Source organism: Gavia stellata, chromosome 3 (genome assembly GCF_030936135.1).
Source record: "Gavia stellata isolate bGavSte3 chromosome 3, bGavSte3.hap2, whole genome shotgun sequence".
In the NCBI taxonomy this organism is placed as follows: domain Eukaryota; kingdom Metazoa; phylum Chordata; class Aves; order Gaviiformes; family Gaviidae; genus Gavia; species Gavia stellata.
In genome coordinates, this window is record NC_082596.1 from 86,662,379 (window position 1) to 86,806,557 (window position 144,179).

General features: G+C 36.3%; 1 protein-coding gene and 1 pseudogene across 1 annotated transcript; one reads left to right on the forward strand and one right to left on the reverse strand.

Annotated features, from left to right (window-relative positions):
- The first annotated feature begins 14,546 nt into the window (after nucleotides 1–14,546).
- Nucleotides 14,547–14,665, forward strand: LOC132316818 (5S ribosomal RNA; annotated as a pseudogene).
- A 34,745-nt stretch (nucleotides 14,666–49,410) lies between these two features.
- LOC104259843 (cadherin-10) lies at nucleotides 49,411–114,223 on the reverse strand. The gene is made up of 11 exons (XM_059815675.1): nucleotides 113,993–114,223; nucleotides 89,628–89,922; nucleotides 80,320–80,439; nucleotides 79,514–79,681; nucleotides 74,298–74,485; nucleotides 71,162–71,415; nucleotides 67,770–67,906; nucleotides 65,334–65,455; nucleotides 53,011–53,119; nucleotides 50,782–51,033; nucleotides 49,411–49,904 (listed from the first exon to the last, which is right to left on the reverse strand). Exons 1-11 carry the CDS (start codon nucleotides 114,221–114,223, stop codon nucleotides 49,411–49,413), a joined length of 2,370 nt encoding a protein of 789 aa, XP_059671658.1.
- Nucleotides 114,224–144,179: the final 29,956 nt, after the last annotated feature.

Sequence of the window (144,179 nt, forward strand, 5' to 3'; positions counted from 1 at the left end):
AAAAATCCCTCTCTAGATTTTATATTGACATCGGTATAGTGGATTTTATTTCATGAATTTTTTCATATCATTGTAGGTTTATTAACTCTTAGAATTTGAAAGATGTGCACCGTTGATGCAAATGTCTCTGGACCATATTTTTCTAGATTTCCACATCCTGTCATACTGGTTTTCAACAGCTTGCTTTGGCCTACTGCTTGTGCACACCCTTGTTCCTTTTGAGAGTTCAGCCATTTCAACTACATTTTGAAGCTGGTTGATCATGGAATATAATTCCACATTCACTCAGGCTTTTATAGATATGTGTATTTAAGCCAGCTGTATAGCAATAAGCCATTGGCTCAAATCACTAGAGTTAGTCATCTAAAACAAGCTTTAACAATAGCACTGTTGCACAACTACCTAAATCCATAAATTTCTGTTCTTGGTCACTTTGAGAACTCTACATCTCATATTGTACAAACATTTCATTCTTCTTTCATACAACATTGTTACTCTGCCCAACTGTTCATTGTTTGTCAGAAATTCTTACTGAGCAACACTGAAGAAAAATTACTTAATTGTTATGGCCCCGATTACAGTATTCTAGCCTCTGTTCTGCTTTAATTGTTTTTTGTGCTCTCAGAGTTCTGGATGAAGCCTACTCCACCTGAGGGGAGATAGTAGATCCTTTCTTTAACAGGGAAAGAATTCTGAGTAATGTTAATCATCTTCTCTTAGTTTGGATTACTCTTAGGAGGTGCTAAAATATACCATATAACATAAAGACAGCATGTAATCAACATCATAGATTTTTCTATACAATACATCACAGAAGAACACTTCAGGCTAAAACCTAGTTTTAAATGATTCTGCATTTACAACTGAACTTGCATGTGATAAAACACTGTGTTGCTAGCTGCTGGGGCTACATCAGCTAAATTTTCTACTGATAACAATATGTTGCTAAAACTTAAGTTTAGCAAGTACTGTTGAAATGAGAGTAACTGACGTGAACATGTTAAGATCTCATAGGGAATCTAGGTTTTAACTTTACAGTGGTACAGTAGGAAATAGAGCTAGTCAGCTCTATCTTATTTAGTCAGACATGTTTTATTTGAGTTGTACATTATTGAAAGCAGAACCAAGACCAGCTCGCCCAATGATATGGCAATCTATGCAAGCAATTAAGCAAAATGACCAGCGAGCATAAGTTAAAAGTATTGTTCAGCATGACTGTAAATGAACAGTTGTTGCCTCACTGTTTTCTAGCATTTGGGGTGGGTTTTTTCTGCTTGTTAATAAGAACAACCAACAGATTTAAAAGGGAGCTTTAAGAACAGATATGCAGAGGAAGATTTATTTGGCTTTGCCATGTTATTTAGAGCACATGTTTTACAAGCTATGAAGAAAAAGAACAGGAAGAGTACAACAGTGATTTTTTATGTTATCTCTAGGTGAAAACAATTGCTATTAATTGCTGAAATTCAATGTGGAAATCTCAACTCTGACATCAGAAAAAAATTGCAGGGTTAGTTGAACAACCCTGCAACAGGAATATGAATAATTTGCAATCTTTGTCAGGAATAAAGGGAGTTATAGGAGAATATAATGGAATAGCAAAACTCTAAAAGCAATGAATTAGGAAAATTAAATTCACACAGCAGAATTGTATTCTACTCATATCACTTCAAAATAACAGTAAAGCTAAAAAAGAGAATATTTCAGTGTTTGAACTTGAAATGTGATAAACAATGTAGGAAGAAAAGTTGTGGAGACATGGACTGATGGCCGAAGCCTTTTCCTAGGGCATTATACATAAAGATTGTAGCGCATGGGTTCAGTGTTTGATCTGATAAAACTGGAAGCTTCTAAAGTCTTGAGGAACAACACTGATTAATACTCTTTTTTACAGCTAAATAATAGTAACTTTAAGTACTTTTCAGCATGTAGTCTGAACACTGCCTTTGTCTGTTCCCATCTTAAGTGCTTAATACAAACTGATTTAAAAAGTCAAGAGTGTATCTCAGAGATTATTTTGCAAATTAAAATAAAGAAATCCTAAATTGTTTTGAGATAGTATGTAGCTGGAATTTTCAGAAAAATCTTTGTTGTGGGTTGACCCTGGCTGGACACCAGGTGCCCACCAAAGCCACTCTATCACTCCCCTCCTCAGCTGGACAGGAGAGAAAAAAAATAATGAAAATCTCATGGGTACAGATAAAGACAGGAAGATCACCCAGCAATTACCACCACAGGCAAAACAGACTCGACTTGGGGAAATAAATTTAATTTATTACCAATCAAATCACAGTAGGATAAAGAGAAATAAAACCAGATCTTAAAAGCACCTTCCCCCCACCCCTCCCTTCTTCCCGGGCTTAACTTTGCTCCCTCTTTTCTCTAGCTCCTCGCCCTTCAGCAGCGCAGGGGGACTGGGAATGAGGGTTGCACCCAGTTCATCACATGTTGTCTCTGCCACCCCTTCCTCCTCAGGGGGAGGACTCCTCGCATTCTTCCCCTGCTCCAGCATGGGGTCCCTCCCACAGGAGACAGTTCTCCACAAACTTCTCCAAAATGAGTCCTTCCCACAGGCTGCAATTCTTCATGAACTGCTCCAGCATGGGGCTTTTCCACAGGGTGCAGTCCTTCAGAAACAGACTGCTCCAGCATGAGTGTGTCCCCCTCCCCGCCCCCGAAGGTCACAAGTCCTCCCAGCATACCTGCTCCAGTGTGGGCTCCTCCTTCCATGGGTCCACAGGTCCTGCCAGGATCCTGCTCCAGCGTGGAATCCCCACAGGGTCACAGCCTCCTTTGGGTGCACCCACCTGCTCCAGCGTGGGGTCCTCCATGGGCTGCAGGGAGACAGTCTGCCTCACCAGAGGCCGTATGTCTTCACCACGGGCTGCAGGGAAATCTCTGCTCTGTGCCTGGAGCACCTCCTCCCCCTCCTTCTTCACCGACCTTGGTGTCTGCAGGGCTGTTTCTCCCACGTATTCTCACCCCTCTCTCTGGCTGCTGTTGCGCAGCAGTTTTTTCCCCTTCTTAAGCATGTTATCCCAGAGGCGCTACCACCACTGCTGATAGGCTCGGCCTTGGCCAGCGACAGGTCCATCTTGGAGCCTGTTGACAGTGGCTCTATCAGTCATGGGGGAAGCTTCTGGCATCTTCTCACAGAAGCCATCCCTGTAGCCTCCCTGCTACCAAAACCTTGCCATGTAAAGGCAATACAATCTTTAACATTATAAACTCATTATCTACTTCAAGATAGTAATAGATAAACATTCTGGTGTTAAAAAAAAAAGTTTATCTATCACTATCTTGAAGTAGATCTTGTTGACCCTTCTACCAAATCCCACCATAAATGTGTTCATGGAGTTAGCCATATTCTGCACATCTTTTTTTTAAATCTGTCTGCCATGTTTATCTAATTTCTATGCACTGTCACTATTAATGTTATCTTTTCTGAAAAGTGATTTACTTCCGCCACCCTACCCCTGCTTTGGACTGAAATGTAAATGAACCATGTACTTGTCTTTAGTTTCAAGTTCACCAGTCAAACTTGAGATAGACTGAGTTTAAATAAAAGTAAATAAATCTTCTTGCATTGTTTAATGTAGCGATCAAAAGACTTATAATGATATATATATAGATGTAGATGTGGAGCTTGCCATGCCCATCTCAGTCATATAATTCTTTGGTCTATTGGATAGGTCACTGGTAATTAAGTCATGACAGATTTTAAAACGTCATATAAAATGAAATCTAGGAAATTTGCTTTTTGACCTAATAATGTTACATGGTAGTCTGTCATTTTAAATATTTTTGTTGTTAGCAAATGGAGGTAAGTGAGCAATTTAACAAGACATTAAAATATTTTGTGCATTATGGTTTACTTCATCTGTAAATTGAAATGTCAGAAGTGTTCTATTTTAGCTCTTATTTAAAAAACTGAAAATCAACAATATATTTTTTGAGAGAGGAAAGGCTATCAGGATGCAATGAAATGCCTGTTTAAGCTATCTCAGCAGTTTCATAGATTCAGCAGATCTTTACAGTCTTCTATGTCTTTCCTGCTGTATTTTGTATCTTTATTGATATCAGTTGAATATATTTTGAAAATCTGCAGAATTGTGTTTATGAAGTCTGATTAAGATTATTAATGTTTTGTATGGATCTGTACCAGGTTTGTATTTGCAGTTTTTACATGGAGCCTTTAGCTTCTTTGCTTCTTTTTTCAGCCCAGTCTTCAGAAGCAGCTCAGAAAGGCGATAGTTCAGAACTAGCAGCAGAGGGCTGTTTCTTTAAGGGCTCCATTGCTAACCTGTAATTTTTCTAAGCAACAAGCTGACTCCATTTAAGGAAAAACTAGTTTGTCAAAGGGTGACTGCTGACAAATTGATTAGTTCCAGTAACAATTCAAATCTGGTTTCCCATCAAGCAGAGCAAGAGGAAAGGCTAAAAGGAATGGGTATGGAGCTGTTTGATTCTCAGTTGTGTTCAGTAGGTAAGGCTGAGAAAGACCGTCTGCATCCAGAACCAGAGATGGGGAAGGGATCCCTAGAACAATCACAACACCAGTGCATACACTGTTGAGCGTGAGGGCCTTTGCCATCAGACAAAAGAGAATAAACATGTTTCATTCCTTACTAGCAACCCATCAAATGGCTGCTGTGAGATAATTCTATTTATCCTATTAATCTTATACCTTTATTCATTAGGATTCCAGGTAATACTAGGTGGATGTTTGGTTTGGATGAGTGACAGTCTGGTTTAGGCTGTCTTAGGCTCCTGCTTTCTTTGTTTTAATTCTTCTAGATAACTTCCCTCCCTCCCCCCGCCCCCATTTCCTTTTCCATCTTCTTTCACTGTCAGTTCTCCTCCTTATCTATCTTCTCATTAGACTTCCTGTTAGTCTAGGATTTGTAGACCAATATGCACCAAACATGTCATCAACTGAGTGAGTGCAACAGTCATCTCCATCCTGGAATAATATTCTGACAGATCATAAACAGTGGTATAGCCAGAAAAAGTGTAATTTACATCGATTTGTCATACAGTGAGTAGTCAAATTAAGTACATAATAAGTGAGCAAGAGATATTTTAGCAGGAAATGCAGCTGACAGGAGGAGGTGAAATTATCTTCAGAAGGGAGTGACAATCTATTACCCACTTATCTCCATTTTTCCGTCATCTGCAACTGTAGGATCCAATTTATAGCTGAGGTTACTGCTTGACATCCCAGTTTTACTATAAAAATAAGTGACTCCCATTTATTTTACGTGCCAGATTTGATCAATATTGAATGCAAATGTTTTGTGGACCCTTGGAAATGTGAAACATACACAACTTTTTCTATGCTGTTACACAAGGCCTTTTTTTCATTTTAGTGCCTAGATGTATCTTATTGCTTTTATGTACATTAATTGTTTAATTAATTGTTTAATTTAGTTTAAAGAGTCATTTCTTATAGTCTCAGGGATAAATTGTTAGATATAATAAAAATAGACACTTGCCATTTATGGTGGTAGATTTAATAGACAAACCCCACAAACTTTGCAGTTGAAGATACAGTAAATAAAAATACAGAGGACTAGAAATTTTAGTACTAATTTTTCCTTATTTTAATCTGAGTTTGTAGTGGTTTTACCCTGGCCAGTGGCCAAACACTCACCTTGCGCCTTGCTCACTCCCCTTTCTCATGGGATGGGGACAAAACCAAAGGAAGGTGACGGGACTTTTGGATTGAGATCATGACAGTTTACTAAAGAAAGTAGAAGCTGTGTTTGCAAGCAAAGCAAAATAAGGAATTTAATCACTACTTCCCATCAGCAGGCAGCCATACAGTCACTTCCTGGGAAGCAGGACCTCAGCACCTGTAAATGTTGCTTGGGAAAATAGCATAACTATGAATGGCCTTCCTACTCCCCCTTTCCCTGAGCTTTTGCTGCTGAGCACAATGTCATATGGTTTGGAACATCCCTTTGGCCCGTTTGGGTCAGCTGTCCTGGCTGTGTCCCCTCCCAACCTCTTCTGCCCCAGTCTGCTTGCTGGGGGGGGGAAGTGGGAAGACAGAAAGCCTTGATGCTGTGCAAGCACCGTTGAGCCAAAACACTGGTGTGTTATCAACGCTGTTTTAGCCACAAATGCAAAGCACAGCACCATATGGGCTGCTATGATGAAACTTAACGCCATCCTAACCAGACCCAGTACAGAGTAGCTTGTGTTGCTGAAACTTCTGATGGCCAAATGCTGTACCTATATACTTATACTGAAGTCAGTGTTCAGGAAGACAGAAACAGGAAGACTGTGTTAAAAGACAGTGGGGAAAACTGCAAATTGTTTACTCCTTCCAAATAAACTATTCATTAATTTTATGCAAATTTGTCTTGAATGTATTAATCATACCTTGCTGTGTGTTTTGCAATGCAGGATTAGATTTGTAAATAATAGTATAATTTACTACATACCTTTATATTGCATTTTCCAATGTACATTATCTTCTTGTTTGACCTTGCTAGGCACATTATTATTTGCCAACCAGCTAACATACAAATTACTCAGGAACTCTTCCTTATTCTGAGATTAAAGCATCTGTCTTATGTTCTTGGTTTCCAATCATTATGTATTACTTGTTCTCTAATTCTAATGTGTGAGAAGCAACATTTTTACTTTTAGTAACTTCTAGTAGTTAGCTACTACTGTATGAGGGAAAGCAAAAAGAGTAACCCCTTAATAAACTGACAGCTCTATTTTGCATTAACATTCCCTCATCTGAAACTGTGTCTCTTTTACAAACACCTTCTAAAAGTAGTCTAGTAGCCATCAGTATTATTTCACAGAGATGTTTCCTTTACTTCTCTGTTGTCTTCATAAATTTGTGAGTGCAAAATTTTTTCTGTAAGGTAAATTAAAATAAAGTTCTGAATATTGCTGTCATGTTCTGTAGAAGCAGGGGGGTTCTTAAATTTGTACTTCCTCTGTGAATAACAAAATCATAGTAAGAAAACAAAATTTCCATGAAGCAGGATGGCATATTACAGAGATATTTGCTAATTTTAGCATCTTCTGTAGAATCTTTGAATGATCTTACTTAATATAAATTCTGTTTTTTTAGTTAGAGACAATTAGCCATAACTAGCTTTTGGGATGCCTATTCATTTTTTTCATCTTTTACTTCCATTAAAGGTCCTCCCACTGAAAATATTTAGTTTTTGCACTACAGTATCTTTCAATAACATACTAGTCTCCCTCCTTCCTCTTTATGTTTAACAATTTACCAGCACTTTATGGACAGGGCTTCATAAACTGTTTATAACCGGAACTGATTGGGTAGGAACAGATAGCTGGTGATGGGAGTTTTCAGTATTACCTCTGTTGCCAAAGAAAACATATAATCTAACTAGTTCCATAATTATCTTCAGATAATATTTTCATAAATGCTTAATTTCAGATGCTTCTTTATTGAATACTATATTATTTTTATGACATGACAGTTTGTTATATACATAAAAAATAACTGACTATATATCAGAGAGCTATATATCTGTTACATGGCACTATGCAATATTAATCAACTCAGAGAAACTTTAAGCAATAATTAGGACTGCAATAAAGACATAATAGCTCATATTGCAAAAAGATGGTGATGGCTGATGGTTTTTTCACGATCACATATTTTTCATCATTCTCTCTATGACTGCCAAGTAAGAGCTATGATAACCATACAGTTTTTGTGAACTGGTTTCTTTTTCTTTCTGTGTATATGTGCATACATATATGTGCATATGCATATATATGTGCATGTATATGTGTATATATGCATGTATATGTGTATATATATACACACATACATATTTATAAGTAAATACATATATAGAAAAAACACAGGGAGATTTTGAATTTTTTTCATCAATAGTTATATATTAAGATTATAAAGAACAGTTAATTTTGGGAAAAGCATAAAGTTGTTCTTCTGAAGAGAGGAAAATGGACTACCATGAAAATTATTTTTTCTTTTTTTTTTTTTTTTTTAAGGTATTTTAGAGTTAGAGAGTTGTAAGGAAAACTAATTAGCTACTTACTATGTATTTATTAGTTTAAGGCAGGATTTGGTTAAAAGGTCAAAAGCACATTTACATTTGAAAATATGGTTTAGACCTGTGAAAGTACCGTAATCACTACTGACCACTTTGGTTCAATCATCTTTGGATACTCTTCTACAGTTTTCTGTAGTAGTAGAACATCACTCATTAATAAACCAGCAAGTAATTGTATGTTGGTTATGTTATACTTTGGGAGAGATTTTGTGTTATAGGAAGAAGGATCAAAGTTGAAAAATCAGAGCAGGATGATCTCTTGTAGCCATTGAAACCTACTGTTTCACAGGGGATGTATATTCAGATTGGGCAGATGGGAACATTTTTAGTAACATCTGTTGTCCATCATTCTTCTGCACAGCAACCCAGATGCTGTTGACAACTTGTATGTAAATCATGCTGACAATTAGTTCAATGTCTTTCCTGTCGTGATTGAGGTTGCTCTGGTCATACCATCTACCAGATAGAGAAGATACTGTGGTTCTGCAAGAATGGCTCCAACTGTTTTGTGGGCCAATGAACAATGGTAGTCATTAAACCAGTGAAAAAGTTTCACTACCTAGAATATCTCTATCTTACAGAAGGAATTATTACCTCTTTCCCTGATTTTGTGTGAAAATGAACATCAGGTACTAAATGTTATGCAGACTAGAAAAACGCTAAATTCCTTTCTATGATTGTTTTTGGCCTTTTTCTTTATTTTTTTTAGTGATATTGGCAGATATTTTTCTGACCTTGTGTTCTAAACTGCTTTCTTCTCAAGAATGTGACATACAAAGGGGAAATTATACATGTATTATTGTATAAATGCCAAGCTTTTTAGTTTGTAAATGCAGCTATAACATCCTTACATTAATAGGAAGTTGATTTATAGCCCATATCAGGCTTGGATCTACATCTTCCAGATTTTGTACCCTAAATTAATCAAAAAGGTTTTGATACTGTGTTAAGGGGCGGGGGGGAAGGAATGTCTAATGCTTCTTTAATTCATAAGATTCTCCAAACAATGAACTAAAACGCTGGACTTTAATAGATTAATATAGAACTGTTATACACTGTTTAAAAGTTTCCTCTGTTGTGAAGTAAAAATATATTTGTGTAGAATGGTATCCTACTTAAAAGCACTGGAACAGTACAGATATATTATGAGGTGGGTAATGCATAGTTCTTATGTGGCAATTAAGAAAGTCTTGCAGCTTAGTTATGATTGGTTTTAGTATACCAGACATTAACGGCCTGGTGGTGGGAGTCCGATGGTCAGACATTAATGAATACAAATTTCATAGGATGCTTGAAAGAATCAGAGAAAGACATTATATAATGATCTATGAATGCTTCCTGAAAAGTACTGAATATACTCCTAAATTTATGTGACGCTTAATCTATAAATATTCTGAATAACTTGCAAGAACATGTAGAATTAGAATACCAGAAAACATTATATAAATGCAGACAACCCACTCTCTGTACATTGGTAATGTATCTAATAATCTGAGTTCTTCTGTTCATGTGAATGAACATTTGTTGACATTCTGTGACGCTACCTAGGTGAGTGCAATGAATGAAATCTAGTATTTATAATTCAGTTCAATTTATGTAAATTAGACTATACTTCGTCTAATGTAAAATTACAATGGTTCCTACTTAATGATATAAACAATTAAAAAAACCCATTTTTTTATATCATTCAGAATGAAAGATATTCAGAGGGCCAGAAAAAATGATAACATAGTCCTTAAAACTTCATCCCAACATCTTTACAGCATACCCATGTATTGGACTATAATAAGTTTCAGAAATATGCCATGTGCTTATTTACAAATTTCATTTACCTTTGTTAACATTTTAAAAAAAGTTAAAAATTGACTGGTTTTAGTCCAAAACTGGTTGACTGTTTTTAGCTTTATCTTCCCATATTTTTTTCTATTACTGAAAATACATTTATTACGATCAACATCAGCTGTTCTATTTCTAAATAAATTTTAATCTGTTATTAATTCATTTTAACAAGAAAGGTAGAAAATAATGATAGAATACTTATTCTGAAGTGCTACTATATCATTGCTTTCTACTGTGATTATAATAGATTTAAAATATCACTAGTTATTTATTTTACAAATCATCAATCAATAATCCAGATTCCAACTAGCAAGCAAGTTAGAGGTGAAAAATCAAACACTTCATACTTTGTGACAGGATTTTTCATAAATGTGTCCTTTTAATAGAATATTTCACCACCTTGAATTATAATATCTATGTGTAACAAGATACAGAACATGAATATCTCTTGAGATGGAAGATTAATGCAGCGTTATGGTTCTACATCTGACAGATCTCTGGTATACGCATTATCAGGAAACAGGTATGAGGTCTGTATTCTGTTCACTTTTCTGAAATGAAGAAACCATGACTTCCAATGCTTCCAGCTGCAATCAGACATAACATTTAAATTATAACATTTAAATTGCAATGCTCATAATAATCATAATATTTAAATTGCAGAGAAGATTGAAAAAAACCTGCATGGAGCAGTGAACCCATGGACTTATGGTTCATTAGAGCTATGTAAATCATATGATGTATTTTGTTTCTGTTAAATGGTGCAGAATCCCATGCAATAAAAACATTACTCCATTGAAGAAGGTAGAAAGTGGGGTAAGCATATAAGAATTCAGGCATTTTCACGCTTTTGTAAACTAACGTCCAGTAATATACCTAAAATCTAGTATGTTAGCTATGTCTGGGAAGAGAAAAGGAAAAAAAAAAAAAACCAAAAAAAAAGTGTTTATTGGTGTGTGCTTCTATTTCATGAAAAGGGACTCTGAAAGATTTCCTGATTAGCTCCTTTAATTTTTTTTTTTTCTGTTCCAAAAAATCTAGTTAGGTCATTTTGTTTGTCCATTGCCACTAATCTGACTTCTTCAAATGACAGTGCTAAAGTATTTTTACAGTCCTTATAAGAAGCAAACAAGTAACCTACATGTCGAAAATTTTTCAGCTGTTGTGGGTTCTGTCACTTGTATTTGGATGCATGTGAATATGTTGAAAGAGTAAAGCATGAAACAAAGAGCTCTATCAAGACAAGAGTGTGTCTTTCACTTCTGTATTCTGGTGAATGGGTGTCCACTCAATGCTATCTACTGTGTAGCCAACAGCTATAGACCCAGTTGTAAATGTGGACTAAGTAAAATATTGTGATAGTTATTTACCCTCAAGATTTTGTTAACATTTTAATATAAAATGTTACTGTTCTTAGCCTCTTTTTGTATCATTCATTTAATCACACAAATTTATGTATGTAATAATGTCAAAAACAAGGGTTTGATAGTGAATAATGCACATCAGCGATTATGGATTTTTTAGACAATAGGCTATTTTTAAAATATATATTAGATATATTCTTTCTCTCTGTGGTGCTACCTAAGATATAATTATGGATATTGGGTGTTCTGCATTTCCCTTATTTCAATGTATTTCTTTTCTGTTATTTGAAATTTATCTCCAGTTTCCCAGGTTTACAATGCCAGGTGAAGTATCAGTGCTAGTATTTTATATCAAGTTGCTGCTGTTTATACTATATTGATTGAGTATGAATTTCTCCATTTTTTAAGAACAAACAATCATCCCACACAAAATTAAGACAGTTCAAGAAAATCTTACCTTATGCTAATTTCAGTTGTGTGAAATACTGAATTTAAATGGCTACATTAGTAATGCAAATATTTTACGCTACTCTTAACAGAACATTCTGGCACATTAAATTCAGGTCAAAGTCACTTTATTTTGTCAGATGCAGTATGTAACTTAAAATTTGCCCAGCTTTTTAACACATTCACATGCACTTATCCTCATATTACTGCTCTTTCCTTCAACATTTCTGTCATATACATGCAGGTAAACACCTACAATATAACTTGCATGCTTGTTCATACTCCTTTTTAATCAGTCATCTGTAAGGGAAGACTGGTGATCAAAATCTTCAGAGGACAAGCTCTCAAAGAGGAACTCAGTATCAATTAAAAATTGAGATTTTTCAGTTTCCTCTCTGGTTCAGTATGTTGATATGAACTTCCTGTAGAAGTTTGTCCTTTTTGTTGGAAATATCTGAAATAAATCTGGGTCTGTCATTTTAAGGCATCCAGCTCCTTGGTATCCACACAGAAGATTGGTAGTGCATATCATTTTTATTTGAGAATTCTTGGATAAAATGCATAAAAACACTGGGATCAGGGAATAAAATCTAGATCTTTCCCTCAAGGCAAGAATCTTCAGCAGTGAAGATTCTAAACTAAAATTCTTTTTTTCAAACCACATAAATTTTACTTTTCTATCTGCACTATGATCAAGTTTCACCGCGTAGGGAGGAGAAGAGATCTCATCCCTGACTGTTCCAAAACCCAGTCAAGTCTGGTCTTATGTCCTAGACAAGCATTGCAATCACAAAAAGGTTGTCTATTCCTCCTCCTCACTTTTAGAAGCTGATGTGATGTTCCAGGTCCCATGTGAATACAAGAATTACTTGTGAAAGCCTGACTTAGGTTTCCTTTCAAGCTTATCTGTTTGCTTGAGAGTCCTCATAGGCAACAGTGTGCCACAGTACAATGTACCTTAAAGAGCACAAAAGCTTTTATACAGCCAATGGGGAATGGTAAACATACTCCAGTTAGACACTGAATCACTCCTTAGAGACATATGTTGACTCCCATTGCCTATACAGGGAACTAGAGGCTCCTGGTTTAACATAGCTGAACAACGATGATGAAGGCATGTGTGAAGCCTATAGTTTAAGTGCCACAATGCCTAGGTTAGACAGCTCAATAGATCTCTTGAGATGGCTAATTTGCAGATAGCAATATGGCCCATTATTCTGAAGTGAGTTTTCCATTCTGCCTTTAAGAAGTATTTTTTCATACTTCTGCATTTATGAAAGCTTTATTTTTAAATATATTTTGAGAAAATTCACTCAGTGTTGAGTACTTGCTATAGCTCTAATATATATTATTACTATTTCTTTATAACAAGGAAGGGAATTGAATTAAATCTCTGCTTTAAGCTCAAAAATCAACTAAATTTTGTCTTGGAGGTTTCAAATTATGTATTTCAACAATTCTATCTAAATGTTGTCCAGTTCTATGGTAATATCTGTGCTCCTGTAAATACCCAGCTTGGGATGCACTTGTGGAGCAGGTCAGTCCTCAGTCTGTTTCCAAAACAAACATATGGATCCGAAAAGGGACTAATACAAAGCATGAAGCTTAATCTGCATGCCTTCCTAGACCTTTTAATTTACTGCCATATTGAAAGTAATTTTGTTTTAGAAACTGAAAGAAGGAAACTTAAAAATATTTCTTTTATTTTCTTGGAAAGCAATGAGATATATTAGGGACATTCCTCCAGATTTCACATACAGGTCCTTCTGAAATAGACTTTAATTATTCATGTAGACCATATAAGGACCATTATCATACTGATAAATAGAATGAACATACCTTATTTTCACGCATAATCTGTCTAACAGTCCTTTTCAAATAACCTACAGTATGAGAAAGCCCTCACAAAAGTTGGAGCAGATTAGGGCAATTGACATCAGGCATTTTGTTGGTAGAAAGCTGCTTTGAAAGGTTACAGGCTGAAGGCTATTAATGTAGAAAGAACTATACAGTAAACCTATTTTCTTATCATTGTACCTATGTGACCTGTTTCCTTGTTTTACTCACAGGGTACATTTGTTGAAAATATGGCACTTTCATTCTTGCCTTCTTGTCTTGCCTTATATCCAGTGTTTTCTTCCCACATTTTGGGCAAATTATAGACATGCAATGAGAACTTTCATTTTCTTCACCTCCACAGGTAGTGTGGTTGAATTGAGGAAACTTATCAGAACTACTAAGGCTGATATGAACGAGAACGTCAGCAAGCTTCTATAAATATGAAATTAATGTTAGGACTTTACTGTCACAGAACAGTTCCAAATAATTATTTCCAGAAAAGTTCATTTTATGACTGTTCTACTTTATCAGAACAGTCTGACAGAATGAAATTCAGAGATCTTTGCTTATTTTAGCTGTGCGATGAGTTTTGCTTTACAGCGACAGCATTATGACTTAGTAGAAACAGTCTGCATTTGAATAAAATAATGCTTTATTGTCTTATAAAAATATGAACTCTCACCTTTGTTGATATTTTACCACTATAAACCAATATATTTTAAATTCTGAGGTAATTTTTTGGAGTCCATATGTTAGAAATAAAGCATTAGTGATCTAGATTAGAGCTTACATTTTGGCCCTGCAAAAATACATACTGTTAATAAGACATATTAAAAATAATAATAAAAAATTTTGGTTCCATGGAGGTATTTGTGTGTAAATGCTTGTAAGTTAAGGATAAGAATCTAAGTTGGTTTTGTTCTGATATTCCATTTCTCAAACATGTTTGCTAATTTTCATTACTTTTTTATCACATACATTATACGGCCATACGACCCTGAGAATGCCCAATCTCATCTGATCTCAGAAGCTAAGCAGGGTTGGGCCAAGTTAGTACTTGGATGGGAGATCACTTGGGAATACTGGGTGCTGTAGGCTTTTGCCACTCACTAGAAGAAGGACACAGAGTTGCTGGTGTGTGTCCAGAGAAGGGCAATGAAGCTGGTGAGGGGTCTGGAGCACAAGTCTTATGAGGAGCGGCTGAGGGAACTGGGGTAATTCAGCCTGGAGAAGAGGAGGCTGAGGGGAGACCTCATCGCTCTCTACAATTACCTGAAAGGGAGTTGAGATGAGGTGGGTGTTGGTCTCTTCTCCCAAGTGACAAGTGATAGGACAAGAGGAAATGGCCTCAAGTTGTGCCAGGGGAGGTTTAGACTGGATATTAGGAAAAAATTCTTTACTGAGAGAGTGGTGAAGCATTGGAACAGGCTGCCCAGAGAGGTGGTGGAGTCACTATCACTGGAGATGTTCAAGGAATGTGTGGACGAGGCATTGTGGTACCTGGTTTAGTGGGCATGGTGGTGTTGTGTTGATGGTTGGACTTGATGATCTTACAGGTCTTTTCCAACCTTAATGATTCTGTGATTCTGTGATTCTCTTGTCTTTCTTTACCTAAATGCTAGTCAAAATAACAGAGAGTACAAATCCATAATTTCCCACAGCCATGCAAAAGTGATAGTAACATAAAGTCTGAAATGCAGATATGTCTGCATTAACCTAAATCTGAAACATGTATAGTGAGGTTAAAACTGATTTTGTAGTCACCTCTCTGCAATACAGATCATTCAGGCTTAATTATTCACTGCTTTATTCAAGGTAACCAAACAATATTTTGACTAAATAGGTGCTTACATTTGATATAATTCATTTATTGTCTCAGCCACTTCATGTTACTTGTTGTTCAACAGCAAAAGCTGTGCAGTCAGCTTTTTAGTTAACATATACAATTGTTTAACATTTGGATATTGAAAATTTGTTTAAAAAGTTTAGAATTTATCGAAAAGTTTTCAAAAAGGGTAATTGCATAATTTAATTAATCATTTAATCTAGTAGCCACTATGCAGCCTTCATAGTAGCCAGTGGAGCATCTAATTTCTTTCACCTAAGTAAGAGCTTGCTTCCATCTGTTGTGTATAGAAATCATAGGTTCCTAAAGCAGATATTTAACTTAGTCTGAATATATTCCCAAGTGTCCAAGAAATGCCTGAGAGGAAGTAAGGAGTTGATTTTAGTTATTCTACTTCAAATAAAGAATATATTAGTAAGAAAAAAATTCATTGAATGTGCTGCTAACTGATGAAAACAGTTTAACAATTTTTAACAGGTATACCTTTCCCTCTCTCTCTCTCTCTCTCTCTCTGTGTCTGTCACAGGCGAAGCAGACTCGACTTGAGGAAATTAGTCTAATTTTTTACCAATCAGAATCAGAGCAGGATAATGAGAAATAAAAGCAAATCTTAAAAATACCTTCCCCCCACCCCTCCATTCTTCCAGGGCTCAGCTTTACTCCCGAATTCTCTGCCTCCTCCCCTGCGTGGCACAGGGGGACGGGGAATGGGGGCTGCGGTCAGTTCATCACACATTGTTTTTGCCACTCCTTCCTCCTCACATTCTTCCCTGCTCCAGCGAGGGGTCCCTCCCACAGGAGACAGTCCTCCACAAACTTCTCCAATGTGGGTCCTTCCCATGGGCTGCAGTTCTTCACGATCTGCTTCAGCGTGCGTTCTTTCCACAGGGTGCAGTCCTTCAGGAACAAACTGCTCCAGCATGGTCCCCCATGGGGTCACAAGTCCCACCAGCAAACCTACTCCAGCATGGGCTTCTCTCCACGGCTCCACAGGTCCTGCTAGGATCCTGCACCAGCGCGAGCTTCCCACAGGGTCACAGTCTCCTTTGGGAACATCCACCTGCTCTGGCATGGGGTCCTCCCCAGGCTGCAGGTGGATAACTACTCCACCATGGACCTCCATGGGCTGCATGGGGACAGCCTGCCTCACCATGGTCTTCACCAGGGGCTGCAGGGGAACCTCTGCTCTGTGCCTGGAGCACCTCCTGCCCCTCCTTCTTCACTGACCTTGGTGTCTGCAGGGCTGTTTCTCTCACATATTCTCACCCCTCTCTCTGGCTGCTGTTGCGCAGCAGTTTTTTCCCCTTCTTAAGCATGTTATCCCAGAGGCGCTACCACCACTGCTGATAGGCTCAGCCTTGGCCAGCGACGGGTCCATCTTGGAGCCGGTTGACAGTGGCTCTATCAGTCATGGGGGAAGCTTCTGGCATCTTCTTTTAGCCCCCCACCCCCCCACCCCCCCGAACCTTGCCACACAAACCCAATACAATGATATTTTTTAAGAGTAACAACTATGCTTTCCTAAGTAAAATATGACAAGAAAGTTACCTTTGTCAAGAGAGTTGTTAACTTTGTGGCTTAGTTGGTGAGAAGGTTCACCCAATTTTCATGACCCTTCATAATAGGAATTCATTTCCTAATAGCTCTCCTAAGAGAGCAACAGGAAAAATCCCAAGTTTCTGGAGAACTTTGACAGTGTTCTTCGTACTCCAGTCCAGTGTATCTAGCAATAAGATTCACAGAACTTAATCAGTCCCTGTATTTCCATCCATTTTGACTTTTGTATCTCACCTTCAGAGCTGCTCTTGGAAAAACAGGAGTTTTAATTGTAGCAATGTCTGCATGACATTTCCAAGTTTCCCAACAGGAACAGTTGTGACAAACAGATTGGGGCTCATTTGGAGCATCCTTTTTTTCAAACTTTTCAGAGGAAGACTTCTAAACACCTCTGACCAAATAGAAATAGGAAGACAGCAGTCATGTACCAGTACCTACTAAACCCTGAAATAGACTTAAGTCTCTAAAATAACATTATTTTTCTTTCCATGTATATATCCATAGCAGAAAAAGAAGTAACTTTTGTGAATGTGGTTATTATTGTTATCAATACCAATATATAACCTCAATTTTGTGTTTTATAACCCTTTTGCCTCAAAACTAGCTCTATACCAGATATGACCTACAGTTGGCTAAAAATATCCCTGTTCCCCCAAAACTCTTCTAAATTTTCTGGGAAGAGAACAAGTGATGGAAATCCTACTGTTGTTCACCCAGTTATGACAAATGTCTGGCTACTTGTAATGATTTCCCAAATGCTTTTATTTCCTTTACAGGGACAATAAACCAAACTGAAATAAAGATTTTGGCATTCATATCTAGGGACAAATGCATTATTGAGATTAAAAACAGTATTACTGAAAAATATATTTGTATAAATTGTTTCAAATAATGAGCACCATTACAGAGAAACAGAGAACAATTTAATGTCACAGAAGAAATATGAAGTAATCTGAATGTAATGGAGCTGGACTAAAGTGGAAAACAGATAGAGACCCATCATATTCAAGTCCAAGCATAAATGCTTTGCAGAATAAGAAGCACTCGGTGTTCCAATTTAGCTGCAAGGCTAATTATTTAAATACTAAATGGTATTATAGTAATTATATTTTAAAATGTAAAGGATGATAGAGAAAAAGTAAATAAAATGAAGTAACATACCAAAATCAAGTCTGGAATACACTCTAAAGCTTTAGTGTAGAATGGCTGTGAAATATAAATTTAAAAAAGAAATGTAACCATATTTCATCAGTCTTCCAGAAGTACATATTGTTTCCTATGGTATTTTTCCTTTACAGCCTAGTTTTACTGTGCCAGACATAGGTTCAACTAACTAAAGGGCATGCACAGATTATAGTGAGAGCTATAAAGAGAAGGGGCAAAAGAAATAAGAATGAAAAAAGCAAGCAATGTTTTACACTCCTACAAAGATCCTTGACAGAGGCTACATTGAAGAAATGAATTATGAACGTGACAAACTAATATCAGTACCCTCAAAGTACACCAAATTACCACTTGAGATTATAAAATTACCCTGACTTCTCTATGAATGATATTTAAAATAATTTTTAAAAGAAAATTTTAAGAATTTAGTGAAGGCCCATGAGCCTAAAAGCTCAAAAATAAGTGAAAAGTCTCTCCATAAAAATAAGCAGTCTGTTAAAACAACTAATTCATTTTGCACAAAAAAATTTTACTTTCAAAAGAAGGATGAGCGAACTGTTAGTTGTTCCTTGTCTGTATCATTCTATCTATCCTTCACTCTCTAAATCTGAACATAGTGTTTACATCTATGGAATAGTGCTATTCTATAGCTATAGTATTGCTAACCAATTATTTCCTTCGAGTAGAGGATTTATTCTGAAATATGTATGACAAATAATGCTGTGCTTAAAATACCTATTGAGCAGAAAGAGGCAATCTCATTCTTACCTGAACTGTATAGATACAAATTATTGTTGGTGAAGACATTTGTTTTAATTTCTTTCATATTTAGAGAAGCTTTATTTGCAAAAACAAGTTGGGTTAGGACCCAGAATGTGGTCTCAATCTTCCTAAAACAATTAGAGAAATCTCTCTTCTGAGTACATCTCAGGATTACAATAATTTTCATTCAAAGTCTGCATTTTTTCAGGAAGGCTTCTGCTTGACAAAGTTGCAAGTCTGTAATGCACCATATTTATGTTAGAAGAGCTCACTCTTATTCAATACTATTCTGATACTAGTTGTCCAAATTTAACAAATTAGATTTCTACAAATGATAAATGTGTAATCTCAATTTCTGCCTTTTTTAAAGCCATCTGGGAGATACTATTAAAATCTCACAAAGACCTGTCTTTGTAAGATCAATTAAAGATATAATATTAGCAAAATTATCCTTTTAGTTCTCTCCTGTTGTTTGTTCTTAAAAAATTTCATCCATATATTTCCATTTTGCATCATAATATTTTGTAAAAGTTCTGTTAACTCCGAATTTAAAAACAGATCTTAACTCATAACTAACAAATTCAACAGAAACTTCTCTTTCAGGTTTCAGGATATCAAAATACATCTTAAATGTGTAATTATATTCAGCGATTTCAAGGCTTTAATATTTGATTAACACAACATCAAGACACAAAAATATTTTGCTATTTCAAATATAGTTCATATTAGAAAATAGAATATTGCATAATCTAATCATATAATGATAGTCTTATTCTTATGTGTGCATATTGGCACAGTCTAATTAATGCTTCATTGTAATTTTTAAGGCCAAGTCCCCAAAAAACCTTACAATTGAAGTTTATGGCTATTTTTATTTTAATACCTAACAATGGTTCACAATTCTATAATCAGAATTTTAGATATCAGGCAAAAGGAAACTTTAATGTCAATACGATTCTTAACAAAATTGGGTTTTTGGAACTAGGGTGAAACTGTAAATTTCTACTTAAAGAGGTGACTAAAGGAGTTCCGAGCTCAGTAACATATAACTGAGTTTTTACACTATGTCCAAGAAGTCGAATATCAACATACTGCTTACTAGTTGCCATTTGTCTCTTAGGAGAGCTATTAGGAAATGAATTCCTATTATGAAGGGTCATGAAAATTGGGTGAACCTTCTCACCAACTAAGCCACAAAGTTAACAACTCTCTTGACAAAGGTAACTTTCTTGTCATATTTTACTTAGGAAAGCATAGTTGTTACTCTTAAAAAATATCATTGTATTGGGTTTGTGTGGCAAGGTTCGGGGGGGTGGGGGGCTAAAAGAAGATGCCAGAAGCTTCCCCCATGACTGATAGAGCCACTGTCAACCGGCTCCAAGATGGACCCGTCGCTGGCCAAGGCTGAGCCTATCAGCAGTGGTGGTAGCGCCTCTGGGATAACATGCTTAAGAAGGGGAAAAAACTGCTGCGCAACAGCAGCCAGAGAGAGGGGTGAGAATATGTGAGAGAAACAGCCCTGCAGACACCAAGGTCAGTGAAGAAGGAGGGGCAGGAGGTGCTCCAGGCACAGAGCAGAGGTTCCCCTGCAGCCCCTGGTGAAGACCATGGTGAGGCAGGCTGTGCCCATGCAGCCCATGGAGGTCCATGGTGGAGTAGTTATCCACCTGCAGCCTGGGGAGGACCCCATGCCAGAGCAGGTGGATGTTCCCAAAGGAGACTGTGACCCTGTGGGAAGCTCGCGCTGGTGCAGGATCCTAGCAGGACCTGTGGAGCCGTGGAGAGAAGCCCATGCTGGAGTAGGTTTGCTGGTGGGACTTGTGACCCCATGGGGGACCATGCTGGAGCAGTTTGTTCCTGAAGGACTGCACCCTGTGGAAAGAACGCACTCTGAAGCAGATCGTGAAGAACTGCAGCCCGTGGGAAGGACCCACATTGGAGAAGTTTGTGGAGGACTGTCTCCTGTGGGAGGGACCCCTCGCTGGAGCAGGGAAGAATGTGAGGAGGAAGGAGTGGCAAAAACAATGTGTGATGAACTGACCGCAGCCCCCATTCCCCGTCCCCCTGTGCCACGCAGGGGAGGAGGCAGAGAATTCGGGAGTAAAGCTGAGCCCTGGAAGAATGGAGGGGTGGGGGGAAGGTATTTTTAAGATTTGCTTTTATTTCTCATTATCCTGCTCTGATTCTGATTGGTAAAAAATTAGACTAATTTCCTCAAGTCGAGTCTGCTTCGCCTGTGACAATAATTGCTGAGCGATCTCCCTGCCCTTATCTCAATCCACAAACCTTTCATTATATTTTTTCTCACCTGTCCAGTTGAGGAAGGGGAGTGATAGAGCAGCTTTGGTGGGCAGCTGGTGTCCAGCCAAGGTAAACCCACCACAATTGTGTATGGTAGAAGCATGCTGTTTGTGAAATATACCCAGTTTCATTAAGGTAGCAATCATTATAGGATGTGAGTTAGTTGGATGCGTCCCGTATCTCTGAAAGATAAGCAGAGCAGCTTGGGTCCAGAAATTGGATGGTTTTAACACGGAGATAGACAATGTGCTCTAAGTTCTGTTTAGAATTATTTCAAGTTAGCCTTTGGTGGGAGAGCTCTATCATCAGAAATCTTTTATGTTTTTCTAAAGCAATGAGAATTAAGAGATCAGTGTCTGCCTTCTACTTTTCCATTCCCATTGATAGCTTTTGAACCCATTGAACAGTTACAATCAAATTTCTCAGAGATGTAAAAGTCTTAAAATTAACTTCATGTAAGTTAGAAAGCTGGAAGACAAATAGAAGAGAGATACCCATATGTGACCTCAAGAACTATGCCTGGTGACACTTATTTGGTGTCTCTTGATCAGGAAAGAGAATGTGGGTACTGTGATAAAAATGATTGGAAAAGGTGGTGGAAGAAATATGGAAAACTTGAGTAGGAGAGACAAGGTCTCTGCAAAATGAGGAAGAGAACTATAGGTATGTTTGTCACCTCTAGGAAATTAAGTTTCATTTTTTCATTTGACCTTGGAACAGCTTGTTTATCATTAGGAACAAAACATACTGGAGCTGCTCTGAAATGTGAAGTCTGTGACAATGGAGCTTCAATAAGACAGGTAACTTCTATTTCATGTGAATGATTTTATGATCCTGGGCCTCCAACCAAGATTTTTAGCAGCGATGAGTGATGTTATGATTTTTATTATTTTAGTAGCCAATACTTGATGCCTTAGAAGTACTTAATTTTCAGAAAGTACTAAATATAACCTTTGAAATGTATGATTCTTCTTTTTTGGGGTCAAGCAGGGTAGAGTTAGGTCAGAGGAAATAGAATAGAGGAAACTGAGAGATTACAGGTAGGATGCTTCTTCTGACATGACAGTCACTGTCATGAGATAATTTATAGGATTGGTTACTGTCAAATGAACTGTGTTCCGCTGTTATGGTCATTCAGCAATTGTCTTGTTTAGCAATTAGGATTCTTTAATTGGTGGATTACTCCCAGGAAAGATTGTTGCACATTATACTACCTACAGCTACACTTAACGATTATCTTTAAAATGTTTTCTTTCTGGTTATTTATTTTTAATAAAAAGAATAAATAATTAAGTAGTTCTCAGATTGTGTCACTTTAAGTACTTAATAGTGTAAGCTAAAAAGATGTAATCTTGAGGTGCTGTTTGCAATATAAATGGGAAGACAAAATAAATTATCTGAGATTTCAATAAGTAAAACAAAGAACAAATGACTGAAAACATCACTGGGGTCATCATATCTAATCACTTTATTATCAGTCATCCCTAAAGCTGTGTAACACCATAAATCTCATCAAAAAAGAAACCAAAACTATATCAAAAGTACTACATTATTAAATGAAGTGCAGTACAAGCAGTAGAAGTTTGTTGTTATAGGTTCTGGAGTAACCTACTGTTTTCCAGTGCAGTGCTTTTTTGGTTATGACAATAAATAATGTGGTAGGTTGCTAAAATATACTACTGTGGTCCAGTCTCACCTACTTAGCTTCTTTGAGTACGATGAAAAGTTCTCACAAAACATCAGTATTTCTGTAGCCTGTGTTTTCTATATAATTCCGTATTGTATTTCTGTCTGTACTTAATCAAAGGTTAATACAGAGGAAGCAAAATACTGTATGAAAAGGTATGAAGGGAAATGAACAAACAAAGAGTAAGAAGCTGTCACAAATGAGTGGTTTAGGCCGCTTAAACAAACTCCGTCAAGGATACTGGCAAAAGCGATTTTAATAGAAGTTTACAAAAATGCAACTTAACAGAATTCGATGGCAAGGTTCACTCTATTACTTACTAAAACATATAAAGAAAAATCAAATTAGAATCAAATCAGAATGATTTATAGAGAGAGACAGGAGAAGTATAAGGATAAAGAGGACCCTCCCATTGAGTCTTGAGGTTCAGAATGGACCCCCTTGCTTTCTAAACTTCTCAGAAAGGAGTTTAAGTGCGGCTGAATCCAGACTTAGTCTCAGACTTGGTCAACAGTTCATGTCTAAAGGAAAGGAAGGGTACAAGGGACAAAGAAATCCTCCTGTTGAGTCATGAGGTTCAGAGAAGACCAGCTAGGTCCAATCCTAGTCTCAGACTTGGTCAACGGTTTATGTCTAATGGAAGAAATACAAAGAATAATGAAGACCCTCCCATTGAGTCATGAGGTTCAGAATAGATCCCCTTGCTTTCTAAACTCCTTCTCAGAGAGGAGTCTAGGTGTGGCTAGCTCTAATCCTAGTCTCAGACTTGGTCAACAGTTTATATCTAAAGGATTATATGTATTTAGCAGCAATCTAAGGTTCATTCACAGTTTAAGGTAAATCATAAGGTCTTAGCAACACTTAATTGTGGATTAATTTAACATTTACAAAGTGAGTTGATAGAATTTACTACAATCACAACAGTGGTTTGATTACATATTTGAAATGGTAATACTATATTTGCTATTGAATATTCAGACTGATTCACACAAGCATGCACACAGACAGACAGACAGAAAAAGAGAGAGAGAGAAAGGTATAACTGAAAATTCCCCTCGAGTTCTGTGAAATACTCACTTTGAACGTCTCATAATTTCTCAACAGGCGAGGGTTGAGCCTTGTGGGGGAGAGGGTTTCAGCCCAGGTCCCGTTGCCAGCTTTTGGTGGCAGTCCTCCGAATTTCATAAACTGGAGAGTTCATGAGACTCTGAGAGGCGTCCCACTCAGAGGGAGATGCTGGTCACAGCCCACTGTGGTCCAGGAGAGCTCAAAGGGTCTCACTTGGAACCACCGTTTATAGGTTCACAAGATGATTGGCTTTAGTTATCAGCAAGTTACTGGAAAGTTACTGGAATTCCAGTAACACTGGTACCATTCCACTCGGGCTACAGTCCAGGTAAGGGATGTTCCAAGGATGCCAGGGGATGACTGATTATTCCCGCTCTCGTTACCCACCTCAAGTTGGTACGGTCAGTGCTGCTCCCCACCTTAGCCATGCAAGAGTTCCTGGTACAGTCAAGGGACACTTAGATCACAGCAGGCAAAGTCTGATGCCATAGGGTGGAGAAGGCCTCAGCCCTTAAAAGAAGATAGGTACTTAAGGAGGATAATTCACAATCTGAAAGATTTGCATAAGGCCAGGAGCTGTGAACACTGAAAAAGGGTTTGAAGACCTACAGCTCTGAAGATTATGTCCCTCATTTTGGGGTTTCCAATTGGAGGGTATAAATGGTGTGCTATTCCTTTGCATTGGATGCTGTCTGATCTTTTGTTGTATCATTTTCATGATGGTGAAATAAATTAAGATGTGAGCTGTCAAATAAAAAAAATCAAAGGGCTTGCGTGATCTTTCAGATACTCTTTATGTTCCTATCCAAAGGTGGAGGAGCCAATATAAAAGTTCTAAACTGCCTTCCAGAGGGGTATCGTTCTCTCCACAAACAACCTCCTAATTTACGCATCTAATTTTGTCTTTCCGTCTGAAAAACAAGGCACTGAAACGAAAGCTGTGTGAAGCCTTTCTTGTCCTCTTCGGCACATTCTTGTTTGTATGTTTGTAGACTTTGTTATTTAAACCTTTTGGACAGAAAAATCTGACATAAAGAATCTGCAAAATTCAACTGTGTGCATCTTGGAAAACACTAACTTGTTTGAAGATTTCCATCTTACATATTCACCAGCTATTTTTTTCTGTCTATACTCTCTTTTTCATAACCACTTCACTGATAAGTTCTGTAGTGTAGAGTCTGTAGATCTGATAGAAGCCTTTAAAAGCTGCAACATTACACATAAATTAGTAAAGAACTACTTTGACTTCATTCTTGGAAAGCTAGATTCTGAATATTCCTGAATGTTAAGAAAATAATAGATTTTACATAACTGGGAAATGTTTCTCAACATTTTAGTTTTAGATGGCTCTCACTAAATAACTAGAATTTGTGGGACTGCACTTTTGGTTGCTTTATTTTCTTCTCATTCATTGTTCTCCATGAGTCTTGTTTTCCAATGCCTGCTTTTTTTTCTGTCAAAACCTATTCTACCATATTACTTCTTCCTAGAAAAGAAGTTAGTGCTGCATTTGACACTGGACAAAATGTTACAGCATTTTATTTTTATTATGAACAAAACATGGATACTTTTAAAGGAAATTATTTTAAAATTAATAACATAAGCTATCTTGGAGTACAAATGTTCAACATCTGTAGGCATGCTATATAGCTCTCCTTTATTACACATAATCACTGACACCTCTCTACTGTGCCTTACAGTATGCACTGTAACAGCTTATTCTATAGTCAGGAAAAAATTTAATACTCTCCCATCTTATAAACATCTTCTATACATCTTATTAAAATGCAGTAATCATTACAGAAGTGTTGTATATATTTTATTAATATTACAATAACCATTAGGAAGATAATACATATCTTATTAATAGAACAATACTCATAAAACTATTTTAATATTTAAAAAGTGTATAAAGATGTCATTTTATTATACATTATATCTTCTATACACAGTATAATTATTTTAATGTTAAAATGAAAAGAAAATATTACTCAGAGAACACAGCAGACCTACATTTTTATGTAATGTAAAGAATAGTTTGAAAGAATCCCAACTAAATCCCTAGAAAAATTAAAAGATGTATAAAGATGCATGCTATGCTTAGGTAAATATACTTCACATCTAGATTAATCAGTGAGAACATTTATGTACCTATTTAATTGATTGTAGTTGTTATTGCCAGGTTGTATAATTCTTCCCATTAATTCCTCTTAACTGAAACTTACATTAACGCTCAGAATTTTTGAGCTGCTACAAATAATTGTCTTAAAAATAAGGGGAGAGGGAAGAAAATCTTATAGGAAAATGTCACCCCTTCCCACCCAATTGTGATTTTATTACCTTGTATGTCCATGACAATATTGTGCTAATGAAAATTTTACAATTTTATGTGTGCTTTCTACCTAGTGTATAAACTCTTTTTTCTGTTTGTCTTGGAAATTAAAAAGGGAAATTTCTGCAAAGAGTAGAACTACTGAAACCATTTTTCTGGTAGATTGGAGTCTTCAAGGTATAGAGCTCTCTGGATTCAGTGATGTCTTTTCTGCAGACTGGAGAATAAATATATATGTATTTTTCATTTCTACCTGGATATTTATTTTCATGAAGGCTGTAGAAAGAATATTTTTTGAAACAATTAGCATGATGTAGTAGAAATCAGGCAGCTGATTTGCAAGTCACTAGTGGGGGATATACATACAACAGCCTTGTTTCTATGTCTGTGTATGTGTGTATGTATGTGTATTTCAATGTACATAAACACCTACCTCCTTTTTCTTACAAAATCAGGCTATAGCCAGTAATAAGAAACAAATGAAATGCTGATTAATGCATTTTTAAGGCTTTGCAAACTATATTAGTTCCGGTTTTCCCACTTTCATGTAGAGTCATGCACTTAGACTTACAATATAAGAAAATCCTTATTATTTCAAGAAGATGTATTCAAAAAACAAAGTAATATCAATTAACTGATGTATGAAATCCTGAAAATATGTATGGATCTTTATGTTTATTGTCACTAAGTGGACAATAGCTAAGGGACCTAAATCACATTCTTCAAGCATACAGTTTCTGCATGCATCCACCCTAACTTTACTAACCTAAATAATCTAATTTTTTCAAGTGATTCTTAATTCTTTCTTAGTTAAGCACTTTCTTAAGTTTCTGAAACATGAGAGATTGCAGCCTGCAGAAATGTTTCATTGGAATTACTTGCTTGCCAATTTTCAGTACACGCTTTACCTTGTTAATGATCAGACAGGAACATTTTGTAAACATTAACTTACGAATTCTATGCTAATATTAAAAATTAAAGTTTTTTTTAAAGGATAAAAAATATTATGGTTTAAAACCTATATTTTAATGTATTAAGACAAAATTCTCAGTTCATAAGATGTCCTAAATGCTTGCAAATGAGTTCCAGAAAGGATTTTAGATTTCAAAAAATTCAGAAAGAAAAATGTTCTGTCTTTTTCCTGCCACATTTCTTAATTACCCTTAACTGGAGTTTTGGGTGTCCTTGAAATGAAAATTCAAATCTTAAGCAATTCTATGCAGAGGAATATTAGCTTGCTGATCACAGTTTCTTCTTTTTTTTTATCCTACATTTCTCTTTCAACAGCTTTGTCTATTCTTCTTTTTCTTTAAAATGAAAACCAAAAACAAAACCCTCAAACCAAACTTCTTTTACTATTTATTAAAAGATATCAGTTCTATGACCTATTTAATTTGGTGACCTATCTTCAATACTGGGATAATAAAATGTTTGTTTGATGAGAATGAAAAAATCAGTGACAATAATAACTTATATTGCATTTTTCACATATGGATGCAGTCTTTATTTATAGTATCCTTAGTTTTATGGGATCCATCTGACCAGGAATAATTAGTCCACTTTGAATTCACTTTTTGTAGATTACAGTACAGAATCATCTTTAGTACAAATAGTTTTGCTTGAATAACATGTATCATGTTTCTTTTTAGACAATGAAGACTATATATTAGTATGGAGAACTACTGAATACTGATCTTCGGCAAAGATATTGCAGAATTTGTTTCATTGTTGTTCTTCAAAAATATAGTTTTAATTTATAGATAAATTACAAGGGAAATTATGCATCTGTAATAAAAAGACAGGTAATTTACAATGAATAGTGAAAGTCAGTAATTATATTAAAGATTCCAATGGTGTTACAGGTGATTTAATAGCTCTCCGTGTTATAGACAATAATAGATGGAAAAAAGTGGGCTTTTTCAATGGACTGAAGCCACCATCAGAAGTAATTACTGCATGATTGTAAATAGGTCACTACCAATTGTCTTCAGTAAGTACGCAAACTTCTAGAGTCTGTGATTAGATATGCTTACTTATACGGTCCCTCAGAATTTCATTTTTACATTAACATTTGGTAGCACATTGTTATACACCTATAACAATACAGTAATATTCATTGAGGACACCAAAGATATGCAAGTCTAAGCAAAGAACTATTGCAAGTAATATCTCAGAATAAGAAAACTGTATAGCATGTATCCTTCTTTAAAGTGTTTTAAAATAATAATACATTTTAATGTATTTAACTTCTAACTTATGTGGAATGACTTGACGGGCAGTACCCAAAAATGTTTCACAGACATGAAGGAATTGGTAATACTCTGAATTCATAAAATGTAGACCTTTACATAAAATGTAAAGACCTATTATTAGAACCTTTCTTGGTTTTAACAATAAAAGGGAACATGAAAGGAAACACAGAATGTGAAAACTGCAAATGGACTAGTAGAGAGGGGCACTCTCACTGGTCAAAATTTTGCTGATTGGTGGCAATTTTTATGGATAATGTGCTATAGTTTACCACTTTGTGTAGCCTCCCCAGTGCTGCTTAGCTAAGAGCCAAAATAACAGGTAACATTTTTGAAGCCATAACTTTGGCCTTGGACAGACTTTTCTCTAGAAAATGGTTGCTGAGAAGACTTTGGCACTTGTTCAGATATCACATAACTAGCATAACTTTCATAGCTGCTGTATGTCCAAGAACTGCTGTACTGGCAATCCCAGGTGATTTTGCACGTGGACAGTCAATTCAAAGGATCTCCTCCATGTAAAGTTTTGGAACACACATGGAAGAGATGAGAAATGGAGAAGTATATCCCACACAGAGGAAGAAGGAGTAATATTTTGGCCTGACTTCACATTTCATACTTCTACAGGTTGACAGAATATAAAGATATATTGAAAAGTGCTTACAGGCAATTGAGAGCTACCTGATAGTACTGGAGAGATTGAGTCAGTGAATGTTTGATTTTTGATCTAAAATGTTAATTTTGTAATCATACTAAGGAAACTGTAATCTTCCCACTCATATATACTAATATTCTGACATTTGCAAACTATATGAAATATATTTTTGGCAGACAAGGGGTAGTAGGGATTCTATGAATGGATAGTTGCAGAAACTACCCTAGAAGATAATAAATGAATCTAATTTTAAGGAGATGCTGAGGTGATCGTAAGCAAGTTACAAGCTTAGCCTACTTTTTCTCTCACATTTTACTTAGACTGCTTTGTGCTAGCTAATCAACTGATATTAATCATGCAGGTACAATGAAATCCGTACAAGCCCTAGGGGCAGTACTGTTACATTTATCTTTTTGTGACAGAACTGGTGCAGACTGCCTTAAGATAACTGTATCCCTACAGTGTATATAATGTCACCTAGAGCTACCCCATGAACATGTGGCAGACTAATAAATTCTGTGAGTTTGCTCCTTCTCTACTAGCTGATGTAGGGAGTGTAGAATGGGGGTGGGAAGAGAGGAGAAATTATGACCTTAACTCTAAAGCAAATGTCTCTGGAAGGGTGGAAAAACATGGAGAAGTCTTCCATTGTTTTGGTATTTGGTTTGCTTGTCTATTTGTTTCACTTCATCATCATTCATAATTACAACATGTAAGTATGTGGTATTTCCTAGGCTTTTGCCAGACTAAAAACTGCAGCCTTGTTCATATCAATTCTAGGTAATTTTTATTCTGTTTAAATCCTGTCAAAATATTATGTGATGTGACCTTCATGGGGTAGAACAGTGTTCTGACCCCTAGTGAGGCTTGTATGTATATATTCTAGTCTTCTAGTATAATTTGTTGTGCCTAAATATGTTCATAGACACACATGTATTTGAATACATTTGCCATCTTTTACAATACCATTGGAAAACTCAAGCTGGATTAATCTGGAGCTTGGTTTTGACATCCTTTGTCCTTCTAAATGGGGCTGGAAAATCAGATGTCAAGTATTTACTTTAAGTACTTTACTTTGTTCTGTAACACTCCTTCTCTTATTTATTTATCTGTTCTGTTGGTCAAAATGATGTGCACATATTGCAGTGAATTATGAGTCAACAGAGATCTTCAGACTGCCACTGACTGCTAAATAAAACCTAAACATCTTCTATTTTTTCTGAAGTTCTAGAAAGTGCTTTGTCCAGTCATAGAAAAAATCTTGATGAAGAAGAAAATTCAGGACCTAGTTCACAAGAAGGAAACTCAAGTAGAAAGAATTCAAAAGAGTTGACTTCTCTTGCTACAGGTTTATACTGCTGGTTTTTATTAGCTTTGGCAGAATTAATCCTGATACACACTAATGTAAGGGTAAGCAAAATCACATCTTAAGTCTTTAGATAGTATTTTAAAGAACAGCCTGATAAAGATATACTCTGGCACACTTAGCTTCAAGCAATTAAAGATGTGGAAACTAAAGTCGCAAACTGCTAAAAATATTGCATGTATTTAAAAGGTCTTTTGGCTGTTCTAATTAGATATATTGTTCGTACTAAGATTAATGCTTCAAGGAAATATTTAGATGCTGCTAATTTTAAACTACTGGATTTAAGTGAAAAACTGAATGTTATATGCCACGTGATAATCTCATGGCTGTTCTTGGGTCTACACTGCATAGAAAGGAGTGCTGTGGTTTGGTAAAGACCCGAAGTCAGCGGAGAGGAAAGAAAGGCTATTAGACCAGAAAAAGTAGCCTCTAAAGGAATTGTGGCATCAACACAGAAGACATAAATATTATCTGTAGAAAAGTATTTTAATTTCTTTTATACATGTGTGTATACAAACATATATAAAAATGATATTTATATTATGCATGCATACATATAAAACCAGAGTTTAAAAATAAAGTATAACTGTTAATTACACAGTAATTAAAATAAATTTTGTCCACAGCTAAGGCGTGCTACATTAGAAAAGTATCATATCAAAATGAGAGTTGTCCCTACCGAACTTACAAGGATTAATGACTGTTTTTATGGAGTAATGACAGACACATTATTCTCCAACCCCTTCTGGGGGACCTTGGACTAAGTCAAAAAATCCTAATCAGCCTTCTATGCTGTCATTCCAATTCATCTGGTTTCTTCAAGCTTAAACATTTTCTGCAAACTTTTGTCCTATCTACATTTGAAGAGAAAAAATGAAATACTCAAAATGATGAAAAACATACACCAAGTTGATGACTCATTTTAAGATTCTTCTTGAGAAGCCAGCTTCTCCTCCAAGTGAGTCACATTATGACTATTACACATATCTCAAACATTTACTAGATATTTTTGCATTGTATTACATCTTATGCTGAAATATTAGGTCAAATCCTGAGTTCATCTTAGCAATCTTAATATGACTTCTCAGATACAAGCTTGCTGCTACCAAAGATTCCCTCCAACAGAAGCAAAACATGTGTTTCTGTTTCTTCCTTTGCAATTGCTCTATTGATCCTCTGATCTTTTGGTGAGCCAATTCAACTGAAATAAAGCTGATCCAATTAAAAAAAAAAAAATTCTGCTGCATTGCTGAAATAAATTTACTCGCCTTTTGGTCAATTCCTCAACAATCAGTTTAATAAGTGCCAGAGTTGGCATTTAGGAGGTGGCAGAACATTGCAGAAATTCAGGAGATGCACAGAAGCAGCTTGTGAAGAATAAAATCTGTGGGTTTGGTGTCAGCAAGCTACTAAATTGACTCATCTGTATTGTTTAGCCATGTCCCTATTTGCTAGGCAGTGATTTCAGTACCCTGATATAAATAAACATTTGTAGTGTGTTTCAGGCTTCTTGTTTGTTCTACCTGTAAGTTTAAAAGGTTCTTGTAAATACATCTCTGACTGCACCAGACAAAAGAAACCCACCCACCAACTAATTCAGTACTTTGATTTTCTGTCTTGATAACATATGAAGATATTTAAATTGACATCTTGCCCAAGTTCATTATCACCGTCATTCTGAAAGGTTAATGTCTCCACAAACTCATTTGGACTCATTTAGCACAAAAAAGCATTTTCATCTCCAGTTGTGCAATGATATTGCACCATAGTGTACTTCAAGTTATGGGGTCTATGTTAAAAAACCCAACAAACCAAAACTCATTTTCATTGTTTTCCAGAGTTCTGATTTCCATTTGTCTCTAGCCATCTCATCCAGAGTGAAACTAAAAGCAGGAGTGTTGAGGAAGGAGGCTGCGGTGAAGGAGAAAGAGGAGCAGAAGCCAGTCCTATTCAAAATCCAGACAAGAGTATACTCATAGGGTTCCAGATCTTGGGTAATCTTGGGTAGTAATAGTGTTTAAATAAAAGCTGTGGTAAGGTATTTAAGAGAATACTTAGATTGCATGTGGTATCTGGAGCCGCGTGCACTAACCCACCAACTTAAGGAGCAAAGACAATTTTGGTCCGTTATTCATTTGTAGCTCCAGGTCTCTGCATTCAAACAGATGTGACAAAGAACGTATGAAAACAATTGTGTTCATCACCTATCATGTACAACCACCTGATGCAGTCACTTGGCGCAAAAATCAATTATGTTTGCTAGCTTCTGTTTATCTAATTGTTCTGTTAACAGACAGTTAACTAAATCTAAATTGTGATGTTTTGAGACAGAGATGACTATATATGGAGAGAAAGTGGAAAAGGCAGCTAAAAGTTTAGGCAGTCTCAGCAGTCAGTCAAGTATTAATGCTCAGTATCCAGATGGCTTTGGTTTGGCACATTATCAACAAGTTTAAAACAGCTATTACTTCTTTATTTCATACTTCCCAGAGACATTTTTAAGGCTCTTAAGTTGGCATTTGGTTAATTTTGAAGAGACTGCTTGCATGCCTAGTCAAATTAAGAGGTAGGCACTTTCTACAGGTAAGCAGGAAAGCCGAGGACGTTAACAGAAGCAATGTGTAATGAGCTAAGAAAATTCATAGGGCATGACTGGTCAGGATTGTCTCTAGGAGCCTTGAGTAGAATGTTGTTGTTGGCTGAAAATGAGATAAGACAATTCTGAGACCTGATCCCTGAAGAGATACTAAAGAAGGTTGCAAGTTATGACCATACTTTTTTCAATCTATGCAAAACACATGCATGAACTGGCACATGCACACTAACTTGCTACATTTAAAAGGAACACCATCATCATATGTCAATTATCAATTATTTCTAGCCTTAAATAGGTAAGTACAGTTCTACCCCTCTCTGCTGAAAAGTTTCTCACACTTGGAAAAGCAGAATGATGTGTAAACAAGGGTGGAGAGAGAGGATTCACACCTGGAACCTGAACAGTTTGAAGGCAGCCAAGTTGGACTTGGTCAGTTTAATTGCTGAGTTACCTATGTTTCATACTTGTATAAGATGTGTTTGTATCAGGAGTGATCAATGACTCTTTACTCGGTAAAAAACCAAGAGTAGTCAAGAAAGATGGAATATTTTCAGTTGTAAAAAATACTGAAGTTTTGTTTGACTAGAGTCCAAAGGCTTCCAAGTATCTATTCCAAACATTGGCAACTGGCAATGTTGCAACATATATTTGGTTTTGTTTGGTTTGGTTTATGTTAAAAAGCAAACTGTGTACAGTTTATTGTCTGAGAACATACATTTTATGCATAAATGATAATGAGCCAATTTTCAAATTCCTGGCTGGAAATGCTGTTCCAAACCCCCCACCTCCCCATAAAAAAAAAAAAAAAAATACAAAACATCAACAAAAAACCTTGAACCCCACCCACTGACAGATGTGTATGTGTGGCCTCTGGTCACCAACGTTCCTTGTCCATCTGTTTGGGTGGCATTGTGTTTACTCACAGGTTAAACAAAGCCTTCCAGAGGAGTACTGTAGTTTGGCAAAAATAAGTTTGGAAGAAACATTTCTTATTAAGCCACATATGCCATTTTTCCTCTATGCTAGTATTGTATGTTAGTAGATTCCTCCTGCATTTGAGCACATCTGTTCAGTTCTTAGCCAAAATCTAGTAAATGACCAAGAGAAAAGGAAAACAGTTTATAGACAGTCAAGCCTTGCACAACAGCTTGCATAGCAGTGGGTGTCTGAGAAAGTCAGAATTCAGGTTTTGACTTTAATAGAGAAGAACTTCTCCCTCACAAGATGATGCCATTCACTTTATAGTGCAAACCCTCACACATTGCCAGGAGAATAAGAAGTGTGAAAAAATGTGTGAGATAACTAATTAGCATGAAAGTAAGGAGCAGTTCATAGGGTATAACATCCGAAGAAATAAGGTGTGAAACACCTTTTCAAAAGGGTTAAAGGAAATAAGGATTTGTGCTTTTGAAAGAAAACTCCGGGCTATTTTTCCTCTACTACTTAGAATTTTACCAACAAAGGATATTTAATAAAAACATAATCTCGTGTTTATCAGAAAAGAGCATGCCAAAATTTTATTCTTTCCTGTGAAATCCAAAATAACTTCTTTGAAATGTACTTAATTCTCCTTCAAAATTTGCATGGAGGTAAATGAGATCAGTTTCACTGCTATAAATGTTGTGATGGCAGAAGCTGAATTGGCTAAATCAGGTGTTCTATTGCTATGTTTTAGAAAGCATTTTATGAAAGATGAGATGCTATACAAAATTACTTTTTGTCTCGGCCTGAAAAATGTGTTCCATAGTCTTCTGCCATAGCTGATCTAGCTTCCTTGAAGAAATTATATGGGCTTCCTTTAGACTGTGAATGCCATGGTAAAGAATGGCTTGCATTTAATGAGAAAAGGGATAAGGCTTCAGGAAAACTTTGAACACCATTGTATTTTCATATCTTAGTATTTGGAAAAACACTACAGGTCCTTTTTACAGTAAGTGAATCTTCCCAACAGTTTTCCATGGAAAGAATGAATAGTCATAGTCTCAGGCATCAGACATAGCAATTGACTGACCAAGAATGTCTTTAAGAGTTTTGAGCAGGATGCCATTACCAGCTGAAAAAGAGTTAAAACAATTCTGAGACTTCAACCCAGAAGAGATACTAAAGAGAGTCACAATTTTTTGCTATACTTAAACTCTGTGTAAAATGTATTGATGGGTTCTTCATAGAATTTTACTAAGAGATGCAGTATGGGGGTGAGATATGAGACCTTATTTTAATATGAACTCCAAAAAAATTTTTTTTAAAAAGAGAATTCTTATAGATATTTCATTAGTATGCAAAACCACTTAACAAACATCTGAAGTTTGTCCTTTTTCTAATTCTTCCTAGTATTTTATGAATTGCATTGATAATGCTGCTATAGGACATGTAGTACTTCAGTATACTTTAAATTAAAGACTTACTTATATAATACAACTGAAAGAACAATTATTCCAGCAATCTAATATTTCATGTGGAATCAATTAATACCATTATTATGTGATTGAGCCCAAAACATTAAAGTGAAAGCAGTTTGGCAGCATTGTTGCGTAATATGCCTCTGCTTAAAATGTCAGTCCAGTTCAAAAAAAAAAAGTCTGCGGGGTAAGGGGGATGAAAGACCCACAAATCAAAATAGGAGGATTTGAAGCCCATTAAAAAAAAAAGTCTCTTGATTTCCAAATATAGCATTAGGTTATGTTGTGATTTTACTTCTTTTCTTTGCTTGGTTTAATAAATTGGCACATTGATTATACTGAAAAAGTCTAGAAACGTTTCACCAGGTCCTGATTTTTCATGCCACTGCAAAAACTAACTAAGCTAATAAAAAGTATAATAAGGGTGCTTGGATAAACTAATAGAAACACTTTTTTTGTCTTGATGTAACTCATTCTTTTCCCACTTGAAACAGTGCTGAAGTAAAATGTTATGAATGGGAAGTTGTTCACTTGGGGGTAAGAATTAATTTTCAGTCGTTAATTTTGTATTTGTAAAATTATTTTGTCTAGACAAGAAATTTCAAATGTTCTAACTCAGAGTTCCTGAGCCATTTCCTATACCTTTCTTAGTGGTATAATAATACATGTGTCTTGTGTAGTCACAAAACTATATGACTTGTTTCTTGAGCTACTCCATCTTCGTGAAACTGATACCTTTAATGATATACTGAAATGTGAACTAGATATGCTTTAATAGAGAGATCTGATCAGAGCTCCCTGTATCAGAGAGAGCTGATATATCTATACTGTGGAAATATTATGACATACACTAGTACTTCTGAAATACTTTCTTAGATGCCTATACACTTCTAAAATGTGTTTTGCTAGAATGTCACATACATTTAATATGGAAGTCAGATGTTCAGTTTGATAAAAGTTCTTGGTAATATCATAATACCTAACATTTAAGCAACTTTCTTTTTTTTCATGTTGTCAAAACACCATTGTTACTTGCTGAATATTTGGCTTTCTATTTAAGTATACTGGAGAAAAACATAACTGAAATATCTTGATCTTTGCATATTCAACAAAACAGATGATATCTTCCACAGACATTAGAAATATAGGGATTCTCACCGAAAGGCAGAAATATTTGGGCATATAGAATATACTGAAGACAGTTGTATCTTGAATCTCTCCTTAATAGCCTAGGTGATGTTTTAGAAATTTATACATTTCAGGAAGAACACTAACAAAGAAGAACACAAAATGGACTATGTTTGTACAATACATGCCATCCTTTACAATTCTTCTGGTTAAGATAACAGCAACCTGTTACCAAATATATTAAAATCAATTAATAAACGTGGTGTGGTATTAACATATAAATCTGATTCTCAAAGAAATTATGAAATAGTAATGTTTTCCCTGAAATATAGTAATGCCAGGCAGAGATATGGGTCATCCTCAGTTACAGTCAGTTTTCTGAGAGTAATAAGTAAAAACCTGCTATACTGCTTCTGGTTGTTTTCATGTATCAGGGCATGGTCACAGACTTTGGAGTTCTATTGTCTTTTCCCTAATCTTGTTTTTCTCCTTATCCATCTGGGATAGATGCCATTAAAGTGCTTGTCTTTCAGAATTACACCGGATGTAGCAGTAGAATCTACAACTTCTTTTCAAACCCAGTTCCCCTCATGCCTAGAACACAGATTGGCTTATGACCACCTCTGCTGAAGAAAAGAGTTAAAAAATCCACAGTCCAATGTTTTGCTTTTTATAGTTCTCTGACCATTATTCTGTATTGAAGAACAAATTAGGGAATGGTAGACTTTCAGAATTAATAAAGTTGATTGTTACCTTGTACATACTTGTTTCTCAGAAACAAAATATTTTAATAGAAGGTTTTGTTATTTATATGTTTTTATCCTTGCATGTTCTCTCTACTTCCTCTACTGTGCATGACAAAACCCAATATAGATATGAAAGAGATGAAGAACTCAGAAATCATAAAGTAGATGGTCCTGATTAACTCAAATTGGATGCTGCTGAAATTACAGGAAAGTTGTCTCATGATATATCAAACTCCTTAACTGCTTTCTTTAATATCAGCAGTGGAATATCAAGACACCAAGAGGGACTAGGGCCTAAAAACAGTCAGTTAGGCTGTGAATGAATCTTTTGTGCTTATCAGAATTGAGCTGAACCTCCCAACTGTTTGAGGTACATCCACTGTTAACATGGAAGAAATAAAATCAAACCGATAATAGAAGGAAACATCTGCCATCTTTGCAAGTAATACAGCAATATTTTATTGTTATATTATTTTAATACTTTTTCCTGTAATAACACTGCACAAGAATCAATGAAAGTCATTATTCAGCTTGCACTATTTCATAAATAAGAATGAATTTATATTTAAACTCCAGTTGCAGCACGAATTGATGGTCATTCATTTCACAGCATTTGGGTGCTAGGCAAAAACTAGAGTGCTCCCCTCTCCTGTCTGACATTTTCCTTTTAAACATTAATTGCTTTTCCCTTAATACCTTATGTAAGATAATTCTTTGTGCATTAAATGGCTTAGCAATTTATAAATAGCTGACAATGACCAGGAGGAGTTATTTTCAGTGGGCTTACACAGACTGTATCTACTCATATAAATGTTGATTACTATTGCTTTTACTTATACTAATTAAATTAATGGATGTAATCACAGAAATGTTTTGTTTTCATAGCTATAAAGTTGAAACTTAACTCTTCAGACTATGTATTTCCTTGTTAGCTCTGTTGTTTGATTTATTTTTTCTTACAAATAACTTTGAGGAAGGTTTCCCCTGATCTTCATGTTACATGTCTTCAAAGTTACTCTCAAATCTGGTTTTAGGCATCTTCAATAAAGCTTACTGCCATTCATGTTAATAGTGTTAAGGCATACTTGAGAAATAGATGGGCCTTGCTTGTTTTGAACACATGCTGTACTTGATGCTGAAAGAAATATCATCCTTCTGTAATGATGAATAATCAATCAGGTTTATAGCTCTGGAACTACACAGATTTGAACTGTGAAAGCAGATACTTTGAGGATTGTTTGCTTGCTGTCTTAGCTAAAATACGTGCTTTCAGTTTGCAAGCATGTTTTATATCTGCAAGAATGTTGTGGCTTGAACCAAATGTAGAAGGCTACAGCACTTTATGTAAGTAATTTCACATTAGATATTTTATGTTGTTCTGACAGTTCTTAAGAGTAGAGGGAAGGCCTATGGTATTAGTCAGGACATATCTGTGAATAAAATTACAACATTAAGTCATACTCTTATTTGGGTGTTCCTTAATGTGCTATCAGAAAGGAATACATACAGCAAAACTGTTAAATCTATTTTTAACAATACTTACAATTCATTATTCAATTATGTTTTTGCCCTATGCACTGAAATTTTAGGGAAATACATTTGCTTTTATCTCTCTGCTGATATCAAGGATTTCCTTTTTTAATGTTTTGTTATTTGAAGGTTTGGGGTATTTTTTTTATCCTTCTCTATGGCAGAAAAACATTCTGAAGTTTTATTGGGCAGTTTAATAGAAGATTCTGGTTTTTAGAAAACAATAATCTGGTAGAGCCTCATTTACAGGAAACGAAGAACCAAACAAATTTTCCTTGCATTTGAAATAAACTCCAATTTTTAAGAATGCTAAAACTGCAAAGGAATCTTAGACCAGTCACGTTTGAAAATTGTACCTGTGAAATAGTTTATTACACATTACAAGGCAGGAAACTATGGAAAAATGTGATGACCTTTATTACATAGTAATTGACATCATATTCTAAAACTGTATTAGTTAACTTTATTAAGGTTGCAAAAGCAACTCAGAAAATGCCATTGAGGTTGCTTGTGCTTATTTCTTTATTTTATGTGTGTTATGTGTTACTTTTAATAATGTAGTGGGTTTTTTTCAGGTTTCTCCTTTACTGAATGAAAGATGGCCTGCACTTCATAAGTAACTATTGTCCTTGTCCAATGGGTGTGCATACATTTCATTTGCTCTGTTCTGCTCAGAGGGGGCTATCAAGTATTATGTTTTTTTCTGGCATTCCTATGGTGCTTACCACTATAGAAGATGAGTGTTTCACAATTAATTTAGTCAGAAAAATCCTCATGGTCTAAAAGGTTTATTTATCTGTATTTTACAAATAAGCTGAGGAATAACTACTAAAGTAAGAAAATACCTTCCAGCTGAGATATGTAGCTCTGAACTCTTGGTCTTAAGGATTGATGGTTTTGTATACCAGGAACATTTTTCCACAAGTTTGGAGCTCAGAAATTCAAAACTATACAGGTTATGAATACCAATACTTATTTTATTTTAAGACTTTGTAGTAGAAGTAGAAATAGAAAGCTGCTTCCCTGGGAAGAACAATTTTTGTTGGAATATTTGTACTTCAAAATGCCAATCTCTGTATCAAATGAGGCAAATCTCTACACAGAATAGTCAAAGAATCACAGAATCACTAAGGTTGGAAAAGACCTGTAAGATCATCAAGTCAAACCATCAACCAACAAACACCACCATGCCCATTAAACCATGTCCCACAATGCCACGTCCACACATTCCTTGGACACCTCCAGTGAGGGTGACTCCACCACCTCTCTGGGCAGTTTATTCCTGTGTCTCACCACTCTCTCAGTAAAGACATTTTTCCTAATATCCAGTCTAAACCTCCCCTGGTGCAACTTGAGACCATTTCCTCTCGTCCTGTCACTCGTCATTTGGGAGAAGAGACCAACACCCACCTCTCTGCAACCCCCTTTCAGGTAACTGTAGAGAGCGATGAGGTCTCCCCTCAGCCTCCTCTTCTGCAGACTGGACAACCCCAGCTCCCTCAGCCGCTCCTCATCAGACTTGTGCTCCAGACCCCTCACCAGCTTCGTCGCCCTTCTCTGGACACACTCCAGCACCTCAATGTCCTTCTTGTAGTGAGGGGCCCAAAACTGAACACAGTATAGGAGGTGCGGCCTCACCAGCGCCGAGTACAGGGGCACGATCACTTCCCTGCTCCTGCTGCCCACACCATTTCTGATACAGGCCAGGATGCCGTTGGCCTTCTTGGCCACCTGGGCATACTGCTGGCTCATCTTCAGCCGGCTGTCAACCAGCACCCCCAGGTCCTTTTCCGCGGGGCAGCTTTCCAGCCACTCATCCCCAAGCCTGTAGCATTGCATGGGGTTGTTGAGACCCAAGTGCAGGACCCAGCACTTGGCCTTGTTGAACCTCATCCAATTTGCCTGGGCCCATCGATCCAGCCTGTCCAGATCCCTCTGCAGAGCCTTCCAACCCTCGAGCAGATCAACATTCCCACCCAACTTGGTGTCATCTGCAAACTTGCTGAGGGAGCACTCAATCCCCTCATCCAGATCATCAATAAAGATATTAAACAAGACCGGCCCCATAACTGAGCCCTGGGGGACTCCACTTGTGACCGGCCACCAACTGGATTTGACTCCATTCACCACAACTCTCTGGGCTCGGCCGTCCAGCCAGCTTTTTACCCAGCGAAGCGTGCACTTATCTAAGCCACAATTTGCCAGCTTCTCCAGGAGAATACTGTGGGAGACAGTGTCAAAGGCTTTGCTGAAGTCCAGGTAGACAACATCCACAGCCTTTCCCTCATCCCCTAGGCGGGTCACCTGGTCATAGAAGGAGATCAGGTTGGTCAAGCAGGACCTGCCTTTCATGAACCCGTGCTGGCTGGGCCTGATCCCTTGGTTGTCCTGCACATGCCCTGCGAGAGCCTTCAGGATGAACCTCTCCATAATTTTTAGTCATATCTTTAATCCATAGTCCTTACTCTTTAATCTTTAATCCATAGTCATTATACAGTAGCCTCAAACCATTCCCTAAACAAGTCTACCCAGTACGTAACTGAGAAAAATAGAGCAATATGAACTAAGATAGCAGAGAATGTAGGAGTTACCACAATACTTGGAGTATATGGAAATTTGCAATAAGGAAGAAAGTTTCTTCCGTTCTCTCAACAGTGCACTAGTATGGAAGAAGGCCAGACTGAGCCCTGAGCTACTGTTTTTATACAAGACTGGTTTTTTACAAGACCTGTTTTTCAGATGATATAATTAAAGGTCAGAAGACAACCTTCATGCTTTTCTTTTTTTCTGTCTTCCAGCCTCATTTATACCAAGGCTGCTCAGGTCACTGTTTTGAGATGGTGATGCAGGAAGATTTATTTATCTTTGGCATAATTGTGCATAGTAGTTGTTTAAAGTTTCTCTGCTGGGGGTGTCATCTAGAAAGGTTACTGTGACATTTCCAAAATTGTCTCTTGTTAATATGAGTGAAACACGTTTGTTTCCCATGTCATACATTTATATTGTGTACATGTATACATATATTTATCTAGAACACATATACATACACATACATATATATGGAATATTGACGTTAGAGGTATTTTCTTTATGTTCTAGTCTGCTTTGAATGCATCAATGAAGAGTAGCAAGCAAAACAATACTTCTCAAACATGAATAATTTGGAGGAGAGAGAGAAGATGGACAACAGTTTCTTTCCAATAATACAGTTTTCATAAGCCTCTGAGTTATGAACAAGTCTGTTAGTGAACAGTGTTGCTTATGGCAGCTGAATTAACTATAATATCCTTTACTGTGTCTGATGGACTTTCATACAGAGTGAAATATTTTAAATGGCAATCTAAATATAGTTCCATTAAACCTAATGATTGTTAGCTGTTATGCTAACAATGTCTTGAAAATGTAGCCACTAAATTTTCTTCAAATAAATTCGTTATTTTGGGCCCACTTATATTAAAGTGCAACTGTAGTGAAGGTAAGATTAGTTTATCTGAGTACAGATAAAATAATGCTTTTCAATCAATACCATCTACCATTTTCTTGATCTACTTCTCTTCTGGATACTGTTAAAGCATTTTCTGGAAAATTATCCCATGGTGATTGAGCAGCAGTTGCAGATATAAAGGAAGAATATCAAGGATTGCCGATCCATTTGCATTCAGAATTATAGGGTGGGATTTGTTTTGGGGGGCAGGGAAAATGTCATAAAAATGAGAACATATGAATCATTGTACCAGAAATCCAAAGGTCTACAGAGCCTGTCTTTGATGGTGGCCAGCTGTGGATGGTTAGGAAGAATGAAAGTATAAAGTAAGCATGTGGTGATACTTCCACATAGAAATTACTTCTATGATCGCTGGCTTCTTGAATGATCACAACTTGCATTGAGGAGCTTTTGAAATATTTCCTTGAACAGTTTTGTAATCCATTTAAGCAATTAGCATCTACAAAATCATGAAGCAAGGAACTGCACAGCTTTAGATGTGTTTTGTGTCTGAAAAATAACCTCTTTTTCTTCTTTTTGAACCAGATATTTGTTGGTTTTATTAGATGATTCCTGTTTCTTTTATTGAAAAACACAGTGAATAGTAGATCCTCTATATTATTAATGTTTTCACAGACATCTGTCATATCTCCTATCAGCTGAAGAATCCTAACCTTTCTCATTGTTCTTCACAAAGAAACCATTTTCTGCCTTTGATCATCCCTTAACTTCTTCTTTATCTTTTCTAGGTTTAGAATATCTTGCCTGGGGGAGAACATGATAAGAACTGCAATAAAACCTTCAATATAAGGACATGACAGACAGTAGCATAACAATTTTTTTGTTCTCCTAATAATTCTTAATATTTTATTTCCTTTATTTATTTAATACTGAGCTCAGGTTTTCCCACAATTAGCTATTATAACTACAAGATCTCATTTGTGAATAACCATGTCCCATCACTGCATCCCTTCACATCAACACATAGTGATTTTATCTGCTAATTTATTGTCCAGTCATTTACAGTTGCAATGTGTCCCTTCATTTCCTATGACTGGCCCTTTTATTTACTGGTCTTAATAACAATCAGAAATAAACTCTCTTACCCCATTATTCATCTCCTTTTCCAGATCAAAAGATCAGATCATGAAAGATTCCACTTTTAGCCTTCCTCTACTAAGATTATTGAATATTTACTCCTATCACCGACTTTCTGTCTTTTGCTCAGGTGAGGACTTTCCATTTTATTCTAGGGCAGCTTAATTTCTTTAGAAGTTTTTATGAGAAACCTTGTCAAACACCTTCTGGATATCTAAGCAGACTATGAAATCTCAAGTTCCCTCCTCTACATGTAAAAATTGTGACTGTCTTGATTCGTAGCAAGTAAATGAAGTTCCTGAAGGTGATCAAATCTTCTGACTTTCTGTCCTTGTGAACAAGCAGAAGAAACTTGCATATTTGCTTATGTCAAATATATGTTACTAACTAACCAGAAATCAGCCAAGATTACTTTTGTAATTCTTTATAATGATGAAATTCATGAGGGGGAGATGCATACTGGAGACGTGCATTATGACGGAGAAATTCTTTATGCAGCATTGTTAAATATACCAAAGTTTCTCTGTAAATTAAACTTTGTCAACACTGTCATGACTTCCAAAACTTTTCAGGAGTTATCAAGTAATTAATTTCTTGGATTTGCTGTACTTTTTGTGACTGTACAGCTGCAAGTCACACTACTTTGTCATCTTATAGCCTGTTTGGAACATAAAAGATACTTTCTAGACTTAACTGTTGGTTTTCCTCTGGCATTTTAATGAGTATTATACAATGAGAATTTGCTTTGTTTCCCTCAAAAGGACAAATATAGGAGAAGCTTGGTGAAACTTTCCACACACAGTACCTAAACGTGGGTGCAAGTATATATAGAGAATGTTTTCCTTCCAATGCTTAATTAACAATAAAAATATTGGTTTGCAAACATTAATGGAAATGTTCAGTAGTATTTTGCCAAATATATGTTAAAAATGTATCTGATCTCTCATTTATAGACAAAAATCAAGGAAAGAGTATTTGTTATATTTCTTTTCAAACAGTTTTTTATTTTTCATTGTTTGTTGAGGTTGACATCAACTTAAAGACAATGAGGTTTTCTCAAAAGTTAAATGTTTGGTTTGAAAATTAGTTTTTGGAAAAAAAGAGAAACTCACATTAAGAAAAAGCAGCAGTTTAAAAACTGTCATTTTGATTACATAGTTGACTATATTCCTTTAAAATGAAAACAAAAATAGCTGTAACGATGACAAAACAAAAGAGAATTTTAAAAAAATTAATTCTATCTATCTGGTTTATTGTATTTATCAATTCCCGTGTTGTTATTACTATACTTTACATCTTCAGTTATGTGTAAAGTGACTTTTCAGCCAGTTCAGCCATATTAGAATAGAGTTTGAATAAGCCTCTGAAAAACTGGAGAGACAATGGAGAAGCCCATGACATTTTGTTGGAAAAAAAAAATGTATTCACATGTCTCCTTATATTTGCTATCATCTCCTTGTGTTTACCATTTACAAAATGGTTTTGGACATAACAGATAACACTGTTACGAATAAGTGAAAATGTTTTAGCTTGAACATCTACCTGCTCGTCTTGCTGTGAACAGATCACTGTTGGGAGATTTCTGTGCTGTTCAAGTGAGTCTGATAATGATAATAGAGTGTTTGAAGGCTTCTGGTAACTTTTATAGTCAGATCCCTAGTTCACTCATTTGACAAAAAGTAAGGAAGCCTAAACTCTTTTGTTGATATGCTTATGTCAAATATATGTTACTAACTAGCTTCCTAAGAAGTTCATTGATTTTTCTTTTGAGTATTTAGTGATGGACAAAAAGAAAGTGTTTACTGTTTCCCAAATGTTGGATAAACCTAGCGGAATGCTGTCAAAGAATTTTACTTCTGTTAGAATAAAGGCAAACCAGTCTGAAACAACCTGGAGCAATAATTGGGTTTAATTGTCTCCATCATTTGCAATTAGCATAATAAGCAGCTCAGTAGCCCTTAACAGGTACTTTTGTAGTTACTCCAGAAGGAGCAAATTATAAGAAGAGGTTTGAAGGAGAATAATGTAGCAATTTTGATTCTTTTTCTTCCAACTTTGTGTAATAGGTAGCATAAGAAGAATTTAAAAAACTTTATAGGAGCATCTGATTCAAGGGCAATAGAGTCACACGGGACAATGAGTGAGAGGAATGAAGGGTAGACTCTTGACAGACAGTAATGTAATTGATAAATAGTTTGGCCTGGGAATAGTATTACATGCAGTTGAAGGACAAATGGTAGAAATGTGACACCCTGTAACAGTGAAAAACATCTGCACATACAGGGCTGGCAGCTGGTGGATATTGACCCGGTGATGTGCAATGTGAGGATTTTATTGATTTAGGTGCTTGGTTTATTCCTGTTTTTTTTCAGTCTGCTTAGACAGTTCTTACCATCAACCTTTTCCCTGAAGGCCCTATGAAATACTACTATTTTTATTGTTGTTGTTAACATAAGATCTTGTACACACCTCCTTTCATAAAATCCCTTTTTTTTAAAAAAAAAAAAATCAATTTTTTGCAGCAGACTCTAAGAATTCATTATTTCCTGGGACTCCAGTGGCTGCAATAGTTTTATAAGTTTCTGAATTTTTAAACATTCATGAGGTCTGTCTTGTAAGTCATTTGTAGGTTCCACCTGAAATGCAATATTAATCTATTTTCTCTTTGGTTTGTGTGGTCCTGTGGCATTTTTGTCATGAGATGTTATAGAAAATTCATTCAGACTAAACAATGGGTCTTGTTTGCTACATGTTGTTACATTTTGTTAAGTTTCATACAATTTCATGTGGCTACTACTTGGGAAGCTGGTATCCTATTTAAATGTTCTCCACTTCTTTGAATTGTCTGGGAGTTTCATTTTCCAATTCCTCGCTATTGTAAGAGTGTAAGAAAGACATTGGGATAGTGCCCTTGGTTCCTTTCTTCTGCCTTTCCATGATATCTGATACTCATGGCTTTTAGCATTTACTATACGGTCTTACATTTGACTAAGCTGTTATGACTCCTCTGTGGCATGTAAGAGCATGGAGAACATTGTTTGTGGACTATTCTGTGACTGCATGTAATATTAAGGACCGGACTCATTCTTTAAATGATCCAGTTCCTAAAATAAATTAGATATGATAATAAATTATGAATTCCTGAATGCTTTTTTATGATTTGTCTGCACAGGTGACTGCATGTTCCTATGCCCCCTTTCACTAGGCTGAGGTATTTGTACAGTAAAATGATATATATTTGTACAGTGAAATGCTATTTGCGCAGTAACATCTATAGTGCTGAAATGGATTTTTTTTTCCTTTTACTAAAATGTACTGGGAAATAAAACTCCAAGGATATGGCAAGAGATAAAACAAATTTTAATTTATACTATTTATATAATAATTTCAGCAGTATGTTTATATATTGCTATATACTTCCACAATATATACTACTATTTTATTTAATAATGCATATAGGATTAAGTTTTAAAAATTAGGTTCAGATTCTGCTGAAAAATTATAAAAGAACTTCCTTAAACGTAGTGATAGACAAAAATTTCCACAGTTATTAACCAGAAATAAGTACTGTAATGCAAATCAAAATAATAGATTCTTATTTGACATTTGCTGATATGTTTTAAGCAATGAGGGAGCTCTGTGTGTTTTTATTTTTTTATGGAAACAAAACAAAGATACTTACTGAGTTATACATAGAAGTGTTGGCTGGACCTATTTAACCAAAATCTTGTTCTTAACAAAGAGGTAAAACCCAGCTATATTACAGCCTATTTTATCTTCTGTTCTAATACACACTCAGTTAAATATGTAGGGTGTCAATGATCTCAATGTTGCTGCAGACAGAAAACAGGATTGGAAGAGTGCCTTTTGGCTATTTATGTATTTAATGGATGAATTTTGTTTGTTTGTTCCATCCTATTACATGCTGTTGAAGGACAAATGGAGATTAGGAAGGAAGAAAAAATTAGGTCCCTTTCACTAGATAATCATAAAGAAGATCAATTGTTTGTATGGCCTGTAAGACTTCTACAAATCTTTGTAATGCTGATTATCTAAGGTATATTCTTAATATTCTCAGAATTATTTTCTATTAAGGAATATAAAAAATCCTTAGTTAATGAAAGTAATATTGAGTGAAATGAAGAAAAAACCCATAATCTTCACAGTTTCTTAATAGATCAAATAGTTTAACTTGATATCAAGTCAATAAAAATGTGCTCTCCATTGCACCAAAGTAGCTTGCATAACGGCTCTATATTCAGCTTTCAACTTCATTGGGTTTAATCACTTTATTAAGGAGAAGACATATCTGAACAAATAAGAATGCAGTATTGCACCAATATCTATTGATTTTATGCCAGTAAGAATTTAAGAGAGACAGAGGAGGGATTATCCTTTAGAGATGTTTCTTCGACAATAAATAAGTAAATACAGATCCTATGACATCCTGCTTTTGCTCTGAAATAATTTCATCTCAGCAACATTTCAAAATCGTAGTGCTTGTTTACTAAATAAATTTGTTTAATATAAAGATTGAAAGAAAAAAGACACATCTTAAAATGTCTTGGGATACCCACTTTGTTTTGTGATAGCTAAAGTATGATTTCTGTTACAGTTGGCTAGTTGCTCAGGCTTCTTTTTACTAGACTTTTCCAAGCTATCAGAAAACTCAGTGAATTGGGTGTGGGGTGTGCTAGTTTTACTGACGCTTTGTCAGCTTTCAGCCTGACAGCTTTAAAAGAGATTAGGTTACCCGCAGATGGTTGCAAGACAACACACAGTTGTTTGTCATCAAATGATTTGTCTTCAGAAAAGGATGGTGTTTAAAAATGATTGTTTAAACATCTTTTTACGCTTTATCCATTGCAGTTACAGATCACCTCTGATGATGTAATTATGATTCAAAATGGGAAACTATAGAACAAATAAACTCAGTTTTTTAAACTAATTTTATGTGTTTGGATGGATCAGTTGTACCAGCATCTTTTTAGAATAAGGTAATTCAAGTTGAGACAAAACAGTAGTTCATTTTTCTAGAACAGAATATCATTAGTTCAGCTCAAAAACAAAATTTCTCTTCAACATGACACCTGTAGGAAGTAGTACTTTTGAGCAAGCAAATAGGTCTATAACTTGATCCTCTACCTTTGAGCACAAGCACTTCAGACTGTGTTAAATGTATGGAGAATACTGCAGCATAGAAGTACTAGCAGTTGGCTGTGATGTCATCGGAGAAATTTCATGTTCTCTTCAAGCCTGGAATTGATGGCCAGAACAGGCAGGCAAGCATCAACATAGTTGTAAAAACTGGTTTATTTCTTAAAAATAAATACAAAAATATAAATATAAAACATTGGCAGATAGAATTTGATGAAATGAAGTTGCACAAACTTTTCTTTTAAACCAGCTGCATATTACACTTATTAACACCACGTGTACATTGTGTTTTAATTTTAATGTACAGAACAGGACATACTGGATTTTTTCTTCTTTGCCATCTTAAAAGCTGCACTTGCAAGGATAGGACATGTATCTAACAGAAGCGGCTTGTACATGAGGTTGCTTAAGGGATTATCACCCTGTTCAAATTTCTGAAGGTAAGATATTTTTTATTTTACTTACTAAAATGGACAACACTGAATTTCCATAGCTTTGGCTCTTGGAAGGTGATTAAATAAAATGCTGTATATATTCCAAGTGGCATCCTACTAGAAAGAATGAATGACAGTAATGGACAAATTTAACACAAATTTTAAAAGGAAATCATTGTGCTGAGTGGCAGGAGAATTTTCCTGAATGTTAAATACTGTTGAGTGCAGAAGGTGTCTGTAAAATTACTTCCGCTCAAAGGAAAAAAAAAGTAGCCTACTGTAGGTTAAGAAGTGTCTTTATCACTTTCTCCTCCACCATACATTTCAGCTAGCTTATTAAACCGAGGGCCCCATTCTCGGAGGTAATCATAGTTTTGGTCTCCTTCGGTAGTACCCGACTCCAAGGAGCTCAAGGATTCAGCTATTGAATCATTTCCTTCATAGGCATAGGTTGCAAGCGAGTCATACGGTGGTGCAGAAGGATCGCTATCATGCTCTTTTAGCCTTTGGTTAATGAAATCTCGGACATCTGTGTTATCTGGTGCTGAAGGAGTCCTCCGTGGTACAAATAACGTTTCAGGGATAATGTCTCGTCGAAGCTTCTTGTCTTCAATAGCTGCAGGATTCCTCAGCGTGCCAATATCAAAGGCTTGGGTGTCTTCCTCTCCACCGCCTTCATCATTGTAACTCACAATGTTGTCTCTGATGTCCTCTTTAGAGAGGATCAAAGGCTCTTTCTTTCGTTGCCTCTTCAGAGCAGCAAACAGCACCACTATAACTTAAAGAGAGAAACAAAGAATGGGTAAAGATCTCACTTAACAATTTCTTAGTAGTAAATCCACCAGGTACAAAAGCTTTATTTGAGCTACATTTCAGCAGTTCGTTTCTGTCTGATAAATGGATAAACATCTCTATCTGTATTACGGTAGCACTGTAAGGTCTATATCAAGATGTGCTATTTTGCACACACATTGTGTGCTCTGCTTTACAGAACCATGAGCTTGTCTACATGCTCATTCTGTAACTTGAGTGAGTTTTAAAATAATCAGGTCTATTCCAAAGATCTTTTCCCCTTTTTAAGCTCAAAGTATACTGTTAAAAACTGATTTTGAGGTGACTTATAGATCATTAAGTGATATTCTGAAAAACTCAAACTGGAGGTTTTACAAAATTTACATCTTTTTTTTTATTACAGCACAGAAACGTCTGGATAGGCAGTGCTTTAATATAGTAAAAATACTATTTACTGGCATATTCTGTGTGAAATATATACTGCATGTTGACTTTAGATAGTTATTTAAATAAAAAAGAGACATTCCCTCAAAAAAAAATTAAAATGAAAGGCATGAAAGTGATTTTTGATTATGCTATTCCTCCTCTCTGATCTTCTTTTTTGGACAACTTAATGAAAGAAAAAAATAAGCTTCTGGCTGCACACTGATAGTTTTAACAGTCTGGGACTTGAATTCTTATTTGCAATGTCCAATTCCCAGACAAACAGGTTTTGCATTTTTTTTTCTTTTTGTTTTAAGTTGCAATTAAATTCTTCTTGCAAAATCCATGATCATTACTTTTACCAATCTGCATAGTTTTGTAAAATGTATCAGGCCTGAAGATTTTGTTCATGGCGGGAAAGATGCATTTCTTTTTCTTACCTAGCAAGATAATGATGCAGAGGAGAATGGCAACCAGTGCCCCTGTGCTGAGGCCAGCAGGGAGGAGCAAGGCCTCAGCGTTGCAGGACTGCATGTTCCCACGGCTGTCACAGGCACACACTCGAATGGTCAGCGTGCCAGTGCTGCTCTGGATCGGGTAGTCATTGTCTGATATCACCACTGGTAGAAGGTAAGTACTTATTTCATGTCGACTAAAGCCATTCCTTCTTGTCAAAATTCTGGCAGTGTTATCTAGATTGATTAAAATATACTGTTGTAGATTATATGAATATAAAAATATATCATTTATAGTACATGCAAACCATCATATTTTATATCACTGGTAGCATTTTGAAATTGTTTCTGAAATCATAGTGAACTCTCTCTTTTCCTAAAGATGTTTCCATTTGATCAGAAAGCTATTTATAGTTTTTTATGTACATCTGGCCTGCTCCTCTGTGCCTCTGCAGCACCTTCGATTGTGATTTGAAAAGGGGATTTCTCAAAGCTTAAAATGTTTTGTAGACTAATGCATGCAGTGCATGACATACATAGTTCCAGTTCAGGGCTAAAGCCCTGAAATGAAGTGGCCAACTGAGAAAAAATAACATTCCACTTCACGCTGTTCAACAAGCACGCTGTTTTGAAAGATTCTTTCTATGGATCTTCTGTGATAACACCCACAGGAATGCTCTCTGTAAACTCAGTAAGAGATTTTCCACACCAAAACACTTTCAACATACTGTAGAACAATGAATTATGTACCTTAGCACATGGAGTAGATTTTTTTGGGAAAAATTGTCTTAGGAATTCAGAAAATGTGAAAGACAGTAGGTATTCCTGCACAGTTTTGAGAAGTGAATTTACTAAACTGTGTTTGTAGCAGACAAATCTTAGCTGTATGCAGTATACTTCAGCATCAAAAGCTGTTCACCGAGACGCTGGAGGGAAGGGAAGGAAAGAAAGGGAAGGAATGAATAACAGGGAGAGATTATTTACTTCTGTTGTTAGGGTCACAACACTAGAGTGGTAGCCAACACTAGAGTTGCTAACTTTTTAGTCCAAAAGAGAGAAAATACAGATTTAGTTTCCATTAGAAGGAAAAATTAATTTTCATCATACATGTGGATCTCTTGAGGTAGGTGGTTAGCTATCTTGCCAGCCAACTTCAGGCTGAATTAAAATAACCCATGTGCAAAAAGAAATAAAATACTTACAGATAGAAAAGAAATAACAAGATCTATACTTCTATATACTCAGGACCTAGTCACCACAATATAATCTTTGTTTAAAATATTAAATGATATATTTCTTTCATAGCCTCTATGATGTGAAACACAAAATCTTCCGTTATTGCATCTCTTCATCAGTATTGGGTATGCTATTTGTTTTCACTCAACGTCAAAAACTATGTGTCTGACGGATCTTTAAATACCTCTGCTGCTGGGGATTTTATAAGGTACCCAAACAATTTTATTTAAATTCTTCACTTTCACTACTGTTAGAATTTTTTTCTCTGTTTAACCTAAAATTCCTCACGTTGTTTACAGTCTATTACTTCCTGAAATCTTCATCAGGAAAAGAGGATTATTCCCACTGCCTTTACGCCTTTAACACATTTGAAGGCTGGTACCATGTCTCCCCTCATTTATTTCTTCTGCAATCTAGAGCCCTCTCAGTTAGTCATACTGGTAATGAAGGCCAAAATGGGTGCATAGTCCCCCTTCCCCAAGAGAATCTTCTGAAAATTTTCTCTGATAAAGAAAGATTGACAAAGGATCAAAAGAAAAGCCAAAGTGGCTATGTGCTCAGAGCCGTTATTTTCATTAATGGTCAGAAAGAAGCAAAACAGAAGATCAGAGGAGTCAAAGCTATATGACAGAAGGCTAAAGTGAAAAATCTGAACTTGTCAGCTGAAGCCATTTTTTAAACCTTTTTTTTCTCCTTCAGTCAAGCATTTCATCTGGCTCCTCATCCCAAACCAACACTTTTATTGATTTTCTTTATAATTTGTTTTATCCCATTTTTGCCATAATTTTTGCCTCTGTTACACAGATGAAAATGCAGAAGTCCTAAACCACAAACATTCAGGTAAAATTATTATTCTTGCTAGCAGCCTCTTCAAAGGCTTCTCTACATATTGATAGACATCAAAAGCAAATATACTTCGGGAATGTATGCCAGGCAGCAAAGATAAAACTCCTTCCCTGGAACAGGTGTGAATTTTACCTTCATTATCCTGAACAGTGAAGTTAGGGTTAACAGCAGCTAAACTGAAGAAAAATTTTTGTCCACCAAGAGGGTCATCTTTGTCTACTGCACTTATGGTTTGAATAAGCTGCAGGAAAAAAACAAGCAAACAAACAACAAAAAACCCAAATGCAACTAGGTTTTTGATACAGCTGTCTGATTACTTTAAGTAGACTAGAAATGTTAAGACAACTTCATATTCAAACTATAAACATATTGACTTAATACTGTATCTGTAGAACATATTAACTGAACAATTGTTAAACAAGCATATCATCCAAGCTTTTCCAACAAGAGCATCCATACATGTTTCATGTTGTGGTACAGGTACACATGTAAAATGGCCAGCTTCTACCTTAGTCCTCCTCTACTTCTTTTTTTCAATACATATTTATGTATTTTTGTAACTACAAAGAGGATTAAACTTGCCAAAATAGCTTTATCTTTAGCCTAGGCCATTTGTATTCTTCATGTCTGATCCATCATTTTAAATTCAAATCAACATCTAAGACAGAAATTCAGAGGATATTTTTGTGATAAAATAGTATTTTATCAAACAGATATTTCTGATAGGGAAGTTAAAGTTTCAAATTAAATTTCAAAATAAAACCATTTGTTTCTAAGCCAAGATTTTTCTATTTATTAGTATAACAAAATACACCAGTAAGATTCCTGAGATGAAAAATGCCAGTTAGATCATATATATATATATATATATATTTATTTCAACTCTTTCAAAAGATTGTAGCATACTCTAGAGATGTACCACGTCAGAGGGGGATGAGAATCTGGTGTCAAAATTCTCAGAGTAAGCTGTATCAGGTCAGTTCAATACTTGGATTGAGTGCTTTCTGCAATGCCTACCAAAACATTTGGGTATTTTTGGGGGAAGTAATGGCAAGCCTTTTATCAACATTTGTTTATCTGTCAGGTAAATGAATGTGTGGCTTTTTTTCACTGACTTTTCTACACATAAGGGTGGCAAAATGTCGTTTCCCAAACAAAATACAATTTTTGACATCTTTATTGCTTTATTTCAGAGTGGTTTTTTATACTGTAGCAGTAAAAAATGTACCTATGGCTGAATTTTTGTGCATGCATGCATGAATGTTCAGTTATGTTATTATGTCTAACTTACAAAAATAGGTTTATCTTTAGCTTAGGTTGTTTTTATTCTTCATTTCTGATCCATCATTTTAAATTGCAGTGTTTTTTCAAGCATGTAATTAAATCTAATTTTTGACACTACTCCTTCCCTGTGGCATACTTGTTAAACCATGTTTGTTTTTCCTCTTCCAGTTCTTCCAAACACAGCCATTGCTCTTCATATCACAGCTTTTATCAGGACTGATCATCTTTAACATCAACAATTGCAATGTACTCCTGTTTGCCTTAACAAATGCGTGATTAACTTCCAATTTCTCTCTTGTCCATCCAGAATACAGCAACAAATTTCTTCATGAGACAAGGATTGGATTTCTTTTAATACAGCAGCTTGCTTTCTCAACTGGAGTTTTGTCTTTCTCTAAATTTGTTTTCTCACATAAACCTCCAATAACTTACTGGATGAACAAAATAGATAATACAAGCATAGTATATTATTTGTTTTTAAAGAATGAAACTCTAACTATTTAGTGATAATTATCAAATAAATCTTTAGAGATTTTTGCAAAATGAAGTCAAGAAAACACTAGTCCATTTTACTTCACAAGCGGAGATCATGAAGGCAGTCAGTTGGTGTAAAATTGATGATCATAGTGAAACAATGTGTTTAGATACATTGTCAGGGGTTGAATGCTTATGGGCAGGGATGAGGGGGAAGGCCAACAAGGCAGATATCCTGCTGGGGGTCTGTTATAGACCACCCGACCAGGGCGTAGAAGCTGATGAAGTGTTCTACAAGCGACTGGCAGAAGTCTCACAGTCGCAAGCCCTTGCTCTTGTGGGGGACTTCAACTTACCGGATGTCTGCTGGAAGTACAACACAACTAAGAGGAAACAGTCCCAGAGGTTCCTCGAGTGTGTCGAAGATAACTTCCTGACGCAGCTGGTAAGCGAGCCTACAAGGGAAGGTGCCCTGCTTGACCTGCTGTTTACGAACAGAGAGGGTCTGGTGGGAGAAGTGAAGGTCGGAGGCCGTCTTGGGCTTAGCGACTATGATATGATAGAGTTTTCAATATTTAGCCAAGTAAGGAGGCGGGTGAGCAATACCGTTACCATGGACTTCCAGAGGGCAGACTTTGCCCTGTTCAGGACACTGGTCGGGAGGGTCCCTTGGGAGACGGTCCTGAAGGGCAAAGGGGCCCAGGAAGGCTGGACCCTCTTCAAGAAGGAAATCTTGAAGGCGCAGGAGCAGGCAGTGCCCATGTGCCGTAAGAAGAGCCGGCGGGGAAGACGACCGGCCTGGCTGAACAAGGAGCTTATGCTGAGGCTTGGGGAAAAAAAGAGAACTTACCACCTCTGGAAAAAGGGGCAGGCAAGTGAAGAAGAATACAAGGACCTCGTTAGGTCATGCAGGGAGGGAATTAGGAAGGCGAAAGCCCAGCTAGAGGTCAACCTGGCCACGGTCGTGAGGGACAACAAAAAAAGCTTCTATAAATACATTAACAACAAAAAGAGGGCCAAGGAGGATCTCCATCCTCTACTGGATGCGGCGGGGAACATTGTCACAAAGGATGAGGAAAAGGCTGAGGTACTTAATGCCTTCTTTGCCTCACTCTTTAACAGCCACACCAGGTACCCTCAGGGTATCCGTCCCCCTGAGCTGGATGACAGGGATGGAGGGCAAAATAGGCTCCCCATGATCCAGGAGGAAGCAGTTAACGACATGCTATGCCACCTGGACACTCATAAGTCTATGGGGCCTGATGGCATCCACCCAAGGGTGCTGAGGGAGCTGGCAGAGGAGCTTGCCAAGCCGCTCTCCATCATTTATCAACAGTCCTGGTCAACGGGGGAGGTCCCGGATGACTGGAGGCTTGCCAACGTGACGCCCATCTACAAGAAGGGTCGGAAGGAGGATCCGGGGAACTACAGGCCTGTCAGCCTGACCTCGGTGCCGGGGAAGGTTATGGAGAGGCTCATCTTGAGGGCGCTCACGGGACACGTGCAGGATAACCAAGGGATCAGGCCAAGCCAGCACGGGTTCATGAAAGGCAGGTCCTGCTTGACCAACCTGATCTCATTCTATGACCAGGTGACCCGCCTAGTGGATGAGGGGAAGGCTGTTGATGTTGTCTACCTGGACTTCAGCAAAGCCTTTGACACTGTTCCCCACAGTATTCTCCTAGAGAAGCTGGCGGCCCGTGGTTTAGACAGGTACACTCTTCACTGGGTAAAAAACTGGCTGGATGGCCGAGCCCAGAGGGTTGTGGTGAATGGGGTGAAATCCAGCTGGCGGCCGGTCACAAGCGGAGTCCCCCAGGGCTCAGTTTTGGGACCGGTCTTGTTTAATGTCTTCATTGATGATCTGGATGAGGGGATAGAGTGCTCCCTCAGCAAGTTTGCAGACGACACCAAGTTGGGAGGGAGTGTTGATCTGCTTGAGGGTAGGAAGGCTCTGCAGAGGGATCTGGACAGGCTGGATCAATGGGCTGAGGCCAACCGGATGAAGTTCAATAAGGCCAAGTGCCGGGTTCTACACTTCGGCCACAACAACCCCAGGCAACGCTACAGGCTTGGGGATGAGTGGCTGGAAAGTTCCCCTGCAGAAAAGGACCTGGGGGTGTTGATTGACAGCCGGCTGAATATGAGCCAGCAGTGTGCCCAGGTGGCCAAGAAGGCCAACGGCATCCTGGCTTGTATCAGAAACGGTGTGGCCAGCAGGAGCAGGGAGGTGATCATGCCTCTGTACTCGGCTCTGGTGAGGCCGCACCTCCAATACTGTGTTCAGTTTTGGGCCCCTCACTACAAGAAGGACATTGAGGTGCTGGAGTGTGTCCAGAGAAGGGCGACGAAGCTGGTGAGGGGTCTGGAACACAAGTCTTATGAGGAGCGGCTGAGGGAACTGGGGTTGTTTAGCCTGGAGAAGAGGAGGCTGAGGGGAGACCTTATCGCTCTCTACAACTACCTGAAAGGGGGTTGCAGAGAGGTGGGTGTTGGTCTCTTCTCCCAAGTGACTAGTGACAGGACTAGAGGAAATGGCCTCAAGTTGCGACAGGGGAGGTTCAGGCTAGACATTAGGAAAAAGTTCTTTACTGAGAGAGTGGTGAAACATTGGAATAGGCTGCCCAGGGAGGTGGTAGAGTCACCCTCCCTGGAGGTATTCAAGGAGCGTGTGGATGTGGCATTGTGGGATGTAGCTTGATGGACATGGTGCTGTGTGGTGTTGGGTGGGTTGTGGCTTATTATTGTTGTTGTGTGGCGTGGGTTTTGTGGTTTTTTTTTTTTTTGGTGGGTTTTTTGGTGTTGTGGTTTTTTTTTTGCTTTTTTTTTTTTTTTTTTTTTTTTTTTTTTTAAGGTTGGACTCGATGATCTTACAGGTCTTTTCCAACCATACTGATTCTGTGATTCTGTGATTTACAGCACCTCTAAATTAAATTGTAAAATACATCACAAACAAAAGCATGATTTGTTTTGCTATTCTCAATTAGAACCTAAACTTTTAAGATACTTATAAATTTTTTTGCAAATGAGGATATTACTGGAAATTCACATGGGAAGTGCATTTCTAGCTCCTTTTCAAATGAGGCCATGTACACATTCTAATAGAGCAAGTACTCGTCATCTCCTGTGTGATCCTGGAAAGTTCTCCTTGGAACATCACTGGTGCACTCGAGTTCCTCCTGTATGTCATCACAAGGAACATGCTATTCACCAGATTGAAAGCTCAGTGTGGATGTATTTAGAGTTGGCCTTTGGTCTTTGGAGGGAGCAGCATCTTCCTGTTAGCTTTCTGAGGCACTGCATGAACTTTTGTGCTCTTTCAAGGCCCGTACATGAAGCAAGTTTCAGAAAACACGTGGATACAATATACAAATGAGGAAGGGGGAAAGCAGATTCCTTCTGCATTGCTGGGAAGCATTAAAAGTTCAGCTGTAGGCCATAGTCAATGATACAGGTTGTTTTGGTGATTTCTTTATTTCTTTGCTGCCTACTCCATCTCTCTTGCAGACAATTATAGTAGAAACACAGGTTTGGATGTCCTAAATAGGACATATTTGACTTGCTGATTGTTGATTTGAGCAAAAAGAGTTATCACAACTTCTATTTGAGAGTAAGCCGAGGTCTGGAATCCTTCTCAGCTGCATTTTTTTTTTTTTTTTTTGTCAAAATAGCTCTGTTGTACTTGTTTCCTCCACTCTCCTCTATTTTACCAGTTGTGATCTAAATGAAAATGAGGAAGCACTGAGGATCTCAGCGTGGCACAGGGAATTTTGTTCTTACAATTTTTTCAGATTAGCCATTTGGACTCTAAGGATCCTGCCTCTTCTCCAAGACTTGTCTAATCAAGACTTGGGTTGGAGTCAGACCTTTCCACTCCATAGTATTTGTATCAGACAGTTCTTTGTGTTTGACTCTTCCTTTTGTTCCCTAGTGCAAGCAATTGCAACATGTGACGAAGTATTTCCTAAGACTGAATCACTATATTATCTTCCGGACTTTCCGTGTATTGTGCTTGCTGCTCCATGTCTTGTTGCTCTAGCATTCCAGTCTTAGCTATCTTGGGGCACCTTATGGATCTCATGAAAGTGGGTCTTTGTTCACTCAAATTTTTAATTATTTTCACAAATCTAACCACTTTAAGCAGACTGTACCACAGTCTGACAGGTAAATCCAATGACTTTACAGTTTTTATCTGGTTATTATCCAGTTGTTTGTGGGCACAGAACTGATAGGAGTAATTAAGACTGTAACGAACCATGGGAGCTGTTTTGCATGAGCTTTGCCTTTTGCACAGTTGCTAGGCAGCCACTTGCAATACTATCTGTGTTTTGCCAAACCTGGATTTATTCTTGAAGCTTCAAGGACTCATAAAGCCTTCAGTATACTAGTTTTTAGCCATTGCTTGCTTGACTCTGAATCTCTGGGCCGTAGTGGATGGCAAGGTAACTACTTAGAGTCTCTTAAATATATACAAATCCACTTGAAGAAAAAAGAAACATTTCTAACTGGGTACACCTCTTTATTTGTAACCAATATGTACATTAGCAGCCTTTACCCTTTCTCAAGGGCTTTCAGATATAAACCTACAATTGAGAGGAATTGAAATGGCAGAATGTAAATTCTGCCTTATAGGTCATCTACCACCCAGTGTTACATTGTAAATATAGACAACGGGTATTGCAGATAATCTGCTACTGTTAATGTACATTCTTTTTATTTCTTAGTAAAACTGAACAATACTGAATCATTAAAGGTCTTATTCCTCAGTTTCTATACCATTTTGTATTATGTCTTTAAAAAATGTAATTAAACAAGCAGCAGTAACTATCCTTAAGTCTCATTAGAAAATCCTGTTTGGTTATAAGGGACCCTCTGAAAGAGGAAGTAAATATGATTAACTTCTACTCTCCCCTTGCCTTTCCATGAGAAACCGATTTAGCAAACCAGACTTTTAGAAAGTGACAGACTACCAGGAAATAGCTATTTGTCTGAAGAAGTTTAGAAGTTATCAATACTATTCCAAAAATGGAAATCTGGGAAGTCTTTTTTTTTTGCCTGGAATTGTCATAAAATTATTCTCCATAGCCTTTGTAGCTAAAGCATCTATATTGGTAATTATACTGACACAAAACAGTATTAATAATCTAAGGGAGTTTTTACATGATGCAATGTACATGAGTATGTATATGATACTTGCACAAACTTATTTAATGTTGGAATTTTGATGACAGGCAAGCCTAGTTAGTATTCCATTGCTCCAGGCAATGCATTCAAATGCATAAGTTAGTCTTAGTCCTTCTTTGTTCTGGTTCACTCCCATGGGACAGGGCATGGGGGAGAACTTTTGGTCTACGTTAAAAAAACCCACAAACAGAAGTTGAAAGCATTATATTGCATGTTTTGCATACTATTTCCTGATGATATTAGTAACTATATTAATGTGATACGGCCTGTTTTACACATGGTTTCACACAGTGTTGTTTTTCCCTTAGACCAATGGGATACCCACATTACACCCACAGTAAGTTGCTTCTCACAGAATCACACACAGAATCACAGAATCATTAAGGTTGGAAAAGACCTTTAAGATCATGAAGTCTGACCATCAACCCAACACCACCATGCCCACTAAACCATGTCCCAAAGTGCCACGTCTAGCAATGCCAGAAAACACTGACAACTGCAGGGAAGCCAAGGATATTACTCTGTCTGAAAAGAGTAAGGAAATCAAGGGCTCCAAAGTAGACAAAGAGGGTTGTTAGCCACTAAAAAATGATGAAACAGTAGAAACGAGTTTGCTGTTTAGGCTGCTTATTGCAACACAATTCACCTTTGTGCTTGGTAGGTCCTCTTTGAGCATGCATTCTACCCACTGTTTAAGGAAATGTTTATTTTTTCTAAAACAGACTATATATTTGCTTTTAAATTCTGTGCAAAGAACAGAAAATATAATGTGCTATTAAGAAAAAAACCCACAACTATTTAGAAACCTAATATTGATTTGCATTATAAAAACTTTCTCTTACCAGAGTAAAACAAAGTAAAACTTTGAGAGTTCTTGAAAAAAAGTAAAGCAAGAAGAAAATTCTGATACTGCTAAAACCACTGGAAGATATAAGATCTATGGAAATATGCTGAAGTAACTAAAGTAAGAATAAAGAAATGGAAAAGGAAAAGAAAAAAATATTCAGGTAAATTGATAACAAATTGCAATATGACAAAAGAAATTAGGGAGATGCAAAAGACAAAGATAAAATAACACTTAGGGATCAAAGGATATGAGAAAGTTCTATAAAAAACATCTAAAAAGAAGGAGGGAAAATTGAATTCCTAGAAAACAGAACAGCAAAGAATTTAGTTTTTCAATAGATACACGTTTTAGTTATTTTTTCAATAAAAGGAATAATGATTAGAAAGATACCTGGTGAATATAATAAGGAAATTGCTGGAAATACAAAGATATCAAAAGCCATGTTTAAGCAAGGTTATGGTGGGACAAATATCCCTAAAAAAGTTTTTTATATGGGTCAAATGAGTTGATAAGAAGAGGAGCAACATAAAAAGAATTGATTCAAGAAACCTAGTGTGTTTATATCATCTATGCTGAATTAAGATATAGGAAAAAGAAAAAAGAATAAATCATTCATATTTTAAAATGTCATTGAAAGAGAATCCATGATGAGCTAGACTGATTTATATAACTTTGGAAAAAGGGAGTGGGCATGTATAGATTTGGTAAAATAAAGGGTAATAACAGCAAGATTGTAACAAGCATGCTTGGAGACCCAAACAGATGAAAACACAACTTTCCTCATTACTTTTGAGGCTTTGAAAGGTGGAGGGAACCATGCCGTCTACCTGCTTCCTACCTCTGGCTCAGGCAGGTAGTTCTTCAGAGAAAGGACGTGATCTTTGAAAGGACCAGAACATCACTGGGAACCCATGATGGTATAGGTCTCTCAATGCAAGGCCTATGTGACTTGGTATATGTTTGTTACTCAGTATTTTAAAATTTTATGTATATAGCCCCCCAGACACATATATACTTATATTAATTACATTGACCAGAGTAGGAGAAGATGGTGAATGGCCAAAGGGAAATAAAAGAAAACTAAACAGTTTCCCATTTAAACATCACAATACACTTGGGGCAGGTGCAGGTGCCCAGGTGCTGGAAGCAGCGGCGGGGGGGGGTCCGCAGGGGCACCCTCCGTGCGGAGCGGCCGTGCTGCCCCCTGCCGGACACAGCCGGTTCCCGCCGGCTCCAGCGGCCCCAGCGCAGGGCACAGCTGAGCCCCTCAGCCGCGGCGGGAAAGCCCCTGTGAGAAAGGGCGAAAGGCTGCCCGGCAGCCAGGGCTGAGGGAAGCGGGGTGAGAAACAGCCCTGCGAGCCCCGAGGGGAGGGCGGGAGGAGGGGAGGAGCAGCTCCAGGCGCCCCACCAGAGATCCCTGCGGCCCCGGGAGAGCCCCCGGTGGGGCAGGTGTTTCCCTGCAGCCCGTGGGAAGGCCCCAGGCTGGAGCAGGGAAAAGTGTGAGGAGGAAGGAGCGTCAGAGAGGAGCTGTTATGGACTGACCACAGCCCCCCATTCCCCATCCCCCTGCACTGCTGAGGGGGGAGGAAGTCGAGGAGTTGGGGATCACGGGGTGAAGGTGAGCCTGGGAAGAGTGGGAGATGAAGGGAAGGTGGTTTAGTTCTTTTGTCTTTGTTTCTCACCATCTTACCCTATTTTTAACTGGCAGTAAATTAAATTAATTTTCCCCAAGTTGAGTCTGTTTTGTGAGTGATGGTAATTGGTAAGTGATCTCCCTGTCTTCATCTCCACCCATTTTCTTTTTCATCTTATTTTCTCCCCTTGTCCTTTTGAGGAGGGAGGGAGTGGCTGGGTGGGTACCTGGCTGCTGTCCAGGTCAGCTCATGCCTTCTTTTCTTCAGGGAGGTCATTTACAAAGGGCCCTTCTTCTGACCATTACTATAGGAAAAGTGAATATGTAGAAAAAATATACTCAGCTTCCATGTAAAATCTCTCTAAAGTAGGACTGAGTTCTACTTTCTACACTGATTCCTGTATTTTACATTAGAGGATCTTTGGAGGCTGGCTGCTGAGCTGCCAGAGGTGTGGCAGCTGGGAGCTGACAAAACCAGTGGGAATCCATCTGCCCAGATGCCCACTTCCTGCCTCTTCCCACCTGGGAGTGGAGGACAGCTGAACTTCTTTGTGTACAGGACCACAGCAGTCTGAACATTACATGCCTTTCTTCCCCTCAGCTCCTACTGAGTGAACCTTGTATAGCCCACATGAATACCTGTGTCCCCTTTATGCCATCACACCAAGATTGTCCTCATTTTTGGGGGGATTGAAAGAACAACAGCCATCAAAATGGCATTCTGACACAGGTGCTGCTTGTTTGTAGCTCGAGCTTTTTGGAACAGGGTAATCCCATTGTTTGGAAGGTCATGGTACGATCTGACATCAACAGTAATAGCAAGCAGGAAAAAAAATCACAGGCCTTTTGAGTCACTCAGACCCCAAAAATCACATTTCATAAAAAGTACTCTCCCTCCCTCTCTTGCTATATACATGCATATATGTTTATGTGTGTATATATGTATACGCACATGTGCACACACACGTATGTAATATATAGTGTGTGTGTCTATAGATGTAAGTATATATATGTGTGTATATATACTTTATATATACTTCTAGATAAATAAATGAAAGTTTTAAGGGAAAATAAAACAACTGGAAAACTCTAATATTCATTAAAATGTTTGACAGTAGGACACAGGTAATATTTAAATGAATACCACAGAATTTGTGACTGATAAAGTATTGTAATAGTTTCAGTGATCTAATGGAAGATTTAAATTTCATCATGGATCAAACATAATTATGAAAACCTGAAAGGAAAGAAAAATAGCATAAATGTGGGAGGAACAAAACTTAGACAACCATGTTCAGTATGGATTGATTAGATTCAATCCCTCAGGACAGACTGAATTCCAAAATAACAAGCCTTGTTTATGATCTACCAGTAAGCAAGAAGAATATAATTACATTGAAATAGCTTATTCATGTTATCCTGTATTGCATTTTTTTCTCTTCCTGTGAATTGTTTTCTTTAAACAACCATTTGCAACTCAGATTTTTTAAAAAAATGTTATATACCTTTTAATAAACTTGGCACTTTTTTCTGATAAAGGAGACAATATTGAGCAATATAACAATTTAAATAAACATTTATGGATACATGCACTTATTTAGCTTCTCATTTATTAGTCATAAATTATTAGTGTGGCTTTTTTCAACTTTTTAACTGACAGCCTTTTCTGAATATAAACAGAAAACCAGCATAATGCCGAAATAATTTTTATATTTATTTTTAAATTATATTGACCTCAATATTCTAGATAGCTCAGAAAAATAGAGTTCCTCAAAATATGTTTACATGAAAATATAACTGGTCTATTAAGCATTTCCTGTATCCTTACAGCTAGCTACCCGGACAGAACAGATTCTAAAACCTCAAACAGAGTAAGATTTGTGGATTAATGCACTTCAATGTTTTTTACCCAGGAAATTTTCTGTGAAACTGGAAGAGGAAAACTCAGTGTTCTACTTTTCCAATTCTTAATCCATATCTCAGATTGAAAGTGATTAAAATATTATTTTAGCATTTATAGAAGACACTACAACTGTCAGAAATTCTAGATGTTTAGCCAGTGATTTCTATTTATCCAACAGCTTGAATTATCTTATCTCTTGTAGCAGACAAATGCCCTTGCTCAGTACCTTTAGATATTTTATGCATCATAGATTTGGGCCTTTAACCCTCTGTTCTAATTTCAAACTGATTTTGCTTTAGAAAGAAGAATGGCAACCTGAAGGTGAAATTTGTAATACAACCTGAATGTCATACTTGTAGGACTCAAACAGTTAAGACAAGCTGACACTTCTCCCACATTCTATTCAAAGGTGCTAAAATGATTGCACTGAGGTACTACTGCTACCATTGTAAAGGATTTGTTATTGGCCAACTGTGCTCTGGGACATGCTGTGCTGTAATAGGAAAACAGTTTTTTAACAGTTCTAATAAGCAGCTGCCTATTAGGAATCAGATATTAAGCACTGTAGTGATTTCACTTAAATTGAAGTACGCATTCTGTAGCCTCTAGGAGGCAAAACAAAATATTATGTTACCAGTTAAAAAAATGTATGTTTAGTATTTTCTTTTCAAAAGTTTTTGGTGTGATAATAAAAGATAGGCCTAACAATCACAAAAAAGGTGTGACAGATGTAGATGTCTGTAATCACCATCAGCATGGATTGAAATACATCCGAATTTTGCTATTTGAGAGTTATTGAAAATGCGGATCAAACTTTTTAGTAGCTACCTATAACATTTTGCTTCGCAAACATAACGGCAAAACTGATTATGGCCATGTCTCTTGGCTGTATCTAGTCAGGATTTAACAGTAGGGTTAGGTAAAGAAAAGTGGTAATTCACACACTGATACTGTTGTAATAATACATTGATATTTCACTCTAAGGCTCACCTACAGAGCTATTTTGTGTTCATTTTTAACATTTCAAAAGCTATTTTGGATATGATTTCTCCCAAGCAACAGGCAAGAATGATCTACAATTGAGTGCTGTAGCAAAACTGGATAGTGGAAAGTGTTTATCAAAGGCATACCTGTCCAGCTCTTGCATTTTCACATACAAATGTATCGTAGAATACAGCAAACTGTGGGGCATTGTCATTAACATCCAAAATTCTTACGTAGACAGGTACACGAGTAGTATCTTTGGGGTTGTCTGACAGGAGAACAAAGAAGAATAATGAGTTTCTTTTCCTACTAAAAGTCTTCTGTTTTCTTCCAATTTCATGAGCAATGGATGTGCAAGATTAGGTATGAAACTGGTCAAATTAGTGTACAAATTGATACCAGGTAAGAATCAGGCCTCTTGAAAAAAAAGGAGATGTTTTGCTTAAAGTAAAAAATAAATTAGACTATTGGTATCTAGTGAGTAATTAAGATTTTACATGAAAATAGGGGCTGCAACTGTTAATCAATCTATGCAAATATAGTATATGAAAAGTATGCCCATTACTATCATGATAAATTTGATTATTTGGTGGGCTCAAGAGTATTATTCTGCTATAAGGTTTTGATTTTAAATTTTAAAATTATTTGTGATCTGTTTCGTTCTATACAGAAAAGACATTATTGACTTTGTGCATACACATTTTGAAAATTTTTCAAGCCTGACATTCCTCTCGTGCCTTAATAAATAGGGAGAAATTTCAACAAAGCCAATGAAAATATCCAAAAAAGATCTGTTAAAGAATTTATTGGAATCAGAGTTTTTATGTTTAAATTGCTTTAAAAAATATGAACGCAGATTTTCAGACCTTAGGTTATGAAACAAGAATAGTAACCTCTCCCTTGCCAAAAGTCAAAACCCTAGTATTGTTTAGAGTGCCCTCTCATTAGTATAGGTTAATTCAGGAATACAAGTGTCCCTTTTCCCACTTGCTGATCTAGTTGCCATACCAAGAATCTGAAATAATGCCTCGGGAGTAAGAAAGTACAGCCATTTCTTGGAATTCTGCTGGCTGGTAGCTAAATACTATATGATTTTGCAACTGTAATGCAATAGGATTGTATTGTACTGTAATGCAATAGAGATGATTCAAAATTACTGATTTTTTTCCGCCCCTTTTAAGCTGTTTTAAATAAACATTTATTTAAAAGTAAACATTTAGGAGCAGTTGGCATTAGGTTCGCTTGTTATTAATAATACCTTCTCTACAGAGTGTGATGTGGATCTTTTTTGACATTCTGAATTGTTTAAAATGGCAGGTTTAGGACACTGTTTTTCATAGCCTTTTGCATTTTTATACTAATTTTCCAAAGGAGTTCTAGTCTTAACACTGCTGTCTCATTGTGTCATGTTTCACAGTTAATAGGTAATATTTTTAAAGATTTAAAGACCTAAATCTAATCCCCTCCTTCACTTCTTTCTCCAAAACTAATGAACTAATGTACCTCTTTGGAGAATGCTAGCTACTCCAACTATGTCCAGAACGTAAATTTGCTCAAAGTATCCTGACAAGGAAATAAGTTTAGCATTATGATATAAGCATAAAAGGATACCAAGTTTTTTCATTATATAAATACTTCTGAAAAGTATTCTTACAACATTGGACAACACTGTGAAGGATTGTAAGATCAGGACCATGCACCACAAGGAAAAAAAAGGTTTTTAAAAAAAAAGTACAGCTACTGGGTGTGCTCAGTACAACCAGCCTATTGCTCTGGACTACAGAAATGGGGACAGGCAGGCTAAGAGTGGTTAATTGGCAGGATGCGATGATCCATTTAGTTCTCTGCAGTGTAGTTCTTGCCAGCCATGCTTCACTGCTCATCAGCAATTTTTTCTTTTTTTGACTGATGTAGAATTAACCCTAAAAACCCAGTGTCTTTGAAAGCAAGTGATCCTCACTAGCTGATGTCAAAGATCAGACCTTTGTCCCTTAGAACATTTTTTGTTGGGCAATTAGAGTTAATCTCAATAAAGTAGCAGGTTTAGGAGGATCTCTGCTTTCCTCTTTGTACTTTTAATATGAAAATGCCTACAGAGAGCTGATTTAAGTAGTCCAGGAAATGCTACAGCTTAGGAATCAAATTGAACCTAACTTGTAAGACGTATTGATTCCAAGAGCTGTAGGAATAGATACCATAGGAAGAGACAATTAAATTATTTCTAAGGAAATGAAGAAAACGATAGAGACAAAACCATAGATTACCATCCTGAACTCTGCTACTTTAACAGCAAATCATGTCATTGTCCTCAAAGAAAAGGAAGAACACAGAATTACTCCAGTGTTATTATTTAATTGGGTAACACTTCAGAAGTAACTTGGATATCAAAGGTCAGTGGTGGAAGTAGGTGAGGAAAAAACAATGAGGAGACAGCTGTTGTTAGCTACACCCAATTTACTTTCCCAGAATATCTAGTAGAAAGGGGTGGGGGGAAAGGAAGGGAGCTTTTTTCTCATGAAGTCACAGCTGTAACTTTGCAGGCTAAGAAAAACTGAAAGGAAAAAAAGACCAAATTGGCTTACTGATCTCAGCTGCTATAACACTAAGATTGTGCCATTGCGATATCTCACGGTCTAGTGCCTTAGAAGTATAGATGGACCCATTTCCAGAATGAATATTAAATATCCTGTCAAGGTCAGTGTGACGATCCAGAGAAAACCTAAATATGATAAAAAAGAAAAAGTATTGTCAAAATGACAGAAAATGGAAGAAAGCATATGCTTCACAACAAGTCAATATAACTTTTAGGTTCTATATGTTACATTACAAAGGTTAGTTTTGAGAAGACGTATATTTAGTTTCTGTAAACAGTTACGAAAATTCTCAAGGTTAGTTCCATAGGAAGAGGAATAAAAATTGCAATAATTTCATAAATATGATACAATAGTGTAAAATTTGATTATCTGAGCTTTTATAGACTTACATGAGAATCATAAAAATTAAGTCAGAATTTCAATGTAATAATTAAAGAATTGTTTTAATCCTGAAAGGAAAATTGTCTTTGATGTACTGTTTCTTCAAACTGAGACTGACAGCTAATTCATGAGCTTTTCAAAAGTATTGTTATAAGCTTAGTTTCTACACTTTAAGATATACTAATTTACTAGAGATCAAGTTAAAAAAAATCTCTATAAAAATAAGTTCACATGCAGAACTTACACTTTCATGAATATAATGATGTTAAAGGACCTTCTATGTTGCTATAGTTGCTATACTTCTGCAGGCAAAACTACTAGCACAATATGGCAGAATGTCAAATGGCAGAATCAGAGAATTGCTCTTTTCTCCATTTTTTTAATAATTAACACTGCCTTCAAAGTTAGGATTGAACCTTTGATGTGGAATTAAATGTAGGATTTTGCAAAGTACAGAACATTTATCTAACTACCTGGCAGAATTGGGCCAAATTAAAAAAAAAACTCTGCTAGTACACTTGTACAGTACAATAGGAACAATTGTTCATGTTTCTATGGACTTTTATGAGTGATCTGAATGGTTAATCAAGGGTATGTGTTTTTATTTATAGTACTTAACTAAATTGAGCCAAATGAAAAAATGCTGTAATACGAAAACAATATCTATAACCTTTTGGTGGGTTTAGTTTGCTCACTCCACCACACACAATAACATAAATATGTAAAACAAATAAAACCTCAACAGACAAGCTGACACCAAAATGAATTAAAAAAAAAGCCCAAAAAGAAATTAGAACAGCCAAAAAAGACTTCTGAAAGTATAGGAAAGACTTGCTCAAATTATTTTTTTTTCTACTAGCTGACTATAATAACTGTTAGAATTAAACAAAAAACTGCTATTTTTCAGAGAAATCTAATTAAGACTATTTGGTTTATATGATAAGCATTTGATTTTACTTCATCCATGGAAGGAGTTTTAATGAGGAAAAAAACTTATTTTGACAACACTCTAGCTAACAGTTTTTCAATAGGCAATAATCACTTCTCTAGCTAACAAGATCTATTCCACATTGTTTCATTGAAAATTCTATACCATTTGGTAATAGCCATGAGATAAGCACATACTTTTACCCCATCATATTGCTTCTAATGGCCTGCAATTGCTACCAAAATTATTATTTTCAGAAAATGCCTCCATAGTCATTGAACAGAAATAGAAATTAGTGCAACAGGAAGCTATTGGAACTCAATTTGTTGGAAGCCTGACTTATATAGAATTTTAATAAACAGAAACAAATATTTTAAAATAAACAGCTAAACAGAAAAAAAATTTAAAACTGAATAAATTCTACAACCTGAAGCTGTAATACTTCTTCTTCATATCATTATTAAAGTATTATACAACTGCCCTAATTTCAAAATACGCTAACTTTCGAAATACTTTAGTTTAAATGTTAGCTGTTCAATTCTGGGGTAAACACATAGTACTTTGTATTTAATATTGATATTGTAGGAAGTAAAAGCTTGTAAAAAATTATCCTAGGTAATTATTGTTTGAATGAATATAAAAGGTTGCTGTGGAAGTTGAGGAACAGAGCAAATACTAAAGAGAATTTGATCTATGCTATGCAAATTGTTTTAAACTTCTTGTCTTCCACTAGATAGCATTAAATGAAAGCAAAAAGAAATTACTGTACTATGAAGAGCATTATCACATACATCTTCGATTTTTTTCTTCAAGCGAACTAAATCTAGGTTCAACAGTCCCTTTCAATTTTTTAGAAATTTCTTTGCCCTGATTACTATTGGTTTGCTCCACCTGCCTCTTCTCAGTTATGTTCTATGTGAGAATGAAAGAAACATCAACAGGACATAGGAAAATTATATAAAATAATCTTTAGGTTCCTACTCTGTGTAGATAATAGTGATGAGGGAAATACCTGCCACAGTTCTTCAATTCATCAAGCTGTGTCAGAAACAAAATGAGCAAAAGCTTCAAGTTTGTTCTTTTTCCAGTCACGATTAAGAACATATAACTACTAAAATTGTCAGTTGTCTCATGCAATTAGAGTGGATAAAGATGCAATGCTAAGTTTTTTATATATATATAAATTTTAGAGGCTTGGTGTTATGTCCTGTTTTTTCCATACACACGAATCACCATAGGAGAAAATTAGATTCAGTTCAATTTCCTAATCCAGTTTTACCACCTGGGCCTCATTAAGAAGTATGTGGCAATTGACTTCAAAGCCAGTAAATAAAGTTCTTTTACCAGAATGTAATTTTGGTTCTTTGTTTGGTATTTCAGAAAACACACATACAACTTGGGCAGCGTTGTCTTACCTGTTTCTTAAAGCTTATGCATTATATAAAAACAAATAGAAAAAACACCACCAAAATATAGTTTACTACATTCAGCTAGATGTGATGTAGCATGTAGCATCTAGTAGTATACATAGAAAAGATTTTTAATGATATTAATCTTTCAATGTCTAATTTCTTGGGGTATTTGAGCACACACAAATATAATTTTATTCTGTATAGCCATCACTCTGGCAAACCTGTAAAGCAGGAGGCACCAACCAGAGTAAGTAAGATCTGCACTGCATACTTTCCAGGACTGACCAGAGGGAGCATTAGGAAGCTCTGTCCCTTTTCTGGGCCACAGACTGGTTTGACACTTTTTCACAATGTGAAGCAAGAAGTAGTCCTGAAGAGCCTACTTGAAATCAGTGTGTAATTTTACAAGTTTTCTGAGATTTGGAGTACTAGAAAACATTTCTTGTATCTCTTGTGTACAATTGAGTGGCTGTTCCCTGAGGTGTTCAGAGGCTTATGGATAGCATCATTCTCAATTCTGTCTATCTCTGGGACCCTAATAAATAATAGGAAAAAAACATTAGCATCTTCTTCCTGTGTACAATGTGTACGTGAAAATTCATGTTGTATTACTATTTCTCTTAATTTCTTTAGCAAATGATGTGTTCACAGAGTTTTACCTTATCGGACTTGAGGCCGAATCAGGATCCCGTGCCATTACCGTTCCTATTATTGTCCCCAACTCAATATCTTCATGCACTTCAAAAAGGTAAGAAGATCTGCTGAAGACAGGAGGTTCATCTACATCTTCTACAGAGATTTTCACGATAGTTGTATCTTTGAAAGGCCCAAGATAATAGAAGCGTGGATCCACATGGGTATTCTCAGCTTCTACTTTCAAGGTATAAAGTCGTCTCGTCTCATAGTCCAGTGGCTAAAAATGAAGACAATGATAAAGTTTATTAAATTACATTACATATTGACAGATGTTGACCTATATACATAATGGAAATCAAAGAGGACTCAAGCCTTGTCAGATCTTGCCCTGGGTTGAGGGAAACCCCAGTGCAGTTCAAATTTTCCGCAGCATAGGGATCACTTTCTCTAGTAAGAAATTTCCATAGTTTTTAGAGGAAGTTTCTCTTCCTAAATGTTATCTGAATTATCATAGTACCAATGACAAAAAGATTTTCAGTACAAATTTACCAATTATTTGGTGAATTTTGAAGCTGTTTCACAAGAATACAGACTTGAAACAACCATATAAGCATTTAAAATACTTGAAATACAGACTTGAAATACTTACATTTCAGAACAAGGTACTTAATACTAATATTTCTCAGGAAATACTATAAACTCTTGGATACTCAAAATGGTCTGAGTATCCTTATTGTCAAACAAATGTAGCTGGCCTTAAATATCAGGAATGTTTTAGGTTTCTTTTAAGGAGAGGGTGTGTGTCAAAATTCTGTGTATCTAGAGAAACAGTAAGAGCTTAATCTTGTTCCTTTTCATTTAATTTAATGAATCCAACGTCAGAGGGGTTTTTTGCAAAATAGATTTGACATTTTTGTCAGCAATTCCTTTTTAAAATGGAAGGAGGAAAGGTTCAGGGTTATAATTAGAAACCATTTTGGATAGAAAAGAGCTTCTATTCCTTCAAATTTTTCTAACTGTCATAGATGAAAAGTGTTAGCTAATTAATGATACTGAGGAAATGAGCAAGCTGAGAATTTACCTTTCTGACACAAAGAAGACTTCATTAACTCCCCTAAAATCTCAGCGAGATACTAAACTTGTGGTTTTCATTCATCAAAATGGGTGGTAGAAGACTTGTTCTTTTCTGCCTAACTGCTTTTAAATACAAATTAATGCTCATGAAAGATGCCAGAGTGACAGCCTAGAAATTTAAATAGTCTGTTTAAGAGCAGAAAGATGCAGTCCAGTGAAAGAATGAGTTTCCCCGCTGCCCCAAACTTGTTTTAAAAAAGCAGTTAGAGCAGAAGGGAGAATATCTATGAATATAATTGAGAAATACAACACAGTGCTGCTATTTAAGCTAAAGACTATTGGTGTGTCTATAAAATGCAGCATGCTGCTGTTAAGGGATGCTGGCTTCAAGCCTAGAAGCAAAGAAGCCATGTTAGCCCTGCTTTATTCTAATTAGCTGGCTTAATTTGCCAGAAGGTGCGCCATGCAGATGTAGCTAAGTTGCTACTAGTACATTCACATCCAGTTTGGACATCTCCAGGCTATGCTGCAAAACGTGGATATAAAATGTGTGGATTATACAGGTATTCCAACATTATCACCAATAATGAACCAAACTGTTGCCCAAATATATGAGATTGTGGCAAAGCAATTATTTTGTCTGTAAGAATTTGTATAGAAAAAGTTCTTTTGCAGCAGGTATTAAATTCAGACTTAATAACAGGAGCTTGGTAAAGGAAAACCAGCTATTTGTAGTTATTCACCATTGAAAACAGAAATGACAATCAACATGGCTAAATAATAAAAAAAGAATATTTTTATAAATTAACAAACCGAACATATCTTCTTCTTTGCTAGTTAATGCTGTTGTCTGTACTATCTGAATAAGCTACTTATTTATCAATAGGAGAAAGCATCCTGAAAACTGCAAAATGTGACAGATTGCTAATGACAAAATGAGATCTTGTTCATTAGTATTTATTGGTGACATTTTTGGAGCTGCTGTGTTATAAATTTTTTATGCTTGATCCAGTTATTAGCCTTTTTTTTTCAAGACTGTATTGATTTAATGTAATAGCAGTCAGTGGGAAAAATCTGAATCAAGCAAGAAAGGAGCATCTCAAGAGAAGCTTTCGCAAACTTCCAGGAAAAGGAAAAATATCGAGCCCCAAACTTTGTATTTTCATTCCTTCCCAGGAAAACTACAATGCTGACTATGAGCATAGAAGAACATAGATATTAAAAAGGAACACACTCTGATCTTTGCGGAACTTATCTTTTCCTTGGTTGCCATTACCAAGAGATGTGGATATATATTTTATAGTAGTGTTTAATTCATTATTCTATGCTTAAGGAGATTTGTTTTAAAAGCTAATATAAACAGTACTTCATGTTAGAAATGCTGCCTGAACTACTTAGAAACACATCTCAAAATCCCAATGAAAAGGAAATGAGGGACTTCTGGAAGGGAAATTGTTGAGGAGCAGGAGAATGGCATTTCTAAGTGTGAGATCTTACACCTTTGAAGGTGCTCTGAGATGCAAGACAGAGGGCAGAACTAAAGCTAGGTCTGAAACAGCAACACCATTATTATTCACTGCTCACATGTTAACCAGTTGATGTGTTGGAAACAGGAACAAAACAAAACATTATAGCTTGCAACTCAGCTTCCATGAGTGTGTTTGTGTTCTGGCATACACGGGCACCTAAATTGGTGAGAATCTCCTAGATAAGGAAAACCTGTGTCTCTCAGTAGTGAGTGAACTGCATATTGCTTGCTGAAGAAAATAGGTTACATGAATACTAAAGAAGTCTGTACTTGAAATCACAGAGATAATTAGTACTAACACATTGGGGCTAGTCCATTTTTTACATACTTTGCCAGCAATAATGCTTTAAACCTATGCTGTGTCTCAGATATTTTTACCACCTGTTATTTTCATTTCCTTTTAAAAGGAAATAGTACCCTTCAGTCACTTATGAGGGATGCTTACAATTGTTAAGCAGTTAGAACATGTCATCATATGATCTAGGCACTTTTTTCCAATGAACCTTTGTAGCATAACATCCCCCTAAAATCATTTAGAGAATGTTGCTAATAGACACCTTTCGCACAGTTATGATGCCTTCCTGTGTGTCCTTCTGTGTCACAATATCAAACATATCTGTCCCATCGCCATCTATAATTCTGTACTCTACTTCTGCATTTTTTCCAGTGTCTGCATCTGTGGCTTTGATGCTGCCAATGGCTGTCCCAACTGGGGAGGACTCGGGAATGCGGAGGTGGATGGTACCTGTCAAAGAGATAAAAAGCCACTCAGGAGCCCCACAAGCCATTACACATGCATTAAGTAACATTGTGTCACACAATAGCTGATTACATATTTCTGTGTATCTTTTATTCTAGAGAGCGTGCCATTTAATACTGGGAGGATGGGCAAAATGTGAGGCAGAGAACTATGCAGGGGAAGACTTTAGGTGGAAGATTAAAAAGAAAATTGTAGAAAAACAAAATCATAGAAAAACAGGGTTGAAAAGGACCTCTAATTCTCCTATCTCAAAGAAGAATCAACTATGTCTGTACTTTTCTTGTATATCTCATTCCTGAAATATCATCTGGAAAGACTGCTTTGTGTTCTTTCCAGGCTTCACTCTGCTTTCTTCCCCTTAATATCTAAGGTGAATCTTTTGGGATACATTTTACATCTATTTTATCATGGAAGCAATACAAATAACAGACTCCTCTGACTTCAGTGTCCAATTCTAAGCAGCAGCTTTCAAAATTAGATAGTCAGATTCAATATTAAATAAATTTGAATGACATTTTAATGCAGGGATAGGTTTTTGAAAATCCACAAGCAGAAGGTGTGCCTATACTTGTTAAAGCAGTTAATTCATACTTAAATAAGGCTTATGTACATTGCAATTTTGGTTTTGTGCTACTTTTCCTAGTTCAGTTGTATCCCTTTATTGTGGTGTCATACAGCTGATAAAAACCATACGAATAAAACTGTCATCATTCAGGTATGCTGAAATAAACTGAAATAAATATCTTACCATACATTTTAGTATTCTATGTCCTAGCCTTACTGTGAAAACTGTAAATAAGTGTTGAGTTCTCTGGTCCAATCTGTCAGAACATACAGTAGGAAAACACATCGGACACATAATACACTATGAAGAATTCTCAGAAAAATGTTTTAAAATGAATGCAAATACAACTGTCCTTCCAAAAATGAAAGTTAAGTCATCAAAGCTCTATTGAAAACCATTTTCTTCTCCGGCCTTAGATAAGTGTCCCAAGATTTGCTGTTTTACTTAGAGACTTGCTAAAGTAAGTAAAGTCAGTTAGAAAGATAGTTCAGTTAACAGTAACACAAAAATGGAAGTGGTAAAGGCCAGCAGCCACAACAGGGAAAAGTTGAACAGGCTATCCAAAAGGCAACACATATATACCTTGTTACAAATAGGAAGTACAGAAAAGGCCATAAAGGGAGTTACTAGTTTTGTGCGATCAGGAAGAATTGTGGGGAGAGAGCAGTGGCAAGGTAGTACGGGAAGGCCACTGGCAACATGATCTTATCATATCTTCAGGGAAGCACAGGTGAGTCATGTGAGGATTATCAGTGTCTCTTAATAGACTATATTACAAGCCAGCTACAGAGTGACAAAGAAACTGTTTTTGGTTTTTGGAACACTCACTGAAAAAAAACCCTATTATTTATTGGGACATTTGAGACTTTCTCTCATTCTACAGAATTAGGTTTTTTCTGTTCCCTTATGCTATAGTTTGCCAAACCTAAAAGAAAAAAAAAAAGGCAAAAATTCAAAAAAGTAAACCCATTCACATATAGTTTGTAATTAAATGTTGAATGAAAAATATTGAAATTTATTTTCTTCATATAATTTTACTTAAGCAGCTTTTGATATGAAACTGTTATACAGCAGCAGAATTAATACTTTATGGCCATATATACTCCACTTTCTATTTATATGAATTTATTTTTACTCAGTTACATTTTGGTGTTTCAATCGAGTGATTTATCTTGCATTTGCTCTGACATTCTCATTACCTTTCTCTAATACCTAAATCTGTGTACTTTGCTATGTTAGTACATAATCTTTCTGTAATCGCCTAATGGTTAAAAAAACCAGAAGAAAAAATAAACTCTGCTCCCATTTAGTATTTATTCACTACTATGTGAGACTATGGTGAAAGACCACTTTTTTTTCCCCAATTAATAGTTATATGTTACAATTAGTTTTATGGTGTGTCAACTAGTCCCATTTTTTTCTGGAGTGCTTAAAACTACATCCCCAAGCTATGCCTTGTGGACACTACTTTGACTCCCACTGCAATACCCAACTCATTAATTTAGTGCTAAGAGCTCATATCTTGAATTGCTAATAAGTCAGTGGAAACAGAGTGTGAAAATAACCAGAAACCTATCATCTGAAAGATAATTTTATGTCTAACCTATCCATTTATAGAAATCTCTACCATAGTATGAGACACTTTATTTTATTATTTTTGTCACTGAAGACATTTAATGCATTGGCTAAGTATGGGTTGCAGTGCAGCTTTAGACACTGTATCAGAACACAAACTACACCAAACTAGAATTATTCTTGCAAAACTCTGCTGTTAATCCTTTTTCTCTCACTTCTTTTCTTCCTTAAGGAGCGTAATTTACTGTTTGCATTTACTCCAGTGAGTGATGTTCTTTCATTTCTCTCTGAAGAATAAAAATGGGAGGATCAAGGAAAGTAAAAGCTTTCCCACACACTAAGGAGAGTGGAAATCAGCTGGAAGATTAAAGTCTACACACTTGTGTCTGGAAATACTTCTTCCCATTTACTCTTGAATAGGAACATAATGTAAAGGTAAATATTTTTATAGAGTAATACAGGCTATAGTCTCACAGGAGACATGGGCTGCCATAAATCAGATGCACTGTTTCAGTCAGACTCAGGCTCCTAAGTCCATTAACCACTTTTTCCATTTATCATTGGTCAACACCATCTCCTTATTTCTGAGAACACTTGGAAAGATTACAGTTGAAATAGAGATCTGATATCTGAGGTCTTTGATGGCCTTTCTGTGCAGAACCTTGATAACATTTTAAATTTCATCATGCTTCCTCAGAACAACAGCCACTGCTACCTATATGGTTTTCAGGAAATCTTTAAAAAGAGAAAAATATTCTGAAGTGTCCTTGCTCTGTAATCTAAACAACAGGAGTTAATGGCTCTTTTGGTTTTTTTGAGAAAGTATGATAAAATACAATATGTAGAATTTTCCACAGCTCTAATATGAGTTTCTTGTGGGAGAAGTTTAATTTGTTATGAAACATTTTATTGAAACATGTAGCTGTAATATGCTACTGAGTCCTGTGAAAACATAACAGACATTTAATATTTTTCCTGGTAATTTATAAATCTGATACGAATATGATTGTCTTACAAACCTAATACACACCTGTTTTTTATTAATGGAACAGAATGAGAAAAATTTAACTTAATCAGTTTCAATTCCAGTAGTCTCATTGAACTCTATTAAAAATGGGAATCATTATAATATCTATTTGCATTTTGAGATTAAATATAAAGATTTTTTAAAAAGTCAATATCTATTTTTACTTTTATATATCTAGTAAAATGAGTCAGCTTTATAAATGTTTTAGTTTTCATTTCCAGTGAAACATACATTTATATCTAGCAAAACTATTGGCAGAGAGAAAGTAGAGAAAAACAAAACAAAACAACAACAACAAAAAATCCCATGAGAGTAAGACTAAAAGTCTCTTTAAAGCAAAGGTCACATCTGATTTACACTGACATTAGTAGAAAAATGCAGAGATATTTCTGGGATGCTACATCAGAACCTCATCTGTCTCAAATATGATGTTGGACTGACAGATAAGTCATGTAAAAATGGTCTAGGAAGTTGATTCCATCATCAATTTAACACACTGTTTAAGAAACAAGAGAAAAAAACCCAAGAGCATAAATATGCATGTTAGATACTTATAAGTTGTCTTAAATTTAACTGTTGAAATTAGCTTTTCCATGAAGCTTTGAACATGACACCTCTTTGAACAGTCTTCCTCAATAGGTCCAGAGAGAAGTAATACAGCATTCCTCACATACACAACACTGGAATTACCATAATCCTCTATATACAAATGGAAAAAGAAAAATAATAAATCAAAAAGTTGTGGAAATAAAAACAACATAATATGACAAATTAACAATAAATTCTGTCAAGGATAGGACCTGTGTGGAAATGCACAAACTGTAAGTACTCCATTCTTCATGATTTTTCTATTTTGAGTGTGTATATGAAATCACATGCTGATAAATATCTTAGATAATACATATAAATTAACTACAGTATTAAATTGAACAAAATTATGTACTCCATTTGTCCCACAAAGAGCATGTTAAAATCAGAATCATTTGAAGCTGATTCGGTTATTTTGAGCCTTAAGGCTGATTGTCAGTAACTACTGGATTCAGTAGTTACACAGAAGAAAAAATGGGTGGTGAGGATACTCTAAATCCTTTAGCTATTAAGTATGTCCAAACCATCTTGCAAATATTACAACTTCAGTATGTGCAAAATGCTTCAAATGCATTTAAAATGCTTAACCTTTACATAGTTTAATATTTCCATATTACATAGAGGCCAAGAATGTTTTTATATTTTAGTTCAAGGATACAAAGTCTTGATAGCTGTACTATCAGAAGTTAAAAAGCATAATAAAAGGCTTTGGTAAACTTAAGCAGTAAAAAAAAAAAGTTAAATGCTATTTACTTTACTTTAGAAAATTTTCTATTAGGTTTTGTAGCACTGTAACTGGAAAAGTACAAACCTGTTTGATTCCCTTCAAGTAATTTCTTTTCGATGTTCTTCATGATTAAATATTTAAGCAGATACTACAATTCAAACATTTCCGCGTACCTAGAATTACTACATGGTTTATTTTCTAGTGGGGGGAGTGGGTAGGATTTAAGCACTAGGTAAAGGAAAAGAAAAACATTGCTCTAATGCTCTTATGAGTCCACCTACCACCCCCTCCCATAGTATTGGAAAGTATTCCAGGTTTGCTGCAGTTATATTTGACCATGTAACTGTTTTCCTAGCAAATGCTGTAACATTTAATATACTGCTTTAATAATAGTGAATAAATCAGTACATAAGTCTTTTGTTCATGTGTGTACCATAATCTAGATTTACTAAAAATTAAACCAGATGGTGATTGCTTAACTCTTTCGTTTGAAGCTCTTACAGTGCAAGGCAACTATTAAATGCAGCTTACTCTGGGGGAATCGGGGTGGATTGTCGTTGACATCAGTCAAAGTGATGTTCACAGTGGTGGTCCCTGATAATCCACCCATCTGGCCTCCCATGTCCTTTGCCTGGATAACTACTTGGTACTGCTCCCTGTTTTCTCTGTTCATGTTTGGCAAAGCAGTCCTGATGATGCCTTAAATAAATAAAGAAAAAACAAAAATTGTTAATAATCTCTTTATTTTTGGTGTGTAGCAATCTGCTGCATCTTTTTTATATTAATCTGTGAAATATATTTCTAAAATATTAATTTCATGTTTTAAAGTACAAATTTCTGTTCATAAGCTTTATAAATAGTCTTCAGTACAGGCTGTTAAACAAACCTTAGTTCTACATCACAGCTCCCTTTCCAGTTTACATTTCATGCTAAAATACTAAAAATGAGTCAAGATATTTATGCACAAGGTTTATGAGTAGAAAGAACATCTGTTATTAGTCCAAGTAGAACCATTAAGAAAAAAAGAACAAGATTTTCTAGGACACAAACATATCTTCTTGCCTTTATCAGAAATGTTGTTACTTAAATTCTTAAGCTGTCCATAGTGTAAATTTACTTATGCTATATAGCTATACTTATGCTTCATAGTGTCACCTGTAATAACTCTAAGTTTTTATATTTACTATAAGAATTATAAATTATGAGGAAAAAAGCAAGAAATATTATTTCGTTTCAATTAGTTTTTAAAATTAATTTTTTAGGTGATCTAAGATTTTTAAAATGAAAGAAAAAGTCTATTGTTCATGGTAAATGGAGATAATGACAATTTTCCTGACCTGTTTCTGGTTCCACAGAGAAATATGGCTGTCCCTGAAGTATGCTGTAAATTACTCTGGCACTGTTTCCATATGAAGGGTCATCGGCATCAGTAGCTGTGACTTGCACCACAGAAGTACCTGAAACATCCAAAGTCAACTTAGTTTCACGTGGTACTAGGTGGCGGTCCAAGAACACCAATTTTCATTTGAGAAGACTGTAAAGAAAATTTCAGCCAATGTCTATTGGGCTTTTCAAATATATTTGTGATCTTATAGTCAACTTCAGGTACATTCTTCTCTATTTCAGGATCTTATTCTACATAAATTGAATCTAAACTTCCCTAATCCCACAAGTATGATCAAGATCTAATTAGCAAAGGTAAACAATAGCTAGGGTTGAGCTGAATTTTTATACTTACCCAGCTACAGTAATTTCATACATATGTACTCATTTCCTCTTTTCAGAAGGCTTATTTGTTTCTGTTACAATAAATATCTGCTTTCCATTACTTAGAATAGATTTTTTCTTTTTTTGTCCAATGGTGTCAACATGATATGAAACTACACATGCAGGAACATGGCAGAAAAAGGTGATTAAATAGGTCATTGGAACTTGGGAAAAACTAGTCATCAGTTCTCCCTACCTTCTAAGTGTTAATATAGATAGATACTACCAGAAGAAATACTGCCATATGGACTTTGAAATCTGCTGGTTATTTAGACTCCAGAATTTTTTTTTTTTAATCCTAAAGACCATCTCTAAATTTTAGTGGAATATAGCAGTCCTTCAAAACACGAAATGCTTACCATTGCCTCTGCCATTTCTTGCTGAATCAAAATAGTTTCTACATCCTGTTCAACTCTTCCACCAGAGAAATAAAGTATCAAGAAGGCTCTCCCCTATTGTACCTCCATAAAGTGCAGATATGATTTTAAGTATATAGGAAAACAGTGAAAAAACCAAGGAAAAGAAAATAAATCATCATCTGCATGTGACTGGTTAGTCACGGGCTATTCTGAGGATCAGAAGACTTTTAAATATACTTCTCCTTTTATCCCAATTCTTTACCTCCACCAAATACTGTCAAATATTGTGAAATAAAGCACCTGTAAATCCAAGCCACTTGGCGCAAGTATTTATTCCCTCTCATAGTTTGACTACATTGCATGTTTGTTCTAACATACATAGGAAGGCAAATAGGAGTAAATGCTACGCTTTCTCAGTTTGTTTGGGATTTCACAAGATGACGGCAAACCTGCTTTTGTCAAGTCAATTGTTCAATCATGTGAACAATTGCACCAGTATCAATGGAATGAGTCTGTCCCTAACTGTTGAATCAGAGATGAGTTCTCAGAAACTGTTTTCAACTGTTTCAGAACAGAAACACTTGTTTTAGTGAGTCCCTAAAAGCACTTTCGTCTCATAAAGAAGGCATAATAGGCAAATTCCTGGCTATATTATTACTGATATTAAAATGGAATAAATCACTGCTTTAACAGAACAAAGCCTCAAACACAAAATAAAATTAAAAAAAGATAAAAGATTGCTACACAAGTATAATGAAAAAATAAGATGAAAATTACGAATAATTTCCACTGCACTAATGATTGCTTTAGTGATCTTCTAGACTAAGGCTGAAACTGAAAATTTGAACATGTTTAAAATATTAGAATGTAGGAGTGGTAGAGCTGTCCTAAAAACTTCATCTGTTTCCAATTCACAAATGTCTTATATCTTCAGTCACACTGAAGCCTATTTGTAGATATATGCCTATATAACTATTCTGTTAAAAGATACAGAGTCCTTTCTGTTGAATACATTTAAGTTCTGAGGAGTATTGCCTTGATTCTGAAATGCACTTTTTGGACCATCCTAGTACGTAGCAAACTGCAGTGCTAGAATGTATACTTGCTCCTAAAGAGTATTTGCTCTGAAATAGCAAAGAGGTGTTGTGTAAAAGAAAGATAAGAGCAAATAATGTTCAGTAACTTAAGTATTGCGAGTAAAAAAAAAGGCAATAGAAAAAAATCAAACCACCAAGTACACCGATCAACATGGCGTTACAAATCCTCCATTTTATATCTGTACAAAAAGAGAATAGTCATCATCAAGGCATCTATCACAACAGCACAATGTATTTATTAGAAAAGTCTACATTGCAAACCCATGGAAGGTGATATTTTGTTTCTATTATGTGTAACTGAATTATTTCTTGTTTCTAATTGTCACATTTCCTTCGTATGTTCCAACTAGCAGTATTTATTAATAGGTCAATTGTATGATATTTTTATTTCATTTTAGTTTACAAAATCATGCGGAATCAACTTTGAAGGATGATTTGGAAGAAAACTGAAGAACATGTTTAGTAGCTTTAAAATAAATTAAAAAGATTTCCATTTGCAATGTCATAATATGTGTCTAACAGTTACTGCTGCCTCAGTTATGAGTGTCATAATGCACATATATTTATTAATGCTATTTTAATATACATACAGATGAAACAGAACAAATCATATCAGCTATCCTTCTCTCTAGCTGCAATGAACATGGTGCAAGGGCACTGCTACACTTCTGCTGACCATTCAGGATGCAGAAGTCACCACTTTGATCTTGGCCTTTGCTCATAAGAGGAAGAGAGATGTGGTCTCTAGGCTTCCAATGAGGAATCAGTGATTCCTATGAAAAACCTGACAGAAACCACGCAAAGAAGTGAACAGGAGGAGTATATCAGTTATGTTGTGCACATCAACTGTCAACCATCAGCTTGTTTTGCTTTGCTTCAATTCACTGAAGTCACTGAAGACCACTGATGCTTGATACTACACATATATTGTTTGCTCTGGTCTGAAACCTGGACCAGAAATTCCAAGGCACTGAAGATGATCAGTCGTGCTGGGATTTAAAAACTACAGTGTGGGTGTGACTTAGTCAGTACTACTTGCCAGTCTGGGTCTTGTTCTGTCTTTTACATAATCACAGATTGCTTCTAATGAACTTGGTAAGAGTCTTCGGCCTTCAGGATCTAAAGCCTAATCTGAACTCTATAGGAGGGCATAAGGAGACAGTGATAATATACTGGATAATATGGCACCAGCTATGTTATTAATAAGACATATGAATTCTCTGATTTTCCCCTTGTATACTTGCAAATTTTATTATATGATAAACCAGAATTATACGTTGGTGAGCTAGGCCCAGAAATAAACAGTCATTTGTCAGTTTATTGTATATGATAAACCAGAATTATACGTTGGTGAGCTAGGCCCAGAAATAAACAGTCATTTGTCAGTTTATTGTAGTTCTCAGAAGGCATATTTTAACATAATTTTAATTATAATGTTTGAATCTCCCTAGGGTCTGGTACTATAATATATTTGGCCCTTTTTAATGTGTTTCTTGCAAGCATCTTCAAATACTATACAAGTATTAATGACTTTGGCCTCACAATGCATTTATGATGTAGACATATTAGATAAAAATCACTGAAGATAATTAGCTATGAAAAAGGACCCACAGAATACCCATTGTAGAGCTAAATTTGAAACTTATATTTCCTTTTCCTTACCCCCAACTGAATTATGTGATATATAACTACAGCAAGTACCCTCCCCCGTAAATTATCCATACAAATAACGAGTTGAATTAATAGACGTTTTCTGCTCTTTCTAGCAGAAAAGAGAGGAAATAATGGCACATGTTCTCCCCTGAAATAAACTATTTAATGAAGCAAAATAACAGAGAAGAAGTAGAAAGGGTTGCATATTCAGAGAAGTCAATGTCAGAAAGGTCTTTGGCTACATGGTACTCCTGTAACGTGGAAAACAATTACCTGGGAACAAGCATGTCAGTGGATATTTCCAATTCTTTTAAGATGTCCCTTTTAAAGAAAAAAAATGTTTAATCTTGGGGGCTTTTTGGTTTTGGTTTTGGGTTTTTTTCCTTTTCATCCCCTCTCCTTACAGCAGGATTTGTGTGCAGAGTCAAATTGGATTTTGTAAAAAATCTAAAAATGTAATATAATAATTTCAGTTTTCAAAATCTGTCATTATTAATACTATGAAATTATAAATCAGAAGATGCAAAAGTCAGAGAACTATAAAAAAAAGATTTTAAAAAATCTTTGTTAATAGGAAATAAGAAGGAAGTGTTGTAAGATAAATGCTATGGCAGAGAGGACTAAGCATTGGGAATTGGTGGTACAGCACTAATGAGGGAGTGTACAAAAAGCCAAGGGAGAAAGCCAAGCCATAGTAGCTCTAAATGCTGTCTGAAGAGAAAGACAAAAAGATAACCACAAGTAGAGATGACAGGCTAACTGTGGGACACCCAACCTGTAATTCACATGTAAACCCAGAGGGAGGTTACATCTTATGAAGCATATATTTACAACCCTAATTCAGAAGCAGAAAAGATAAGCTAGGGAACATGACAGATAGTAGAAACAGCGCTGAAGATATAGGATGGAATAAAGATAAGGAATGACTAGGGAATGTATAGGCTACAACAGATGAATAGAGAAATATCAACAAATAAAAGAAAGGATGTGATGATAAAAAAAAAGGTCTAAATAGCAGAAAGTTCTGAAAGCTCGTCTAAAATATACCAATAGGCAAAATCCATAGGAAAAGCTGTATAGGGGAAAACAGACTCATCTGCATTCCTGAAAAGAAACCTTCGAATGAGCAGGAGATAGATAGGTGAAGAATATGATGGACAGAACAGAAGATTGTAGTCAAAACCATAAGAATATTCTGAGTCATAAACTTTGAAAGTAAGGAAAGGAAAAAAGTGAAAGTACAGAAAATATCTGGTAATCAGTACAAAGACTTCAGGAGAATAAGAAGTCTTCTAGGATATTGACCCAACTGCAAGATCCTGAATTTGGCCCATTTATCTCTGCCTTTACTATGATGAATAAGCAGCAGAAGAAAGATGAATAAGACAACAAAGAATTTATAGGCCTTTGTCAAGACACTGTATTTCATAATAGCAATAGCCACATTCTCAGGTATCCATCTGGCTAACACCACAGCCTCAGGAAGAAACCAAAACTGCTGTTTCTGGTCTGAAAGCATCTGGTATATGGCTACATCACGATTTCATACCTTAAGGATGGGTGCAGAGGGAGTAGATAGAGACTTAATAGTCTTTTTCTTACCTCCTGGCTCCCTTTGTAGTACCTTATAGTACAGGGCATTTTAGGATGGAGCAAAACCTGCACTCCAAGGGGTGCACAGATTTCAATTATTTCAAGCTGATGCTTCTTGCACGTTTTTGATACTTGTGTACTTCTTTTGATGCTTTTAGGGAAGAAAGAAGGACATCAGGCAATGACAGCCTTCATTTATGAATTAGTTAAGAAATACCGGTGATTAAAAGTTCACCAATTTACTCAGTTATTAAGTAACAGAGATATGGTGGTATACTGATGAACCTTGCTGGAAACTTAAAACGTATGAAGAGAAACCCAATAGCTCTGAACTCTAGCTGCTATCTACATTACACACTGTAACTCTAAAAGCAATGAGGCATATGAGTAAAATTCCATAGTATGATATGCTACCGTGTCTGTCTTCTTTCTGGTATTCAGACGAGTGCATACAGAGTTAATACGAACATCTCATCACTGTGGTCACAGTAGAGATGTGTACAAATAGACAACATTAGTTGCAAAACTGCAGAATAGTTGACTATTTTTTTGACACTTCTTAAAATAGAGGTAAGATTAAGCCCATCCGTACTGGGACTGAGAGTGCAGGCACGAGATGATAGCAGAGGTCTTGAGAATGCAGTCCAAGAATAACATACCAGAGGCCCCAAAGGCATAAATACAAGTTGCAAGTTACTGGTCATATTACAGACTGACTTAGACTTAAAGGGTAACAAAGGAAAAAAAGAACAAATATCTAACATCTGTAAAACATCACTTGTATGGTGAAAATACAGAGAAGATAACTAGAGGAAATAAAAGATGATGACAACCTCTAAAGAATTGGAACCAATGAACAAAAAGAATTGTTCCAGTGTTGTCTCCCCTAATAAAAGGCATGACATCTGATCAAAATTACCATTTATCTGCAGCAGGTCCTCTTTCACCTTTGGTAGTGAAAGAGACATGCCTTTTCATTTGCTACTCACCCCATTTTGCTATTACCACCCACCAATCATACTTATATATAAAAAAATCTTTTTCTATATAGTTGGTTTAAATAAATTGTAATTTTAAAAAGCAATGTTTGTGTATGTGTCCACCTGATAAAGTGATTGATAGTAAACTATCAAACTTGGATGCACAGACAGTAGCAGGAATGTAAGGCATTCTATAAACATATAGATACATTTTTAGTGAATAATTCTATCAATAGAATCATAGAATCATAGAATATCTCAAGTTGGAAGGGATCCATAAAGATCATCAAGTCCAACTTCCTCCTGGAAGGACTACCTAAAACTAAACCATATGACTTAAGAGCATCATCCAGACACTCCTTGAATTCTGACAGGCTTGGTGCCATGACCACTTCCCTGGGGAGCCTGTTCCAGTGACCGACCACCTCACTGAAGAACCTCTTCCTAATGTCCAATCTGAACTTCCCCTGACACAGCTTCATTCCATTTTCTCGTGTCCTATCACTGGTCACCAGACAGAGGAGATCAGCACCTCTCCCTCCACTGTCCCTCTTGAGGAAGTTGTAGACTGCAATGAGGTCACGCCTCAGCCTTCTCTTCTCCAAGCTGAACAACCCAAATGACCTCAGCCACATCTCCTAAGTCTTGCCCTTAAGATCTTTCACCATCTTCATTGCCCTCCTCTGGACACACTGTAATAGTTTGATGTCCTTCTTATATTGAGGCGCCCAAAAGTGCACACAGTACTCAAGTTGGGGCTGCTTGAATTGTATGATGTCTGAAAAAAAGATACTGATTTAAAAATATTGTGTAATTATGTGATATTATATTTTATTATTATACCAACATATGAAGACTTAACATACTGACTTTAAAATTTCTTTTTTTAAAATTCTATTGGCCTCAAAAGTTTCATGCAGCTTAGTTTTTTAGAACATTTCTCCCCTTCTCCATTCAGCCTTTAGCTTTGAGACTGCAGAGTAGATTTGTTTAAGTTGGAAAATTAAATCAGTGTTATGAAGAAATGAAACAATTTTGAGCAATATCTTATAAAATCACGTCATCCATTCATGGACCACAGATGAACATATGCCTCTAGGGATCAGCCATACAGCTAAAAGCCATAAAGCTAAAAGGAAATTCTACCTATCAGGTAGTCAGTAGTCTAGCAGCTGAATGACCACATTTATAAAATCCAGGAACATGACAGATTTTAACCTAGTTACAAGTCTCTAAATTATGGTAATTTTATTGACAGAATAAAGTCTATTTGTTTCTGCACAACTATTTGTGCAAAATACAGGGTTAATACTCTTAATACTTTTGGTATTTGGCTTTTTTGGTTTTTTAGCCATCAGTGCAGTTTTTTGGATATTTTTCTTATCATCTTATCTCTTTTTCTTACCATGTTTTTATTTTGTTGCAGTGCAGCAAAATTTACACTTTCAAAATTTGTATGATCCACGTGCACATACAGATACACTGGAATCTTGCATCCTGAATATTTTAGAAACATTGAAATAATGTTTTGGATGTTTGAGAACACTTAAGAAAAAGGTGATCTTTATGTATTTGAGACTGACAAAATTAGGAATCAATAGATTATAACCGAATGTTATACAATAGCATAATATTTAATGAAAACACTGAGTAATTTTCACAAAATCTTTCCAAGAATATTTTAAGCAATGCTTTCTGGAATTTATAGAAAGAACATGAGAAATAAAGTAGAAGCTGTAGCATGTCTTTTTTCAACCCTACTGTGATCTTGCCGTATGCCTCTCTAGAAAATGCAGCAATGCTCTTTCAAGATGCTCTGCCTAAAGCTATATACATTTACTGAAATGCATGATTCTAGAGAACTGATCAGTAAATTAATAAATCTGTATTACATTTTGTTCTATTTTGGAACAGTAAAGAAAGAAGACTTTTCAGTTCTCCTCTTTATGTGGTCTAGTTTCATGGGATTCCAGTACAGCCCTGTGTAATCATCTGTCAGATTTCTTCCTCTTTCTTTTTTTATTTTCCTTTATATTAAAAACTGCTTGCTGAATGTTGGGACTTTTAAAAATGATTCAATCACAAACTAAAAGCAGATTGAAATATCTTATTAAGAATAGAAAATTATCAGTATTATGCTTCCACACATTGCTGCACAGCTTTGCTGAGGCCATTCTCTTTCAATAATTATATATTTTCTTGCTCTTTTAACATTTTCCAAAGCCCAGAAAAGTAAGTAGTAAAACTTCAATACCTGTATATATAAAACATCTCAAACACTGTTTGATACAGTTCAGGCAGTGGTAGTAATTAAAATAGTAATTCTAGCCAAAATGGGTATTGAAGTTAGTGTGTGTTTTCTGAAAATTTAGAAATTAGTATTATATCTACAGTTATACAATGAATACGTGAATATTAATTTTTAAAAAGAGACTCTATATGTTTTTAAACTTCTCAAAATTCTTCCTAAAGAATTGTATGCACTAATTAATAATAGCTCATATTCCAAAATGCTATTGTTTATGAATCTGACCAGCTGGCATGATCCAGGGCACAACTTTGTAGTTAAGATAGGGACTGAAAATACATTGCAAACAGAAGAAAGATTAACTCAAACAGCTGTTTAAGATTCTTGAAGCTGCCATTCATGAATGAGTTAAGGGAGGAACTGAAAGCACAAGAGGATTTGTCCATACACTAAAAAACTGAAAGCAAAGAGAATAAAGAGGGTGTCTACCTTCAGGCAGTGCATCAACAGCACACGAGTAAACATATAACTCTCCTCAGCCACAGAAAGGGTGAAAGCAGAGACAGTTCTCCATTCAGTGCTTATCACCACTGGCGACCTCCAGTGAAAATGAAAGGAAAAATTCATTGAGCTTTCAACAGGCTAATTTAGTGATCTTATTCTGACAGTTCTTAAGGAGGAAGGTGATTCACCATTAACTACTTTCTGTTTATATTTATATTCCAAATCACTGCAAATTAATAATTTGAATAGTCCAAGTAGAAATAGATCTCAAATCAGAAAAATCTCTTTATGGTTCAATTTCAATATTTGAACAAAAAAAACCCAAATGAAAAATACTTAACCCATGAGGTAGAATTCTGAACATGACTGACTTTTCAGAGGATGGGGAAATTATTCATCAAGTAACACAGAGCAGGCATTTATGCCTCAGTATAAAACACTCACCCACTACTGACATTTCAGGAACACTAGCAGTGTAAATTTCTTCAGGAAATGTTGGTTCGTTGTCATTGATGTCATGGATTTTGATGACAAACTCAGATTCAGGTTCCACTGGTCTCAGAGTTCTTCTATTAATAGCTTGGGCACGCAGGGTGTAAAAGGCTTTCTCTTCCCTGTCAATTCTCCGAGTAGCATGAATATCACCTGTTTTCTCATCAATTATAAACAGAGTACCAGCCCCATCTCCTGACAAAATGTATTTGAGGGATCCATCTCCCTTGTCCTGATCAGAATGAAGCTGAAAAGGAAATAAAATAAGAGCATTTTATTTAGAAGTAATGAAAAGGTGTTTTTTTTTAAAAAATAATTATCATATATTAAATCATTCTGTGTGCAACAAACATGTTTAATACCAACAAAACAAAGTAATTTTCAGTCACCATTGCCTAGCAGTCATGGTGCCATACTGAGACATTTGTTTCCTAACTTAGCTCCAAGTATCTTTTAACTTGACTGTTGTGGCAGATTTTAGTTTTACAGCAACACCTGTTCTCTGCTAAGAAACCTTTGCACCACAATTCTTAAAGAAGATTTTTATGTTAATACTGACCTTTTCCTTCCTTGAAGAAATCCTATTAAAAATTCACAACCTGCTGCGCTAGTTGTAAATTCACCAAGCAGATAAAGAACATGGCAGAATACATGACAATTAAGGAAAATAGAACAACTGGTTCCATGTCATACTATTTTTTTTATTTTATTTCATATTATTTATATTCCTCTTAAATTGGAGAATATTTAATTTTAAGTCATTATCATTTTCACTCCATCAACTACTGTAAATAGCCTAAAGCAAAGAAACAACTTTATTAAGCATTTGATATTGATTTAATACCCATTACGTAGGTAATATAAAGCTTAACTTCAACTATTAATGACCTGTAGTACTGACTGACTTTAGTAAACCCATAACAAAAAAACCTATTCAATCATGTTCCTTTGTTCAATACAGTAATGTGGTTGGTTCATTTGATCTTTTGGATACACTTACCATAATTTCTCTCATCATCTTGTTGGAAAGTTTTTTCCAATCTCATTTATTTCATAATTAACTGAAAAAATCTGGCATTCAGATTTATTTTCACCATGAAATGCACACTTTTTTTTTTGGGTTCAGCACAAAGATCAGATCAAGTAGAAGCTCTGATTAAAAATATGAAATGCAAACATACAGACTTTTTAAAAATCACATTCAAAAAATACTAGAATGTTAAAAAAAGTTTAAGACAGAACTAGTGCATTTTTTCCTTCCTAAAAATAGTTATTTGAACACACATTAACAACATCAATTAGAACTTCAGTAAGATCATATTCAGTCTTGGGAAGGGTTTTTGTTAATTTAAGCTCACATTTCAGATCATGAAAAACATTATACATGTAGCTTAGTATAAATATCCCCCTTGGCATGCTGTCATGGAAATATTTCTCTTTTTTGTCTATGGTGCCCTCATATTGTCTTCCATAGCATCCACTTTAAGTCAGTATCAGAGGTAGAATATTCAACCAGTAGGGTTTTGAATGTGGTTTTCCTTGCCTTTTGTGCTGAAACCAAACATACACAGTGGACTGGTGGAATAAGCTGAAGTCAAACAGTAAACTTCTCTGCCATGAAACATTTTCAAACATTGAGTGTCTCCCACACACTCGCAATATGTGGAACAGAAGGAGCTCATGTGGAGTCTTGGATTAAAGCCTTTATGGTAGAAATTTAGAAAACTATCATTGTTCTGAACTTTGGTTTTCTATATAAAGGTTTTCCTATTTTCTTTCAGTTCAGAAATAAACCTTAAGAAACATTGCAAATATTTATCAAAGAACGACAAATTAAACTTTGCTTACATATGTTTATGTTTACTTTACAAAAAACACATTTTCTTACTACTTACTTTATTTCATTCTATAATAAATAAAGAAATAGGAAGATCCATCAACCCTGAAGAGTAGGAAAGTAGATGTTAAGAGAAATCTTTTTCAAATAAATCCTATTCTTTCGTTTCCTTCCATTTCTCTTGCTGACTTCAAACTGAAGGTTTCAAGCCATTCTCACTCCCCTTTTGGTGAATGAATTTTTACTGTGAACTTTAATCCCTCATGCTCCTCTCTTGATGGCCCATTAAAGTTGCGACCTTTCACCCTTCTAAGTAACATTCTTTTTAGGGGACTGGACAGTATCTTGCAGGCTGTGGCCCATTTTAAAATGTCATTTAGCGTAACTAGTCCTCAAAAGTCTTTTAAGGGTTTTCTTCTCCAGGTCATCCTAGGATACCACCTTATCTTCAAAAACGTTTTGGTCCTAAGAGCTCACTGCTGGTCCATGACCACTAGACACAATATTTTCACAGCAGAGTGATGAAAAACAGTTATAGGAGGCTGCTCTTTCTTAGACATGTGCACCAGAAATACAAAATAAAGGCCCATTTGAGCAAGAAATATTGGGGGGGGGGAAATCTTTAAATGGGCACTTTGCAATTATCCCATATGCTTTCCAAAGTCAGATCTGGTATTATAAATTCTTAGAAAAGTTGACGAAAGTACATTGAGGCTGCAGTACCTGTTCATTAACTAAGAAATCCGTTAGCAGAGTCTGGCAAAATCTATTCTAATAAATTCTCTATCTCCAGAATAGCATAACCCCATACAAACTGTTATAGTATCTGGCCAAATTTAACTCACAAATCATGCACGGAAATTGTTTTGGAGAGTGATACTTAGCAAAAATATGCCAGAAACTTGTAAAATAATTTAGCAAACCCAATAACCACATTCTGGTGCCTGAAAATGTTGCCGGGCACTAGAAGCACAAATACAGTGTAGTGAACAGAACTAAATCAGAAAATGAAGAAAACACCTACACTACAAAATATGAAGCTTTTGAACAAATATATTTAGATCAAATTCAGAATGTAAAGATCTTTTAACATACTTATTTGTCTAATATGCAAGGTACTATCAATGTTGATGGTTTTCCATTCCTTCTCCTGTAGCTGTGTGTGTGTGTCAAAAATTCTTACTAAGCTGATTTGGAAGTAAAAAATATTCTTTTTACACGACTCACAAAATTATTAACCTCTTACCTCAGCCAAATTAAAACTTTATAGTTTTGACGGACTGGAAAGGGAGCTGGAAAGGGAGTTGAATATAAGATTGTGAATAATCCACATAAAGGCTTTTAGGGAGCTGATAGTTGCACTTCAGAGTAACATGTTTATAAGGAATACCAACCTGCATAGTTTAGAAGAACATTTTAAGCTATAACACTTTGCATTTTCTAAAAAATGTTAGTAATTTCACTTGGGACAGATAAGCTAACTTAAATTTTATATATACACATAACAGTCCACAGTTATTGTAGAAAAATTTCAAATTCAGAATGACATATCAGAAGGTCTTCTTGGGTGATCAGGAAACACAAAGCTATAGATAAAATGAACAAGGTTTTCAGACATAATTAAAGGACTGAAAATTTGTGTTATATATAAGCAAGGAAAGAGAATACCTCTCATTTAATTTTCTTAGCTCTTAATTCAATCCAGATGTTACTAGAGGAATCAAGATGGCTAAAGACTACCCTATGTACTTGACAGCCTTGAACACTGAATCTTTATCCAGCTCTGAAATGGAAAAGCAGGGTGTCAATCAGCACTGCAAAGTTTTGTCATTGTACTCTAGTATTAAAAAAAATTCTGTGAAATATTTCTCTGCTACTTTATTTCTCTGCTAATTTTAGTATAAAGTGTTTCCTATAGTTATTTTGGCTAATGGGCATCTGTGATTCATGTCAGCCAAGCTGAGAAATGGAGAGACATCTGTTTCATTTAGCAATTTTATTGCACAAAATGATCAGCTGTGAAGATGTGGTTTTATTTTCATATCTGCCACTGATATTTTGCAAACTCTTGTTTCAGTGAATTTCTTGCTGTTCTTCCACAGAAATACTTCCCTTTTCAGCTGTCAGTGGTATACACACTTTATATATCATTTTTATCACCATATAGAAAATCAGAATGTCTGTTAGTTTTATTTTATATAGCCCTGTTTCATCATACAGTAATCACAATTACTGTGAAAGACAGCTTTGCATATTTGGTCATCTATCTAAACTGGTTGAACAAACTTTTAAATTGAGAAGGATTTCATATGAATGAAAAAGGAAGGTATTGCTAAACAGAAGATAATATTTAGAGAGAGTAACAAAATGGAGTGTTATGTGAATACTTTAAAAAGACAGTGAGAAAACCAGGTTTTAAAAGATGGATTTCTTTTTTCTTCAGTTACAATAAAAATGGAGTTAATTAATATATATGAGCTTGTTCTTCAAGGTAAATGCAACCATAAATAAAATGAGTTAATGATAAGATGCCACAATCAAATTCACCTCAATATCTTTTTAGATCTGTGAAAGATCATTGTAAAACATCTTTCAGAAGACTTCAGATGAACAACAAAATAATTCTCCTTTAAAACTTACTTGAAAATTACAACGTGGGAATTCTATGTTAATTGACTTCTAATCATTCAAACCAAACCTGCCAGTTACAGGAGTGTGGGTTTTCTTTCCCCTCCCGCTATGAATTCCACCCAAGTCTGAAATCTCCTAATTCAACATAAAGGTCGTGGACTTTTTTCTAATAGCATACAAAGAGTTAATCCTATTTTCACCAAAAAGCCAGAAGATGCTACTGTGAAAAACAGAGAGCAGATTAGATTAGTCAGACCCATTTTATCATACAAAGTACTTCTGGAATTTGAAATGATTTATGACAATGACAGATAAAGACTTTAAGATTTGTCACACCTATTTCTATTTGAATTTCAGATTCAGAAGTCCCTCTATGAATTTTCAGTGATTGGTATTCAGATAACTAGACAGCAGAATATGACTGTATTAACAAACCAGCCTTTAGTTTGAATTCTTACTTTAGGCATTAATACAGTTCAAGTTGTTTTTTTTTAATTTTAATTTAACATGCCATGATATATAGGAGACTTTCCAATACAGTTTACAGTTTTTTGTAGTCTTTACCAAATGACAGACTAAACACATTTTTATTCTTCCACTTTATAATAGTAATTTTTATTTGCATAATCTAGCAAATGTTTTCTCTACTTTTTCTGCAATATATTTGTCGACATTTCAATTTAATCCAAGTATTGCAGTAACAATGAGACCCCAGCACACTCCTGAATTACTCTATCTTTTAGATTATATTCAAATAAGTCTTGAATGTCTCCTATTTCTGAGGACAAATTTCAGGGCAAATTGTAACCTATTAGCTCTTTTCTAAGTAATCATATTAGCTATGTGATGCCAAAACACACCTGTGGAAGCCTTCACAATTTCACTCTTAAGTTTTCTACAGCACATATAATATTAGCACATTCACTGGATACTTTGTACAATAATAATGATAGTCTCTCTATACGTAATCACAACAGTGGGTAGATCTGATCTGAAATCAGCAGAGAATAATTGATACAGAATTCTCACAATGGAGGTACTTATTTTAAGCATCATGAACTGAACTATTAAATGATCCAGTTGTTTAACATTAGCTGCACTTATTCTAAAAGATTTTCAGACTAGTTCATGTCCAGTGCAGTATTCTCTTAGTTGCCAGATTTAACTGTCATGGCTTTGAGCCAGATTTTAATCACCAAAGAAATTCACTTGTTTCAATTTATCCTTAAGGTAACATTTAAAGCAACTTTATTCAGTGATGCAAGAATTTGCAGTAAGTTCTAATGAGACATGTCACACATTTAATTTTCTTACTCAGTTATATTGTCAGTTTGCCAGTCCTGTGCTATTGTGTGTTATTTAAAAAAGAGACAGGTGGAAAGGAAAAAGGAATATTTCAAAAAGAAAATTTTATGAGACTGGGAAAGATAAAGGGAAAGCAAACTAAAATGGAAGCATAAGAAGTAATGCAAGATGAGAAGTGCTCTGAAATTATTTTGGTTGCTGAGAAGAAGCAACAAACAGAAATGAAAAACTCCAGTCTGCAGCGCATTTTCAGTTTATATTAGTTTACTTTAACTTGATTCATTATCCAAAGGAAAGATAAAAATCATTATTACCATTTCTATTGAGAAAGTTTACAGTAGTTCCTTGCTGTTTAAGATTTTTGTTTGTTCCTACCAATGTTTTAAAATGGTAAGAGATAAATTAAAATAAATGATATTTTTAGGGTTCCTTTACACATCCCTAGTGAAGCAATGTCTATCACAGGATTAGAAATACTACTTTCCCAATTCCCTACAATCATCACTACCAAGTGATATCATCTACAAGATTCTGAATTTCCACAAACTAATTATATAGCAAAGATATTTTTCAATCACTAGGTTTGCATCTTTTCCCCATTATTGTACCTTATTCTAAAGGGAGGATTCACAATCTGGAGAAAGTAGATGATCCTGTCACTGACAAAATCTTCTACCATTTCAACTGAGAAAGGCAGTTTCTTTTTCTATGACATGTCATATGAGCAGCAGAGAGTCTTACATGCATGCACTGAGTCAACGTGCCAATAATCAAAATCCCTCCTCAAGCCAAGGTCTTTAGCTGATGTTCAGAGAGCTAGAACAAGAAAGTTTTACCTTCATTAAACTGTTGCAACTTCCACTCCAGAAGACACACAAGCATTGAGTTAACATTAACTAGAGATTAACTGAATTTTATACACCAAAAAGTTCTTGCATGAGCCAACATGCATGTTCTCTTCCAATATTAATGTAATAAATACAGTCCCTACATCAGGTGAGGATAGAAAGTAGAGAACTGTCATTGACACTGAAGTGCCCTTACTTTCTGGCAGCTTGACCCAATACCTCCTGTAGATGACTGGGTATGAATAGGCAGAAGGGAATTCTTGTGTTAAAGGGAAAAAAAAATCCTAACCTACGTCTGCTGTTCAGGTTCCCATTCATCAAAAAAGTGGACTAAACGAAGAAACATTCTTTGGTCCTACTCCTACTCAGCTTGATGTGGCACAAGCCTATATTCCTACTTCCATGAGTAGTCTCTGTACACTAACCTATGGTCTCAGGATGGAAATATGTCTGACAAGATTTTCCTCAGACTTGTGGGGTTTTTTTAACATACGTATTTTTTATGTTTTATGTTGTTTGGCTGATTCTGGACTAAATTAAAGATCTGTGCTAAATATTTTATAAAGGATTAAGCCGTTTCCAGATCAATCTCTCTATTCCATCAAGGAATGGCCTAGGAAGTCTAATATGCTAAAACAACACATATCTTTCATTTACTGAATTCATAACAGCTTTTATGTATTTGAAAGCTTTGGGATTTGTCTGTTTAGTTTTGTTTTTTTAAAGGAAAAGTCACCACTAATCCTTATGCTCTCTGCATTAATGACAACAACGAGGTAATTAAGAATCAATTTTAGGTAAATTTTTTTTTTTGTTAACAAGAATTTTTTTATTATCTCTTATATATATTTTCCTAAAGTAGCCTAGTTATTGACAAAATAACCATTAAAATAGCATTAGTTTTTATAGATCCTAATGTACAATTTACACTATACATAAAAAGCATTGCATCTTTTTTTAAACAAATGCAGAACACCATTAAGAACAGTGATGCTTAGTTCATTTCACCTACTGCTGGAGGCCATTTAAAAACACGTTAAACAAGACTGCCTTTGTTTCCATCTGAAATCACTCTAACATGTAAATTGGTAAGAACTGTGAAGACTTTCTACTTTTATTATGTGTGCATTTTCTCCTCATGAATGTTCTAAAGTATACGTATCTTTGAAAGAGGTATACCTAGGGGCAACAACAAATATACCACAGAGAACTGAATGACAATGTCTGTCAACCCAGGAAGTGGAAAATGTCAGCTAAGGTGGAGGGTATATATCAGAATCAAGGAATAAAAAATGTTAAAGCGATATTTTAATAATCTCCAAAACAGAGATATCCATGATAATATAGTATTATTGTTAAATTTAATCCCAAGGAAGGGAAGAGAGGGAAAGAGAGTGAGTAGACAAATTTTTCATATGTCTCAGGAAACTACTGATGAATCTGAACTGATGCTATATCTAATATTATAAGATTTCAAACAATGAGGGATGAAGATATCTTGGATCAATCCTGGCTTCATTTTATATCCCAGTGAGATCAGTGGGACTATTCACGTAATAGATGCATAGTCCAGGAGACATGTATTGATATCTTAGAACCCTACAGAGGTAGTCAAGGTATTAAAGGTAGATCTGTGAGACAAGAGAGGTGGAATATGTATAAACCCTTAAATGCAACTCATATTTTTATTTTCCCATCAAATTTGTCTCTCCTTTTAGTAAATTAGAAATCCATTATTCCAAAGAATAGTATTCTCAAAAAAAATCCTACCTATGTACCAATTACTAAGTAAAGAAATTATAGTTTAAATCATTATATACAATTACATTACAGAATGGTTAAGGTTGGAAGGAACCTCTGGAGGTCATCTTGTATAACGCACCTCTGCTCAAGCAAAGCCCCCTAGAGCCAGTTGCCCAGGACTGTGACTAGACAGCTTTTGAACATCTCCAAGGGTGGAGACTCCACAACCTCTCTGTGCAACCTGTGCCAGTGCTCAGTCACCCTGGCAGGATAAAAGCATTTCCTGATGTTCAGAGGAACCTCCTGCACTTCAGTTTGTGCCCATTGCCTCTTGTCCTGTCACTGGGCACCACTGAAAAGAGCCTGGCTCTGTCCTCTTTGCACCCTCCCTTCAGGTATTTATATGCATTGATAAAATCCCCCCTGAACCTTCCCTTCTCCAGGCTGAACAGTTCCAGCTCTCAGCCTTTCTTCATACGAGAGATCCTCCAGTCCCTTCATCATCTTAGTGGCCCTTCACTCTCCAGTATGTCCATGTCTCTCTTGTACTGGGGTGCCCAGAATGGGACACAGCACTCCAGGTGTGGCCTTACCAGTGTTGAGTAGGGGGGAAGGATCTCCTCCCTTGACCTGCTGGCAATACGTTGCCTAATGTGGCCATTAACCTTCTTTGCAGCAAGGGCACCTTGCTGGCTCGTGTTCAGCCTGGTGTTCAGCAGAACCACGAGGTCCTTTTCTGCCAAGCAGCTTTCCAGCTGGTCAGCCCCCAGCATCTACTGGTGCCTGGGCTTGTTCCTCCCCAGGTGCAGGACTTTGCACTTCACCTTGTTGAACTTCATGAGGTTCCTGTCAGCCCATTTCTCCAGCCTGTTGAGGTCCCTCTGGATGGCAGTACGATCTCCTGGCATGTCAACCACTCCTCCCAATTTGCTGTCATCTGCAAATTTGCTGAGGGTATGGTCTGCCGCATCATCCAGATCATTAATGATGATGTTAAACAGAACTGTACCCAATACTGATCCGTGGGATATACCACTAGCTACTGGCCTCCAACTAGACTTTGTGCCACTGATCAGCACCCTCTGCACCTGGACATTAAGCCAGTTTTCAGTCCACCTCACAGTGTGCTCATCCAGCCCATACATCAACAGCTTCACTATGAGAAACTCATGGGAGACAGTATCAAAGACCTTACTAAAGTCCAGGTAAACAATATCCACCGCTCTCCCTTCATCTTACAGTCCAGTCACTTCATCACAGAAGGTTATTGAGTTGGTCAAGCATGACTTCCCCTTGGTGAAGCCATGCTGACTACTCCTGATAATTTTCTCATCCTTAATATGCCTGGAAATGGCTTCCAGGATTAGCTGCTCCATCACCTTCCCAGAGATCGAGGTGAGGCTGATTGGCCTGTAGTTCCCTAGATCCTCCTTCTTGCCCTTCTTGTAGATGGGGGTGACATTTGCTTTTCTTCAGTCTTTGAGTACTTCTCCTAGTCACTATAGTCAAAGATTATCAAGAGTGGCCTTGCAATGAATCTGCCAGCTCCCTCAGTGCTCACGGGTGAATCCCATCAGGGTCCATGGACTTATGGAGGTCCATTTTGCTCAAGTACTCCCTGGCCTGATCCTCTTCTACCAAGGATACATATTCCTTGCTACAACCTTTACCCCTCGTCTCTGGGACCTGGGATTCCTGAAGGCTGATCTTGCTAGTAAAGACTGAGGCAAAGAAGGCATTCAGTACTTCTATCTTTTCCATGTCTTGTGTAGCCAGGTCCTCCATCTCATTGACCAATGGGCCCACATTTCCCCTAGCCGTTCGTTTGTCTCCTATGTACTTATAGAAGCCCTTCTTTTTGTCTTTGACATCCCTGGCCAGATTCAATTTCACTGGGGCTTTAGCTTTCCTAACGTCATCCTTAGATACTTGAACAATGTTTCTGTATTCCTCCCAGGTTACCTGTCCTTGCTTTCACCCTTTGTATGCTTCCTTTTTGTGTTTGAGTTTGGCCAGGATCTCCTTGTTCATCCACACAGGCCTCCTGGCATTTTTTCCTGACTTCTTATTCGTTGGGATGGAGCTCTCTTGAGCTTGGAGGACATGGTCCTTGACTATTAACCAGTTTTAGTGGGCTTCTTTTCCCTCTAGGGCCTTATCCCATGGGAATCTTCTGAGCAGATCTTTGAAGAGGCCAAATTCTGCTCTCATGAAGTCCAGGGTTGTGAGCTTGCTTTTCACTCTGCTCCCTCCTCTCAGGAGCCTGAACTCCACCATCTCATGGTCACTGCAGCCAAGACTGCCTTTGACCTTCACATCCTCAAGGAAGCCCTCCTTTTTGTTGAGAATGAGCAGAACACCTCTCCTGGTTGGCTCCTCAATCACTCGGAGGAAGATTGCTTATGCCTTACTGTGCAGTTTCTCCAACAGATATCAGGGTGTTTGAAATCCCGCATGAGGACCAGGGCCTGTGAATGTGAGGCTGTTCCTATCTGTCTCTAGAGGGTGTCACCCACTTGTTCTTTCTGGTCAAGTGGCTTACAGCAAACACCCACTATAATGTCACCTTTGCCAGTCCTCTCTTTAATCCTAACCCATAAACTCTCCTTTGGCTCCTCTTCCATCCTCAAGCAGAGATCCATGCACTCTAGCTGCTCTCTCACATAAAGGGCAACTCCCTCTCCTTGTCTTCCCTTCCCGTCCTTCCTAAAGCACCTGTATCCCTCCATTGCAACACTCCAATCATGGGAGCCATCTCTCCACATCTCCGTAATCCCAACAAGATCACAGCCCTAAAACTGCATGCAGATCTCTAACTCGTATTTATTCCTCATACCACGTGCATTAGTATGCAGGCACTTAAGAGGGGAATCCCAGCATGTTGAATTCCCGGAGAGGGTTTGGGGGATTTGTCCATATTGTGCCTTGCAGACACCTTGTGGGCACCTCAGTTACATAGGGAATTACAATTGCATAGGGAAATGTAACTGAATTTAATCGTGTTTGTATTAATGCTGGGTAGGTAGCCATAATTAAAATTTAAATTAAAACTACCAAAGCAGCATATTTTATTCCTCTATCAGACTCTAAGATACCAAAATAACCAGATTTGGATATAAATCTTGGCACAAGTCATACAGAGCCTTACACATTGTTTGTGTGTACATACAAGACAGAATCATCAACCCAGTGAACTGTATTCCTCAACTAATTTTTCTGGAGACAGAAAATCCATCCTGATCTTCGCTGCTACAAATTAAGAACTGTACTCCATAGTAATTATTTTCCCTTGCAATGTTAATTGCTGTTTTCAAAAATGTGTTCTGTGCACTGCATCACTAATGAAAAATTATTTCTAACTTATGTGAACTCTAGTAATCAGCTGATAGGCCCAGTCAATATTTCCATAAAGCTGCTATGACATTTGCTGGCATTTGTCAGACATCAGAAGCACTCTTTTCCTAATCTCCCTTTTCCTAATTTCCAATAACAGATACTATATTGGTTATGCTGTTGGTGTTTGGGTTTTCTTTGTGGGGTTTGTTTTTTTTTTTTTTAAATCTCCTTGGTTTGGCATAAATTACTGCTTTGACATTTATACCAAAACCCTCTGGTTTTTTTGTTTTGTCTATAGAACCACAGGGAGCTTTTGCATTCTTTTTTTCCAGAATTAGGCCGAGTTTTATGAAGGTTTATTTCTTGCCTTGTGCACTATTAGTGTATACTTTCTTCTTTTGGCAGTAAAAAGAATTCTACACTATTCCTAGAAAACTTCCTAATTTCTTTTATGGTACACAGTCTTACATGGCACTTGAAATAGTATTCCTTGCTTTTTGATTACTTTGTTTTCTATAGCATGTCGTTATCCCTTCCTAGCAAATACAATAGTATTACTGAAATCTCTACCATTTTTCTTAAATGATAAACCTTAATTAATCCCATGCAGCTCTTTTCAGTGTCACACCACTCAGTAGTCCTCTAGCTATTACATTTATTTTACTTGGCTTTTACTAGAAAACATGCCACTCCTGACACATAGCGAATGGTCTGTCACATAACCTGACCTAAATAAAGAGATAATTAAGCAATCAGTTTCCTTATCTTCCAACTATATTATTTGTATAACAGACTCATTATACTTTTTGAATGACCTAAGACATTCTGCTGATTGCTAAAGGTATTTCTAAGTCCTCTGAGGAATCCTCTGTGGAGCTGGCATCCTCAGTAGCATCACTGTATAAAAACGTGGCCATATTCCTGCACAGTAGTTCTTACAAGTGGCAGAAATTTTTAAAGAACAAAAGGAGTAGAGATTTCTTTGTAATTTTGCAAGTAAAAAAACTAATATCAATTTACAAAACTCCTGTATCTTTCCTGGCTCTGTCCCCTCATAGATTTATTTATCTGCTATTTGGCTATAACCATTTATCCTCTCCTGAAGCTTTCATATTCTATTTGGCACATTAACTTAGCATTTCACAAGTACCTCCACTTCATTAAAAGTTTTCCTAAATTTTAGTAACATGGCCTGGAACACTGCATTACCCTATCTATCTTTTCCGTTTCTTTCAACAAAATGGATTGTTTCATGACTTTTCTTTAAATTCCTACTCTTTAAAATATAAAATTTATATAGAAATCTCATTTTTTCTCCCTGTTTACTTCACCTTTTACAAAATTGCATTAGTCACTTTTCTCACTGTCAAAATTTAAAATAGCAATATAATTTTTATCATTTAGTACTAAGCTAGATAATTTATAACCATGATTGCCTAGGTAGTAAAAGTTGTTAATTACTATATTCAGTCAAAATAATATTTCTTAAATATTTGTACTTGCATTTGTAGTGGAATTAGCAATCATAGACATGGAGACTCAGAAATTTTAATTTATGCATATTTTACATCAAATGCCATATATCAAAGAAAGGATCTGCAAAAGTTCTCGTTGGAAAATGGAGTTCTTAACATAGAAGGAAGAAATCTTTATTATTACTCCATGTCTCTGCATATCAAGTGTAATTTGTTCTACTAATCACTATATTGTAGCATATACTTCTAAATTATATATAATTACAAAAAACTATGAAAAATTTTTAGGAATACACCCCAGAAAAGCATTTTCATAACATAAAACAGTTTCTAAACTAAATGAGAAGAAAGAGAGATTGCTTTTTTACTCAGCTGGTTTTGGATGAGGAAGAGACAAAGTATTCTGCATGATCATCTCTACTGTATCATGCAGCCGCTTTACAAAATACTCAGAATGACAGTCTTCCAAGTTCTTCTACAAAGTAGGTTTCTTGGGTTTGTGGGTTTTTTTGCCACCACAGTTTCACCCTAAAATATTTCGAACCATCATGTCCAACCTCTATTTCCAACCTTGTTGTATTGCTTGAGAATTATTAAGAAAGGACAACCATTCTTTGGGTAATAAAAATAAATCAGAAGTCACCAAAATATTGGCAATGAAGGACAGTATGATTACCTTGAACTTTACACCAAGAGGAAACTTAATATGTTCCTGTCTTCTCACCACTGCTTTGAGATATATACGTAGGGAAGTTGAAAGGAAAGGCAGACTCGAAGGAATAAAATAGAAGTTCAGAAGCAGAGAGAGCACGTACACTTTTGCCTAAATAAAAATGACCCAGGAAAGTTAATTTGGTGTGGCTCTGCATTGCATGTAAAATGATAATGCTAAATCCAGGTAGCACAACTGGACTGAAGACCGTAGGTGTAGGAAATAGAAGAAAGGCACAGAGTATCAGTGTAAGCCAATATGAAGGAACAAGACTTTTCTACAGCTAGGAAAAGGGCAACAGAAGAGGTGAACAGAATTGCAATTGAGCACTGAAGTTTTCTTAAATTTTTACATATTCTTGGAAGTTTCCACACAGAAATCTTGTGTGCCCAGCCATCTGATTCTTACGGTGCAGGCAGTAATCTTTGCAACTACATAGTTTTCAAAGGTACAATATCATGAATATCCCAGAACATGATCTTCCTTCTTTCAGCTCATATCTTCCATCTAGATGCTTGTATACAGTCTGTTTGGGCATGCCTTTTAGAATGCCAAGCCACCTAATTATTCATTAATGCCTTTCTAAGTTGTTAGGTGTGTTCAGGCATGTAATGTACCTTGCATCTCCATTTCAGGCAACTGGATGGTCTGTGAATTGGATGCTTGAAATGAAAAGAAGACACCTTCTGTTCTCAGACTTGAAGAGTGTATGAACTCACCTATGGTTGCACATTTAAAATTGCTACAGACCAAAATATTGTCAAACTAGAGGGCAATTTTTTCCCCTCAGTGGTCCAGTCTTCCTTTAACACTCTCAAGTAAATAGCTGTTAAAAGATTCAGGAAACAGAAATAATTTAGTTTGAGGAAGTAACACTGATGAGTCGAACAATGATGTTTGTTTACTCCTGCAAACAAATCCTACTCTGTCTGCCAGGGACTTCAGATACATTGACTTTATAGGTACTTACTGCCTCAAAACAGAAGGCATTGGAGGGTTGGAAAGAACTTACCATTACAGCATTTTTGGTTCAGCTTATTTTTAATTATCTTCAAAGACAAAAACACTTATAAATATAAGGAAAAGCTTCCAGCAGGAAGCCATTTTAAAAGGGTAAACATCAACTTTTAACTTCTTAGAACTCTCTCCCTCATGGGTATTTTGTTGCAAGTCACTGATTTTCCCTCAGTATTACCCCCGGCTCTTCCTTGCTATCTGTGTATGTAGGATACTTAAAAGGTCATCTGGATCTGATTTAAAAACAAATCAAGAGAGGAAAAAAAAAAGCCCCTAAAACATCAGCCTTTGAATTGCTGTTGAAAGTATTGGCTACTTATACATTTATCATTTCAAATAAGGTGTAAGTCAAATATTTCTAAAGCTCCTTTTTCTACTATGTTTTTTAATTCCTTGAGTGAATGAATGTACTGTGATGAAGCAGACTCTACTTTTCCTGAGCTATGGCTTTGAATATAAATTATTTCAGTTTTATCAGTTCTTTCCTTTTTTGGAGTATCTTTTTGTGACAAGCAGATACAATTTTAAAATTGAAAGAGAAATTGAACTGAAAGGAACTGGAAAGTTGGGACTAAACTACTTCCCTGTTTCTTATACTATTATTTTGAATCATGATGCCATTTTAAGTGCAATGCATAATTATGTACAAACTGTGATTTTAGAAACCACCCAAGAGAGCTATAACTCTTCTCTGCAAAGGCAGCAAAATGCATCTTACTGGTGATTTTACACCTGCTGGAAGGATGCCCATAACTTAGATTATCTTCCCTCTAAATCTTCCTGACCACAGATTGACACTATTGCACTTTGTGCTTGCATAAAGCGGAATTGTCTCTTTTAGAAATTAGTTTCAAAATGGCAGATCACCGCTATTGGGATTATTAGGGGGAAAAAAAAGTCAAACATTTTAAAATAGCTTTCTCAGAGACCGAGAAAGGCAGGGACAGGAAACCTACCTCAGTGACTAGTAGGACCATACTGACCGCTCAGTCTCATTATCACTTAACTTCTCATCAAATTCACGCCAGAAACAAGCCTTTAGTTCATGAATTATTTATATTGCAACTACCACCAGTACTGTTGTAGACATCTCCTGCACTCAGAAAAGAAAGCCTGCCTTAGCTGCAACTTAAAGTGTGTTCATCAAAACAATATACAAACACACACAAAATCTCTCTGACATATTATATCACAGTTGGAGTTCCCAGGTTCTGATGCTAAATTATGGTCACAATGCACCCGCTTTTATTCTTTGAAAAAAAGAATGAAGTATATTGATATATGGCTGGCACTCAAGTACCAATGTGTAAAAAAAGTAAAATGGAGAAGTCGAATAATATTCTTCACTTTTGTATCAAAACTAGCAAGTTTTCATTAAACCATTCATGCATTCCCCGTGGCTTGCATTTACCATATACCTTGTAACACTGAACACCATTAGATGTAGCTTCCAGTTACTTGACAGAAAACGAAACAATATTCAGCTAATGGTCCCTACTCATATTTGCATTAGTTTCTCAGTAGACTTGAAAAGTATTTGTATAAGCAGTAAGCACATGAAAGCAATTAGATGGATGTAGAAAATCAGAAGTGAAACCCCCACAGTGTTTTGAAAGTGTTATTTGTGAAGCGCACACAGCATAGTATGAGCATAGTGTATGATTCTACAATACTGAGATCTATTGACACACGGAAAAGAAAATAACAAAAAACTGTTTTAATATACATAAGTATGTTATCATATAGGGTGAGGGTGCCCAGGTGTTGGCAGTGGCGGCTGCAGGGGCGGCCCCTGAGAGGGGCGGCCGGGGCTGCCCCCTGCCGGACACAGCCGGTTCCCGCCGGCTCCAGCGGCCCCAGCGCAGGGCACAGCTGAGCCCCTCAGCCGCGGCGGGAAAGCCCCTGTGAGAAAGGGCGAAAGGCTGCCCATGACATATGAGAGCAAATAGGAAATACATTTTAGTGCTTTACCTCGGAAGTTAAACATACCAGTAGTAGTATGTAAAAGCCGTGCTTGAAACAGAAAGCTTGTAAATGCCTGCGAAGGGTCATTTTGGTCAGGAAGAACTAGAAAGTTCATTAAATTTTCAACTGATTAATAGCTCTGTTCAGCAGAATTTAAAGTTTCAAGACCTATTCCAATGAGCAGCATCTTCTGCTTTGTACCTCCTACAAGAAATGGCATACAGTCTTAGTTTGTTTTCCTTAAGGGGAAAAAAAGAATAATGATTAAACCACCTCATGTTTTTCAGGCTCTATTGCAGCTTCCATGCTTTGAATCTCAATTAAAGACCATTAACAGTGTTAAACTATATAATACTTATGGTTCTATAGAGGCCAAGGAGAAATAAGAACAGGCTATCAAAATAGTATTTCCTTGAACGCTGGGCAAATATAACTTCTAGAGATGATATCCCATTTCATTCACTATAACTCTTCCATTTATCATGACTTTTAAAACTGTGCAAACTATGTATAAAACTGTACCCATAGAAGTGAAAAAGGTCCTGGACTAAGCTTAGCATTTAACTCCAAGCTATTGTCTACAAGCACATTTACATGTGTCTACCTGACATAGATGTGTCTACCTAATCAATTTAGTATCTTACAGTTCTGTTTTATGTGGTTTGCCTTACTTCTCTTTTTGGAGTTTTGCAGTCTCAGAGAGTGGTTTCTGTCTTCTTGGGACCATGGTTCACTTTGTTCACCAGGGCATCACTCGCAATGTGACTCAAGGTGCTCTGACAATTAGCTATGTATGGATACGTGATGTGAGCCTGGAACTGGCACAGACTCTATTGCCAGTGAAGATTTGATGCAGATACAAAACTGGAACCATGGTGCTTCCCCTCTTTTCACCATACTAGTTGGTAAAGAAGACATATCCATTTGATTACAACTAGATTAGCACTGTTAGCCACACTTTTTTCCCTAGCAGCACCCATACAGGCAACGGCATGCTCTGAGCTCCTTCTTTGTGTCCAATTCATACAGAAATAAAAATACAGAACACGCTGCCTTTCAGTTCTGTCAAACCAGATCTTCTCTACTAAGCTAGAGTTTGAATGGCACCACTGTTAGCCTACTTTTTCATCTTTTTAGGTTTTTTGGTTTCATTTTGCCATCCTATCCTTGCCTATATCCAACCATCCTTCCTCCCTCTTCCTTTCTTTCTCTCTTTCTCTCTTTCTTTCCCAATGTGTGCTGTCTCCTCTAATACCTCACTTGACAGTTTCAGCTACCAGCATCTGATGAGGCCCCACTAGTTTTAGGAAACATGTCTTTTGCAGTGCTAGGTGGTTGTGGTTGGATGAACAGTCCTGTTGACTTTACCATTTTAGAGAAAAAGCACAATCAGAACAAATACTGACACTGAACTCCTCGAGAAGGGCAAAACTTTCTTGGAACATCTACCCTCAGCTCTGTTGATGTGGCCTGCACCCCTAAAAAAAAGTCTAAAAGGATAGTAATCCATTCCAGTACTAGTTCACTGTGAAGCACTGGAGTTTCACTGTAGGTCTCCGTTCTTCCTCACTCTTTGCAAGATTTGCCAGTCTAAAGAGGCAACTGGGAATGCTCACTTAGGCCTTTCATTTACAGTGCCTGGCGCATCTGACCAAAATTACCATCAGATAATTTGGACACCGGGGATCATCCCCTTAAGCTGTTGGGTTGAGTATGCCCTCAGTATGCCTTACCCAAATGACCAAATCCCTCTTCCCTTGTTACCAGACAACACTTTTAAGAAACTCATACACACAAACATCTGTTCAGGGCTGGGAATCCACAGCTTTTGAACAAATGTATCTGGCTTTGGATTCAGGCACATGACAACTGTGGCTTCTTTGGTCTTCACTAAAAAACTGGTGGATATTACAAAGCCCTTTCATTCCTTGACAACTGTCTGTTAATTCTGTCCTGTGTCCTCCAACAAAACCCAGTGTCTTATAGGGATACATGTAGTACAGTAGCTAACAAATAATTCATCCTTTATGGGAATAAAAACTTACTATTCAGCCAGGTCAGCTCTTTGCCACCAGTACCTTCTGCTGCTGTTTAATGAAGCAAGAAGTCAGAGACTCCAACATACACCGAGGTTTACAAAGGAATATTCCTTTTGCAAACAGAAAATATAAACCCTCTGCACACTTCAATTCAGAGTAAATGATGAGTCTAACCAGTTATAGTGATAAACTCCCTACTAAGCTGGTTCCCAACACAGTTTGAGAAAGAATTTCACGTCAGCACTCACTGAGAATCAATCAACCTCCAGGACAATCTTACAGGAAGCTTTTGATGCCTCTGATGTTATGGAAAAACAATGTCTGTACCACGTCTTTTGAGAAGCCATCACAGTTCCTGTGTTCTGGACTAGAAGAAGAGGTAGAAAAGAACCAGTCCTTCAAAAATAAAAGCAACTGAAACATATTTCACTCTGACACTCTTGACCTGTGTTGAAATATCTAGGAGCACACACATGTACCCCCAAAAACAAGCTTTCATATCCTTGCCATAAATTGGTGCCTTAAATAACCTTCTTCACAGTCTATGTGTTGTCTTGCTGAGAAAGAAATAATTTTCTGAATGTTGTGTCCCTCAAGTGTCAATTCCACCACACTGCAGTATCTTCAGTGAGATAAGATTTTTGAAGATACACAGCTGTGAACAACTTGCTTTTTGCATCCAGTAGAGTTACACCAAAAATATCCCAAGTGGAAACTGTTAAAGGACAAGCTGTCCTCTTTCACCTTCGCAGCTGAGTCTTAGACACAGCAGATCACAATTCATTTATTCAGTGTGCAAAGTATCTTTCCTCCCTTTCCATTCTTCTTTACTGATCCCTGTCACGAGAAACTGCTCTAGCTGAAATTTCAACCTCTACAGAACTTCCGTGCCACAGAGTTGATTCCCTTCACCTGAAAGGGAAGGCATTTTATGCTCAATCAGATATTCACACCAAATATTATGCTTGCATATGAGCACTTTCAATTAAAAATCCTACTCTTTAGTCTCTCATGACACCAAAAGTCTTTACAAAATAAAAAGCTAGGGTAGAAACACTCTTCAGAAATCAAAATACAGAAGTTTTTAAAAGGGTTTGGTAAGTCTTCATCTTACCACTACAAAGCAACACTTCATTGGGATCTTTTTTTTGGTCCCACTTGATGGCGAACCCTTTGAAATCAAGAGACCGTGCTCTTTTGTATTGCCCTCTTCAAACCCAGTATTTTTGGTAGCTGCTGCATCAGAAAGAAAAGTCCATTCAAAATTCCTGCCCAGGATGGTTTCCGGCTTTCATTTCTTTCAGGAAATTATTTTGTTTAATCTTTCCTTAAAACTGACTGTTTCTCCAACAGTGACAACTCTATGCACATCTGATGTTAGCTAATATTTATCCTTTTATGTTGACAAAACATGGACTTTCAGGAAAATGCATCTTTTTACCTCTGATGTTGCCAAATATTTCTCATTGGATTATGGACTATATGAAACAATACCAAGCAATATGAAGGAATACTAGCAATACTAACTTAAAACAGTGTATTTAATTCCAATACATATACACTTAACTAGAGTACAGGCTTCCCTACTTTACATCTTTATGACTGGGTGGTAAAGCTGTCCGGGGCTCCATTCACACTTTTCTTACACACTACGCTCTTGCTGAGGTGTCCAAAAGCAATGCCACTTTTGGGATAGCTGTCTTTAAGGCTTTATTGAGCTAACAATGTGGGACCCTCCCTCAGGTACCAGTTCTGTGGTATATCATCCACAGTGTCAATAGACACAGATAGTTACTAAAAGGAAAAGCCATCATTGTGGCTTCAACCTTTACTAGAAACTACTGTTGCAATTATTATTTGAGGTTCTGCATATACAAAATTCACTTACATAGTTTTGATTACTACCCTCAGGCTGCTGTGTATTACATGAAGGAAAAGATGACCCTCCCCCTTTCTTATAATAAGTACTGACCTGAAGCAATCAGTGAATGTCCATAATCAGTCAATATGTACTTTGCCACCATTTCATAAGCATGGTTGACTTAAAACAAGGAACTCTTCAGCTGTTACTGTATTACGTATCCCATTCATTCATCGAACCTCATTTCCATCATATTATTGTAGTATAACCTTCTCAAGTTGACTTAAACAGTGAATAAATGAATGCGTAAATTGCATTGTGAATTGTAGACACTATTTTCAAGAGTAATGTGATATTCAACAGTTTTCAAGCTCCCTTGACAGATATATAGATGCAGAATAAGAAACAAGAAAAAATATATCAATCATGAGCTCAGAAAGCAAGGAGATGTAAATCACAAATCCAGATGAATCTGGTAGCCTCAGTTTTGGAATTTCTGCTGATCTTTTCACTGGTATGTTTGTCATCTATTATTGTCAATTTTAAAAATCACACTTAGTACTTACTTTTGACTGAAACCTCTCCATGACAAACATTCTCTCCTAGTCATTGATGACAAATTATTGAGTTCTAACTTGTGCTTTTACTATCTCACATAATTTCCAAACACCATCTCCAAACATGTTGTAGAGAAATTAACAGGAAGGTGGCATTTTATGTCACCCACCTATCCAAATCATTTTGGCTTTGGATAAAATCAGATAAAAGAAAACATCCAGAAACATTTTGACTATACAATCCAGATGGCCTTTGAAAAGGTGAGTGCAATACCAGGGAAAAGTGATAGCTACTATAAAGTTTATGTACTACAATTTTAATCATTAGTTATTTTTTTCTCTAATAATTTGAGAATTTGGACTATCAGACTGTTAAAGCATTAATTAGAGTAACAATCAATTTTTAGCTCCACATATATTTGCTTCTTTTGTGTAAAACTCTCCCAGTGCAAATAAAACGCTATGATACTCTTCATTTTGCATGTTTTCTACACTTTTCCCAAATTTGTCAGAAAATTACTGTAGGGCAACTTTATATACTCAGGTTAATTTTAAATTTGCTTGCTCAAATTAGCAACTTTTCTGCTCTAACCAGAGCAAAAAAAGTGAAAATGCAGTCTTAAGTGCTCCTCAAGTTTCTTCTCAGTTCTGTACTCTGCCATTTTACTTATCTTTACTTATGATTTCTCATTTGCAAACACTTATTCTCTTTCAGCCAAAGCAATTCTGTGTTTATCAACATCTCTCTCTCTTTTTCTAATGCAGATGAGTTAACCTAGAAAAATGTTAACCCTTTTCCCTCTAAAGAGACTTCTTTCACCCATCATGACTGGAAGAAAATTATTGTGACACCACTCACACTTTATGATTTGGGATCATAAATACTCAAAAATAATGCAATTTTAAAAAGTAACCAGCAGGTTTCTGAAGGAGCCTAAATAATCTGAAATTCAGGGTGCCCTGCAAAGCTATTTATTTCCTGGGACTTCTGGGAGGAAAACACTCCCGAATACAGTAGCATAGTGTTTTGATACAGTGGCAGTTCTTACTTTGTGGGCAAGGTCAATTTTCATAGGCTATCAGTCTGGCCTGGGCTGAGGAACCGGGCTAGATATTTTGGAATGCTTGGGAGGCATGACTTTACATTTGATAAGTGTATGAAATAAATACAGGGACTATTTACAAGGCTCTCAACATGATTTGGAAATGACTGTATCATTCAGATGCTAGTGCTAAAGTTACAGACTCACAGCAACACATAAAAAGTGGAAACAAAAAGGCAGTTTACTCATTCATAAGCTTGCACTCTTAAATTTTTACTTAGTATTTAAATTTCATAAATTTTAATAAGCATTTCCTTTCTCAACCACCCCAACATTCTTAATCCTTTCAAGAAACATTTTATAATGTAATAATCCCATGCACCAGTGCATGCTGGGGACCAACTGGCTGGAAAGCAGTTTTGCAGAGAGCTTGGAGTCCCCGTGGACAGCAAGCTGACCATGAGGCAGCAATGTGCCCTTGCAGCAAAGGAGGTCAACAGCATCTGGGGCTCCATTAGGAAAAGCATCTCCAGGAGATCAAGAGAGATCATCCTTCCTTTCTGCTCTGCCCTGGTGAGACACATCTGGAGTGCTATGTCCAGTTCTGGGCTCCCCAGTAGAAGAGAGATACAGAGCTACTGGCAAGAGTCTAGCAAAAGGCCACTAAGATGATTAAGGGACTGCAGCATTTTTCAGATGAGGAGAGGCTGAGAGAGCTGAGACTGCTCAGCCTGGAGAAGAAAAGGCTCAGCACGGACCTTATTAATGTATATAAATACCTGATGGGAATGACTGAGGGAGACAGACCCAGTCTCTTTTGAGTGGTGCCCAGCGACAGGACAAAAGGCAATAGGCACAAACTGAAATACAGGAAATTCCCTTTAAATATAGGAACAAACTTTTTACTGAGTGGGTGGTCAAACACTTGAACAAGTTGCCCAGAGCGATTGTGGAGTCACCACCTTTGGAGATATTTAAAATCTGACTGCACATAGTCCTGAGCAAGCTCTAGCTGACCTTGCTTTGAGCAGGGAGGTTGAGCTAGATGATCTCCAGAGGTGCCTTATAACCTCAGCTACTCTGTGATTCTGTGATTTTCAACAAGTCAGTATTTCTCTGCAGTATTTTACAAGTACAAAACCATGTAAAAAATTAAAATCTGGATTATAGAAAATGAAATTTCTGTGTTTATCATCAACCATTGGTGCTAACTGGTACCCATTACTGCTGACACTAACTTCCACTTTCAAGCAAATTACATTTTGAATTAATTCCTTGTACCTGTTTGAATACTATTGTGGCATTATATGTTATATATTTTTCAATAAATCGCATGGCAAAACATAAGTGTGAATTGAAAATAATTTAAAGGACACTTCCAGTGTCCTTTATGTATGCATCTAGTATGCTAAGCAGTCATATGTGCAGTTCTGCCGACTTCTATTGTAGTTCACTTCCTAACCACCATTTCTGTCACATGGTAGTCAAGGAATTTTACTTAACTGCAGTTTATTGAAATTCAGGGAGAGTTAAAGAGGAAGAATATCTTTTCTTCAAAATAGGTTGCATTTTTCAAACATAAGCACAGAAAAAGAATGTGTTATCTTGTATGAAACATGAAATACTCAAAGAGAAAGAGTTGGAAAGAAAACCTATAATGAACTATGAAATAGTATGTTTTTATACAGAAGAGATACTGAGTGGGCTGCTGGCAGGAATGATGTGCTAAAAGGAACAAATTTGTCAAAGATATCTTCATTTGTTTAATTCAAATATTTCTGGATAATTTTAACTAGCAATATTAATTTAATAATTCTAGCAGGACAAACAATATATATATGGCCTGGAAATCTGCTTCTTACGCATTAGAATAAAACATAGAAACTAGGGCTCTGTAGAAAGATAAGTAAACTTGACAATTATACAGAAATTTTAATGAGAAACCTACCTTGCCTACATACTGATAATCAGATCCTGTGTATTCCTCTAAAAGGAAAAACTGGTTCCACATCCAGCCTCGCTTCTGGCGATGAATTGCTTTTCCATCATTCCCTGATGCACGTCCCCCAAAGCTTTTGGGTCTGAGATCAGGAGTCCTCCTGAACAGCATTTCTGTATGGCAGGGATGCGGCAGCCACATCCAGAGCAGCAGAAGTAATAGGGCTTGCTGTATTGTCATAGTTGTCCACTGCTGATGCTCCTCAGGCTGGTCAGCGATGGAGTCTATAGTTTTGTTTTTCTTTACTTGCTTTTTATGTCTCTAGTTGCTGATGCAGCTCAGTAGTTTCCAGCAACTCATCTCTGAACTGCACATAGTATCCAAATACTAAAAGTAAACAGAGAAGAGACAATGTAAGTTGAAATGCATTCACTCCCTAGTGTCCAACATCCCTTCTACTGTACCCTGCAGATACAAAACATTACAACATAGAAAGCAACCTGGTTAGGAATATAAAGGTTATCCAGATAGGGACAATGTTGTGAATATGTTAGGTGGCTGCTGTCAAAACACTTCCTAAGAAAGAGTGAGAGTGCCCTGAGATGATCAACTATTTCCCCATTAAAGTCTTTCAATTTAGAAACTTCTAAGAGTGTTCTTTATATAAAGGGACATTATATGGGGGATTAGTATTGCTGAAACTTACACATTAAATACTGCTGCCTTTGCTTCAAATGTTTTCCACCCGATTTGTTTTACAAGAATTCCAGTGTTTTATTAATCTTACTATCAAGAGGACTGAAAAGCCAACACAAAGTAGTTTTAGAAATGAGGAAATGGTAAAACACCAGTTCTCCAGGGTGTTTTAAATTGTAAAAGAGAACATCATATGCATCAGAAGAAATACAACATGTCAAGAAGCAAACTTTTAAATAAAAAAAGTTCTTGAGATGATTTTGCAATATGGAGTGATGCAAACTTAGCCTTAAAATGTAGGAAGTATTTAAAAAATGAGGGCCTTTTTTGCACGTATCCTGAATAACTTTAAGTTTAGAAAGTACTGAAATTAATCTGATCATGGGAAGTGATATTGCAGAGAGAAGGCAAACCTCTCCTAACTCATCTTTGTTTTGTCTCCACTTCTTTTTTTGTTTTGCTTTGTTTTCTTTTAATTCTTCCTTCTTCTGATGGAACCATGAGATGTTATTTCTGCAAGAAAAATTTAGCCAGGTTTTCTTCACTTTACTTCCCATTCCAGCATTTAAAGAGTAACACTTTTTGCTAGTGAGATCATTTGGTAATGTTTTCCTTCAGTAAATCATGAAAACTTATGATTTTTCTTCATAATAGGGTATAGCTTCTGCAAATTTTAATCAGGGTGGTTTGGTGTTTTTTTTAGCATGCCCACGGGAAACAAAATACATGGATGGTGGTTCCAGTTCCTTGTATATTCTTCCATATGTGGCACAAAACTCAAGTAGAAAAAAGCTTGGAATTTTTTTTTTCCTCCTCTTTTCTGATTTTGATAGATAAGTAACATTGCACACAGCAATCCCATGTGTTCTCTGGTTTCAATAACATTAAACTATAGCTCACTATCATCTTAAATATTTTTTATTTTTCAAAGTAGAGCTATGCAAAACTTTCAGAAATTCTTTCTGCATTTCAGTTTGATATTGATGTGCTACTTAAGGTACTTCCAGTAAGCTTGTGTTGATTAAAAGAGTTCACAATAAAATGTCAGGTGTTTAGAGTGGAAAGCCTATGAAATGTAGTGATTTCTTACAGTTAAAAGATGCTCTGTGTGTGTGTGCATGTGTGTGTGTGTTAATAACTGAACAGATTCAGTTCAGGAACCAGCTTTTGTCTTCAGAGTTAAATTCTCTCAGGAGAACATTTTCCCCTCTCCTCCAATATTTGGAAGACTAAAGAACTTCTCAAAGCCACTGCTTTAAAGGACTTTAGCCCCAAGACTGTTCACAGTAACTCACAGGTGTTCATTTCCATTTGTCTAAATAAACACCAGGTTATGTATAATTTCATTTACCCCGTCTTCCTTTCTCCTTAAACTTTGACATTTACTTGATTTGTGAACTTTGAATACTACCCAGAACAATCTGTCCTAATGTAAAATGCTAATAACATGCTGAATTATAGCAGCATGTACAAACTGGAGGTGTGGTCCTCCACCTTGGAAATTATTTGTCACACTGATACTTATGTTCTTTTGAAACAAAGGTATACTGAGTGAGAGAAGGCAGCTATGATTTATTCTCAGATACTTAGAAATGTTTCTTTTCAAAGACCATAGGAATTTCAAACTTGAAATTAGCTCTTCAAGATATTATTAGTTTCCCTAAAAATTGGAAAGCTATTGGGTTTTTTTGAAAAGGAGATACCTTTTTTTTTTGGTGTGGGTTTCTTTTTTTGTTCTTTTTTTTGCTTTCTTGTTGCCATCAGTATATATATTCCATTATTCACACATTATTATTTGATGTAGAAATGTTTTTAAATTCCTCTTGGGAAATAATACTTCAATATTAGGGGTTGTTATTGAATTTCCTTCTTGTTAAATTAGGTCAGCAGAATGAAAGCTCAGATGAAATTTATTAAAGTTACAAAAGTAGCTAATGCACATGGACTTGCAAGCGTGGCTGCTTAATGGATGTACATACCAGCAAGGTCTTTTACCTCCTTTGAGACTGTTAGAGTTCAGGTTCCTGCTTTAAATATAATGAGTTTGATAGTAGTCTACACTAAAGCAATAACATTTACTTTTAAAAATAAGCTAGCAAACAAGAAAAAACAGACTGAACTAATAACAATTAAATAAAAAGCACTGGAATAAAGGAAATGTTTGAAGATAATTAGATGAAGGAAACCTTTTAATATATAACTACAGAAAATAGACAGAAGTCCCAGTTCTGTAATACATTGCATATTTGGGTTCTGTACTGCCCTGCCAGAGCTGGAACAGTCAATGGAGGAAGGTAAATTTATCATCTGTATTTTAAATTCCATGGAAAACTAATAGGAAAACTGTCTAAATTTTGGTGAAAATCTTATCTTAGAAGAGGGTCTGAGAACTCAGCAGAATTGTAACAGTTTTGCTGACTTCAAGTAAGTGTTTTTTGCAAAGAACTGAAATAGTTTTAAATAGCTTTAAATAGTCTTAAATGAAACTATTTCACCAGTCTTTCTCCTCAAATCTCTCTCTACCTCTTCTTCCAGAAGATCACTTCTCAACTTTTTCCCACAATAGAAAAGAAACAAAGGAAAAAAAATTAAAGCTTTTGAAAATTTTGAAATGTGCAAGGTTCCATATTTCTGTGTAATATCCTTCTAAATTACATTAAACTTACTACAGAGAAATATTGTGCCCAACTCTGCTCTTATTTATACAGGTGCTTGTTTTGGAATTATTTTTAATGAGTTTTCTTGGAACAATCTGTAGTATGAAAGACATAGATCAATCATCGCTGAAGCTATTAATCTTTTCACCATCAGCTTTCAGCTAACAATTTTAAAACAATGAGGCAGTTCTCACTTTCCACAGATTAATCACTTCTATATCTCTCAGAACTTAGATTAAAATGTTTTAAGGCAACTTTTACTGTATTCATGTGATTTCAAATGTAATTTTTGCAAAATTTGGAAAATATTATATTGTGCTTTCTCAGCCCCCCTAATAATACTAAAAAATACTTCATACCATTTGAAATGCATGAGATTTAACAGACACATACAATGGGCCATGAATACCTTTAACTGATGCACTTCTCAATTAGACTCCCATTTACCAGTTGCTCCAGGAGGTTGATCTTTTACAGCTGAGATGTTATTTCTTTAGTAAGGGATTTCCTCTGCATTAATGCATAGCTGCTTTTGGAAGTCAGCAGAATTAAATTTACAGTAAAAACAGTAATATGGATCAAAAGCTTGTCTATTTTTTTTTTTAAATCAGGAAATTTTAGTAAACTTCTCTCTCTCCTGTGAAGAGCAAATTTGAACAGCAAAAAATTTTACTTGGGATAGCTACCATTTACGATTTTTGTTCCAAAATTAACCTTGGTCAAACTTGAACTGAATTTTAATTGTGTAACATTTCAAAAAGCTTGTTTAAAAAAAGATATTTATGCAATGCCATTTCTGTTTTCACCATTTCTGTTTCAGTTGGGAGCCATTATCTATTCACATCTCTAATCTTGTCTTTCAGTCCTTTTTTGCTATGTTATTATAAAAGAAAGATTTTTTTGAATCAAAGATGTTTCATGACAAATTAGATTAAACTACATTGGAATTTTATGAGGAGAGCAATCTTTATTTTTATTACAATGGAAGACACTGGAGCATATTTTGTTCTTGTTTTGTTCTTGCTCTGCAGAGATGAGACCAATAGAGCTATTCTTATACACAGCCACAGTGAGGAACTTTTCTTATTTTCCACCCCATTCCTCCAAATCTTTGGTCCCACTCCAGCCACCAGTATAGAGCTACCACCACAGGCTGCAGACCCTCTTTCAAAGTGGCTACAGCCATCAGCCATGAGACACAATTGCTACCATTTTAGTTTCCTCCTTGAAGTAGGTAACTTGGTAAGGTGCCTCTCTATTTCATTAGATCTCTGACTCCTGGCTTATGATGCCATAAATGAAATTCAAAACTCCGGCTAGGTTTTGAAATAATAGGAACTATTTAACAAGCTGGTAAAAATGGAAGTAAGAAGGCAGCTAAATGCAGAAAAGGCTGCATTTTCAAAAAGTCTCAGAAGAGCCTCCAGCTCAGCTAATTTAGTTGTTTTAACTTACTTGCCATCTCTTTATCAAAAACAGGAAGACAGTTCTAATGCTCTAGAACACAGTATGATGAAGCAAGTACTTTAAACAGACACCTTTGCAAGAGACTCTTATTCAAAACACAAAATATTTCCCTCTGTAAGTGTAACTTACAGGTATAAGTTACCCCTTAAGGGAAAAAGAAGACAACATTTTTTATAAAAGTTTTTAAGAGTACTTGAAGCAAACAAATGAGCTCTTTCAAATGATCAGTTCTTAATGGATTGTAATCTCATCATTCCTTGTACTATAGATTTAATGTTCCTTGCTTTATCTATTATATCCCAATGAAGTTGCCTGGAGCCGTTCATAATGTAATTGCGTAGTCCTGAAATAAGGAGATAATTGGGAAATTGTCAATAAGCTGCTTATTTCATAGCCTCCAGCAGAACACATACACACCACAGTGACCACACTTTGAGTTATTAAATTATAACATGAATTTGTAAAGTAGTCAGCTCTACCTTTGAACTTTAGAACTCAATCCTCTTTATGAAGTCCTGCAACCCTTGATCCACTTAGGAATTTGACTTGAGTATGCATAGCTAGATGCTAAACTAAAAAAAGCAACTAACATTTCAGGAATTATGCATTTTAATTAGTAATAGTAATCATATTTCCCCATCATCAAAACTACTTCACTAAAATGAGAGTTTTTCATATTATTTTCATACTTCACGGGGAGAAAGACTGAAAACCAGGCAGAGGAAACAAAGGAAAAGGAAATACTGAGCATTATAACTTTTGCTATAAAAGTTAAGTAATATTTTAGGCAACAGAGAGATGATATAGAAGCATACTTTATGTCTTATTTTTAAGCATATTTATATAATACAAATCCTAACTGTTATTGAAAAAATAAGTTAACATGCACTATACTGATTTCAAAGTGGAAGGTTAAAGAGTCAGTCTGCCTTTCACTGGTGGTTCAGTAAATGTAATATCCAAAAAATGAATAAAATAACCTCAAGCAGACACTAAACTGAGGAGGAAGAAAGCATTAACACCTCACTCCTCCCAGTTTCCCTGCTGCGGGGAACACTGTCCTCCTCCCTGTAAAGATCTCCGGATGCCTCACCAAAACCTTTCCTTGTTCTTCTTAAGGAAGACTGAAACCCTCAGTCTTAAGACACAGTAGGACATTGAAAGGGTGAGCAGAACACCACAGAAAAGGCAGAGGATATTAGTAAGTTATCTTGCATAACAATTTTTACTGTTTATTAATGAGTTTTTTCTGTATTAATTCGATTATTTGGATACCTAACAATAATTCTTAGCTCTCTATACATGGTGAATTAACTTCTTCTCACAGCAAGACACTGAGAGTAGTGCACTGTTATGGTAATTATCTATTTAAACATTTAAATTTACCTTTGTCCCTAAAAGTTTTGGAGAGAAGTTATGTATGCAGCAGTGATAAAGTGGTAGGTGACTTGTGGAGATGGAAAAGTTATTTAAATCTTTATCATTTCCATACCCTGTGAGTTCCCCATAGCATTTCATTCTTTGCTGCATCCTGTTCTCCCTTCTAGACAACTCTTTCATATCTGATTATATATACTGAGTTAACTTTCACAGGTCTTGGTAGCTACCCAGTATTTTTCTGCATAATTTGGATGAACAATTAGAGAGTAAATTTATTAAATTTATAGATAGCATAAAAAACAACCCCAGAATAAAAAAAACCCACAAAACAGAATTAAAATTCAAAGTATTCCCAAAAAATTAAAGAAATTATTGAAATGTGCAGGATATGATTTAAAAAAAAAGAACTGGAAAGATCATAATAGTTTGCACAAGGAAGAAACTATCTAGGCACAGTTCTGGAGAAAATAATTGAGGAACAGCAGTATAGTAGTTCTGAAATATCTCAATATGGTGGATATTTTATCACTCACCTTTAAAAAAAAAGGGGAAAGGAAGATATGTGAACAGGAATGTTATTCTTAAGAATTATGAAATAATCCTTCCTCTCCACTCAGCCTCATTTCAAATGCTGTGTCCAGGTTTGAATGTCACAGTACCAACATGTAAATAATCAGAAATCAGGCTAGCAACAAAATGTTTAGGAAAGAAATGTTATTTTTGAGGAAAGAACAACTATGCCTATTTGCCTAGTCTAGAGGAAGAAAGAAAGATGAAGACAGTGGTAAGACTGTAGTTTTCACAAACAGAAACACTGCTGAAAATAAGAAATTATTCTCAATGCACACCACAGATAGTATAAGCAATTGATTTCAATCACAACAACGATTTAGGTTAAGCATTAAGAAAAACTTCCTATATATTTGCAGGGGTAAATGAGATGCGACTGAAGGTTTGGAAGAACAGTCTGAGCGAACTGCTTTCAGAAATGGGCTGCCTGCAGCTGGCGTGACCAGAGAGATTTCTCAAGATCTTTTCAAGCTCTGTCCTGTAGAACTCCATCCCATCTCTTTCCATGTCATTATTTCTCCTCATGTCTTCCTAACTCTAGTGCCACTGTTAACAATGGCTACCCTATTCTCCTATATATGAATATGTATTATCCCTTCCAGCTCAACTCCATCCTTATCTGATTTAATCTCAAAGGCATCGGTAGATTTACTGTTGTGTGTTGAAAGCAACTTAAATTCTCTTGCTTGCAGCCAGCATAGCATGCTCTTACATATCAGATGATACAGTCCTAGCCACACGGTTCCCTCCCATAGATAAGGTCTGTACTAGTCCTCTGAGTCTCCCTCCATAAGATTTTGGAGTTGCATTTATCCCATCAATTGTCTGCTGTATTCTCGCAGATAGAAAGTGAATTTAGCTCTTTGCTACTCCACCCTGAATTCACCCACGTACTCCTTCCTGACTGATTATCCCCTTTGTGTTTAGCCCATGGGCCACGCTGCCTTCTAAAACATCCACATTCCATTATTAGCAGACTTTTTTTCTTTCATAACGAAGGTAGTCCTCTACTTCATCTATTAAAAAAACCAAAAACACATATAAAACCAGTTATAGCTTTTAGTATTTGATTATACTTTCTTTTTCCTTTCTGTCTTTCTTTGTTTATTTAATTAAAAAAACCCACAAAATACCACCTCTCACAATTAAAAAAACCCCATGTTCTGATATTTAGCATGCATGCTAGGGGAAGGGGAGAAGAGAGTGATGGTGGAGAGGAGGACAGTGACCCATTCTGATGGGAAACAGCAAACAACAAGTTCCAGACTGTTGTTTTCTTCTCTGAAGAAGTATGGAGTAGGACGAAAATAGTGATTTATCAGAGAAACTAAATCTATTTGCACCACTGTAACATTGGAATATAGACACAAGAGCATATACTAAAGAGAATTTGTTAACACCCCATTTTCTTTTTCTTATTCATTTCAGTCCATCTTTGACAGACCATGATTTTTCTGGAAATGAAAAGATAAGAAAATTCTGTCAGGATCTTGCCAAGAGCCAAAACTGAGAAATCATTTAATATCTAGACCTGGGGACTTAATATGCTTTCTCCCTGTACTGAAGGGTTTTCCTGAGCAGGGTGAATTGTAATGAATAATGCTGAACGGCTACAAAAAAGACATTCTTTTCCTTCAGGGCAAGTGGAATTTTAAATCTCCTAGTCTTTGCTATCCAATGCTTTCACCTGCTAGCAAACTCTAAGCCTTATTAGAGATATAGAATAAGCACAGAAGCGTGCCAAATATCTAAAAACTCACCATAATCTTATCAGGAGTTTATATCTTCAGCTCATGCTGAAACCTTAGAGCTTCAGAGAGCAGAGGCAGTTCACTAAAGCATAAAGAATTGGGGCATTGAGAGACCGTGCCTGCTTAGAAAACTGTGTAATTTAATAAAGTGTTCATTGATGTCTACATGGCAGCTCCTCAAACTTGTGTTAGTGCCTGTGCCTACAGCATGGATAGTCCCATTCCTGGTAATTAGATGATAGCAGAAGGATTACATTCTTTCTTAGCAGACAGTAAGAAATGAAAACAACCATTTCTCATGGAAGGTCACAGTTGAAAAGTAAGAGAGGATCACATTTTAAGAAAGTTTGTTAAAGCATACAATTGTATCTCTCATATTTATTAGAATAGCAGTGTAAGTATTGAAAAATGCACTTTATTATTCACAAATCCCATAAATGTTATATTTGGCATTAAAAAAATAAATCTTGAATGACAAGAAGGTATATTTGCAATGCATTTTAAATAATTTTAGTATAAATTTTTCTTAAAGTGCTTGGAGTTTCACCTTGTGTTCAATTCCTTTATAATTATTGCAGCCTATGAAAAAGTCCTGCTATGGCTCTTTGTATTGTTCTCAGTTTATACAGAAAAGTAAAAGTTCCTTTATGGGGTGACTGCAGTTTGTTGGGCCAGAATGACCTGAAATTATGAAAAAAAATATAATATAGGGAGTGCTAATATAATTTATTATACTCGTTTGCTATGGTTGGATAAAATGATCATAATTTCTTCACCATTAGAATTACAGAGCCTCCTTTATAACTTGTCTTTAAGTTGTTTTAAATGTTAACCCATAGCGAGAAACCTCTTAAGAATGTACCACGTACATATATACTGTATAATAATCTGTAGCCTTTTGTGCCTAACATTATACCAGCTACAGTGCATTGCAACAAGATAAAGTACTGTACATCAGGTAGTCAATTTAGTCAGTATAGTATTTGATATTGCCTATGCAATATGAAATTATCAGATGTACAATGTACACATGATAATAACAGCTAATTAGAAGATCACATCCTATTTTTTCCCAAATGATCCTTGCTTTACAACAGTACACAGCAGTCTACAGCTGACATCTTTTTGAAATCAGTTTTGCACCAGCATTAACTATAAAGACCTGCAATTCACATCGTAAAAATTCACCTTTTTTGCATATCTCAGTAATGAAAAGGATGTGTATTGACTGGTCTTGAAAAGACATATCTTCTCTTAAGTAGCACATCACTCTTAGAATAAGGCATCACATAAGGGCATGATAAACTGCTGATGGACATGGGTCAATTAGAAACTTTAGAGGTAAGGAAATTTTCTCTTAAGAATGCTTCTGTGTACTGTAAAACTCCACCAGCACTGTAATTATACTGACACTCAGAGAGCTCTTCACACTTGGTAAACATCCTTTATACATATACTGGCACTACTGTGTAAGAACATAGAGGTAGACATTGATCAGATAAATGAAATCATGTATATTCTGACCCTGGGCTCCACGCTTGCATCAAGACTGTTCTGAATGCCTCCTGGAATATCTGTATAGTTCTATGCTTTATACAATCTCTGTTACTGTCTTAGTCCTCAAGGCAAAAGAGATAGGCCAGCACAATTGGACTAGCAAGCTTATCTGGAAGTCAGATAAACTTGTAGATTTCAGAAATATTCTCTGAGCAAATTTGATGATATTTAAGAACATGTTTGTATAGTACAACCATTTTTGACATATGTTTCATGGTTGCTCGTTATAGAGAGATGTATATGTTGGTTTGCTGTTTTTCTTTATGCTGTAGTTTAATGGTTATGTTTTTTGATGTTGACCATAACACCTGAGAAAATGGTAATAATATAGGACTATTACATAGATAGTCTGAAGACAGTTACTGAATTTGTGGTGAAAGCCAATAAGGAAGTGCCTACTTTTCCCATCCAGATGTCATCTATGTAGAACACTGCTTAACAAAATAAATGTTTAAAAAATATTATTTCAGGAAAAAAAATCTATATGCTGAAGAACACTTGTAATACCCACCTCAATAATGTGAAGAGGAACTCTTCCCAACAAGAACACTGCTTTGGAGAAATAGATCACTGAATTCTACATGTGTTTTTTCTCATAATGTAACATGTTTCACACACTGTGCTGTACGCTTTTCTGATAAATACATGGGTGGAAATCAGCAACCACTTTGCACTGGAATGAACTTGCACAAATAATTGATGAAGAGCTATACCCAGCTGCCACAGGAAACACATTTTTTTCAAAACAGTCATTCCAGCTCTGATCTTTCACTCCCGATTTTCAAGGAAAACCAACGAAACACCTTTCAAAGATAAACCTGGAACAGAACTTCAAAACTCAGCTGGAAGCCAAAAACAACAGACTCAAATGAGTTTCTGGTTTTATTGAACTTTATAATCTCTCTCCGTTCCCTTCTAACCTCTGTATGTCCTCAGGTTATAAACTACATAAGTTTCTCTTTCCTTTGAGAGCTAAATATCTCTTTTTTTCTCTTCAGCACCCTTCTCATACCAGACTATTTCCTTGGTGGAAACTATATATTTTTTTCTTTACAGAGCTCATATACTTGATTGCTATCTAATTAAAATTAGAGAAATTGCCCTCAATTTTTGTTTGGTCTTTAAGTCCTCTTTTTCTGTTTCAGATCTAAAAACAGTGCCTCTATGCCTGAAAGAATGTAACTTTTTTCCAAATACAGCCAGACATGCTAATAAAATACTGTGACTTTATTAATAAAGCTATACCTCATCTGTAAATCCTTGGATTATTATAGTTACAGCAACACTAGCAGTCTTTATGGTGTTCATTATTGCTTCATCCAAGATGCAGGGAAGGAATATACTGTTGTCTATTATTCTACAGAACACAATAATGAAATATTATTCCATTATCCTAGTCTGCTATTCTAGACTGTATGAATAAGAAACTCAGGCAAAGACAAAGTGATCACCTGAGACTGCAGAGCAAGTATGTGATAGGCAACCACATCTTTTAAAGTCTCAAGGTACAATACTGAGTGGTCTTTCATTTATCCTCTTCTGAGAGGCTTCTATTCTGCATCCTGTACTTATGTACCCTGTTTCAAGCCTGTTTGATGAGATCATCAAGTTTATGAACAGTAATGGACTTACTATTAGCCAAGTGAAATCATTCAGTTGCTCAGGGGGGTGGGGGGCTGGTAGACAAGAAAAAAATAGTAAGCTCTTACCTGTAGGAGAAAGCTATGCTCTGAAGAGCTATAAATACACTTAAATTATTATAGCTGTATAACTCAAGTAATAGAGCATTGACATAATTGACTATGGACTGATGAGCAACTAGAAAATGGAATAACAAGCAGAATCAACATAGTCCATAGGAAGACTAACAATGTTTTACAGAAGTTATCTATGCTATTGTGTGAGAGAGGATGTGCAGACAGAGAAGTGTCCATATGCCACTTTCAAATATGAATAAAATTATTTTAAAACTTGGTGCTGGCTGTCATTAAAGTTACAGACTACATATGAAAAATGAAGTTGATAAACTATTAAAACATAAATGCCAAGGACTGATAAATAGTAGGAGAATGAATCATACAATGTATAAGGAACTGTTAAAGAGCTATACAGGAGAGACATTGTCCTCCAGAAAGAAGTTGCTGAAAACTGAAATCATTGGAATAGTAAACACTTCCTATGTACAAGTGAACAAAACCCATCTGCTTTGCTGCCTGAAATGAAGAAACCTGTGTTAGCTGAAGTATTGAGTGAAGTTGTGAGGGTAAGCATGAGCAGGCCTTGTCTTCAAAAGATGTGAGATATGAAACAAATTTAGAAAGCCATGTGTAAATGGTGCATGAGCAGTTGTATCCTGAAGGTCTAATTGTGGTTCACAGTGTCTGGAGAATGAATAATCAAACACATATTGGCAAGCAGGAAAAAGTGGAGAGTGAGAGGAAAAAAAAGACTGTAGAGAATCAGCACCCTCCATTTCTTAATCTCCTCCCCTATCCCCAAACCTTGCTTAGCAGCAAGTAACGAAGTAACAACATGCACGGTGTACAGCATGAACACAGTGTGACCAGCAGGACCAGGGAAGTGATCGCGTCCCTGTACTCGGCACTGGTGAGGCTGCACCTTGAATACTGTGTCCAGTTTTGGGTCCCTCACTACAAGAAAGACATTGAGTTGCTGGAGCATATCCAAAGAAGAGCAGCAAAGCTGGCGAAGGGCCTAGAGCACAAGTCTTATGAGGAGCGGCTGAGGGAGCTGGGGTTGTTTAGCCTGGAGAAAAGGAGGCTCAGGGGAGACCTTATAACTCTCTACAACTACCTGAAAGAAGGTTGTAATGAGGTGGGTGTAGGTGTCTTCTCCCAAGTAACAAGCGATAGGACAAAAGAAAATGGCCTCAAATTGCAACAGGGGAGGTTTAGACTGGATATTAGGAAAAGATTTCTTCACTGAAAGGGTTGTCAAGCATTTGAACAGGCTGCCCAGGGAAGTGGTTGAGTCACCATACCTGGAGGTATTGAAAGATGCGTAGACGTGGTGCTTAGGGACATGGTTTAGTGTTGGACTTGGCAGTGCTAGGTTAAAAGTTGGACTTGATGAACTTAAAGGTCTTTTCCAACCTAATGTTTCTATGAATCCATGAAGATATTTCAGAGTTATGACATTTGCAAGGAGAGAGATGAGGTAGCAAGCAAGAAAGTAGCTCTGACTCATGGTATAATTTAAAAGGAATAATTACCCCATATTGGTATGTGTGCATATTTGTTTTAGCTTGGGAAGTAAAGATCTTCCACAGAATCATTAAGGTTGGAAAAGACCTGTAAGATCATCAAGGACAACCATCAACCCAACACCACCATGCCCACTAAACCAGGTCCCGCAATGCCACGTCTACATGTTTTTTGAACGCCTCCAGGGATGGTGACTCCACCACCTCTCTGGGCAGCCTGTTCCAATGCTTCACCACTCTCTCAGTAAAGAAATTTTTCCTAATATCCAGCTTGAACCTCCCCTGGAGAAACTTGAGGTCATTTCCTCTTGTCCTATCACTTGTCACGTGGGAGAAGAGACCAACACCCACCTCTCTGCAATCCCCTTTCAGGTAACTGTAGAGAGTGAGAAGGTCTCCCCTCAGCCTCCTATTCTCCAGGCTAAACAACCCCAGCTCCCTCAGCCGCTCCTCATAAGACTTGTGCTCCAGACCCCTCACCAGCTTCATTGCCCTTCTCTGGACACGCTCCAGCACCTCAGTGTCCTTCTTGTAGTGAGGGGCCCAAAACTGAACACAGTATTTGAGGTGCGGCCTCACCAGCGCCAAGTACAGGGGGACGATCACCTCCCTAGTTCTGCTGGCCACACTATTTCTGATACAGGCCAGGATGCCGTTGGCCTTCTTGGCCACCTTGGCACACTGCTGGCTCATCTTCAGCCGGCTGTCAATCAACACCCCCAGGTCCTTTTCTGTGGGAGAGCTTTCCAGTCACTCCTCCCCAAGCCTGGAGCGTTGCATGGGGTTGTTGTCACCCAAGTGCAGGACTTGGCCTTGTTGAACCTCATCCAATTGGCCTGGGCCCATTGATCCAGCCTGTCCAGATCCCTCTGCAGAGCCTTCCTACCCTCGAGCAGATCAACACCCCTGCCCAACTTGGTGTCATCTGCAAACTTGCTGAGGAAGAACTCAATCGCCTCATCCAGACCATCAATAAAGATATTAAACAAGACCGGCCCCAAAACTGAGCTGTGGGAGACTCCACTTGTGACTGGCCGCCAACTGGATTTAGCTCCATTCACCACAACTCTCTGGGCTCGGCCATCCAGCCAGCTTTTTACCTAGCGAAGAATACAGCAGTCTAAGCCACGAGCTGCAAGTTTCTCCAGGAGAATACTGTGGGAGACAGTGTCGAAGGCTTTACTAAAGTCCAGGTAGACAACATTGACAGCCTTTGCCCACTAGGCGGGTCACCTGGTCATAGAATGAAATCAGGTTGGTCAAGCAGGACCTGCCTTTCATGAACCCGTGCTGGCTGGGCCTGATCCCTTGGTTGTCCTGCACGTGCCCTGTGAGCGCCCTCAAGATGAACCTCTCCATAATCTTCCCCAGTACCAAGGTCAGGCTGACAGGCCTGTAGTTCCCTGGATCCTCCTTCCGGCCCTTCTTGTAGATGGGTGTCCAGTGTAAGTGAAAGTGAACTGACACAGTGGTTGGACTTACTTAAGAAAACCTGGAATAATACCATGTAATTGTAGATAAACTTGTTCTTAAAAGAGCTGTGAAAGGAAGAAAACAAGAGAACGTCTGGGAAATTTCCCAGACCTTGGCATTCATCTGAGATGTTTTCCAGTGGTCTGCACAGACTGCCTGAAGGAGGAAAGATGACAGATCCTTAAGGAAAGTCTACTGGATTTGAGGTTTTTAATTTAAGTTTTGAATTTATTGGCTTGTCCAAAAATGCATTTAAAAAAAAGATAAAATAAAGCTTTACCTAGAGTTGTGGTATTACATTTTCTTTTCTTTTCCCCCAGTTTGTCCTATATAATACATGAAGCCCATTAGGTGCTATTTGTAGGTTAAACATTGTAAAACACAAACTTTAAAAATTGTTAATGCAAGAAAGGAGGATTTATTTAAAAGGTAGGGTGGTTTGTTTTTTTCCCTCAGTATATTTTCTCTCCAAAGTATGACTTCATTAACTCCAAAATCATTCACAAATTCAGTACAGATGGCAGCTAATCAGGCAGAGATGTTAACCGAGGCCATTCTTCTCCTGTTCCGATCACCAGGTCTTAGGATCTCTCACAGCTCCACTCATTGAAATTATTCAACACTGTAGACGTTTTCATAGTAGATGAAACACAGAAAAAAAGGTAAGAGAGAATGACAGCTGCCCAGTAGTCATGCCATCCAAAAAGGCCTCAGAGGAAGAAAAAAATCAAAGCCAGGCAGAACATTATATTATAGTTGTTGCTAATCTGCATTTTGGCAGTCTCTCACTGCTGTTGCTTTCTGCTTGCAACACCAATTAGTATCTCTAGGAACCACACAAAAAACCTGCATAAAACAGTGCTTTCATCAATAATTTCCAAGGTGCTAACACGTTTTGAAAACATATTTTGAGAGTTGCAAGACCTAATTTTTCATGTTGCAATTACAAAAAGCTCCAATTACCCATGAATTTCAGGCTAACCTCATTGTTCTATTTAGGAACTTGAAAACTGAAGTGCTCTAAACTTGTGGACACCTGAACAGGTTAGTCATGATCCTTTTGACAGAAAAGATTTTCCTCCTTTTCACTCTCCCCAATGACCACTAGTATTACTCTGAAGCAATCATCCAACAGACTGTATTAAACTGTTTGACAGTAGCTAACAGAATATAACCTTCATTGTGTACCATTTTTAAGTTTTTGGGGTTGTTTTTTCTTTTGGTGGCAGAATGGCATAGAGTACCACCTGCAGAGTAAATTAACTTTGTTTTGTAACATTCTGTAGTAAAAAGAAAGGGGCTTCGATATAATTTGCAGATAACATGAAATTTCATACACAATTTATTTACTAGAGACAATCCAGACAATAAAAGGAATTTACTACTTTTACTGTGGGCTTTTGGTATTTATAAAACAATGATTGGAAAGTGAGAACTTAGGTAAAGATTACTTTGGTGACAGATGTTACCTTTTTGATCTTACAACAGTTTTTGGCCAACCAGACTTCTAAGTTGGAACACTGGAATATAGTGAATTGGCAACTGTCAGGTAATATACAGCAGCTACAGTGCCTATCAGTGTATTATTTAAAACTAGCATCTGCTGGAGAGTTTTAATCCTTTTTACTCAAAAGAACGGAGAAATTCTCCTTCTGGACTAAAACTAAGATAGAAGGAATGGAAGAAAATAGTCATATAAGCAAAGCAACGGTCTGTAATTATTTTTTAAAATCATCAGGAACTAGGAATAACATAAAAAGGTCAAGGTGAGAAAAAAAGCTGGAGGAGTACAGATACAATCAGATTTTTTTGATAGATTTTAGTATCGCGCTGGTTTCTTTCTCAGCAGAATTCTGTGAGATAATCTTAATTTCATGAAAGCTGTTGGAATTAGGATTACAAAACTGGAGCTCTTCAGACAGTAAAGGCTTTATCACAAGTGCTATCTAAGAGGTTGCTGGACAGCTGATAAAATTTTAAGTTATCCAGATCTGGGTGCAGTTGCTTATTTGTTTTGTTTCTATGTATGTCTGCAAAGTTTATACATACATACATAGGGTACTTACTCAGCAAAGTATATAGTAGTGGGAATATTATATGGAGATAGAAAAATATCTGTTCTGAAAGGAAGTTAAGAGAAACTAAAACCATTCAAGACTTTGTTTTGCTTTTTAATTTATATTTCATTATTAATTCTGTTCAATATTCTGTTCCAAGTAAACCCACTTCTATTCTGTTTCTCTGGTAAGTACCCTCTGATCAAATGTGCTTCTTTTGTTTTTCTGTATCATTATAGTCACAGATTCCTTTTACATGGCTGTTGAACATTCATTAAGTAGCAGCCAATATTAACTATTCAACCAATAATGACCAGCCTTCCATGTCACATCCAGTGAGATTATCTTTTGGCTAACAGTTCTCTTTACTCCAAACTGAAACCACAAAGCTGCAAAGGCCTCTACTAGGTAGAGGCTTTGCCTGTCCACATCATATCCAAAGTGACAATGACTCTTCCTATTTTGCTCAAATGATTCTCCAACAGTGCCTACAACAGCCAGAAAGCAAAATGCAAACACTATGTATGTTGTAACACTTAGCTAGCAAGTAAACAACTAAAACAGGCTGCAAGACTTAAGGATATTGTATTACAATAGCAAGGTAACTCATGGTTAAATGAAAAATGGATTAATATGTTATAGGTTTATCCAATTCTTTCTTTTGTTAAACAACAAATAGTTTTAGTTAAAATTATGTATTTCTACAAATAGAGTTACCTAGAAAAACAGTAACTTTCCTGACAGATTCTGGTGTACGATTACGTTTATCCCAGTAAAGCTCAATGATTTTTATCAATATAGCCATTCTACTGTGAATTCTGTGAACAAGTAAAGAAATAATTTTATGATGCATGCAGTATTTATAAAATTTTCCAATTATTTCTCCCTTTATTTTGAATCTGAGATTAATAAATTACTATTATATATAATTGGAAACCAAATATTTGTATTTTAATTATAAATGGAAGTCAATTAGGAGTCAAAACTTATGCTTCTGTGTGAAATATGCTGTTTATTTGTATTTAACGTGACTGAATAATAATTGTACAAGAGAAATACAAGATATTTAGATTATTGGAATTCTTTATGTCTGTCAATTATTATCTAGTCTGTGGTTTTGGTTTTAGAATTAAGGACTGTTTCATCACAATGTGCACAGCTAATAATTTAATTTAAGATTTTTTTAAATAACAGTCTTTTTTCAAACTGAAAACAAATTATCAGTGATTGATGATGTATTGATCTTTGAAGCTTACAGACTACAAAACAGTTTTGTCTACAAAAAGGTTTCAAGCATTTTTACAGGGGCTTATTCCTACCTTGTGCTGTATTACATGCAATATTTTAATATAATTTCTGAATGAGTGATGCTGTCTTAGGCAATATGTAACATTTTTCTCAACAGAATATTCTTCTGTAAACTTACCAAAGGTCTAGAACAGCAAGTGAAGAGAAATCTCTCCTGTAAAGATCACAAATAGGTAACCACGAGGAGACTGAAGAAAAATAATTCTCTAATACCAAGAGTCAACAGTGTACTCAAAGTGTCTACTCAGTGATAAATAAACTTCCATCCCATCCTATCCTCATAAGTGTAAAAATCATAATGTAAATACCACCTAGTTCCCTGAGAAAACTGCCTTGAACAAAGGTGTTATTCTTAGGACAACAGGTATTTGATAGCTCTCCCATATTTAAAGGCAAACCCCTTCAAATCTGTGTATGTGAAATATATCTACATATATGTGGCATATAACTAAGGTATTTTACACAGAATTTCTTGACACTATAAACTGATAGCTTGGACACACACAAAATATTTCTGTAAAACAATACTTTAAATTATTCACTCAGATATGGCAAAAAGCAAAGAAATCTCACCACTTAATCCCACTAAATGCATAAAAATAATAAACTAGAATGCCTCAATTCATTTCCCCATTGTACTGATTTTGGCTGGGATAGAATTACTTTTCTTCAGAGTAGCTCATATGGTGCTATGTTTAGGATTTATGACCAAAACAGTGTTGATAACATAGGGATGTTTTATCCTTGCTGAGCAGTGCTTACACAGCCTCAAGGCCTTTTCAGCTTCTCACACGCCCCACCAGCAAGTAGGCTGGGGGTGCACAAGAAGTTGGGAGGGGACACAGCTGGGACAGCTGACCCCAACTGACCAAAGGGATATCCCACATCATATGATGGTGTGCTCTGCAATAAAAGCTGGGGAAAGAAGGAGGAACGGGAGACGTTCAGAGTTATGGCATCTGCCTTCCCAATAACCATTAAGTGTAATGGACCCCTGCTTTCCTGGAAATGGCTAAATGTCTGCCTGACAATGTGAAGTAGTGAATGAATTCCTTATTTTGCTTTGCTTGTGAGCACAGCTTTTGCTTTCTCTATTAAGCTGTCTTTATGTGTTTTCTCACTTTTACCCTTCCCTTTCTCTCCCCCATCCCCCTGCAGGGGGAGTGAGGGAGCTGTTGTGCGGTGCTTAGCTCCCTACCAGGGTTAACCCACAACATCCATCCATTTTTTTTTGTCACAGAAAGCTATCTTAAATAAAGGTAATCTTTCAGGATAACAAGAACCAGATGACCTGCACATTTTTACCAACAGAGGCCTTCAAATCACTTGCAGAGAGCGAAGCAGTGTGGAAGATCACAGAACTATTTGTAATAGACTCTCCTTACCATTCTTGGGTTGCAGAGTCATCAGAAAAATCTGAGTCTCATATCTTCTATTAACACTATCGTCTAAAAGCTGGCTAGGAAATAAATCTACAAAGATACAATACAAGAGTACACATACAGATACAATATACTCAGATACCTTCTGCAAAAAAATATCCTGGGAAGTGTCAATATAGGAAATGTTGACCATCTGTGATCAACATCACTCCTGAGGAAGCAAATTCATTTCTGTCCACAGCATACCATGTCTTAACTAGTAGCTAAAGAATTACTGTTTTGTCCAATCTGCCTTGTTATTTTTACAGAACGGCATCCAGCTTCTCACTTCTGGAAGGCTTATGTCAGGCTGAATCTCTGTCATACTGCCATAAACATTATTTGTTGCACCTGCCAAGAAAAATGCACGGACCCAATGCTAGTGTCAGCATGCGAAGAGCAATGCTGAACATTTAAAGCTTCCTATTCTTGTTTATAGATTGCTTTACAGTAAAGCAAACAATTACAAGAAGCTTAGGACTTTAGACAAACATAGGAGGAAGGTTACTTGAGGTCCTACATCCACTCATTAAGGTCCAAAAGAACAATGGTTCCAAACTGGAAGTAAAAGTGATTCTTAACAGGCTGTAAAGGTCACATAAATTAAATGGTAATACATCCCATAGACTGTTTTTTTCCTATGACTTCTCCTATTTACTTTTGCGATTTCCATTCAGTGCCATTCATGACTTACTTGCTCTAGCCTGTATTTTGAACATGGATTTTCATTGGTATGTTGACAGCTATCCCTTCTTTTCCTAACATTTTCATTTTATCCCTGGTGTTTCTTTTAGTCCTCTTTCAAACAATTGTTTGAGAAAGGCAGGCTAGCATAAGAATCTAATGTCAATGAAAGTGTTATATTTATGTCACTACAAGAATGTCAAGGATCTGTTCTCAGTTTCAGCAACAAAAAGCCAGCTACTTCAGTGACTGAAGTGTACTTGCTGAAGGTATTCACTGGTGTCACTCAGAGCACAATGTGATATATATTTAAAGTGTATATTACCATATTTAAAGAAACTATGGGGATTTTTCCTAAGTGATGAGAAGCACAGAATACAATGCTATAATATATACACATACATTAGCAAAACTTATAGAAAATGTCAAGCAATGATTTCCTCCCCCTCCTTTAAACACTATTATAAAGTAAAATAGCTATATCATCTCTAATAAATGTTATATGGGTGAAGATCAAAGAACTTAAGTGTAAATTTTTCCTTTGCCTAGGAAGAAACCTTCCAATTTGCAATGTTTTCATCACATTACTCAATGCAACTCTTTAAGAAAGACAGCTGTATGATAGTGAAGAAAAAAACCACAAAACCACAATGAATATACCAGCTCTAGAAGACAGACAGGTGTTTAAAAAAATGGCCATACACTGAGTATGATATAAAGTCACTTTCACACTGTTGAAAGTTTTGCACCTTTCTGACAACTTGTGAGGTAAGACATCAAACACCACCTGACAGACAAAGAGGTCAGCAAGAAGTCATGTCACAGAGCAACTGGATCACAGCAGCAGCACTGCTGCTGCCATTTCCATCCTCAGTCCTGACAGGTGCTGCATTGGTGTCCCTTCTTCTGGTCTGCAATTGGACAGCAGCCTCTTCAAAACCTCTGTGCTTCAGTGTTTTTCCAAATCCTGTTCCACAACCTTTTCCAATTAATTCGGAAACTTTCTTCCCCAAAAGCTCTATTCATGCAAACTGCTGAGGTCTGCTATAAATGCTTATTCATGCCAAGGCAGGCAAGTTTTGTCCACAGTATCAACATCTGTAACAACCTCTTACTCTTTTCACTATCAAGTTCTTTTGTTCATTATCTTTTAGAGAACCTTCTCATTAGGAAGGGAACATCAGTTCTATAGAAAAATATTCTGGAAATAAATTCATGACTGATGATGTCACTTAGACTGCTTTGGCTTCCTCACTTAGGAGACATTTTTCATTGAGCTATTAGATAAAGTTGAATTCTTTCTTATGGGACCAGGAGGGAAATAAGGAAGGAAAATTCAGTTACTAACTTAGTAAAGAGGGGTTTAAAATAAGATGAAACATGGGTATCCTAACATAAACATGTAATTTAGCTATAAACAGGAAATACCTGGAAACCAGTCTAAGGGCAAGGAGGCTAAAAAGTACAGGTGACAGCAAGTCAGAAAGAATGAAGAAGGTACTGCATTACTCATCTATCAAACGTCTTTGACATCTGTACATTAATACAAAAAGCACAGTGAGCAAACCTAGAAAATCTTGAAGTCTTTTGTTTTAAAAGTTGAAAATCATATAATAAGCATAATAGAGAGCTGGTGAAGTATTCCATAGGACTGGAAGATTATGATAATATTATGTGTAGGAAAGACAGACCAAAGGAGGAGGTAATTTTTGAAAGAAACTATATAGAACAAACAAAAAGTTTTCTAAAGCAAAAGTGGGATAGGAAATGCAGTAAAGAACAGACTTTCGCTAAGCCACTGTCATTGCATTCAAAACATAGGGAAGCAAGCATGTCAAAAATATAAAATTTTGGGGTACAAAATGAGAAGTCAGAGACATCTAGGATGAAATAGTTCTGTAAGGACATAAGCAACAGGAGTAAGATTAAAAATTTTGGTTCAATAATCAATGGAGAAAAAGTGCTTTTACAGATAGAATGAAGGAAGTTGGAGAATGCAGTGTCTTTTCTCAGCAGCATTGTTTCTAAAAGTAAATTTAGGACAGGCAGCTAATACAATTAATATTGGCAGCAAGATGTTTTTATCTCAATATTAAACAGACAAAAGTCAGGATAAAGATTAATTGAAGAACTTAGATGAGAATGGCCAGCCTTTGCAATCCTATTAGCTGTGTAACAAGATGGGTTTGCAACCAAGAGCCATGAGACATTGGAGAAATCCATAAACAATTCCTTAGTTGGAAGTGATGTGAACTCCTCCTGAGGGAGATGGAATGACACTGGACAAGGTGTGCAGCTATGAGCAAGGCAACCCAGTTGTGTTAAGTTATAGAACTCTTCTTTCAGTGACAAGACATTCAGAAAACCTAACACCCAGAATCAGCACGTTCATGTGTTGATAAAATAAAACCACCTCAGCATGGAAATCAGGCATGCTCAAGGACCACATACTGTTCACTGCAAATTACAGGTTTTTAAAGCACGGGCCTAATGAATTTACTACTAGTATAGAACATGCTTTGGCTGATGCAGTTTCAGAATAATTAGTCATTCTCTTATTTAAAAATATATTTTCCAATTCCACTCTACATTCTTTCTGTAATTGAGTAATTATCATGCCTTGTGGACAGAGAAAAATCAGTAAATGTCAACCATCTTGATGCTAGTGAGGCCAACACATCACTGAATAAGATTTAACAGCATCATCTGGATCCAAAGAAGAAACATATACAAGGAGGATTACTACCTATAAGAAAAATAAAGTGTATCTATCTTCTCTATTCAGGCAACAATGGGAAGGGCCCAGCTAAAACAATAAATCCATTTTTGAACACCACACTTCAGGAGAGGTGTGGAGAAGTCAGGGTAAAAAAGGAATTGTTATGACTATCCCGGCACAAGTGAACAAACTGGTGCCACTAAGTTGTAACAGAAAAGCTTGTGAGAGGTGAGAACAAGTTACAACTTTCAAATATGTAAGACTTCTGTAAAAGAGACAGGGGATAATCAGTTATCCGTATCTACTGAACATGACAAGAAGTAATGGTTTGTAGCTGGGAAAAGAAAACCATAAAACCCAGCCCAGTGAATGAATTTTTTTGTAACTTTAATGATAATTATATCTACAGACAGAACTAGCACACATTTACATAGTACAATCTGTCTCTTAAGACTCTCTTGGAGATTAACTTCCCTTTCCACCTCCATCCATCCTTAATCTTGTAAGTGCTATACTCAGAAGACCAACCCTGAACTTTATTTTATTTACACTGAAAAAAGTAATAAAATGCTATTACATAATACATACTTTCAGATATCTTTCACTTCCACACCGTAACTGAACAAAGTAGGAGAACCAAAATTTTTGAGCCAATCTTAATCATACAGGCCCTATTTTGTGAAATAAAAAATAACAAAAAGGTCTGTTAACCTAGATTCAACATAAAATAAGTTATATTTGCAGGCTGGCTTCCACAGCCCTCTAGGGATTATAAGTAATTTGAAAAACTAAATGCCTACTCATATTTTTTTTAGTAGTAGCTCACCCTACATTTGCTTTTTTAGAGTTGTCACTTTAGACTATTGGATTTTCAGAAGTACCTTTTAACATCACTGGAAACAGGAAACATAGCCCAAGGGCCTGAACACACAATGGTTAATGCCTATATACCTGCTGTTGTATTCAAGGAAAGGAAGATGGAATGATTCCAAGTATGCAGAAGAAATGCTGTCTGAAAGGGGAAAAATAGTACAAAAACTATAATCACATTGCTATTAAGGATGACCTGTCTCCAACATGATGTTTGATTCTTTTAGATATTTCAGCCATTTCAAATCAACTTAGTGCTAATGTGATATGTCATTTATCATCAAACATAAAACATTATGTTTCTGAAGAGATTGTGGTGGGAAAAAGCAGAGGAAATAAATCAGTATTTTTTAATTTAGAGAAAAATTATAAAAAAAAATAAATAAGTCAACATTTTGTTAAATTGGTAAACTCCTCCTTCATCAGCCTTGAAAGGTCCCAGGAAGTTATCTTCCTTTTCCCACATTAATTTTATTATATATTTTCATGGTTTTTTACTTAAGAATACTAATAAGATACATAGCCAGTGGACAGGAATGAACCTGAGAGAAAGAGTTTCTATTCCTAAATCTTCAAGCAATGTGAACTGTGAGTTAGGGCAAGTTATTTCAAACCTCTGTGAGCTATTCTCCACCTCCTAGCCTTTTTCAGTCTTGTCTACTTAGTTTATAAATGCCTTATATCTGTGACAGTCTTTAACCGGCCACATTTCCATGCAAAGAGTTCCATACAAATACTTCCAAAAGAGCAAGAAAATTCAAGCAGCTGGACTAGACAGTTTACACAGGTCTTACTTAATGCTGGAAGCCCCAACACACTACAGTAAGATGTTTTTGTTTGCTCTTCACTCCTGCATAGTGTTAAATGGGTAAAGCTGCACATCTTTAGAGAACTGTATGCCCCTGTACACATTATGAGTATCCTGGGTTACATCTTTCATCTCCAAGATGGAAGGATTTTGAACAGGATAACCAAGTTCCACCAGGATGTCTTTACAAAGAAGGGGGCCCAGTGATTATATGTAAAGCAGCCCAATTACTAGGACAAATTCCCAAGATGAAACTGAGATAGAATGCTGTTCTCAACATCTATGCACTCATAAGTGTATTATATATTAATTGATAATCCCAAATAATCAGGAAGACTTGATTTTAGGTTTTTTGGTATACAGTGGTAACAGCAGTGTTCCCTCTCTAGCCTGAATACTGATTGTTAGTTCAGTTTGGATTCAAAACAAAAAACATCAGTTATGGAATTATGAACTATTTTTTATTTCACTAAATAATATTTGTATGCTGCCCAACCATCTGTATAACTCAAAAAATTTCTAGGAGTTAATAGGACTACAGACTAAGTAGAATGGGTATAGTTTGTGGTGGTTTTTGTGTTCATTATTTATAATGTATTATATGGACAAAAAGAAGGCCTATAGCTCTTCGGTGATGCTGAAGCCATTGCTGTTCTGCAAACAACCAGGCAGTGCACAAACAGGTAAGAGGACAGTGCATAAGCACTCAACTCAATGCTTATAACTCAAAAACCCCTAGTACTTCACATACCTATTAATAGTTAATAGTGATATATGATAAAAACTAACTTTTCTTTATCATTAATTAAGTCTTCAAAAATAATATCCATTATATACTGAAAATTATCCTGGAACTACAGCTGTACAGCATGAACATTGTTGATAGCATTGAATATTCTTAAGACGTCCAAAGCATACCATAAAACCCATGTTTAAAAATGACTGAGAGACTGAAGAAACACAAGAAAAAAAAACATTTGTAAGGATCTCTGAAGTATCATAGAGTATCCAAGAGGTATCTGGATGTGTGTATGATACCTAGAAATAGTCTGGTTTTATGGACATAATTTGATTCCCTTATAATTTTATGTCATAGTCTTATGTTGAAGATTTAATAATTCTGAACTATTTGGCAGTGTTTGACTTAGAACACTGTAGCCTTTTTAGTGAGATAGCACGTTGATATTTTATTAAATATATGATTCTATATATTGTTTGGATGTGAAAATTTCTGCTTAACACATCCTGAAGCAAAAGTGCTATTAAGCTCTTCCTAGGTAATAAGAATGATCAGCTCAGCATAGGTTCTCATTTTGCACTTCTCTTCCAGGACAAGCTCTGATCACATGTATTCTATGTATAATTCATTCAGACTGTCCTCTGCATTTCATTACTAAAGTACAATGCTCTTCTTGGTCTTTAAATCAATTAAATCAACTACCTGACAAATACTTATTGGAGATCATTAAAAGGTTATGAAAAAAAAAAATCACTGCCTTCTAAGAATTACGTGAGGGATGAAAATTGCCCCTTTATTAAAATCTAGGTGGAAACCAATGAAACGCCTGAAAAAATTAGAAGTCCTGAACACAGTACTGGCTAAGCACAAACTAAGACAAAGACAGATAAGGTTGATGGTTAACATCCAGTTAATCTCAGAAATACAGGGCTATTTTATTCTTATTTTCTGCTAGGAAATTAAAGTCTCAGAACAAGGCACAGCTTTGATTAAGGAGCACGTTAGCCAAAGCACATAAATGTGTACATATCTGCACAGTGTTAAAAACAATTCAAATGTGCTTAAATCTATATATAATAAAATCCTGTCAAAGGTAATGGAAATTAAACACAAGCTTAAATCATTTGCAAAATGCTGGGGTCTCCCATGCATGAAAGCACATTAGTTTAACAACATACCGTGGCCCTCAAACTTCTGCAGTTTAGTACATCCTCCAAGACTGCAATACATAGTAGGAGGTGGCTTTTAATCCTCCCTTCAGGCAAGCTCTTTTCCTCTAATTAGGAAGAGGGCATCAGAAATCCACTGACAATGAGGAGCTACTGCAGTGCTACCCAGCCCTGCATCTTCTGGTTCTTCAGATGCATGGTTCTTACGCATGAACAAGCACATGATATTTCAAGCATAGCCTAATTCACAAGAGCACCTGACTGCTGCTGTTAACCAAAATGCCGTTCAGAGAAAGTACAGAAATGCACAGAAAGAGGCAATGTAAATTAACTCTTATTTATTCTCCTTCAGGATTTTTTTTTTTAAATGAGGAGCAAGAAAGACTCTAGTATGGTCTTTTCAAAGTGCAAAAACTGTAGAGTTCTTGTGGATAGCAAAGCGGACTAAAAAAGAGAAAGCAGGAGAGCTGGTCATTGTTACCATTCCTTTCTCATGTAAATCAGCTGTCACAAGCTCTGAGGAGCTAGAAAAGAGCTGTAGCCTGGTCTAAGACTACCATAAGACTACTGGAATATCTGGAGATATTTTTTTTTTCCCTTTGGCTGAGGAAAACTTGATTGAATGCTGTTGAAGACAGACAGTTCTAGAAACACAAGGTTTTAGTTTCTCTGAAAATTTTTCATTCCTGCACAAGACATTGTGAGGCTATTGCCAAATTATTGTTAAATCAGGGGAAAAAAAAAGTTTTAAAATTTTTTAAGGCAGGACTTTTTGCTCCTGTTTATAAGGAACTACAATTTCTTTTGTCTTTCATTTCCTGAATTCTCTTTACAACACTCAAAAGTGACAGCTATCTCCATGTAAGTGTTTCACAGTTTGCTCTGCGTCAAAGGACATGGATATAAATCCATTGCAGGAAAATACAGTTTTATTTCTGAAGCACATAAACTTAATTACATCGGTCCAATAAACTGTAATTTTAATTTTTGTCCTATTTGTATATTCATACCTCAAAGACAGTTTAAATTACTTCTACACTGTAAAAGGTAGGGAAAGAAACAAGTGCTTCATTTGCAGCTAATGTATACATAGGTTTCTCAGTTCATCTTCATGAGAAAACAACCGAGTTCACGTTGGCAAAGGAAAGATCTTTTAACCTAATGCCAAAAAGTACATAACCTGAAATATCAGTGTCACTACTCTTATTTTAGCAGATTTCTTTTTGATTTAAATAGCACTTCCTGGTTTGCCCTAAATATTGTAATCTCCAAAGGACAAAGTCATAGCAACAAACTAGTTCAGACTGTTTCTGCAGGTGTCTGAAAAGATGGTACACCTACATCTTGCATGTAAGAACAGCACCCACGGTTGTTGGGATCCTGTGCTTTTGTGACCTTCATGTCTTGTTTAGAATTTCTCTAGGCATTCAAGCCCTGAAACATGTCAGTTATATATTAATGCAGTTGTACATCAGGGTGAATTTTCTTCTTTCGCTGCCACAGTCTAGGTGCATGTTGCTTAGACTGGAAGGTATTCACACTAGACATAAATAATTTTGATATTCAGGAGAAGAAGGCACTAAATATACAAGTTCCACAGATCAGCAATCAATCTTATCTGACAGACTAACCCCAGAAACAGTTTTAAAAAAAAAATTTCCTTTTGATCATCTAGACAAGTTCTGTGACAGACACTTTTCAGTCTCCCCTTTATATACAAGATCTAACAGTTTCCAGCATAAATAATGTATTCACTTACCTACCTAAAATTCTAACTAAATTAAGCACACTGGGATTGAAAGAGAGGGCATACAAGGGATTTGGCAACTGAGATGAAGAAATTCTAGCAATGCCACTTGTTTCAAGAACATATTCTGAAATGGTACTATGCAGATTTCCAAGCGTTCCTGACTAGTCACAAAATCATTAACTTCCTCCATTTTCTTTTCACCTCCAGAAGCTCCACAAATAGGAATAATCACTTTAATTGGCCATGTTTCCTCTTCCCTCTCTAACTTCAATGGAGACATTGATACTTTGGATTATTTCATATTTCCAAGACACTTTCCTAACTATCTATATTCTCTTTTTATCCCTTAAATTTATTTTACATCCCTCTTATCCACATAACGCTGTCTGTAAATTCTCTTAATCTCATGTCAACATTATTTCTGCTCAAATCCTTAGCCAAACGGTAATTTCTACTATCATTGAATATCATGCTTCTTTTGCATATGATCTCTTGCTTGATTTTTGAAGGCTGGTGCAGTACATTCTCATGTGAATTAAGAGATGCAACATTTACAACGTTTTCTCTCCAAATTTCAAAACTCGTCTGTTCAAATAAGCATTCATACTTTCCTGAAGTGCTTCAGGTATGCATATCAATCAGTACAAGAAATTCTCTGTCTCTTCCTCCACAACATCCATTGACTTATCACAATTACAGTTCTGCTTTTTCCACTGCATAAACACAACTACTTATCATTGGAGACCTTCTCTTTGGTAACTTATGATGTGCTACGTCATCCTTCTGTATCTGTGCTTAATTTGTTGCCTATCTCGCTCCATGTTTCAGGTGAAGCATGCTGCCTGCCTCACCTGCAGCTTTTATAAGTAAATGCATTTAAAAAAATACCATAAACCAAATTAAAAAAAACTTTAATACATATAACAGAATTGTACTTTTTCCCTCTTGAATATTCTGTAAAATACTCTGTACTCAGTTTGCACTAAATGTAACCACATGAAAATTACAGTGCCATGCATAAACAAATGAAAAGTATTCGTCCAGAATAAGATGTAAAGAAGATGCAATTTTGGTAAGTAACTTTCTAGAAAGCTTTTTAAGATTTCATTTTTACAGACTATTCACAGGTTACCTTGAAATAACAGAAAATACTGTTTAATGAGTAAATACTGACTATATTTTTCAATGTAAGAAAATGTAAACTCTACCAGGTCTAGAAATTGTAGTTATAGAAAATGTCTCTATTAGGCCTAGAAAGCAAATCATAGAATGATATAGAAACTGATTCCATACGGATTAGAAAAAGTACAAAATATTTTGGATTTTAATGTAATAATTATTAGCATATTATATATGTCATAATATCATAACTTTATTGATACAAGTATTATTTAGAGTCATGCCTTAAGCTTCACACCTTTCTTTCAAAAAGACTGTGACACATATTTAGATTTGTCTTCACACCGTGTGAATTCACTGGAATCTGCAATTGCAATTCTTTCTTTAGTTAACTCACCTACCACTTTAATCTTGTAGGCGAAGTATACTATAGAAGGCACCAAAAGATACAGAAAGAGAGAGAAGCATTCAAGTGTGTTAATTGTCAAGAGAATTTTACTGGGATCAGGAGGAAAAATTCTAACACATCATCACATACATGTACAAAACTGTTCTAGATCTTATTACATTAATGTTGTGATTCTTCTCTCCATTCCTGCTCATAAGCAATGGAGTTTTCTCTCTACCTAACCCAGCTAACCCTAATCAGAGAAATCACACAATCTCTAACCATCGAAAAGGAATTCTTCAATTGTTGACTGACTTATCACAGTCACGAGCTGGTGCAGCATACAACTCTACCTCAGCTAGTGATTGCTTATTACAGATCACATTCTAG

Coding starts and splice junctions, on each gene's coding strand:
- LOC104259843 (XM_059815675.1), bottom strand. CDS start 114,223: ATGACAATACAGCAAGCCCTATTACTTCTGCTGCTCTGGATGTGGCTG. Junction 79,682..80,319: donor CTCTGTGGAACCAGAAACAG/GTCAGGAAAATT, acceptor TATTTATTTAAG/GCATCATCAGGACTGCTTTG. Junction 71,416..74,297: donor GCATCATAACTGTGCGAAAG/GTGTCTATTAGC, acceptor CTTCATTTTTAG/CCACTGGACTATGAGACGAG.